The 144,179-nt window shown below is 38.4% G+C and overlaps 4 protein-coding genes across 9 annotated transcripts; 1 reads left to right on the forward strand and 3 right to left on the reverse strand.

The window, feature by feature from the left end:
• Nucleotides 1-25,260: 25,260 nt before the first annotated feature.
• vegfd (vascular endothelial growth factor D) lies at nucleotides 25,261-52,126 on the reverse strand. Of its 3 annotated transcripts, none has more exons than XM_053492843.1 (8): nucleotides 51,710-52,126; nucleotides 51,444-51,575; nucleotides 40,440-40,659; nucleotides 39,690-39,880; nucleotides 32,804-32,931; nucleotides 32,239-32,345; nucleotides 26,465-26,606; nucleotides 25,261-26,262 (listed from the first exon to the last, which is right to left on the reverse strand). In XM_053492843.1, the coding sequence occupies exons 1-8, from the start codon at nucleotides 51,809-51,811 to the stop codon at nucleotides 26,247-26,249; spliced, it is 1,038 nt and encodes a 345-aa protein (XP_053348818.1). In that variant the 5' UTR covers nucleotides 51,812-52,126; the 3' UTR covers nucleotides 25,261-26,246. The 3 variants fall into 3 exon arrangements, with proteins under 3 accessions (XP_053348818.1, XP_053348817.1, XP_053348819.1); XM_053492842.1 differs by having other exon boundaries at nucleotides 51,686-52,126; XM_053492844.1 differs by having other exon boundaries at nucleotides 51,706-51,744.
• A 268-nt stretch (nucleotides 52,127-52,394) lies between these two features.
• On the reverse strand, nucleotides 52,395-64,690 carry pir (pirin). Of its 4 annotated transcripts, none has more exons than XM_053492355.1 (10): nucleotides 64,271-64,690; nucleotides 64,025-64,131; nucleotides 63,835-63,927; nucleotides 60,545-60,625; nucleotides 59,381-59,587; nucleotides 58,569-58,653; nucleotides 54,774-54,818; nucleotides 53,686-53,768; nucleotides 53,520-53,586; nucleotides 52,395-52,777 (listed from the first exon to the last, which is right to left on the reverse strand). In XM_053492355.1, exons 2-10 carry the CDS (start codon nucleotides 64,118-64,120, stop codon nucleotides 52,659-52,661), a joined length of 876 nt encoding a protein of 291 aa, XP_053348330.1. In that variant the 5' UTR covers nucleotides 64,121-64,131; nucleotides 64,271-64,690; the 3' UTR covers nucleotides 52,395-52,658. The 4 variants fall into 4 exon arrangements, with proteins under 4 accessions (XP_053348330.1, XP_053348331.1, XP_053348332.1 ...); XM_053492356.1 differs by having other exon boundaries at nucleotides 64,025-64,130; nucleotides 64,213-64,690; XM_053492357.1 differs by having other exon boundaries at nucleotides 64,025-64,424; nucleotides 64,525-64,689.
• Nucleotides 64,691-65,601: 911 nt separating this feature from the next.
• zgc:113276 (uncharacterized protein LOC553748 homolog) lies at nucleotides 65,602-72,161 on the reverse strand. The gene is made up of 10 exons (XM_053493109.1): nucleotides 72,083-72,161; nucleotides 71,506-71,677; nucleotides 71,183-71,355; nucleotides 70,087-70,302; nucleotides 69,066-69,360; nucleotides 68,796-68,929; nucleotides 67,403-67,642; nucleotides 66,959-67,120; nucleotides 65,972-66,061; nucleotides 65,602-65,854 (listed from the first exon to the last, which is right to left on the reverse strand). The coding sequence occupies exons 2-10, from the start codon at nucleotides 71,675-71,677 to the stop codon at nucleotides 65,684-65,686; spliced, it is 1,653 nt and encodes a 550-aa protein (XP_053349084.1). The 5' UTR covers nucleotides 72,083-72,161; the 3' UTR covers nucleotides 65,602-65,683.
• Nucleotides 72,162-75,707: 3,546 nt separating this feature from the next.
• Nucleotides 75,708-103,614, forward strand: LOC128518952 (cytoplasmic tyrosine-protein kinase BMX-like). The gene is made up of 21 exons (XM_053492413.1): nucleotides 75,708-75,878; nucleotides 76,592-76,696; nucleotides 77,011-77,092; nucleotides 77,657-77,776; nucleotides 78,021-78,079; nucleotides 78,193-78,374; nucleotides 80,100-80,153; nucleotides 80,929-80,931; nucleotides 81,247-81,282; nucleotides 81,473-81,527; nucleotides 82,103-82,182; nucleotides 83,992-84,119; nucleotides 84,471-84,533; nucleotides 84,726-84,897; nucleotides 86,041-86,257; nucleotides 86,578-86,642; nucleotides 87,378-87,496; nucleotides 101,769-101,926; nucleotides 102,197-103,190; nucleotides 103,322-103,428; nucleotides 103,579-103,614. Exons 1-19 carry the CDS (start codon nucleotides 75,708-75,710, stop codon nucleotides 102,269-102,271), a joined length of 1,944 nt encoding a protein of 647 aa, XP_053348388.1. The 3' UTR covers nucleotides 102,272-103,190; nucleotides 103,322-103,428; nucleotides 103,579-103,614.
• The last annotated feature ends 40,565 nt before the right edge of the window (nucleotides 103,615-144,179 follow it).

Raw genomic sequence — 144,179 nt, forward strand, 5'->3', positions numbered from 1 at the left:
GCTGAGCCCCAAACTGTTCCCACAAAGTTGGTAGCATTAAATTATTCAAAATGTCCTGGTATGAATTAAAATGGAAGCATTAAAATTTCCTTTTACTGGAATTAGGGTGGCGATCCTAACTCCTAAAAAACAACCCCATACCAGTTCCAACATGACCAGTGTACAAAGCAAGATCCATAAAGACATGGATGTGAACGAGTTTGGTGTGGAAGAACTTGACTTCAGTCAAGTTTAGTTCTTTCACATCAACTTCCACATTAAGTTCTTCCACAATCAAGTTCAGAGGCGATTCTAGGTTCAGAGCTTTGGGGGTGCTGAGCACCCAGAGAGCTGCCCAGCAAGGCAAGATACACTTTACTCGTCACAATGAGAATTTTTCCCTGCCTCTTTCAGTCCCCACATCCTTAAATGTCTCCAGTTGTCCCGAGTTCTATCTGACTGTCTCCTTTGTGCATTTAAACCCCTGTTTCTCCCTGTCCTTTTCGTCTGTTGTCTTTGTCTCCGTCATCAGTCATCATTTTACCATCTCTGTGCAAGTCTGCAAATTTCTTTATTAAATCCTAAGAGTTTCTCTGTGCCTGGGACTGGGTCCTTGTCAAAAAACATGACATGACTGTTTTGTACATTTTAACAATTTAATTCCAACATTTGGGAGAGCTTAACATTTTCTCAGGTGGTACACACTGTAAAAAGTTTGAGAAACACTGATAAGGCAAGTTTATGTGCTTTTGGAAAACATTTAAAGCTGTTGTACAGAATCTGTGAAATAAACTAGCTTAAAACATTCTTAGTATATATATATAAACTGAGCACTCTGCTTCTCTTTACAACTCCTCACTCCACCAGGACCACTGCTTGGCACTTTCTGATAGTACGTAAATGTGGGGGGCAGTCATACAGACTAGACGGTCCAAAAGTTGACCTACCTACTATTGGCTGAGGTTTTGTAGATTTGTGGCTGAACCACATAAAAATATATCATTAATTTTATTCTGCCCAATTAATGATAATAATGTTATGTTGGAATATTGTTAAAGAGGGGCAAAAACTGCTTTAACACAGTTTGTTTTGCAGATTCTGTATAGGAGCTATAATATAGAGAGAACACAACTTCCAGATTGTATGAGTAAAATTAGGATCTTTTTCTGTCAGTTTAACAGTTTCTGTTTTGCCTGTCACTGACTATTCCCTGTTTGTTTTCTTACCTGGTTCTTCCTGACTTTGTACTTTCTCCTCATGGTCTGCTCTTTCCTCTTTCCCTCTTTCAACTGACAATCATACACAAATAGATTGTATTCAATTAGATAAAGATTTACATTAATATAAAAATACTATTAACATCACTAATAAAAAACTCTTCTCTCAGTGTCCTTTCAATCAAAAGGCAAATAATCAAACCATATGTACATTTAATAAAATATATGACTATTGAAACACTGATCCAACATTATTCTTGATTGACAGATCATGATCTACTTTTACCTGAATGTCCGTCATTTTTTAGGAAAAATTTCCTTATATCCATTATGAACCTGTGCAAAATACACACACACACCAAAAGTTATAAAGTTAATGGGCATCCAAGTAGCTACCTTAGGTTTAATATTCGGAACATAAAAAAATAACCAGCTTCTTTCGTTCCACTTCAAAGTGGACTGGAAAAACGGTTGGAAATTTTTAGTTTTTAGATTGGGAGCAACAGGACGGTCAAAATGTTGCTGATTTTCCTTCAGAGTAGGGCGGATTGTAGGGTAGCAAACATCGTCAGAAAACGTGTTTTCAACACTGCAGTTTACCTGTGAGCGTGATGTTTTTCAGCTAATAAGAGACATGGTCTGACTCCTACTACCTAACTATATAAAGAAAGAGTTACTGAAGGTTAAATGCAGCTAACATGTCCTGTTTTAAGCCAAGTACTCACACCACTGCTCCGATGCGTCTCAGCCGCCTTTGCTCTGACAGGAGCGCTGGAGCCAATCAGAGTAGCGCAGAGTGAAGCTGGAACGAACCATTTTGGGGGGCTGGGGAGTGATCTATACTAGTTATTAAAATATTACATCTGAATGATTTTTAATATTTTAATAATGTCTCACATAAACAGCATGAACTGTCAAATGAGTTACAAATCTTTAGAAATCTTTGGGGGTGCTTTTATTCATTTTGGGGGTGCTGAAGCACCCCCAAAAATGGGCTAAAATCGCCCCTGATCAAGTTCTTCCAAAAGTTGTTCTTTTGAAAGTTGTTCTTTATTTTTTTTAATGGGACATTGCCTCTTGACACACACACACACACGAACGCCCCCACGCACACACACAAACACACACACACCCCTGTAACTGTGGAAGTCCCAGTACGTGGTCTGTCTGACATAAGCATAAACAAACTCATCAAAAAGGCTAGCCTAATATTGGATGCTTGAAGCTGGTAGTGGACAGAAGAATGCTACACATCATAGTCATAACCATCATGGAGAACACCTCACATCACCTTCTCAACCTACTGACTAAACAGCAGAGCTCTGTCAATAAGAGAATCCTTCAGCCTCGGTGTGGCAAAGAACACTACAGGAAGTCTTTTCTGACAACTGCAATTAGACTTGCAATACTACAATAACCCTGCTCTGTCTCAGGAGAGGGATCTCCTTCTCTGACATTACTATAAATAGGCTCATATACATCCTGTCTTCACTGCACTATGTTCATGTCCTTCACTCATTTCCTTTATTAATATTTCAACTTACTGATTCATTTTCCATGTTACTATTTTAACTTGCTGGTACACCTTACAGTATGTACAGTTTTATTTTGTTCCCCCCTGTATACTGTATATAATCATCACGTGAAGAAAAAGTACATTCGTAAAATTTGACAACATTTTTACCTTATTAATGCACCTTAAATTGTAAACAGTGTATCTATATATGTAATCAATTTAAATGATATTTGTTGGACAGACCAGTCAATATGATTCCAAACAAGAAAAGGTATTTTTTTTTCCCCACAGTTTTCCACAGCTTAAAATTTGCCCAACTACCAACTCCAGGCTTTGCTCAATATGCATATAAAAAAAAAAAAAAAAAAAAAAAAAATCTAAATTAGTTTTAATAGTATGTATGCAAACATGCAATGAATGTGTCTTGGTATTTGTTCCACAGACAAAAAGGAAAAGAAATGATAAATATCCATTTACTAAACAAAAAGAGTGGTATACCAATAACCTAAAAATAAAAAATATATAGCTAATATTATAACAGCGAAGGTGTTATAAAATATATGATGTGATATGATATAGTATACTACAGTATATGATAATTAGGTAAGGTTCAATTTAGCTGGATGTTCAAGTTAAACTGTGACTAGTGCAGAGAAGCTAAACTTATTTATGACCGTGAAAACTATGTCTCTTTATAGAGCAGTTAGTTCCAACTCTAGCTAGACTACAGAAGTTTCTAGATGGTTGGATGTAATAATAATGGTAACGGGACTGGGACATTTACCTAAATGTTTTCTAGGTACGGGGGATGTGGCAATTCCTCTCTGCCAAGTTCACCTTGGCCTGATTTTTATCTGTGGATCTAAAGCCTTCTTTAAAACCCATGCCACTTCTTGTCTGTGTGGGCATTTGTCCCAGTCCTGGATTGTCCTAGCCCATGACATTTACTGCATTACATTTAAATACAGGCAATTGACAAATGCCCTTATCTAGAGAGACTTAAATTTTTATTTCTTTATACATCTGAAAAGTTAAGGGATTGAGGACCTTTCTCAAAGTGTCCAGCAGTGGTAACTGTGGTAATGCTGTGATTTAAACCTTGTCCAATATCTCAACCATTGAGTTAGCTCTACCCTTGTGTCATCTGTAACACTAGGTGCTTGACAGAGGAGCTGTATGAGCCTACAGCCTACCAGTCACGGGCCAGCAGGCAAAGAACTTGTGGCCCATGGGATGTACCAGACCTACAAGTCTGATCTACGGAAGCCCCACACTGCAACCCCCAACACTCCCAAAAGACCCACTGCCAACATTCTGGTGGTTACAAAGGCACACTCTGGGAGTCTTCTGGAGTTCATGCCTTGAGGGACCAGAGCTGCCCCAGGGTCACAAGAGGAAACTACACAACAATATGCAAAATGTTTTGTATTGTAATGTTATACTTGTTCTGTGTAGATAGTGGAGCAGATGAGAGAGCACACAGCCCTGTGGTAGTCCCGGGTGATCAATAAAGGGATAAAGATATGCTTCCCTAGCTCCCCATCTTTAATTTTACTCCAGCATATACAGTATGACTGCAAATATTGGATAATTGCATGAATGAGGTATTTCTCATGAAGTGTGCAGTGAATACTAAAGTTTCTTCCAAGGTATTAAGCAGAGGTCACTTGCTTTGCTTTTGTCATACCACACAGTCAAATAAATTATAGAAATACTCAATCTGCAAAGGATGAATGCAAATATTTACTTTTGGTTTATCCATGCAGTTTTCTGTGCTTCATATTGTATGTATATATATACTATATATAGTATGACTACAGTATATATTGCTAAAATAGGTTCCGTATAATGATAGTGAAGTTTACTTTACCACTGATTTAATAAAAACAATTGTACATTAAAAATTTACATTATATTTAAATTCATTTTTCTTTCTGTAACAAATCAACTACAAGCATTTGAATGACAATAATAATATGGAAATGCTACAGTATATCCCATTATTTTACCTGGATTAAACCATTGTCTCAAAAACCTTATGGAAATCAGGTGACTGAGCCATCACATTCTGAGCATTTGGGATGTGTTTTCATGCAGAAACACTTCAGTTTGATGATCCATGTGTAATCTCTTTTCTTTATTTTCTGAAACAAAAATCCTTCCTTTCTAAAAGAAAATCTTCTTTAAGTAGCCATTCATGTTGAAATAATCAGCCCAAGTAAATATATGCAGAAAAATACAGCGGTTCATGAGACTCCTAACCAAATTAAAAGTGTTGATGAGTGCTGGTTTGAAAATTGGACTATTTGTAAGGAAATTATATTTAGAGATGATCTGGAAAACAAAAAGATCATTTTTAATCATAATCCTTCATTTATATTGTGAATTTTACTAAAATTTTTTACTTAAATAAATTGTAATGTTATATAATATTATGTTATAATGGCACTGAATTTACCAGTGGACAAAAGTAATAGATAAAATCTCTATCTTCGCACCATTTTTTACTGAAAGCATGGCATTGTGTTGGATAGTGCTGCTCAGTACAATGTAGAAATAAACAAACTCCTTGCAAGCATGTCTGTCTGATTCATTTCTGCATGTGTGAAGATTTCTCACTGAGACTGTCACCATCCCAAGAGGTTTCTATGACATTTGTACCCAAGTTCTGTCCTCAGCTGCCACTTCTCTTTCCGTCAGAAACGTTTGTTTATATGTTTTTGGTTTCCAGAGGGTCTTCCAAACATGTCATAATTTAGCCTATATAGGATTACCTGACAGACAAATTCTCCAGGAGAATTCTTCTTCAAGATAGTTGTAACAATGTACAATTGAGTTTTTTAATAAAATGCCTCTATGCACCTTTTATAGAATATGATAGATATAATAAATATCAAGTAACATTTCTTTTCAATATTTGAAAATCATCTATTGCTTCTCAGATTTTTAAAAAATATTTGCCTATGATTTTTGACGATACTGCTTACTATTAAAATAGTATCATTAATAAAATTAATAAATCTCTAGGTGTGCATAAAAAACACATTGTGCCTTGATGCATTCCTCTCTCATACAATATATTGGTTGGTTCAGGTGACCTTTTGGCTAAAAGGGAGTGTGGTGCAGTGCACACCAGTATAAGTGCTGTAAGATAAGTGGGCTATTTTTGGTTTTAGTCAAACATTAGTATTTTAAGTTTGATATGGGCAACTACAAAAAGCCAGTGAAGGGAGCACAGCAATAAGGTGTTGAGGAAGAACTTGAAAAGATTGAAAACAAGACTTTATTTAAATTTTTGTTTTGTTTGTCACATGCATGGTGACAGTTGGCATGCAGAAGCAGACCTCAGTAAATACAGTAGAAGCAACCAGCTCCTCCTGATGTTGTACAGTAAGGAAGAAAACTGCATGACCAAGTCAGGTTAGCATAGTATAGCTGGTTATCCAAAACTAAAGGTTGTGTGCAACGGTCAAAGGATAATTTTTTTTTTTTTCTTCCAGGGAGATCACAATATCTTGGTATGAGAATGGATTTCAAGGGATGTTCATCAGTTAAGCCTTGAGCAGATTTAGTTTTATCTGATACTTAGCTGCTATCTATGATCAAATGTCTGCAGACATGCTGAGATCCCTGCAAAAACATGAATGAATGAAGAAGGGAGATACCACATTGTTTTTTTTTTTTTTTTTTTTTTTAAGAAATTACAAAAGTGATACTGGTCAGGAGTCACTAATGGCTGAGGTATCTACTGCTAGGCGGTAAATGCATTATGTATTAGGATTGTCTGTGTGTCTACATGAGATTCTCATTCTTGCAGAAAGAATTTATTAACAAAAAGTAAGTCAAAGATATTTGCAAATATATATATGAGTCATTCTAGAATTGCGGGTACATTTTGCATCTCTAAAACAAAACATTTATTGAAAGAGTTTTGGAAAAATTACACAAATTATATCAAGCTATCACTAAAAATAATGTTTATATGTGTATTTGGAAACATTTTGTCATAAAAATATTAAATTAAAGACTCCCTCTATACCTATTTTTGACTGTCTATGCCTCCTGAATCATACATTCAGCTTCAATTATCATGAAATAATTATGTCTAATTTTATTCTTTTTTGTGTGTTTACTCTACTAATTTATGTAAACAGTTGCGTAAAACATCAATTTTCTGTATTATTTGTAATTTTAGTAATTAAAAAATACATTTTGTGTCTGTCCCTACGTTCTGGTCAACTCTGTTAACTCTGTTATAAAAAGGCACAACAATCTTTAAAGCACTGATAAAAAAAACATGTCACTTGCTTCAAGTGATGTCACTTCCTCTGGCGGGAAAATCTGAAAGGTACTGAGGTATGTCATTATTCCTCTCTCATTAATTTGTACAAAATGTGTAGGATACACCAATAGTAGAATAATTATTTGTCAAATCTGTTATTGTGATATTTCAGTGACTCTCTCATTCACTTTTTTAAAAACAATAATATGATAAATGCATAAATTTCAGTTTTATACATGCCATGTGGTATCTGGTTTGAGGTTAGCATCTTGAGCTAAAGCACAAAATGGTGGAAAATGTCAACTCTGTTATTGTCCACTCTGTTAGTGGTTGACAGATTTTACTGTTCGTACTTTGATTTTCAGAATAATTTCTAAAAATCTTACAAGTTTAAGATCAGCAAATATTGAAAATATTAAATTTGAAGTGTGTTCTATGAAAATAAAAAAGTTTAACATCAAAAGAAAATAATTTTTTTTGTCTTCTTTTTCTATAAAAAAAAAATTTGCTGTTTGTTTGTGCCCACATCACATTAAAAAATACCAGACAAATATTAATGGGATTTTCACAGATGTATTTAGCTGATCTTGAGGTAACATATAGGCTTGTTTTATCACAATCGGCCCACAGAAACAGACGATATTCTATTTTGAAATTTAAATTGAAAATGCTTATACAGTATATCACAAAAAAAATATCAACCTTGAAAAAAATCGATAGTTTATCTCAAAATTTAACAGATGACGTTGTACATTTTTTTTAAACAAGCAGTTAAATTCCTCACAGGTACCTTTAGTGTATAAAATAAATATTAGCATTGCACATATTAAACATAATGCACATATTTTATACACAATTGGGTATTTCACAATATGTCAATAATATTTTGAGAAATTATGTTTCTCGTGTTGTGATCAATACATCTTTCTGGGAAATATCTGTCCTTTCCACAAAAACATGCAGAGCCCACTATTCATGCCAGCATCTATTATATTTTCTACTCCTTGCCTTTGTTGAAATTATATTGAGATTTACAGTATTTTCTGATTTTTGCTGTTGTTGCTGTTTTTTAAGAGAATTAAAATAAAATAAGTGTTTAAATGTACTCTGATACAGTTAAAACTGAAAGTCTAAAACCCGCATATGCATTTACTCCTAATTCTTTTAGCAATAAGTTAATAAATCCAATTCTTAAGCAAAAAAAAATTCATGCATGAGATCTCAACTTAAATATTTTTAACACTGTTAACCTGTATTGATTTTTATATCCTAGTGTCCAATTGTATACTTGCAGAAACTGCCACACTTTTATTACCATTATGACACTTCCAGAGTTAGACATAATATAATATAGTAACATTTTACCACCTAGAAGGATGTTGGAGAGAGTGAGCTTACTTGCTGCCCAATACAATGGCTGGGAGAACTTTATTTTATACACGCAGTCATACAAATGCATAAGCAGCACATTCACACAAAGCCTACTTCCAGTTCAGCCTAAGCATGAACCAGAGCACATTCCACACACAAACAGGGCCGAAGCCACTAACCCAAACACCCTTCCCCAACATGGTGAACACACCGACATCCCCGCAAGGCATGCTGGTCGTCAGCCGCCGCCCCGCCCACGCCACAATATAACATAATGTAATATAATATAATAATATATAATATAATATCATATAATATTAAATTTAATGACATTAAACTATATTTTTTTTATAAAAAAAAAATAAAATAAGCAGGTGCTGTTGTGCTGGTTGTCATGCATTTGTAGGCAATCAGGCACAGCCCAAGTGCCAAAGGCATCGCAGTCATGCTGATATTCAGCACAGCCTCAAGTGTGATATTGTTTTTATACAACAATCACATCTACAAACACCCTTTAATATTGACAAATTATGATTTATTTGTTTATTTAACCAGTCATTTTGTTTCAACACATATCATTCCCCAACAGGCAGAACTAACTAACAGCCCTAAATTCTTACCTATATTATGTAGCCAAAAAATGAGGAGAATAAGCCTTAAAGGTGGGAGCAGGGGAGTCCTGTAAATCTCATAAGGTTCTCTTTATATTTCCCTGATGCCACACACCATAGGGCCCTTGATCATGGGTAGGAAGGCAATTTGGGATTCATCAATGTGTTAGAAGCTAGTTAGCATTGTAGCCCCAAATAAAATAAAAAAAAAACAGAGATGGTCTAAAGTCAATTCGGGAAAAGATGAGAGAACATTATCAAAGGTGTTTTCTTGCTAAAATGCTTTTGTGAATGGTTTCTAAGGTGGGTTTTGCATGCAGTGGCGACTTTATTTTTTATTGGTTAATTGGTTCAAGTTAGGCTGCTGTAAAGTGCTATATAAATAAATGTTGATTTTTTTGTTGATAGTGTTTAGCACTAGTGAAATACCTCTTGTAAAATCTAAATGTTCAAGTGGAACTAATACAATGTAATGTAATGTAATGCAATATAATATCCATCCGGTTTCACAAATTCACAAATGCATTCACACTCTACAGGAAATTTGGGAATGCCAATTAGCCTAATCTGCATGTATTTGGTCTGTGGGAGAAAACTAAAGTACCTGGAGAAAACCTAGCAAGCACAGGAAGATATGCAAACTCTATGCACACAGAACTGTAACTTTAAAATTTAACCCAGACCCAGGAGGTGCAAGGCAACCACTAAGCCACTGTGGTGCCATGATATATGATATGATATGATATGATATGATATGATATGATATGATATGATATGATTGTCAGGAATATAATTAAATGACAAGACATAAATTTATATTTATTTATTTCTCCCGCTGAATCTAAAAAGATGGTATATTTGGAAGGTATTTACCAAGGATGTATATCTGAACAATCTCTCTGACTTAGATAAAAACAATTATTATACTATTATTTTACTATTCTACTATCAATTGAGACTGTTTTTCATGTGAATATTTCCAGGGCAACTCAAGGCAAAGTCAAGCCACCCCATGACTGAAAAGCTGCTCGTGGTGCAGAAAGCCACACATAGGATGGAACAAAATTGTGTTGCAGATTGAGATCCGCTCCTGGGGTAAATCCGGCCTGAGAGGGCAATCAAGATTTCCTTGCTGCTCCTGCACTTACGCAGCCGCTCTGCTCATCAGCCACATGATTTTAGTGTGTGCCTGAGCCCATATGTCTTGCCTGATTATCTTGCCTTCAAGCCAAGTCACTTGGATATACATACAGTAGGCTGATTTTTAAATAAGCCTGTATTTTTGGATTGCGGGACTTTTGACATTTGATGATTTTGACCACAGCAGTAATTTGAGATTATAAGACTTTGTTTGGATATTTGCTTCTTTTTGGCCAAGTTTGCAATTTTGGATTATGTCACTTTGTGAAACAATTTAGATACCTCTGCTGAATAGTACTTTCTTTGAGAATCAGTTTTTGCTGCCTACACTTGGTTGTCTGTCTGTTCCTTTTCTGGAATCTTAATTTAAGATCTGAATCTTATACTTTGCCTTAGCTCAGACCTTTTGGGTCCTTTTTTGTTAACCTGGCCTCTCAGTGACAGTATAATTCTGCTTCAGATGTATTAATGGACAAAATAAAATGATTGTTCTTCTCCTTTTGGGAGACAGGCAGTGGTGGAGATCGCGAGGCTTCGACAAGACACATGGTCAGTCTATGATTATGCCATCGAGTTCCACATTTTGGCAGCATCCTGTCAATGAAATAATCATGCTTTGTTTGATGGTTTTTGAATGAACTGTCTGATTCAGTATTCTCAATAGTCACTGTGGAATGACGACTTTGTAATGGGCCTACCTACTGTAATTTAGATGGCAGTACCTGTAACTTGACTGTTGTATTTTAGCATGTTTTTTTTATTTATTTCCACATTCCCCAATTCTCTTCTTAATTCTTGAAAGCCAAATTCTCCTCCACTTTATCTGGAATCTAATTTATTAATCTTAAAATAATTCTTGACCTTCTTACTGTAGCTACAGTATGCCACAATTCTATACCTCTGCTCTTGTCTTTAAGAATTGGATGTAAATTAAACAAAAGGTGAAGTCAAACGTTCACAAAACATCATTCCTCCGATTACTTTTTTGCCTACTTTGGTTGTAGCATCATACTCTAGGGTTGTCTTTTAGCAGGAGAAAATGATGTTCCCATCACAGGTAACATGGATGAAGCCAAATAAGCAAAGTAGTGATCAGTCTGCATTCAGGGCAAACAAATCAGTCCAAAAGAGCGACATAAACATGTAGCTAGAATGTCAAAGTCCAGACTAAAATCAATTTCAAATATGTAGCTTTTTGTCTAGTAATATTTTTACCTATTTTGGCAGAGTTAGGGGGCATTTAAAGTGAATCATTTATTAGGATAATTGGGATTAGGAGTCAAAATGAGACTTATTTGTAATTGGTCACAACAGCACAATTATCATTTTAAGTATTAGAAATTGGTAGACTATTATCATTATATGTGTTAATTTAATATTCTCAATATTTTAATGTTTAGTATATCTCGATAACCTGTTTATGTTCCTCAGTCTCAGTGAAAACTGTATTAATCATTCACATGGATTGGACACATCTGTTGTTCTGTGCTTTTTAGGATCACATTTATTTCTGGTAATAGAAAAAAATACAGCACAAATGATCTTTTGTTCTTAGATGAATCCCACTTGTGTTCCAAATAACAACTTGTGAAATAAGGCCTTTCTGGTCCACTTAACATTTGACATGAAGGAAGAAGAAAAAGAAAGCTATTGTTCATGATTATGTGTGCATTTGATCTGTTTCAGAGTGACAGATGAGATGCAATACAGAACATGACACATCAGTACAGCAAAACAGCAAAATGCAAATATATATATATAAATTGTGTAATCTGCCGAAAAGATCACTTCAAACACTATTTTGAATACAATAATACATTTTATATCAACTACAGTCTGCAAAGGTCCAGCTACATAAAAATTCCCTGCTCAACAAGGATAAGCCACAAACCATTTTTTTTCTTCACCAGCTAATTGGTTAGTTCATATATAAGACAGTTTAAAGTGATTCTGTTTGTATTCTGTATTTATACTAATTCCAAGATTTACATTATTTCAATTTATTGGCAGATAGAGTTGTTGAACTATGGGCACTTTGTTCAAACATTTATCAGTATTACAGTATTATTATTTTTTTTTTCATTTTTGGTTCAATCCAATAACCAATAATAACATCTTTAGTTTATTTGATTGTCACGACTTTGTAGAGTTTTAATATTTCTTTTCAGATGTAGCATCTTCCCCAGAACAATAAAGTCTGATAATTAAAGTTTTTTTTAGTTAATCAAGAAATGATCAGTGGCAAACAATATCTCATCTTAGACATGCATATTCTTAATATATCAAATATCCCATACATCAATACAGTGATGCCTTACCTTAATACATTTATTTTTTTAGATGTACATTTACAGTATAGGAGAAAGCACAAAACCTACCTGTATCTCTAACAATAACTATTCACACCATCACAAAGAGCTTTGTGTGTGTGAATTCCTCTGAACATTCAAAAGCAATACTCTAAGGTTTGATAAGCCCCGAAACGAATGCACATACATGTTTTTCTGCAGTTAAACACACATTCGGGAGAAAAGAAACATTATGGCCAGGCACATGGGCAGATGTAGAGGGTTTGACCTTTTCACAATTCAAACTGAAATGTGTTTACAAAATATCAGCAAATGCTGCCAAAGACACACACACACTATTTGTTGCTATTCTCGTCATAGAAAGGAACAGAGGTTAGAGGAATGAAATTATAAAAATACTCCAAGGATGGGGGGAAATAAATAATGTTAATAAACAGAAAATATTATGTTAACAGAAAAAAAGGAAATTAACAAACTTCTCTGGGGTTAATTTATTCTTCTCTGTTATTATTATTATTATTATTGTTGTTGGTAGTAGTAGTAGTAGTATTACATTACTATTGTACAATTTGCAATGTGTGTTATATTTAAATCTAAATCTTTGCCCATGTTTTAAAATCCTATGTAAACTTGAGAGGCTGTGTGATAATTTGTGGGAACCCAGTTTTGAACTACTTAAATCAGCCCATCAGGCACCAGCACCCATGCCACAGTTACAAACATCACACATTTTCCCCATTTAAGTTTTTAATATTAATTCGCATTATGCTGCTGCTGCATGGTTGGCTCATTGGATAACTGCTTCAGCTCTAGTCAGTTATATACACAATGAGATGATGAGGTGTGCAGATACATGTGCAGTGCTGAACTGCTTAAAATCAGAACTCAATGTCAGGATTATACCATCGAAAAACTGACCTCTATCCCTCCGGAGATCCTGTGCCCTTAAGAGCCTAGTAGAATATTAATCATTCATATTAACCTATGAAGTGTGGAATGCAGTGTAAGAAAAGGAAGCGGAAGCGGGGTAGAAGAGCTGGTGCATGAGCTAGGCTACAGAATAATCCACATAACCCAATTCTGCAAGGACAATCCTGGTCACTTGTCAACAAGATGGATGAAATACAACTAAGGATTACTTCTTATTGCATGGATAGCTGTGTTATGGTAATAACAGAGACTGGATAGCATTATCTCCAATGCGGCTATAGAGCTAGCAGTCCACTCCATTAACCTAGCAGATGGAACTGCCAACACTGGTAAGAAAAAGGTGGAGGAGTGTGTACCTTATTATTACATTATTCTGACTCATGGCAGACTTTTCTACATGTCAAGAGAGTTTAATGTCATCGTAATCACAGCTGTTTACATTCCACCATGGACCGATGATAAGCTAATTCTTGAGGAGCAGTATGACATCAATAACAGCCAGCAAAATGCATATCCAGAGGGAGCTGTGTTTGTAGCAGGAGACTTTAATCACATGGATTTAAAAACTGTAACGCCTGAATTTCATACACTGAAAAAAATTACACTTTGGATCAACTTTAAAAAATTGCTTTAATTTGTTACAAGCAATTTTTTTTACTTTCTCACAAATCAAATGTCATAAGTTTATTTAAGGTTTAATTTTTTTTTATATTCATATATTTTTTAAGTTTTTCAAAGCAAAAATAAATTCATCCATCCAAATCAAAAACAAAAGTTGTTACAACGCCTAAGGCCAGTAAAACAAATTTTTCGACTTTGTAACAACTTAATTTTCACTTTAGAAACGTTTAAAATTTTAAGGACACTGAAAAAAATGATACTTTAGATTAACTTTAAAATTTCAAGTTGTTACAAGCAATTGTTTTTCTTTCTCTCAAATCAAAGGTTAGAATATTATTTAAGGTTTAATTTTGATTAAATATAAATAGATTTTTATGTTTTCCCAAAGCAAAAGAAATTCATCCATCCAAATCAGAAACAAAAGTTATTACAATGCCTTAGGCCAGTCAGACTTATTTGTCTACTTTTTAACAACTTGATTTTATCACTTTAGAAAAACCTAAAATTTTACATTATATTTAAGTTTAGTGTTTACCTTGAAAGAAACATAAAGTATAAAGTAATAGGAGTAAATTATAGTAGTAATCTTTTCCATTATTCTCAAGTTAAACGTATGATTACGTACAAACTTAATTTTATGAATTATACAATATATAGTCTTTTTCTGAAATTATAAAAAAATTATCTCTAAACCAAAAAAGTTCATTTATGTAGAGAAGTTACATTTATAAATTAAGTAAGCAACCTTGTTTAAAAATAAAGATAATGAACACACAAGTTCTCCTCCAAAAACATTTATTACCATCCTTTAAACTATACATTACCTTTTCTTTTTGTTGTACTATTATTTCTCCAATTAAAAGACAGAAAACAAAAATAAAATAAATAAAACAATGCATTTTAATAACTTAATCTTAAGAACTGTATAAACCTATTTGCCAACCATGTAAAAATCTGACAATTGTTTGACAAATCAAGTGACCAAAAGTTTATATTTTACTGTCAATAAGCTACACATTCCCTAAATATTTTCTACAGGGCTACAAAAGTGTGTTTGAGTTTACCAAGATAGCGCAAGTTTAGCGCATAGATGAGGCCAAACAACATGGAACATTCATAAGACATTCCAGAGGATACTCTCTTCATACATTCACCTCCAGGCTCTAAGCATGTAAAAACAAACATAGTATTGTTGGTTATGTTAGGCTTGTGAAGCATAATAAAATTAACATGGCAGACATTGAAATCTGTATTCAGACAGCATACACTAACCTGTGAACAAGTAAAACTAAAATGTTTTATTCTGCTAGTAATTTAGTGCATCACAGCCAACTTGATTTGAATGCCTTGCTCAGCTCCTGTAGCTTCCATTCACACACACACACATATATATATATATATATATATATATATATATATATATATATATATATATATATAATGTGACACCAAGCTAATTTCTGCTTTTTTGAACAAGTACATACCAGATCAAGAACTTGAAGATGAAGATTATATCTTTGGTCTTCTCTCTGACTATTCCTTCCTTGTTTCTGATTATCTCAATGAGTTTGTAGTGTTGCTTGTTCAGGAAACCAGCAATCTTGCTTGAAGTGGAGCAGTTATAATTCTCAAAAACTCATTACTGATTAAAAAAAAAACTGAACAAAAGATTTGTTCAAAGCATGCATTCTGTTGCTTTGTGCTTACTACTGATAATACAATAAACCCATGAACATAATTCAGTTTCGCAGGATAATTGAAATTATTCTCTGATATTATCAGATAATTCAACTACTAATTTTCAGTGCTTCATCATTTTCAGGGAGTTTATTTTAGGATATTTAGATTACACTGACATTTACTAAATTCACGGCAATTCTATTGTATCATTTCCATTTCAAAATTTATCCACATAATGTTTTTATTTGTGCATTTTAGGACTTAATTTTTGCAGTATGGCTAAAGTAATGCCCTTTCAGAAAAGCTAACAGACCTGTAAACACAAAAGTGAATAAAGATTTCATGTTTACTTTTAAACTTCATGACACAGTAATGGCTAACCTCAGCTTGTTGGTCTGTGTAAACACTAGTGGACAGTGTGACAGTGCTCCGCCCATTAATCCAACATAATACTACCAAGCAAATTGGAAGTTTTTATATAATTGTATATATAAATAATTAACTGTTTTGAGTTTTATTTCACATTTAATTTACATGGTTAATTTAATTGGTTGGCCTGTTGTAGTAACGTATGTTGTATGTTGTAGTGTGCTTTAGTTTTCTAAATTGGATTCTTCTCCACTGGTAAGGTAGGTTTTTAACTTTTGTACTGTTTTTGAAAACACAATTAGTTCATACTGTATACTGTACCTAGTTTTTGCTATTTGGTAGTTTTGATTGCAGTGTGATTGAAGTAGGTCTAAAGCAATTTGTTCTCAGGTAATTAATCAAGAGTAGTTTCAGGCTTCCTTAAGGTGTGAATTGTAGGCAGGGCTTAGCTACATATATTGAAGGTGTCTCCCGGTTTATAAGAATATCCTGCAACAAAGGTAGTGCACAGAGAATTAACTCAAACTCTTGTTTACCAAGAAATTACAAGTTTTTATAGACAGTTACCTCAGTCTAGCATGTGTCTTCAACCTATCTCTGTCAGTTCTCACAGACCAAGATGCTTTTACTCACACAGCAGAGGCAGATCTCCCAGAAACCTCATCTACCCTCCAGTACTGTCTCATTGCCCTGCACTGGTGGTAGGTGGGCTCTGGAACTGCCAATCTGCTGTAAAGAAAGCAGACTTTATCTCTGCCCTAGCTACTTATTACTCTTTTGACTTTCTGGCACTAACTGAGACCTGGATATCTCCTCAGAACTCAGCTACACCGGCTGCCCTATCCTCTGCCTATGTATTCTCTCACACTGCACGAGAAACTGGCAGAGGTGGTGGTACGGGTTTCCTGTTGTCCAAGAGATGGTCCTTCTCGCCTATCACCCTGTCTCATCTCAGTTTTTCATCATTTGAATTTCATGCCGTTAAGGTAACCTCTCCAATTAACCTCCACATCTTAGTTATTTACCGTCCTCCTGGCTCTCTAGGAAACTTTCTAGATGAAATGGACATACTTCTTAGTCTTTTTCCTTCTGCTAACACTCCTCTCACTGTTCTAGGAGATTTCAACCTTCCATCTGAAACTCCAATCCTCTTTCCTTCTCCCTCCCCTTAACTCCTTCTCTTTAACTCTAAACAGCTGCCCTCCTACACACAAGGCAGGGAATTCTCTGGACCTTGTTTTCTGCCGCCCTTCCCCAGTCACACTATTCCTCTTCATAAATCTGATCAGTACCTGGTATACGTCACCATAACCCTTCCCATTCTATGTAAACCTAACCACCAAAATGTCTCTCTTACCCGCAAAAACCTTCACTCTATCTGCCCTTTCTCTGTGTCTTCATACACCCTATCATTCCTTCCAGACCCAGACTCCTTCTCCTCTTTACCACTAGAGACTGCGACTGAAACTTTCCTCTCCTCTCTCTCCTCATCCATAGATCTCCTTTGCCTGCTGTCATCTAAACCAAGGAAGACGTCTTGTCCTGCTCCTTGGCTATCTGACGTACTGCGCAAAAACAGGAGAGAATTAAGAACTGCGGATAGAAGATGGAAGAAATCGCAACTTGATGCAGATCTCATCTCTTACCAGACTCTTCTCTCCAAATTCTCATGTGATGTGACTTCTGCCAAAACTACTACAAAACTACTTCAGACAAAAGTTGGAAGCCTCTGCACATGATCCTGGCAAACTCCACAACATCTTCTCCTCACTACTCAACCCACCGACTCCTCCTGCCCCTTCCTCTCTGACTGCTGAAGATTTTGCCACATTCTACGATGGGAAGATTGCAGCAATCCGCCAGTCCTTCGCTCTCAACCAAACTCCTACGGCAGAACCTCAGGACCTTTCCTTCCCTCCTTTAGCAGAATTCTCCAACCTGTCATCTGATGAGATTCAACAGATCATCTCGTCATCTTACCCCACCACCTGTTCATTAGGCCCAATCCCTTCTACAATGCTCCAGGCCATTTCACGGGACCTCCTTCCCTTCACCACAGCCATCATCAACCATTCCATATCATCTGGTCATGTTCCTGCCGCTTTTAAGAAGGCGAGGGTTATTCCCATCCTCAAGAAACCCTGCCTGGACCCATCAGAAGTTAACAACTATCGCTCGGTATTACTGCTCTCTTTTATTTCCAAAATTCTTAAAAGAGCTGTTTATAATCAAATGTCTCTTTATCTCTCACAGAACAACCTTAATGATCCCAACCAATCTGGATTCAAAGTGGCACATTCCACAGAGACTGCCCTTCTGTCAGTCACTGAGAAGCTCCATGCTGCTAGATCTGCTAAACTGTCATCTGTCCTCATCCTCCTGGACCTGTCAGCTGCATTTGACACGGTGAACCACAAGATTCTATTATCTATTCTTACAAGCCTTGGAATTTGTGGAACTGCGTGGCAATGGTTTGCTTCTTACCTAAAAGATAGGTCATATGAGGTAACATGAAGGGGATCTACATCTGCCCCACGTAGACTCTCTACTGGTGTCCCGCAGGGCTCAGTACTTGGTCCTCTTCTGTTCTCCCTCTATACCCGGTCTCTTGGTAAGGTCATATCATCGCATGGATTCTCATACCACTGTTATGCAGACGACACCCAACTTGTTCTCTTCTTTCCTCCCTCTGACACTCAGGTTTCCACCCAGGTCTCAGCATGTCTGGCAGACATCTCATTTTGGATGGCTGCTCATCAGCTGAAGCTCAATCTCAGTAAAACCGAACTGTTTATCCCTTGTGACTTATCTTCAGGTCAAGACCTTGTGATATCCCTGGACAACAACCAAATCACTCCTTCAGCCACCGCCTGCAATCTTGGGGTAACCGTGGACAATCATTTGTCATTTTCCCCACACATCGCTAACCTTACTCGCTCTTATCGATTTCTTCTTTACAATATCAGAAGAATTCGCCCATTTCTTTTTTCACAGGCTACTCAGGTGCTTGTTCAGTCCTTTGTTATTTCAAGACTGGACTACTGCAACTCACTCCTGGCAGGCCTGCCTCTGTCCACGATTCGTCCTCTGCAACTGATCCAGAATGCAGCAGCACGTCTCGTTTTTAACCTTCCCAAGTTCTCCCACACCACCCCACTCCTCCGCTCCCTGCACTGGCTTCCTGTAGCTGCCCGCATCAAATTCAAAACACTGATGCTTGCCTACAAAGCTAAAAATGGCCCATTACCCACTTACCTCTCTGCGCTAATTACACCACGCACTGCACCACGTTCCCTCCGATCCTCCAGCACTGCTCGCCTCATCCCACCATCTCTCAGGGATCAAGGGTGGCATTCATCCAGGCTCTTATCTGTCCTAGGTGGTGGAATGAACTTCCTCTAGATGTCTGTTTCATACGAGGGAATAAAGTTTGAAGCAGAAATGTCCTTTGAGTGAACGGATACATTTAAGTTTTAACAGGGGCTTCGATGTTTGCTTTTAAGCAACGTAAAAATATCAGTTTCGTATAGGAAATCAAAAACTGACATCAGATCAATGTAGAAACATTCTTTGTATCAATGACACAGCAGTTTTACCTTTTTCAGTGTATAGTGGGACTGATGTCAAGAAGTGATGCAACATGCTACAAAAAGGAGGATCAACATCTACAGTAGTGGAGTGGTGTTCAGGTAGTGTCTTAGTCCTGAACTCCACTAAAACAAAGGAGACTTTTGTGGACTACAGGAGAACCAGAAGAATGAAACCTCCTCCTTCCACATATAGTGAGGTGGTTGAAAGAGTCAATGGCATCAAACTCCTGGGACTGCATATTACAAGATCTAATGAGGATCATTAACACTTCCTTTTTTGGTAAAGAAAGCTTAGCAGATGCATTGCATGCACCATCCAAGCCTTACTACACACATATACTGTATGTCATTGCATATATTCTTTCTTTTTTTCTATCATAATTATATTTTTTGTCTCATTCTACTTTCCTTTTTATCCTTGCCAGCCTCTGAGAGCTTCCAAACACCTCAGGTAAAACTATCATGACAATAATGTCTCTTACTTTTACTATGTAAGAGGGCTAGAATAAAGGTGTTCCTATTAAAGTGGAGTCCACTTTTACCATTTGATAGATCATCCACAAATTTTTTTAAATAACATTAAATTAGTTTTTTAACAGATATATATTGTAGCATTTTTCACCACTGAGAAGGAACTTGGAGAGACGAGTGAACTTCCTTGCTGCCCAATGCAAATAGCTGGGAATACTTTATTCAGCACCAGCACAAAAACCATAAACAGCACATTCAATAGTCACTAAAAGACACATCCACAGTTATTAAAACAGACATCTAACTCTACCACATACACACAACCTGGCCAAAGCCACTACCCCAAACACCTTTCCCCAACAGGGTGAACACATAACAACCCTCCCGCAAAGCATGATGGTTGCCACTCGAAACCCCGCCCACGCCACAATATATTACAGTACCTGTATAAAAAATATTATTTCATCATAAACATGTTTTTAATTATTTAGCAAAAAGTGTTTTATCTGTAGGTGATTTGCATATATTTCATTTCAGATAGAGCTAGCAGGTAATATGTCTAATAAAGCAATGTTTTTAATTCCAAGTAAGTAAAGGTCAGCTTTTATACATTAAAAGACACTTGCAATAAAAAGCATGTACATACAATAATGATGTGTAACTGGGTCCAGTCTTTTTCTGCTGAATCGATTACCATTTGTTGGTTATTTAACAATATTTAGTAATCAGTACAAAAAGTCAGAACAAGCTATTTTATCTTACACAATAATGTTTATTATATCTGTATTATAATTTACTTTTACTGCATCCTATAGCACTTGTTTTTTCACTACATTTCTGGATGCAATTGCATTACATAACCACATTGGTGGTATTTGAACCACAAATCTCCATCTGCTGACTATTATCTGTGATTGCATGATTTGAATTTCCTCCATAAAACATTCAATGACGTAGCAGGTGTTACAGTGGTGTGAAAAACTATTTGCCCCCCTCGTGATTTCTTATTCTTTTGCATGTTTGTCACACAAAATGTTTCTGATCATCAAACACATTTAACTATTAGTCAAAGATAACACAAGTAAACACAAAATGCAGTTTTTAAATGATGGTTTTTATTATTTAGGGAGAAAAAAAAATCCAAACCTACTGTACATGGCCATGTGTGAAAAAGTAATTGCCCCCTGAACCTAATAACTGGTTGGGCCACCCTTAGCAGCAATAACTGCAATCAAGCGTTCACGATAACTTGCAACGAGTCTTTTACAGCGCTCTGGAGGAATTTTGGCCCACTCATCTTTGCAGAATTGTTGTAATTCAGCTTTATTTGAGGGTTTTCTAGCATGAACCGCCTTTTTAAGGTCATGCCACAACATCTCAATAGGATTCAAGTCAGGACTTTGACTAGGCCACTCCAAAGTCTTCATTATGTTTTTCTTCAGCCATTCAGAGGTGCATTTGTTTGTGTGTTTTGGGTTATTGTCCTGCTGCAGCACCCAAGATCGCTTCAGCTTGAGTTGACGAACAGATGGCCGTACATTCTCCTTCAGGATTTCTTGGTAGACAGTAGAATTCATGGTTCCATCTATCACAGCAAGCCTTCCAGGTCCTGAAGCAGCAAAACAACCCCAGACCATCACACTACCACCACCATATTTTACTGTTGGTATGATGTTCTTTTTCTGAAATGCTGTGTTACTTTTACGCCAGATGTAAAGGGACACGCATCTTCCAAAAAGTTCAACTTTTGTCTCGTCGGTCCACAACGTATTTTCCCAAAAGTCTTGGCCATCATTGAGATGTTTTTTAGCAAAATTGAGTAGAGCCTTAATGTTCTTTTTGCTTAAAAGTGGTTTGCGCCTTGAAAATCTGCCATGCAGGCCGTTTTTGCCCAGTCTCTTTCTTATGGAGGAGTCGTGAACACTGACCTTAATTGAGGCAAGTGAGGCCTGCAGTTCTTTAGATGTTGTGCTGGGGTCTTTTGTGGCCTCTCAGATGAGTTGTCTCTGCGCTCTTGGGGTAATTTTGGTCGGCCGGCCACTCCTGGGAAGGTTCACCACTGTTCCATGTTTTTGCCATTTGTGGATAATGGCTCTCACTGTGGTTCGCTGGAGTCCCAAAGCTTTAGAAATGGCTTTATAACCTTTACCAGACTGATAGATCTCAACTACTTTTGTTCTCATTTGTTCCTGAATTTCTTTGGATCTTGGCATGATGTCTAGCTTTTGAGGTGCTTTTGGTCTTATTCTCTGTGTCAGGTAGCTCCTATTTAAGTGATTTCTTGATTGAAACAGGTGTGGCAGTAATCAGGTCTGAGGGTGACTATAGAAATTTAACTCAGGTGTGATAAACCACAGTTAAGTTATTTTTTCACAAGGGGGGCAATCACTTTTTCACACAGGGCCATGTAGATTTTGAGTTTTTTTTTTACTCCCTTAATAACATAAACCTTCATTTGAAAAAAGGCATTTTGTGTTCAATTATGTTATCTTTGACTAATAGTTAACGGTTTTTGATGAGCAGAAACATTTAAGTGTGACAAACATGCAAAAGAATAAGAAATCAGGAAGGGGGCAAATAGTTTTTTCACACCACTGTAGAAATCACAATACTGTACATTCACAGTACAAAATGACAAAGGCTACAGTGAGATAATACAAGCTGTGTTTTCATTACTTAATTGAGTTTGAATGTGAGTACTTTTTTACCTTTACTCAAGGCAAAATACTTTATAAATGGGGGACTTCTACTATTACTTGAGTAATATTTTACCTATATTTTACACTTATTGAATATTTGTCTCTACTTGTACTCAACTACAGATTCTGTGTACTTTGTTCACCACTATATAAGTTTGCATTATAGCATCATATTAGATCTTTGCTGAGGTGTAAATCAAACTTTTTTTTTTTTTTTAATTGCCAACTAAAATTTGAAAACCTAAATGTTCTTTATCCCCAGACCTTTTAATGGAAAGCTCTGAAGCATCATTTTATCATTTAGTTACATGAAAACAAACTTTACCTCATTATCTGCTAAGTATTTTTATACCCCACCCTATTTATCTGGAATAAGCCAGTCTAACTACTAGCCACAATAACAAATTAAAGGCATGCATGTCTGTGTTTCCCCCAATGGCTTAAATCAATGGTGACAACACACCAATCATTTTTGATATATTAAAAACAAAACATAAAAGAGGTCCAAGATGAAGCAATGATGAGCAACTCAGTCTCATCAGCGAAAGGTCAGTCCCTGTATGAGAGCTGATTTCCAATCAGAGTAGGAGAATAAAAGGCGCAGGCAGGGAACAAACTCACCTGCACATGACACACAACAATCAGAATCAATTCCAGCTCGAAAGAAGACGCGGCACACTTGATTGACCTGAGCAAATCGAAAAAAGGGGAAAGAAATGAAAGAATACTGAAAGAATTAGTATAGTTTAGCTCTCTCTCTGTGTGTGTGTGTGTGTGTGTGTGGACATTTCAGACATTTCAGATAAAACACCACTGTGGAAATTTTTGTGAAACAAATATGTAATACTGTAGATAATTTTTTTAAGGTATTATATTTTACATAGTAAGGGTACAAAAGTTAATAATATACCGTTATTTAATATAGTGTTAATATTTTAGTCTGTTCTTCAACCATCAGCAATCCAGGTAAAAATAAACACATAAACATTGGGGTTGTGTCACAACTTGAATATGAGCCCACACTGCCAGGACTGCTAAACAGACCTGGAAAAAAACATCTTCTGTCTTCATCTTCTTTGAGAAACAATCACTCAAGGCTCAGATGGTCAGTATAATCCACCTCTTCCTTTATTCAATAATGCGCCGACTGTCAACCTGAATCTAAAGTAGAGTTGTCATTTACTGAAAATTGTTTAACTCATTGTTTTCCATGGCTGTCAGAACTAATTATGGCTGCAGTGAAATATGGATTTAGAGATGAGCACCATATTTAAACGTTTTATTTTCATTTTTTTCGGTTAGAATAGAATAGAAAAGTTATCATATTTTTAGGATGGGAAAAGATTATTAAAAGATTTTATCTGTTTTACGTGTTAATTTGCTTTATTCATTTATTTTTGACTTGTTTCTTATGCGGAATTCTTGATGGACAGTAAATAGAGAAAAGCTGAGACATAAAGCAAGTTCGGTATAAAATACAGCTATAGCAAAAACTACAATGTGCTACACAGCAAGAACAGGCGCTGATTGATTGATGTAGAATTAAAACATAGATCTAAGAGCGCTAACATATTGTATTTATTTATTTTCTTTTTTTTTTTTAGGAAATATGTTTGAGTATTTTAGGCAGACCTTTATCTGACCGAAGACTGGAAGCTAAACATTGTGCCTAAGACTGAGAACAGTCCAATGCGCTATAATATTTATAACACCTACCATAAATAATTGGTAATGTACACTCTGTGAGCAGGCCATATGCACAACCAAAAACTGACATTTTCATGACAAAAAGATGAGCTGGCAGGCTTTTAGAAAACCTGATTAATATTCGAAGAGGAGTGAGAATGTTAATGTGATTGCAATTGTCTTTTTAAAAAATATTTAAGTATTTCAAAGAATAGATTTATGAATTTCCAATTAATAGAAAAAAAATGTATATTAGAGACAAATAAATAGACAAAGCAATAAGTCACTGGTAATATTATATTACAATAATTAAAATTTGCCTCAACCTAAACACATTTGTTAATTTAGGGCCTGATATTTAACTAGTGAGTGTTAAACACAACAATTTGCAAGGCGTATCGATCCAAACATTTATGACCATTTTATGATAATTTCCAGAATAATTTTCATTTATCACCAATCAAATTTTCATTTCATCACCATGAAACTAACAGAGAAAAAAATCTAATTACTTCATAAATAATAGAAAAAGAAAACATTAGGATCTACATAGATATTTTGATTAATGATGTTGATTTGTTCTAAGTCCCAGTGAAAACCCATATCACAGACATTTAAAAAAATATAACATTCACATGAATTACCATACATATATTTAAGTGCTTCAAGCAATAAAGCAGCCGAATGCATCTTCAGTGCTGGATGGGTTGATAAAATGAAGCTGTGGCACTTGAAAGGTTAAAAACAATCAACTCCGGTCAACAGCAAGTAAGTAAACAGCAGAAATACTTTTTCAGGCTTTATTAATTGAAACAAAGTTTGTTGTAGTGTTACATGAGGGCTAAAACTAGGGTATCCTAGGTACATCTATAGATATAATTAACAGATATGTACAAGAAGGTATTTTACTACTCTCAAAATCCTCTCAAAAAATGGTAAAGCAAGAAACCACAAAATTAAACAATAAACCTTTACACATTTGTCACTGACAAATGCTGGTTAGTAACTCCAAAACCTTTCAGTCATAAATATGGCTTTACATCAAACAGGTGATCACTTATGTCCCATCATTATAAAATAATATAATAATCTGCAAAGACTTGATTCTACACTGAAAATCTAACTTTTTAAAATCACTTAATCCATAAAAAATACAAAATATGTATTTTATCACCAAATAAAATACATATTTTGCGCAACTCAATATGAAAATCCTTGTTGATTTTCATATTTGCGCAACTCAATATGAAAATCCTTTTTGCGCAACTCAATATGAAAATCTTGCGCAACTCAATATGAAAATCATATTTTGCATTTTGCGCAACTCAATATGAAAATCCTTGTTAATTACAACATAAATTTTTTTTTTAAACAATAGTTTAAATTTACTACAGTATGGACACAATTATTAAATACCATATATTGTAACATATGCACATCCACAACATACTTTTCATGCATCAAATTAAATTACATACCACTTTTTATGGAAAACATTTTATAGTAAAACGTTTATTAGATTTTGCTATATTCAGTGCATGGGAACCAGTATATTATTTGCCTATCATGAGTAAACTGGAGTATTTATTTATTAAAAAAAAAAATTATGTTATGTAATTTACCACAGTTGTGAAAAAAGGGGGGTTAAATGTTATACTCATGCGCATAAGGTAGTGTTATAAATAAGGGTGTAAATAAATTAGAATGTATGTTCAGTCGCAGCTCCAGAAGAAGAAGATTGTCCAAGATTTCATGTCTGCACCATGTGCAACGTTTCATTTTTTCTTGCAACTGTAAAGGAAAGCATGAAGGGGAAAATATATTGAATACCAAAAATAATATATTATAAGCGACTAAATGGCATAGTGCATAGCACACAGTTTGTTACATGGTTATTATGGATCACTCAGAGACTAATGCGAAAATGCACCCTTTTCTTTGTACCCTGAGGTCAAGATAAAGTACAAAATAGTAGTGAAGAAATAATTGCTACCTGCATGATGTATGGTTGAATTGCCTTCTCCTGCCAGCACACGAACATGGATTTTTTCTTGTAGATGTCAGTTCTTTGGGAATACATTCACATTTTTCAATATCAATTTCACAATCGTCTGCCTTTGTGTTGGAGGGAAATTCTGTTAAAACAAAAGAGCAAAAGACTGTTAATCCTTAAAAACTTTTTTTTTGAATGAAAACCTTAATCTATTCTATCACCAAAAGAGCTATAAGGTAATCACATAATATAGTATATTTGCTTATTGTTCCAGTGCCTCACATATAAACAGTTTAAAAGCACATCATAAAAGCAATGCCATTTTTAGACTTCTGTTCATTTTGGCAAATGATTGTGGGCAGATACAAAAGGTTGTATATAAAAATAAATACATAAGTAAAAACATTTTTGTTGAAAATTGTTGTAATTTTTTTTTTTTTAAGTATTGGCTATCAACAAAAACAGGGACAACATAATAAAAACCCAAGAGATGTATAAGTGCTTTGTGCGCATGAGGCATAAGATTCACTTATGTGCAGGTAGCTCTGGAGTTTGGTAGTTAGTTACGTCTGCTTTGTCCATCATGTTTTTCATCTTTAACAAATCCAAAAAGGTTTTGTGAGCAACAAAACTCAACAGAGCAACTCAACATTGCTGCCAGTGACTCACTATAAAAAACTGCACAATCCGAAATATAAAAACAACTTAATCAACACTATTATGGATACCACATTGCATATTTACATTCAAACACAACTGCAAGTGGATTTATCCATTGTGACAAATCTGTGGCAGGTGGAGTTATAATGATTTGCAAAATTATCCAAAATTCCCACAGATGTAGCCAGAACAATTATGACATAACATTTTGGCATTTGTGATTTTTAATAAAAATGACAATGCGACTCAAAGAAACAATGCACAAAATATTTTCAAATAGTTTGTAAATCAGACAATGCATTTGATAAAAAAAACTTAAATCCACTAAATATGAGCAGTATTTACAATGACAGGGACCAAAGCAAACATAAAACTTGATGGAATCTTAAAAATGTTTTAGAGTTGGCAAAATAAATTTAGACAGACAAAAGCAATAGAAAAGCAAAGGCAAGAACTGATTTGAAAATAAAAAAACACAAAAAAAAAGTGATAATTACCACAAAGAAAATGATGCCTAGAAATTACACAGGAAGTGGGAATGAAAGCATGCATAATGGTTAGATCTGAAGTTGTTTTGTCCTGATGCTCTCTGTAACATATCATGACAAACAAAGTGAGTCAAAAATGTTGTCAGCGCAACACATAGAATGTTCATTTAATCACACATAGTCCCATAGTAAGTCATTATAGCTGAAAGCCGTGTCTCATGAATTCAGGTTTCACCTTCTGTGGTACGGGTAACTCCACTGACGCGGACATGTTAATGTACTCACATTTATGGGTTACCCTCCCTAAATTAATGCTTAATATAATGACAGTTATTTAAAAGCCAGTGTAAATCAATGGACAGAGAGTATCTTACTACTAGCTAGTTGCAAACCGATGTAAAAAAAATATTTTGTTTCTGGTTTAGTTGTTTGTTCTCTGAAAACTTTGTGTAATACTGAGAAGGCTCTCTGCCCTTGACAAAATTGATTCTTTAAATTACCTTTCCTGGTGGGTGCTTTGACAATGAACTGTCCAATTGTGCTCTTAATGTCAGGTCTGCGCGTGAACATGTCCCTGGACTACAGAAGGAAAAATAAAAGCTAAGTGCACTGGTAAATTGCTTCTTCAAGTTGCAGATAGTAGTCTTTACTTATACAGTGAAACCTCAGATTACGAGTAATGCGGTTTACGAGTGTTCCGCAAGACGAGCAAAGACTTTTTTATCAATTTTGACTTGAAAAACGAGCAAGTCTTGGTTTACGAGTACCGAGTATCATGTATCATGCATACGCTTCTTGTTTTGACGCTGAGCGTCATGTGATCACAACTGAGCCAGCAGTCTTTCTCTCTCTCGCGCTGCGGAATTGGGGGTAATCGTTTCCCCCGCTGGGTCTTAGTACCCTTACTGGTATAATCAACATCCGTGCACACGTGTACTGTTTACTATAACACTGTGACCACGTGTGTGTGTGTGTAAAACATATTTTATTTTGTGTTTGTAAGCGCGTGTACAGCGCGCGTGTACTATTTCTTATAACACACGTGTGTGCGCACATGTAAAGTTTAAAAATCCAATTTCTCTCTCTCTGTTTATCTCCCGTTAAAACAGAAGATAGGCTACTCTGTCAAGGCGCTGTTAACATGTCTAGATGACATAAAGGCATGGTTAGCCCAAAATTTTTTAAATTTTATTGATAAAAAGACAGAGGTTTTGTTATTTAGTCCTGGTGCCATGGGTAGAGTTTCACTTCTGGATTTAGGAGATTTGGAGCAGTATGTTAAACACAGCGTTGAATTTAGGGGTGATTTTTGACCATGACCTTAAATTGGATAAACAGATTAGTGCTGTGGTTTGGTCCAGTTTTTTTCAGTTAAGGCAATTGGCAAAACTTAAACCTGTTTTGTGCTTTAGGCTTTTTGAAATAGCCATCCATACCTTCATCACCACTCACATTGATTACTGTAATGCTCTGTATTTTGTTTTTTTTTCAGGCAGCATTAAATCGGCTACAGCCGATTCAAAACTCTGCTGCTCGACTATTAATATTCTACATGTAAAAGAGAACATATCTCTCCAGTTCTGGCTTCTCTTCATTGGCTCCCGGTACAATACCAAATTAATTTAAAAATTCTCTTGGTAACGTTTAAATGTTTACATGGCCTTGCCCCTCCCTACCTCTCGGATCTGCTCCAGCCCTATGCCCCACCCCGGTCTCTCAGATCATCAGATAAATTTTTGCTGATGGTACCCAAGACCAAATGCAAGCTCAGGGGTAATCGGGCGTTCTCTGTGGTGACACCCAAATTGTGGAATGACCTACCATTGACCATTCGTGAGGCCACATCATTGAGGCTGTTTAAGTCCAATCTTAAAACTTACCTGTTTTCTCTGGCATTTAAACCAAACTGAGGTGTTGATTTTACATATTGTTTTGATTAAATATGTGTGTGATGTGGTTTTAATTATGTCCCTTTTTTATATTATTTTATTATTTTTTTTATTATCATTATTTTGCTTTTATTTAATTTTATATATTTTCCAAAACAGAGTGGGGAGCAAAGAAATCTACTGTACATGGTCAACGTGAAATTAGCTCAGTAGCACAAAACCCAGTTTCTTACATGGTTTAAAGTTGCAATCAGAGCTGATCCTGACTACCCCTGGGCCCTAAGCAAAATCTGTCAAGAAAGCCCTTCTACCTGATCTGTGAGCCTGTAAATGATTTGTAACCAGTGTTGAGTATAACGCAGTACAAAGTATTACTTTTTTGATGTAACGAGTAATCTAACATGTTATATCTGCCATTTAAGTACTCAGTTATTTAGTTACTTTTTAAAAAATGTAATCTGTTATTCAGACAATTTATGCAATCCGTAAGCCAGACCGCAGTCATTCCCAATCCGGTGTTGTGTGTGTGTGTGTGTGTAAGAAAGTCGTCCTACAAGCCCCACCCCCGATAATCCGCCCCCCTCTGTTATTCCTCTGCTTGGGACTCATCAACAGGAACTGCTCAGCACAAAGCAGTCTCTCGCTGACGTCACGTCCCAGCTTCAGAGGCTCCAACTCTCCCTACCACAAGGAGCAAACCCCCACGTGCAACAGGAGCCACACCTCCCCGCCCCTCCCACTTACGAGGGAGATCCAGGCACCTGCAAGGTGGCCTACGTCATCACGCTCCTGTCAGGACGCACCCGGGAATGGAGCACCACGCTTTGTGATGCCCACGACCCCTGCTGTTCCAATTACGAGGACTTCGCCAGAAAAAAATGAAGAGGGTGTTTGACCGCTCATGCCACGGCAGAGTGACGGGCCGAAGACTGCTGAAACTCCGCCAAGGCTCGCGCTCGGCCTATGATTACACCATTGAGTTCCAGACCCTGGCCCTCTCCAGGGATTGGAACAACCGAGGGCTATGCAACGTCTTTATGGAGGGTCTGACAGAGAAGCTCCAAGATGAGCTAATCTCACGAGAGCTCCCCTCGTCTCTCCAAGAGCTTATGGATCTGGCCGGCCGAGTAGATGCACGTCTCTGTCTGCGTAGGCCGGCCCGGTTTTCTCCACCCAGGGCTCTGCCGCGACCTCCACCTCTATGAGTTGAACCCCTGGAAGAACCCATGCAACTGGGCAGAACCCGCATCACCACAGAAGAGCGTCACCGCCGCCAGGTGAAAGGGCTGTGGGAAACCAGGACACCTGCGCAAGAACTGTCCAGCAAAGGGGGTGCCTTCTAGTTCATCTGGGAGCACTAGAGGGCGAGACTCCAGGAAGGCTCCCGGAGCGATGTCACCTGCTTCCCATCCTTCTCATCCATGAGCAACAGATCCACCTAGTGCAGGCACTGGTTGACTCGGGTTCGGATCGTAACCTGCTGAATGCGGCTTCGGCCAAAACCCTGGGTATTCCTGCGCTGCCTATGGAGAACCACCTCAAGGTCCAGGCCCTCGACGGGAGTCCGCTCCCATATATCACCCACAGAACCCCCCTCATTGGTCTAAGGGTCTCCGGCAACCACTCGGAACAGGCGTCGCTGTTCATCATGGAGGGGTCACATGCCACGGTCTTTTTCCCACTTTTGCTCATTCATATATAAATAATAACACTGTGGCCATTTTGCCAATGCCAATTAACCTAACCTGCATGTCTTTGGACTGTGGGAGGAAACTGGAGTTTCAAGCACATGGAGAACATGCAAACTGCATGCACACAGAGGCAGGAATCGATGTGCAAGGTGACAGTGCTAACCACTTCACCACCGTGCCACCTCTTTGGTGCTATTAACATTTTTTATGTAAAAGTTGCAACCTTACCATGCCTTTACCATCACGTCATTATACTGTAAGGCATAAATTATCTATAAAATCATTTATTTATTTATAAAAGTATACATTGTATGTTTTATTTTATAAGATATTTAATTTAATATCATCAGATGCTTCGTCCACCAACATCCCCTTTGGGCTCTCCCCTGGCTTGCAAAGATTCTTGTAAAAGGTTGGGTTAGCAAGTATACATCGTTGGGTCCTTCAATGTCACTGCGTTTGAACAAAACTTTAAAATAGGACAGGCTTAGTCATGATGCTATGCCTTCAAATGTATCCTTTAAAGTATGCAAGCCAGGAATTGAGAGATACCTATTGTGGCAGATTTGGGCTGTCAGTCTGAACAGAGCCAAATATGATCTAATCACTTCAACAGTGTGGACAGTCAGTCCTGAAGATCAGATTTATAAAACAAATCAGATTTTGCTATAGTCTGAATGAGGTCTAATTGCTTTCAGAATTAAAACTAATCCTAATGTAACCATTAATTTATTTTCAGTGATCCTGTTATCCTGGTCAGGGAATACACACAATGCATCATACACACATTCAGTCCGTATATGTATGTGCTCTTAGATAGTGCTACAAGAACTGAAGAACTCAAAAGACAAGCAAAACTGTGTACACACAGTCCATTTCTAGAGTTGTTGCATTGTTAAAATTGAGAAATTGCCAAAAATTCAGTGTAAGCTAATTATAAGTTAGTTTTTTTTTTTTCAAGTCACATCTGGTGAGTTTCCAGCTGAATTATTATTAGGCCAAGTATAGTATATCTAAGCTTAAAATAGGATGAATGCTTTTCTGACCTTGTTTGCTAGAAGGATAAGGTACACACCGATCCTCCATGCAGTCCCATATGAGCCCTTGGTCACATAGTCGTCTGGAATCTTCTGCCTGGCGAATGGGAAAACACCTGTAGTTGGATTTGCATAAATGCGTATATGCGCACACGAGCACACGCACACACAGTGAGAGAGTGAGAGGAAGAGAGAGAGAGAGAGAAATTAGTTCAGTAATTGAGCTTGGCACACCACACATATGACACTGTGCTGACGATAAGGGGCTGGGTTGTGGATGCTCATGACCTTAATTGGTCTAAGAGATGTCTAGAAGATCTCTTCCAGAAACAGGCTATCTAAATTAAATTACTACCTCCATTTACTATTACTTTGTCATGTGGATCTGTCAGATTAAGAAATGTATCTGACATGATTGTTAGTCCAATTGTCTGACCATGGGCCGATGTGAAATTCCTAGAATCTCTTTAAGAGCCTTTATAATAAAAAATCTATTTTAAATACAATAGACCATCTATGACATCACTGATATAAAAGCACAGTGTTAATTTGAGATAATGAAGCTGGCACTGACCCTCTCTTCCTGTGGGGCAGAGCATGTCTGCGAATCATCTGTGGTTCCTGGCATTTACACTCCGTGTGGTTAGCTACTCTGATCAGCATCGGCTCAGGCCCATATTTAAACGGCACCACACTCAGAACCTGAAAGAAACAAATCCAAAAACAATTACCTACTAATTGTCAATTGTCATGATTTATGCCCTGTCTGCCTCATGTGTCCTTTTTTTGCGCATGTTTTCCCCCAGCCTGTCATGCATCCTTTCCCACGCCCCCGTTTCCGCCCCATCTACACACCTGTTTCTTATCTCCTCTGCTGATTATTCCAGTGATTTAAGCACGCGCTGCACGCTGCCCAGATCGCTGGATTATTGTGTATTTATACCTTGATTCTCTTGTGTTTTCTTTCATTGTCTTCTTTGTCACGTAACGACCTTGCTTTGTTTTTTCTCGTTATTGATTTTTTGCCTGCCCATTTTGATTGTTCGCCTGCCTTTTGATCTCCCGGGTTTTGACCCACGCTTTCCCCTTTAATTTACAGCTCCCGTCTCTAGTTCTTTTGGTTCTTTGCCTCGCTTCTTGTCTTCCCGGTTTTGACCCCACGCTTTCCTTTTGACTACGGCTCTTGCTTCGTCTTTATGACGCTTCACTGACGGACTAACAGCATTCGACCCTCGCTCATGCTTCCAACCACGCCCCACATCTCGATACAGTCATTATCCGTGCTTGGATTCATATTGTTCTGCCCTACGCCCGTGACAGAATAATCCAGCCAGCTATGGATCCAGCGGCTTCTGACCGTATGAGAGCGGCACTGGAAAGTCAAGGTGCTCTGCTTGGGACTCATCAACAGGAACTGCTCAGCACAAAGCAGTCTCTCGCTGACGTCACGTCCCAGCTTCAGAGGCTCCAACTCTCCCTACTGCAAGGAGCAAACCCCCACGTGCAACAGGAGCCACACCTCCCCGCCCCTCCCACTTACGAGGGAGATCCAGGCACCTGCAAGGTGGCCTACGTCATCACGCTCCTGTCAGGACGCACCCGGGAATGGAGCACCACGCTTTGGGATGCCCACGACCCCTGCTGTTCCAATTACGAGGACTTCGCCAGAAAAAAATGAAGAGGGTGTTTGACCGCTCATGCCACGGCAGAGTGACGGGCCGAAGACTGCTGAAACTCCGCCAAGGCTCGCGCTCGGCCTATGATTACACCATTGAGTTCCAGACCCTGGCCCTCTCCAGGGGTTGGAACAACCGAGGGCTATGCAACGTCTTTATGGAGGGTCTGACAGAGAAGCTCCAAGATGAGCTAATCTCACGAGAGCTCCCCTCGTCTCTCCAAGAGCTTTTGGATCTGGCCGGCCGAGTAGATGCACGTCTCTGTCTGCGTAGGCCGGCCCGGTTTTCTCCACCCAGGGCTCTGCCGCGACTTCCACCTCTATGAGTTGAACCCCTGAAAGAACCCATGCAACTGGGCAGAACCCACATCACCACAGAAGAGCGTCACCGCCGCCAAGTGAAAGGGCTGTGGGAAACCAGGACACCTGCGCAAGAACTGTCCAGCAAAGGGGGTGCCTTCTAGTTCATCTGGGAGCACTAGAGGGCGAGACTCCAGGAAGGCCTGGAGCCCATCATGTTCTCGCCACCACGCCATGCCTCGACTCCGCCCCTACAGATGAGCCACCGGACCTCACCTGTGTCCCCCCAGAATACCATGACCTTAGGACTGTGTTTAGCAAATCACGTGCGGTCTCTCTTCCCCCCACCGACCACACGACTGCGCTATTGAGGAGCTGGATTCTTCTTCGTAGGCAAAAAAGATGGTTCCCTTCGCCAGTGCACTGATTATAAGGGCCTTAACGATATGACAATAAAGAACCGGTACCCCCTTCCTCTAATTTCTACTGCCTTTGAACTTCTTTAGGGGGCCAGCACCTTTACCAAGCTCGATCTGCGCAACGCCTATCACCTTGTCCGCATTCGGGAAGGGTATGTATGGAAAACAGCCTTCAATACGCCAACTGGATATTATGAATATCTGGTGGTCCCCTTTGGACTTACTAATGCCCCCGGAGTCTTTCAGGCCTTAATTAATGACGTTCTCAGGGATTTCCTCAATTCTTCTGTATTCGTCTATCTGGATGATATCCTGATCTTCTCTCAGAACCCAGAAGAACACCAACATCACATCAGGCAGGTGCTGCAGAGGCTGCTGGAGAACAACTTGTTCATCAAGGCTGAGAAGTGCCAGTTCTTCCCACGTCTACCACATTCCTCAGGTTCACCATCAGCCCCAAAGGCATCGAGATGGAACCTGCTAAGCTCCAAGCTGTCACTAGGTGGCCCACCCCTACCTCACGGCAAGAACTTCAGAGGTTTTTAGGCTTTGCTAACTTTTATCGTCGGTTTATCTGAGGCTACAGCTCCATCGCCACCCCTCTAACAGCCCTCACCTCCACTAAGACCCATTTCTGCTGGAACCTGGAATCTGAGAAAGCCTTCAGCAAGCTTAAGAAGAGGTACACCTCTGCCCCTATCCTCACCATCCCAGACCTGTCACGTCAGTTCATCGTGGAGGTCGACGCCTCCAGCACTGGAGTATGAGGCATCCTCTCACAAAGATCCAACCTGGATAATAAGCTGCACCCCTGCTCCTTCTTCTCCCACCGTCTAACTCCTGCTGAAAGTAATTACGGCATCGGAGACCGTGAACTCTTAGCCTTCAAGTTATCCCTGGAAGAATGGAGACACTGGCTAGAGGGAATGGAGGTCCCATTCCTAGTTTTGACCAACCATAGGAACCTCGAGTATCTACGGGGTGCCAAGAGGCTCAATTCTCGCCACGCCCGGTGGTCCCTCTTCTTCGCGAGGTTCAATTTTACCCTCTCCTACCGACCAGGGTCTAACAACACCAAGCCGGACACCCTTTCGAAACTATTTATGACCACCCAAGACCCTGCCGCATGTGAAACTATTTTGCCACCCCCCTGCCTGCTTGCCGTGGCCGAGCTCGACATCGAAACCAGTGTCAAGCAAGCCCTATCCCATGAACCAAGCCCAGGCAACATGCCCCCTAACCGCCTCTTCGTTCCCCTCGCTCTGCGCTCTTAAGTCCTGGAGTGGGCCCACAGCTCTAAACTCTCGTGCCACCCAGGCTCCGTCAGAACCCGGGCACTAGCCCAGCAGCGGTTTTGGTGGCCCACCCTGAAGTAGGACGTCTCTAGCTTTGTTTTGGCGTGCGATGTCTGCATAAGATCCAAGCATGTCAACACAGTCCCAGCTGGCCTCCTCAGACCTCTGCCCACCCTTCATCTCCCCTGGTCCAACATTGCCCTGGACTTCGTCACCAGGTTCCCCCCCTCCGCCGGCCACACCTGCATCATGACCGTGGTTGATAGGTTATCTAAAGCTGCTCACTTTATCCCCCTACCAAAACTTCCGTGCACCAAGGAGACTGCCGAGCTCATGATTCAAGCTCATGGTTCTTGACGTGTTCAAGCTCCATGGCCTGCCTATGGACATTGTCTCAGACCGGGGTCCACAGTTCACCTCTCAGTTTTGGAAAGCATTCTGCAAGCTGATTGGGGCCACTCAATCGGAAAATTGGAAATTGCCCTGAGGTGTATGGCTGCTCGAGATGTTACCTCATGGAGCCAGTTCCTACCTTGGGTTGAGTACGCCCACAACTCCCAAACCTCAACATCCACCGGTCTGTCTCCCTTCCAGTGCTGCCTGGGCTATCGACCGCCCTTATTCCCGTCTCAGGAGGAGGAAGTCAGTGTCCCATCTGCCCAAGCTTTTGTCAGGCACTGCAGAAAGACCTGGCTGCAAGCAAGGAGAACGCTGTTACGGGTCGGCAAAAGATACAAGACACAGGCCGACCACAGACGCTCTCAGGCTCCCAAGTACAGGGTGGGGCAGAGAGTCATGCTTACCGCCAGAGATATCCCCCTAAAGACCACCTGCCGCAAGCTTTCCCCCCCCCTTCACCATCACCAAGATAATCAACCCCTGTGCTGTTAAACTCTTGCTTCCCTCAACTATGCAGCGAATCAATCCTACATTCCACATGTCCCAGCTGCGCCGTCTCGCCTCATGCCCATTAAGGCTGGATTATTGTGTGTATTTATACCTCGATTCTCTCGCGTTTTCTTTCATTGTCTTTCACGTTACGACCTCGCTTTGTTTTTTCTCGTTATTGAAATTTTTTTGCCTGCCCATTTTGATTGTTCGCCTGCCTTTTGATCTCCCGGTTTCGACCCACGCTTCCCTCTTTGATTTACGGCTCCCATCTCTCATTCTTTTGGTTTCGCTACGCCTCGCTGCTTATCTTCCCGTTTTTGACCCGCGCTTTCCTTTTGACTACGGCTCTCGCTTCGTGTTTTTGTTTTTGACGCTTCACTGATGGACTAACGGCATTCGACCCTCGCTCATGCTTTCAACCACGCCCCACATCTCGATTATCTGCGCTTGGATTCATATAGTTCTGCCCCATGCCCGTGACAGTTAATTGCAAAAAGACTATTACTTTTATAAGTAAAATAAAATCTTAAACCGTTAACAACTGTAAAATGGTTTATACTAATAAAATAGATAAGATCCAAAAGATTAAAATGCCATACTTATCATAACATAAGATAATTTAATTAGTCTGAATAATCATTCCAGTCAGTTAAACTATACATCAATATGTTGGTCACAAATTAAGGGGAAATTTTGGAATAACCACTCTGTGGTAGAACAATCTGTAGAACCCAGAAGAACTTTTACTGAAAAAAATACAATTACTGTAACACAGGAAACTTACTGTCTTTTATTTAAATTAGTTCACAAAAGCACCCATCACATTCTGTCTTACTCATCCTCTATGCTGCTTATCCTAAATACGGTCATGGGATGCCCGAAGTCTAAAACTCAAGGAAATGCCAATTAGCCTAATCTGCATGTCACTAAACTGTGGAGAAACCCAGAGTAGCTGGACAAAATCCAATAAGCACTGGGAGAATATGGGGAGAATTCCATGCACAAGACCAGAAGGCAGGACTCGAACCCCCAACCATAGAGATGCAAAACCACAGAGCATCAAAATGAACAGTTCAAAGTTCAGTAAACAGTCAAAAGGTCACATGAGGCACACACAATATCAGAGAGCAGAAAGAAATAAAAAATCCACAAAGAGGGCAAAGTTCAAAACCAGAAAAACCTGATTTAGGAACAATAGCATGAGCATTTGCATTGCAATAACATGGAGAAAGTGCTTAAATAGACAATAACTGGAAAGGAACAGGTGTTTATAATTAGAATTTAGGGGCATGATCCTGCCAGTGAAACGTTATCATTTGTGGTGGTCATGTTATTAGTTTACAGCAAAGAACTGCCTGTAATTTCCCAAAGGCAGCTATAGACATAGACGTTGTATCCAGAGCCCCGGATACAACATCTATGTCTACAGCTGCCTTTGGGAACTATGTATAAGAATCTTTAAACAATGCACTTCTCATTCATTACCATGTTGAGGCATGAGGCATTTCTAAACAATGTCCCATGTCTCAACAAAGTAAAGTCCTGATCAGTGGCAACTGGACTTGCTTTATATTTTTGAAGATGATTTATCTTTCTTTTGAAAGACTACAGTTTAAACTGTGTGGCTTAGAGTAACAGTTATATAAACTTTGCGAGATCAACCAGTTTCTGGTGCATCTATTTTAACTACAAATGCTTTGGTTGTATCTGGACGTTTAACAATGAGTGCTAATGTAAAGACTATTTTGACTTGGCCAAATGCTGTTTTAGCAGCTGGGTTCCAAGATATTCTCTTTATTCCTTTATTTAACAGGTAAATAAGAAAATTAAAAATGGCACTAAATCTCTTGGTAAATACTGTGTGTCAGAAGCTGTGTGCCACACATCCAAACAAAGCCACAGTCTTTGCTCAAAGATTGATATGGTGCTGGAAGGATAGTGAAACCTTAACACCTACACTGTTGTGAACATTTAAATATCACACAGTCATAAGCAGAGCTGAGAAATGGAGCATGGACAGATAATCATTCTTGCACCCAATTCCGGCATGCTACAAAAAGCTACTGGCATGACAGATAGGGGAGTAAACAAGATATCATGTCACTTATTTGTCCGCCTTTCGTGTAATATAGCAACCAACAGAATTCAGATAAAAACAAATAAAAATATTTAAAGAAAAAATATAAATACAAAGAAAGAAAAAAGAACTTAAAACAATCTGGTAAAGGTTTGATAGAATTCAATAGACTTACAGTAGAGAATTTTCCAAGGAAAAGTAGAATAAAATTTCCAAACCAATTTGGTAGCCAGAAATACTAACTGCTAAATTATAGTAGATGGAAGAAGGTGCTTTAAAGAAACATTATTTAAGGGGGGTGCTTTTCTTTTTTTCTGAAATATTTTTTTTTTGGTTTTCAGTTTAGTTTTGTTGTATGTTATATCTCACTAAAGATGAAAAAAAATTCTGACATGATTTATCTGGTGTCAGTCAAAAGTTTGGGCACACCTTCTAATTAAATGAGGTTTCCTGATTTTTCTGTTTTTTAAATAGTTTTGTTCGAGAATGTGGAAAAGAAATCACTAAGGTATGTCCATACATTTGACTGTTATTGTATATATATATATATATACCAGAAAAAAGACACTGTATGATAATTGTATATTGTACAATGTATATTACAATTGAATTGTGTATTGTACAATATAATAATTTTACACAAGGTATATGTGACATAGATACTTATATGGAATAAAACAGCTTCAGCTGCAAGTTTGAATCAGACTTGGCTCAGACTTCCCAAAAAAATGAAAGGGACTTAAAAACATCTTTGTTAAAAACAAAGAACGCAAAAGTGTAAAATGAGAAAAAGAGGTCAGTACTATTTTATCAACATAGGTGGTGCTGGTGTTGCGGCACATGACCCCCTCTTTGTTGCAGCAGCCGCTACATCTGAACACTGAGACACATGGAGGTTTGAAGAACATGTCGTTGCTAGTCCCAAGCTCCTGAGCCACATCCACATACGTCTCCCGGGGCATGCACTGCGTTTTCTGCCACTCTTCATCAATGGCTAGGACAAAGCATATCACATTTTTTTTATTATTAATAATGCAGCTTTTGAACAAAGCTTTAATCTCTGGAGCACAGAGGCTTTTTTCATATACAGTGCTTTTCAGGGTAATTGTAAACTTTGGCATATAACCATATTATAATATTCAAATTATGTAATTGAAATTAATATTTCCCAGCATGTACATTAAAATTAAATGCAATGCTATTTTTAACATTACTTTTTGGCATGTTTGATCTTGTTGGCCTTACAATGTTATTTCTTTCCTATCATGCAGCTCGGTTGGTATAAACAGCCTTATCTATTGTTTGGTTTGTATGATGCTTCAAGTACAATATGTACGATGCTGTCTACAGATTTAAAGTTTGAGAGTATTTTAAAAACTTGCCACTGCAGATGCTTATAAGTCATATGTCATCTTATTATTTTTTTTTATCACCCTATAATATGTAACCGGGCATACTACATGTAACGAGAGACAAAAGGTTTTTTTTCTGTCCAATCTGTGTTTATGTGTATGGCTTCACTTGCATGTGTGTTTATATGTCTGTACTGCTACCTTTGAGTACCTCCAGGCTGTAAGAGTTGGCAGCAAAGCGTGTAAATCTGTGTGATACCACTGAGGCAGAACGCGATTCTGGAAATGAGCTTGAGTCAGTGTGCTTCAGCTTAAGCCTACACCTCCACAGCTTCCAGTCTGGGAAGTCAGTCAACATGAGCAGCTCATCCAAGCTCGATGCTGACCTGATGTCCTTCTCCCACTTCTCCTGGTTTACGTCCTGCATAAGGATGATTTTTGTCAATAATGATATGAATGAGTTGCGAGCAGAAGATGGAAACTATGAAAAATAGGGAAAAGCACGTCATAATTTCAAAATTACTACCATAGAAACCATTCCGGTTACATACATAAACATGCCTATTCTGACCACAAGAGGGCATGAGATGCACATAAAATCTCAAAAAGAGCTCTAGTTTCTTTATCACATTTTTGCAGTACTCTTGAATGAAAAAAGTAAAAGTTCTTTTGGAAAGGAATACATTTTTGTCAACCTATCAAAAAAAGCATGTTCCCTGTTTTTAAAATTGGAGCAAGCATAATGTTTCAACCAACGTTGATTATTCATGGCGACATATATTTAAAATGATGTCTTTATTATGATATTGTACTGCGAAATATTCTATAAAGTATGTTATTGTAAATGTATAATTACATTATACTAATGATATATTATATGAGATGATACATATTTTCAGTCAATGCATGTGTCATTCTTTTTAATATATTATTATGTATCAATAGTTCTTTAGGGTACTACTGTATATAAAATAATACCAATTTTATGTCATAAAAGAATATGATTAACAAATCCCACAATTCCAAAAAGCATTGATCTTGAACATTGTATGTGCAAGAAAAATTATGATTTTCTTCCAACGGCATGCAGAGCTTGAAAAGTGTTCCTGGGATTGGATCAACCACAACCCTGACCAGAGTAAGACACCAAGCTACTCTTGGTGAATGAAACCAAAAAAAAAAAAAAAATAGACTTCCTGAACGGACCAGCATATGATTCCTTGTTATTTTCATTCAGGGAATAAACTTTTGAGGGAGTTAGCCTGTAATGCACCAGGAACAAGCGGCAGATGTTTCTGCATTTACTTTCTCATCGGTCATGGGTTAGATTTACTCACAACAGTTGCCTCCCCCTCTTTCCTATACAAACCAGCATCTGGAACAAGACACAAACACAGCTCACAGATCATCCTTTGAGAGCAGCCCACCCAAAACAGCTGGGACATGCAATCCATCCTGGAACATGATTCCATTAGCTCAGACAGTGCAACACAGTTTCACTTTGACCTGTTAAAAATTGTTAAGTAAATTTTAAATAATTCAGTATAGATGAAGACTAGCAATGCTTTCACAAAATCTCCCAGATGAAATCACCTGCTGTCAAATGGAGATTATCAAATAACAAGAGATCATTAAATAACAAGAAAAAGTTAAATATTTTAAGCTTGCAGAGTTAATTCTAGTCAGATATTCATGACTTTTCAGGTTTAAATCAACATACTAATTTATTATTAAGGTCTGAGGAGTTTAAACAGACATGGTAAAGCCTTTTAAAACTGTATAAAGCATGTGGAAGCATAACTGTCTACAGCTGGGATCTTAAAGGAAAGCCCATGGGAAGAAAAGTTTAATTAATAAAAGATGATCCCAGAATCATGTTTAATCCAAGAAGCACAATGAATAGATATGAGATAAGGAAGAAAGAATGGGTGGTCTGACTGAAAAACATGGGTAAGAAACTTGCTGCCACTTCATAACATGACAAAAGTTCCAGAAAACATTTGAGCCAAATTAACCCTTTGTTGTTAGTGTTTTGGCATCCTCTTCCAGGTCTGAATAGTAATGTGCCCAGGGAAATTATAAAATACTTGGCAAGGAGAAGGCCATGTGTGCTGATCAGAGGCGACCATTTCTTACGTCTGTGTCTTGTTGTGCTGCTGCCTTCTGACTTAAGTTTATTTTACCGCAGGGTTTTTTTCCCTTTTCTTTCTTTTTTTTTTTATTTTAACCTTTTTCTCAATTTGGATGCCCCAATTCAAGAGGAAAACATCTCTTTGAGTCCACTTTATTCATTTATCTGGAGAAAGTTGTTGCTTTTGTTGCTGCATAGCAAGGTAAGTCATTAAGGAAAATACCCTCAGTCAGTCACTGGTGGGACAAAAGGTCACTCAAAAACTTTGAGGTTAGAAATAAAAAGGTCAACAACAAAACTAAACCTCTGCCTAAATACACACTTAACTTCCAATTAAGTCTTAAAATGCAAGTGCCCCAGAGGTATGCCAAAAACAAAACCCAAGGAAATGACAAAAGCCAAGCCTCAGTGATGCCATTAACTCTGTTCAAAATACCAGCAATACTGTAGATCTACTGAATCTGCCGCCACCGCCACCACTGCTACCACCACTATCATTAGTCAACACCATATCCTTAAATTAAACAGCTTCAAAGCAAATAGCAGCTTGGCTTCCAGTGTGTTTACTACATGCTGGGTGAATCCGATTTGGATGAGAACAACATGCACAAAATCCTCTCATGCATCTGGATGATACGAAAGTCATGCATGTGACAACTGATTTTTCAGGTGATGGAAGAAATAGAAGGAAATGTGAAAAGAAAAGAATATATAAAAATTCATCATTGGTAAAAAGGGAAAGACAGTTGTCGCTATAGTCAAACTTAGGGGGATGCCTGGCATAATCACAGGGGAGTGTTTAAAACTGTTTAGGTGTAAGAAAGTTGCATTATATTTGGTTTATATGGTACTGTATGTTAAACTAAACTGAAGCACCAGTAATTGCCCAGGCTTTCTCAGAAGGGATGTTCCTTTTAATAATTACTTTGAAGCTTGGACTGATATAGGAATAAGACCACTACAGACCCCTGCACACCAATAATATGCTAAAGTGCAGACTTTCAATAATAATAAAATAAAATAACAGACAAACAAAAGATCAGATCAGCAGTTAAAATATTTTATTTACTCTTCTACAATATATAACTAAAAATAGTCAGCAATGGTTACATTTTTAAATCTTTAAAACTTCAGTTATATATATCATTATCATTATCACTCGTAAGCATGATAAGCATATATTATCATTCGTAAGCATGGTTTTAGTTTAGGTTTTAGTTATGTTGATGACACACAGTTATATGTCAGCAAAGCCAGATGAGAAACATTAGCCTAATAAAGTTAAAAAATGTGTGAAGGACGTTAGGACACTGGATGCTTATTAATTTCCTTCTAATTAATTGTTTAAAAATATTAATAGCATATATTGTCACTGCATAATCCAGAAAAAGGTATACTACGGTCATGTGTTGGTCTGTTTGGGATGTGTATGGTAACTGGGGACGGTTGTACGTGACTTTGAAGATTGTTGTGGACAGGCAGTTGTTCTCTGATGGCTTGTGACTACAATCACTAGATAGTTACACCTTCTTCGGTCAAAGGATGCAGTTTGTTTGTCGGTATTTTGTATTGTGAAAATTACAGCAGGGCAGACCTTTTTGTTATACAGGCCCAAAGGTATGGAATAGCCTCCTAATTAATGTTTGTAACTTATACACAGTATCAGTTTTGAAATTCAGTTGAAAACTTATTAATTTAGCCAAGACCTGGCTATATAGAATAGATTTATCATGGGTAAAGGTGCAGATCTGGAGGGGTTTAGCAACGTAAAGTTTTATGGTAAGCTGTTACTGTATGTTTGGATGCTGTTCTTCCTCACTTTCATTGATCATTTAGGATTGATGATGGTGAAGTGGCTGGTTGCTTTACTTTCCAGGGACCCCTTATGTTTGTGTTTCCTTCTGGCTTTTCCTTATAGTTATGCAGACTGCCCTCCAGACCGGTCTGATACATCCTGGTGCCATATTTCGGGCTTGGGTTATAGTCATAAAAAAGCCCCTGGCTCTCTGCTGACCATGAAGATGGTCTTGGACTGATGTCGGCAGATGTTCTCTAATGGCTTGTGACTACAATTCACTCAATAGTGGACTGAAATTCCAATAAACAATTTCGTACATAAGCCTCCAATAAAGAAAGTAAACTGCATATTAAATTAAATACATTTCCTGTTATACAAAACCTGCAGCCTCCTAACATACAGTGTGCCTAAGAAATCAATCCCTGCTATGAGATATATCCCAGATAAGGATGGGTTCCCTCTTGAGTCTGGTTCCTCTCAAGGTTACTTCCTATTGCCATCTCAGGAAGTTTTTCCTTGCCATTGCTGCCCTCAGCATAATCTATAATTATTAGGGACAAACTTATTTTTTAACAAATTTTTTATATATTTTTTTTTCATTCTGTAAATCTAAGATATGGAGATTTGGCTAATTGGTGTTCCCAAATGGCCTGTAGGTTGTAAATAAACGTGTGAGCGCTTGAGTGTGTATGTGTGCCCTGCGCCTTGTGCCCTAAGTCTCCTGAGATAAGCTCCAGGTGCCCCATGACCCTAGTCACAGGATGAAGCTGTATAGACAGGATAAGAGGACGATGAGTTGCGTGGCATGGTGGTATTAGGGTTGGGCGATGTCGACCAATTTGGCATCGTACGATGTCTAATGTAAAACATCGCGATGGACGATGGCATTGCCGTCGTAGGCGGGGCGGGGGGGGGTGTTAAATAATTAATCCATAACAAATTAATTAATTAATTGTGGCCTACCATTTTCACTACCTGACCCGCATGGTCTTTGTTTTACCCATAACCAAACCATAAATAAATAAAGATAAGTTACACACAAATTACCACCTGTCAATCGCTTTTTCCGCGGGACTCTGGCATAAATAGGCACAGTGATCTGTGTCGTTATAATGGCGTCGACAAATTTGGCTGGTAAAAAAATTTGCAAATTCACCCACCTGACAACACTTTGGCTTTAAAAAGAATGAAAGAGGACAGCTATGAGATACGTCTGAAGGGGTGTGTAGGATTTGCAGTAAAGTTGTCCGCGCAAAAGATGCGCATGACCATTTGCGTGTTCAACATCTCGCGGAATACAGCTCATTGCCAGTGTCATCACGCACAACTGAACCTTGCAGGAACCAACCAACAGTATCTGAGGTTTTCGCTAAAATTATTAAGTACACGCGTGAAAGCAAAAGATGGAAGCAGTGTACTGACGCTGTGGCCCGCTACCTACAGTAGCAAAAGAAATGGTTTCTTTTAATACGATAGAGAAGAGCACATATAGTGTGATTAAGTGTGTGTTTTTCGCGAGCTGGTTGCCGCTGCGGCCGGGTGGAGAATCGCGATGTGGGCTCAGCATCGTGATGTCTATTGGCCATCGGCGATGGACGATGGTATCGTCTATCGACCCAACTCTAGGGTTAGCATTTTCCTTGCATCTCCAGGGTTGAGGGGTTTGATACCCACCTTGGGTCTGTGCATGCGGAGTTTGCATGTTCTCACTATTTTTAGTGGATTGCCTTCGGGTTAATTAATTTAATTTAATCAACTAATCAAACATTGAATTTTGATTCAACAGAATGATAATAATAATTTAAAAAAATTAACTGGCCCTCAACAATATTTTGAGCCGATCACTGCAATCAGGTGATTTCTAAAACTCTCAATTTTTAAAAAAAACCTGTCAACAAGAAGTTTAGACCACTTGTCGGGCAAACTGCTCCATCTTCCTCAGGTTTGAAGAGTGCCTTCTCCCTACTGCTCTTTCCACAGATGTTCAATCAGCACTCATAGGAGGCTATGTAAGAATAGTCCTATGTTTTGTTCATTGGTGTGTTTTGCTGTGTGTTTTGGGTCACTGGGAACTGCACGCTGCTCCTGAGCTTTCAAGGATCCAGACCCCCTTTGCCCTCTGCACCTGTCTGACTCATCTTAGTGCCATCCTGTTGCTGAACTGGACTTCTTTTATTCTGAACTTTCTGAACTATTATTACCCAAATGAGGATGGATTCTCTGTTGAGTCTGTTTCCTCTCAAGGTTTTTTCCTATTGCTACCTCAGAGAGTTTTCCTTCCTACCAACGTCGCCCTTAGCTTGCACATTTGGGAGAATCTGATCATTATGATTTAGACACACTTTTCTCACTCATACACATTTCCACAATTTTCTTTTAATTTTGTAAAGCTGCTTTGAGACAAATGCAACTGAGACTGTGCTTTCTGGCACTGGACAGAATGCCTTGATGTTCTTGAAATTTTGTTGTAAACTGTAATTGATTGATCACAGATAACCTGTGCTTAATTGATCAGAACAGTCCCAGAGTTACCAAGCCTTCTCTGTGATACACAGTATCCTTTTTCTAAAAGGTTAATTTTTGCATTTGTGAACATAGAGTTCATGGGACTTGCTAAGAAGCTCTACAGTAGGTTTGTCTAATCTGCCCAAAGGACATTCTTTTTAAAGCATTATGGTCTTTAAAAAGTCTGCATTTTAACCAATTCCAGCCTAAATATTTGTGATCTGCTTTCAACAATCCTCCTGGGTTATCTTACACTAAATTAATTTTTGGTCAAATGGGAAAGAAGGTTGCAATCCAACAATGATGAAACTTGACCTTGAAGTTCAACTTGTCTCTTTGGTTACCAGTCATCCCAAAACAATACCCCAACTATAGACTATTAAGGGGGTATGATACAATTTTAGAGCTTTAGCAACCTTCTGATCTCCTCAGACAACTCTCTCCTTTACTTTTTCTATTCATTGTGGTAAACACATTGATATTAAACAGTAGAATTTGAGAATTGAATGACTGAGGATTGAAGTTTTAATATATTTCAAATTCAAATTCAAATTCAAATTTTATTTGTCACATACACAGTCATACACAGTACGAAATGTAGTGAAATGCTTACACGACCGCCAGTGACCTTAAAAAGAGAATTAAAGCTTATAATAGTAATAAATATGAATAAAAGAAATACGATAGACAATTTAAATAAATAAATAAAATAAATAAAATAAAATTTAACTAGGAAAAATAGAACTAAAAATAGAAACTGAAAATAACTGTACTGTACATTATATTTCAGTGAAAATTGTGAATTTTTCTTACTTTAATGGAAGGGCCAACAAATTTGACCCTGTGTGTATATTATTTTGGCATGTTTAGTCCTTCACAAAACATGCACAATACCATTCTCTCTTCACTTTCTTTAACAATGGACCTAATTATATAAGTAATTAATAAACCTAAAGTCTGCCCACCCTCTTTCCTTGCATTTGAACGTGTGTACAGGAATCAGAAATAATTAAAAGTAACCTAAGGTAATGTGAAAGTGGAAATGAATACTGATCTCCTCTCATATCTTTGTCACCTGTCCAACTTCTCATGCAATGCTACAAACTGCTAAAACACCTTTTTACAAGGGAAACCTGGAAGCCTGATCCTAGCAAGCTTCACAACATTTCTTCATCATTTTGTAACCATCTGTCTCCTTTCTGACAGTTAAAGATGGACACATTATTTAAACATAAGGGTGAATCTGACCTTTAATCCTACCCATATGTTCAGGCATCTCTTTTTTTTTGCTACAGACTACTGTATAGTGTCCAGTAATACATGTTTGAAAAAAAGGGTTATTCCCATAATAAAGAAACCACCTTTTAATACCCAAGATATCAGCATATGTCCCCATATTTCCCAAAATTACCTAAAAATAATCTCACTATAATGTGGCAAACCCTACAGAAACTGTCCTTGTGGCAGTTACTAACAAGCTTTGTACTACCAGAGCAGCAAAATTGTGATCAGTCCTAATCTTCTTTGACCCTCAGCAGCATTTAAACCAGTCACAAAAGTTTTGAAAGGTCTGATCAACAGCTGCTCCATTCAGATGCTTCGCTGGTGTCCCACATGTCTCAGTGCTGGGTGTTCTTTTATTCCTGCTTTCTTGGTGAGGTCATATCGTCACACTGGTATTCCAATCGCATGTTTATACATAAATCTCAGCATGTCTGGGAGAACTAAGCTGCTACACATTACTAGAGATACATCTCCATTCCAAGATCTCACCATTTGTCAGTGCACACATCTATGGGGTAATCCTGCACAATCAACACTCTGTCCTTCCTTACACCACTTAACGGACACATTCATGCAAGTTTCTTTGGTAAAACATCAGCACTTGTCGACCATTTGTATCTACAGAGACTACTCAGGTACTTGTTCTGTCGGACCAGATTGGACTAAGGAAACAGGGGGCAGTGGTGGCTTAGTGCTTTAAGCCTCTGAGTTACAGATCGGAAGATCAGTGCTCTGAGCCCCAACTCCGCCAGGTTGCCTCTGTTGGGCCCTTGAGCCCTGTCTGCTCCAGGGGCACTGTAATAAAATGGCTGACCCTTAGTTCTGACCCCTGGCTACTAACAAGAAGCTTAAGCCCTTAAATTAGCCCTTAAATTAGCCCTGGGTTAGCAAACTAAGCTACAAAGCACTTCTGTCTGTTACTCTGAACAACACCATTGGCTAAATTTTATAAATGTAAAAAGAGATGAAAGGGAAATTTGGCCACATCTTACCATGAACAAAAGGAAAATTGCTTCAACCTTTTAACCAAAGGGGTTTACATTAATAGAGATGCAATCTCTAATAAACATTTCTTGGGTTAAGTGGGCAACCAAGTTTATCTCACTCACTCACTCACTCACTCACTCATCATCATCTGTACCACGTAATTTTGAAAAACAAAGTTGCGGCGGCCTGGAAACTGGCCAGGGGCACGAGGCAGGGTACACTCTGGACAGGGTGCCAATCTATCGCAGGGCACACAAATACACACACACTACGGTCAATTTATTCTAATCTACATGTCTTTCGACTGTGGGAGGAAATCTACCAAGGACTGGGAGAACATTCAAACTCCATGCACACAGACACTTCATTACTTCATTTTTGTCCATATATTACTTTAAGTACCAAGGCAGTGTCAAGATAAAACAAATTTGGGCCATTCCTTTTAGTAAAGGTAAATTGTAATGCTACAGACATTTCAGGCAACTGTATGCTTAGAACTCTGTATAAGTTTGGGGATGGCTACAGTACTACAGTAGGGGTGTCATTGTCAACTGTCACTTACTTTAAGTAGTGCCCATATTAGGGTTGCAAATTTTCACATTTTTCTAATTTAGTTTTGTAGTTTAAATAAACAGAATCGTTAAAAAGACTGTAAAAAAAATGTCTCCGCTTAAAATAAGATGTCTCACATTCCAATGACCTGAACTGTAAGTTCACCCTTCTATGGTGTATGAGTTAATAGGTACGTATGTGCACTACAGAGAAATATTTTGCAAACCATTGTTGCTTAATACAGTTTAATTTGTTGTACAAATAATCAATTAACAATTATTAAAAAATCTTCCTTGCACATTTATTCGTGAAAGTACTATTTGGATCTTTCGTATATGAAAATGGTCAATATGATGACCACAATTCTTTTTATTCTTAATTTTTTTTATGCTTTGTATTTATCATATAGACATTATATAACTTATAAATGACAGAAGACCAGAAATGATTGAACCCTGAGGTATCTGAAGTTTCGGGAGCAATTCAGTCTACCGTCTCCTTTCCTTAATCCTGTATTGGAAATGGACAATTGTGGATTAAGATTATAGACAGCTGTCTCTGACAATGGCATCAGAAAAAGTAGATTGACTGTGTTGGTGACACCTTACCAGTTTTAAGTGCCTCATCCTCCTTCCTGATGGCTGCAGAATTAAACCAAAGTAGTCTAAAATAAGGTTTCGATGAAAAACAAGACGCATATTTAAGTATTAATAGGAATTAATTCAGTGTTTCCCCATCAAGACACCCACACAAGAGCATTTATCACTAACCAGGATCAACGTCTGAGATTTAACATCTAGATGGCCATAGAGTATTTTTTTTTTAAATGACCGGTTTGAACCGACTGAAAAGACTGATGCAGTATAATTCCTGGCCCTGTCAGCCTCTATTACTACCATGTATTATACCATACACCATATATATATATATATATATATATATATATATTCTTTTTTTACCATGAATGCAACTTAATCCTTACTCTAATACTGGTGGAGTGGATTAATCTTGATCATCAATTCATGAGGAATTTAAATAAATCCTAAGTGAGGCTGGATTTCATGGTGTTATGGTTGCCAGAATTTGTTACAGATATCAACTGTATTGTTCGAAATTTGCTCTAAAAGAACTGTCCATAACCAAATGCACTCATCCAATAATTAAATACAATCTTAATTTGTTTTAATTAATATTTTAACACTATTATTAGCATTAAATTATTAATTACTCTATTTATATATTTTATCAGGCAACTAAAGTTACTAGACTCTACAGATGCTAATAATGGATTTGAAATACAGTTCGGTGCAGTCTAGAGCCCATGCAGACCAGATGTGGCTGAAATAAATGAATTCTGTCTGTCCTCTGCCTGAGTAGAAGTGAATTATACTGACAGATGTGAAACAGGAGAAAGTATGTACTGTTCACCGTGATTACGCTATTACCATAAAAATCTGATAAACAGTCTAAATTTAAAGATAAACTTGTAAAACAAAAACAAACAAACAAACAAACAAACAAACTATATATATATATATATATATATATATATATATATATATATGTGGCAAATAAATGATGGGTCAAAGTTGTCATTTACAAGCTAATGAACAGCTAACTAATAAATAAATCAAGCTATTCTCCATACAAGACTAGCAATAAGCATAAAGCAAATGCTAAAATACTCAGTGATGAAGCTCTGAGTTTCCGGTAGAATTCTTCTGGTACATTGTTAGCTCATTAAATATATTTCCAGTTCTCCTATTTCATAGTAACAAGCCAGAAAATGTATGCACTTGCTACTGGGTATAAATGTGTGAGAACTTTAACTACTACTAGCATTCGTAACAAGATAAAAGTCCCACTGTTGCAGGCCAGTATTAGTGAAGTAAGATGCTATGGTAAAAGCTGGCTGAAGGCAACAGTAAGAATTATAAACATTACTCACTTTAATTGAAGCCAAGACATCCGTCGCTAGCAGGAGTAGTCTGACATAAGCAAGTACATGAAGCCAAATGGAAAGCAGCGTCCGCATGGTGTACGTCTCCTGGTCTCTGGTGTCCAATCTACCGACAGCTTCCTACAAAACAGCCAGTCCTTTTACACATAAAGGTAACACGGGATGTTCCTTAAGGAGTTTTCCAAGACCACACACACACACTTTTTACTCACACTCAAGGTCACTCTTACACTGTTTAACACAAACGCACACACAGACAAGTCAGATGGTTCAACTGTTGAGAAGAGGAGAGTTGTCACAGACAGGGCAGACACCTCAAGAGCCAAATGGAGCTGATGTAAAAAAAAAAAACACATCTGGGAGTGCTTTGAATCTTCCTCTGTTGGAGGAGAAATCCCTTCCTTTCCTCTTTTGCGTCAATGATCCAACAGGAATGCAGCCTGGATATGGCATGGGTGTTCAGAGATGGCACCCCCGGCCCTCTAAGGATATCACTTGCTGCACAGTAAGCATATGTTTATGCACATGTGCCTGTGCAGGACAGAAAAGAAAAAAAATGCAGAACAATCCAGAATGGAACTCAGATCTTCCAGTTTGCAGCCACGTGCACATTGGTGGTAGACAGGCAGGCTGGCATATCCCTTTTGTCCCATTCAAGCTGCTGCGCAAAGCTCCTCATGCACACCCACAGCAACATGTGGTTTTAAATGTGAACCAGACCTCTACGCAGGGTGTGCAGAGAGAAGGAGGGGATGGGGTGGAAGGAAGAAGAGGGGCTGGAGCCTGTATTCCATCGTAACAACAATGCTACGCAACAGAAGGCAGGGCAAGACTGATTAACTTTTTCACATTGACAATATGTGTGTGTGCTTATGCTCATAACGTCATTCCACGGCGGTGCCAAAAATGAGTTTCAAAATACAAGACGACAACTGGAGGTTGTTTCAATACTCTTTAATGGTTTGTAATTGGAAGTAGTTATGTATAAACCTTACAACTTCACTCTAATCACTTCAGTGGAAACTATTATCTATGATCTTGCAAGTAAATAAAAGGATTTCTGTCAGCAATAACAATCACTGGTGTTTAGTGTGAAGAAAATTACCATAGTAAATAATAATAAATGTAGCTTATATATTAGATTTAAAAATAAAGTTTTTCCATTAACGTGTAAAAATTCAACACATTTTTTTACACAAACATTTACATTGATCCACGTATTTTTGATTGCCAGTGTTTTGCTCTCTCAAATCCATTAGTGCATGTCCTGTAGTCAGTAATGGTTTGCTGTATCTCCTCATCAGAGTTCATGACAAATGGGCCTAAAGTGGAGAGATACAGCATATTACACATCAATCTGTTAACCGAGCAAACTTTTGTTCAACATCACTACACTGGATTTGAAATATAACAGTGACTACCGAAAAGCATGAACTTAAATTGCATTTACATTTCTACCTGTTGAACCATATAACGATTAAACAATTACAACATAGATACAGTAATCACTGATACTCTGCCATGTAATGATGCGCTTATTTTGGTGTAAATAACTTAAAACACGTTTGTGGCATCTTTCTACTGTTCAGTTGTGTTCCTGTATTTCTTTAAATGTGTTGCTGGCCGAATTTATGTGTTAATGTCCGAATTCCATTTGTGCTCAGACCTATTGGTAAATAAAAAGATTTTTTTTATAAATTTTTGTATTTTTATTTAAAAAAAAGTAATTTATCTGAGTCTGTTTTGTAAGATTTTTTTGTGGTTTCTCATGGACATAAACTAAAAATGCAATGATATACTGTAATTAGCTATATGATTTAATAAATTATTTAAATAGCTGACAAATATAAATGAAAATACTTTCGATGCCAACAATGTTACATTCAAAGTAAATTATGTCCTTTAACTTCATAATTATTGTTTCTTTTTAAATTTAAAATCCTGGAATGCATGCTAAACATAAATGATATTTTGTAATTAACTGATTCTGTGATTGCATTCTGTGTGAAAACCATGGCATACACACGAATGCCATTATTTTTTCTTTAAATCCAAAGACTGTACCATGCTGCACCACTGGTTCCTTGATGGGTTCTCCAGCAATCAACACAAAGTGGGCCTCCTCAACTGCCTGGTAACAGCAAAACCAACAAAGGTTAAAAAATTTGTTATTTTATTACAATGCAGCGTCATTTCAATGAAAGAAAATTCTATTGTGTACTGTATGCACCTTATTTTCCACGATTATACAGTCACCATCATCAAGAAAAACAGTGTGGTGAGGTTCGACTTTCTTCTGATCTCCTTCTGGTCCTAATAAATGGAAGTATAACACTGAAACCATGTATTTAAATAAGGATATAAACAAATCTGTTTCATAACTTGCCATCAACAACTAGCATTAAGACCAACAATTCTTTGGTAAACGCCTCTTCCGCGAAATGTGTGGATTAAAACAAGGTCTGGGCAAGAAAAGTATTTACAGAAAGCCCAGCCCACTCTTTGAATCATGTCTATGCTCATGTTTTAGATGATGGATGTAATTATTAAACACAGCTGCTCAACTTGTTTGCACTGAACTGTAATGTGGTGGTTTCTTGAAACAACTTCAGTGCCAAAGCAGCTTTCCCTTTCACCTGATCTTTATCACCTTCTAACAATTATGTCAAATATATAGTCAATAATGTATACTCGAAAGACCAAATGTATCCTTTTATATCAATTGAATAATAATGCATATGAAAATAATACACAAATTATTAAAACATCTGAAATCATGAGGATCAAATTATATTTTAATTAGATAATGATTAACTGAAAGACATCCTGTATTTGTCAGCGATCCAAGCTGAATGTTTCTTATGCAAGATTAGTTGTTTTTTTTTTTCTTTTTAAATTGAAGCCAATAAAAGAATTATGAACATGGTCTGCCTGAAGTCAAAACAGAGCGCAGAAAACATATGCACATGTAAAACCAGACTTAGCTCACTGATGTAAACAATAACACTCTCGTTAGGAGTTAAAGTATAGCTTCAAATTATAAAAACCTCCTTAATAAATTAACATTTCAATCAGTGCCATAGTAACTTGTTCTCTGGCCAGGGTGTGGGCTGTTGCTGTTGGAGAGAGATCATATGTAGATACAACATTATGGGCCTGTGTTTTGTCCAAGACCAGGAGAGTGAGTGGAAATCAAGATACACTTAAACTTGCAGAAATTTGTGGAAAAAAGCACAGACTCTGTATATTATGGATATCACACAAAAGGTTTCTTGTATCTGTACATGAATAGACATTTTGAAGGACGTTTGTACTTACCAGTATGCACAATTCCTGAGAGAGTGTAGATAAAAGCAGTCCAACCTAGTCAGCAGAACAGAATACACTCTCAATAGATTTCCTACATTTTTTAATTATATGAATATAAAAAGCTCTCTATGGGGTCATGAGCTTGAATAATGCATTACTATGCCTGCAGATCTCTCTGTTAAATACTCATTCTCATTAGGGAGTACACATGTCAGTGTTTTCCACAGGTCTAAAATATACTGGTAGACTTTACAAGTCGGCATTGCCTGCCAGCTCAAAAGTGGTCTATTACATACAACAAACTAAAAAAAAAAATATTGAGTTTTAATAAATATATATGAGGTCAGGATTTTGACGCATCTTTTTTTCAGCAGAACCTAGAAAATGTGATAAAATGAATTTTATTTAATTTATATATTTTCATTTAACTATCCAAACAACAAAAAACTGAAATAGCACAGATTCAAAAGATTATGTGTTTTTATACTTGTTTTTATACTTGTTTTTGGTTGTTTCTGTGACTAATAATAATAATAATAAAAAGAAAAAGAATCGCATTTCGTGAGTTCGACATTTTTTGAAATGTCATTTCCGTAGCACTGAAATTTATACATTTAAAAAATTAGTAATTGTGTTTCTGCATGACATACTGTATCAGAAAAACCAAATGCACAGTTTGATGTCTAAGGCAATCTAAACACTGGCAGGACTTCCATATGAGCAGTTGTGTTTTTTTTTTTTTTTAATGGCCATTGACCAATGATTTGTTGCCTTTACCTAGTCGTGCTGCTTTAGTTTTAAGAGTTAATGGTGGCAATTCTGCAACAAGTCATTTCCATCCCAAAACAACTCATGCAGCACTTTAGCAAGAACAGCCACCCATTCGCATTCAACCAACAGTTTCAGAAACCCTGTTGTAGGTGGTGGCAGGTGGAAGAGCATAATGCAAATGAAAGAATAGACCATAGCAATTAATTGCCCAGCTGCTAGTAGGGATTGAGAAAATTGGATTTAGGGTTCAGGGTTTGGAATGCCAGAATATGGCCGGGGTCAGTATGATGGCATTGCAGGGAACCTGGATACTTCCAAGAACAGTGCCCAGTGATGGAGGTGGGACAATTGTTAAAAATCCCCAACATACCAAAGGCTGCCCCTGATTGGGCAAGGATGTCCTGTTATACCATACAGTATCCAAGGCAAGGCACTGAAAAATGCAGGGGGGGTAAAGGTCAAAATCATAGCACTGAGTTGGCATAATATACCTCACCAAGACACTGATTCTGAGGATAGCTTGTTTTTCTTAACATTACCACAAGAATTATTTGTGGAAGGGTCCTGCAGAGGGGACTGTCAGTATGTCAAGGGCACTTTGTTGACTACTGGCCACCTACATATGTTCTGCATCAGAGTGTTTGAAGAGTATTTACTGACTGAACATTTAAATGATGGGCCCTTAGCAGTTGACCAAGTGAGAGCAATTGAGAGTCAGATAACACAGCTGTATGTCATCCTTTCCCAGCCATACTCTGCAATTATAAAAAAAAATATAAAGGTATAACGTGTGCCGCAGGAAATTCAGACAAAAGAGGAAGTAACTTAGTTATTCCAGGAGGCACGACCAATTACACTTAGGTCAGGATAAGATATTCAACCATTATTTATCTCTATTGGCCGGGCATTCAAGGAAATGTACACAGGTGGTGTGCAGAATAGTGCAAATGTCAGTTGACAATTCCAACAGCTACCCAAAGCATCATTGTGCCTATTATCGTCAATCAAGTTCCCATTCAAGGGAACTGGCATGAACCTATTCCGGCCATTAGATCAGATGGGCATTGCTTTAGGCTAGTCAGGGTAGACTATGCATTTTGCACAACATCTCAGTATGTCATTGGGGACTAAATGAATGTACACCCATATTTACCATCCTTAGATGGATGGCTTGGTCTAATGATTTAAACAAACATTTAAAAACATTATTAATAAGTGGGATAAGTAGATGAGTAGAAACATTTTTGTACATTGCAAGGCCCTACATGCTTTTCCCTTTTTAAATGATTGTATGGATGGCACCCTCACAGAACTTCTAAAAGCAAAAGAAATTCAATAAGACTTTACTTGTAATAAACCCTCGACACAAGGGCCCTACTAACTCAGGGGAATTTGCTATTGATGCAAGAACATCAAACTCAGCTGCTGACACTAGAACATAACTTCAAACTCCAAGACCTTAACCTCAGGAGTTGGCACCAGAGAAATTTGTGGAACAACTCAGCTGGTCCCAGGTGAAGATGTGAGTTATTAGTTGACATCCTGTCACAGAGAACACATATTGGCAAGTTCGGAATGTGTTTTCGCCTCAACCCAATCATATCCACCTCATAGAACACCACAATAAGACTCTTTCTGGGTGGTTATTTTCAGACAGTTTCCCAGACCACACAAAAAAAAACGGTTTTAGGATGAAATTCAGGCTATACTTGAGTCCTGTGGTAATTGGAATGGGTCAGTCTGGTTCTGTGTTGATTTTAGAGAAGTCGATAAAGTGTCAAAGTTTGATGATCCAGACTGAAGTAACTGCTAGATCAGTAAGGTATACAGTAGCTAACTTTTATTTACCACTGAATTTGACCAAGGATTTATAGTGGTGTAGTGGTTAGCACTGGAATTTTCACGTTCTCCCCATGCTGGTGTATGGTGTCTGGGCTATCATTTAGGTCAGGTACAACCCCAGATTGACAAAACAGTGGCAGTTGTGCCAGGGACCTAAGGTCATGAAGGAGATAAGTCAACTTCCGGAGCTTGCTGGCTATTACCACAGGTTTGTGCCCATCTTATTAAAAAGAAACACATAATCCAATCCCAAGCTGTGCTAACAGGCCTTTATTCAGTACTACCTCCAGTACTACCTACTGGAATAGACCACTGCCCTCTGCCCTCAATGCTAACCGAAAAATCTGAATAATTTTAGGCTTGACCCTTCCACAAATAATTTTAGGCTTGACTTGACAGTTATTCATACCCCTGGCAAATCACATATATGAAGCATATATAAAAACATACTTTGTAAAAAGGCACCAAAGGGTGCCAATAATTTTTGGGCCATTACAAATTATTTCCAGTTTAACCTCTAAAGACATTTAATTGTTCTGTAACTGTCTTAACTTACTGGACATTTAAAATCCTACAATGAGGAAATTGTGGATTTCCCAGAACTTTCTAAATGAACGCTTTGGAATGACTTTCAGGATGGAGCTTACACTCATAGCGTGAGTACTCAGGAAAAAAACAAAACCGCACACAAGACAACTACTTATTTCCCTAGAGCTGTTTTGGCTAAATGTAGACACTGTCGTGCAGAACAGTAGTTTTTGGTAAGAAAGGCCATTCAGAGGTATATGATCATCAGTAAGCATGCTTATCTGACCTAAAAGCTGGAAACATGCATAGCTATGTCATGACTATGAATTGCACTATGACTCGAACGGACTTTGGTTTTTGAGAAACACTGTTTTGACAGTGGTAACTATATGAGTCAGATGTTAGTCCTCTCTATTCAAAGTGAAAGTTTAAGTGCATGGGGCATGCTAGATGGAGTATTTTGCAGTTCAAGAAGAGTAACAATGTTAACAGCTTCAATTTTCATCTCACTGCTCTGCTGAAATTGTACAACAGTCATCCTGAATAGTCACCTGTGAATAGAGGACAGCTGGTACCACTTTCATTAGATCTGTATTTATTACCAGCGCTTGAGAGGTATACAAGACTAAACACCACAGTTGGTGTATACACACTGAATCTTACCCAAGGGTATTGGCTGCACATGTTTTGCACCCTCACTGAGTCGGAAGTCAAGATAAAGTGTTGGAGTTCTGGTGTAGATTTTTGACTTAAAAAAGAGAAAGAAAACAATAAGATATTAATAAATTGTTGCAAAATATTTAAATTCTAGGTAACATTTTTAGAATTTATCTGCTTGATGTACTTGGTGTTTTATCAGCCTAACATCATATGCAATTTTTTTATACATTAAAATACATTCCTATTTGGATTTAGGTTGCGCTGTAGCTTCCTACTGAATTTGAATCATTTAAACAATTGCTTGGTCTCATAGTGATAGACACATTTTACTGAGTTTTTATTGTCTGTGAAACCAACATAACCAATATTTTTATGATCGTATAATAATAATAATAATACTTACGTACAATGCCCTTATTAAAAGTTTAAACAAATGTTCTATAACAGATGTGATAATGTCTGGTTTCAGACAACATTTGGCTCCTTGACTGACATAATTTAGCTTGAGACCTGGGTCACTTCCACTCGTTTCTGCCCTGGGGACCCAGACTGAGATTTACCACATTAAAACACTACTTCCACCCCCTTAAAATCTGTTCCAAATTTTCTGCTTGTGTCTGATATATGGGGGGCTAGCTGACGATATCCTTACGCCTGCGATTTATAGGTCCACTCAAGAAGTCCAACTGAAAATGAGACATTAGAGAAATGATCTCCAAAACCAAATTAAGCCTAAAAATTTAATATACTATAAACTATAACTTCTATGAAGTAGTCACACAATTTAAGAGATGTTATGGATTTTAGTATCTCACCTTCACCCCAAGGGCTTCACCTGAAATGACAGCCACAGTCACACCATCTTTGCTAGGCTTTGGAACCTGTCTGCTCTTCAGTTCCTGGTACTGAGGTTCCACCATTTTATCTGCTTTTCGCAGGTTCACCCAAAGCTGAAGGCCCCGCATAGGATCATCTGACATAGGCATCTCTGCATGAACCACGCCTCGTCCCGCAGTCATCCACTGCCACCACACACACACACATTTTTCAGTCCCCCAGACTGTAACTTAAAGTGTACCACAGAGCTCTGTGCTGTGACCAGTTCTATTGTCTTTAATCATTGATACAAGCTTCATAGTGCATTATATGTGTCTAATGATCACACAGTTCATCTTGATTGGGTGAAAAAAAATGAGAAAAAATTAGGTTGATTAAGTATATTCAGTGGTACATAAGAATAATTTATCTCCAAAAAAAAGGTGCATGACATGATCTTTCTTCCTACAAAGCGGCAAATTGGGCGCATGTAATTTTTTACAATAACCCGAAGAGCTGGTCTTTATTTTTATTTATTTATTTTAAAATGAACCACTAGAGCTTTACAGGTGCAGCTTAATGCACCAATTGGGGTCTGCCACTCTTATTCTCTGTTACACTATGGAAATTTCCATCCATGCTCTCAGTTCTCAAGCATTACTCTGTGGTTTGAGTTATAGAGTGAAACACTGTCAGCAGCTTTCATAACTCTTTGGTGGTGCAGTTGGCCCGAGTGCTGCTGGAATGAGCACAGGAGAAATGGATGCCGACATTGAAAAACACTCTCTGTGCTACTGATATATTTCAGGCATATTTCCTCACTGAGCCTTGAAACAGAATGACAGCTTTACAACATTGGAATGATAGGAAATGGCCCACAATTATGACTTTTTTTTTTTTTTTTACTTTTTTCAACCCTGTGTCTATGTGCATTCTATGATGCCATAATATATTATAGAAACTAGACTGTATAGTAATATTTTATAAATTTTTTTTTTTTTTTTTTTTATATTGTTGACAAAATTGCTTTTACACACTACCAGAATTTAACTGCCTGGCAGCCATGATTATCTGTGTTCTCAACACACTATTACATCTCAATTGAGAGGATTAGGTTTCAGATCATTAGTAATCACTGATCCTAATTAGGTTGTGTGCTCTACCTGCAAATCGCCAGCCTCCAGTTTTCCAAAATGTCCACAAAAATCCTCATGAGCTGAGGAACCACTTAGAAGGTATGTTACCTGTGAATAGAACAAATATACAGTATAACAGATAATTATGTTTTTCCATAAACTGCTACTTCCAAGAAAAATATATTTTGTAAAGAGCTGGACTTGCGCAATAAATACTAGAACTTGTAATAATTTCTTGCTAATTAAGTCCCTGAGAAATGCGCCATGTCATTTTGTTTGTGTAGAACTTACCAAAAAAAAAAGCCTTACATAAGTCCTGACTTGACATTAAAACGAAGAAGCTACTTTTCAAAATTAAATATGTGCTCAGATCAATGTACAATACCAAGAACCTATAAATTTTTTTAAATCATTGGAAAATAAACCTAAAACATCCTGTATACATTAATACTCATCGAAACTTGCGAGAGGCAGGAACAAAGGTCAACATCTTTTTCTCCGAAACCTCTCAATAAATCCTATTACAGTGCCTTGCACCTCAAGGGTCCGGGTTCAAATCCCGCCTCGGGTCTCTGTGTGCATAGAGTTTGCATGTTCTCCCTAGGCTTGGTTGGTTTCCTTAGGATTAGGCTAATTGGCATTTCCAAATTGCATGTAGTGTGAATGAGCATTTGAGTGTGTGTGTGTGTGTGTGTGTGTGTGTGTGTGTGTGTATGTCCTGCTATGGACTGACACCCCATCCAGGGTGTTACCCCCCCCCCCCAAAGTTTCGTGAGATCGGCATCAGGTCCCCTGTGACCCTGCATACAGGACTAAGTGGTACAAAAATTAATGGAATGAGAGTAAGTATTTTCTGTACTAATAATTAAAGCCTTGATAATTAATATCCACGGAATTTTATAAGACTGGAGAGCTCTGTGTATAAGTGTTGATTATACAACTGTCATAAAGTAAACGCACATTCTCCCTGCAGTCTGGTTAATATCAGATGTTGCACAAGGTTTGTTTTTATTTGGACTGTTGCTTTACATAAAAGGCAGAAAAAAATATGTCTCCTGTATTGTAGCAGCAAAGGCAAATGATACAACTAAACGGAGTAGACAGGCACCTATATCCTGTAGTATGACAGTACAAGTTGAATAACCTGCTAGAATGTGGAACATTTGAATAGAAGGCTAGGTTATCTGGGAAAATGTGCCTGACTCTCAGTCTCAACAGAAAACACCATCCCTCATGGTACACAAGGAAGACATGTTTCAAGATACTTTCCCATCCTGCCACCCAGGTGGTCTACCAAACACCCGTTGGCTGTCTGAACAGCTGAATCACTAAAGACCTACTGCTTCACCAAGCACTTGAACAACCACTTGAGTGAACTATTTTTAAAACCTTGTCTTGTTTTTTGTTTTTTTTTTCTTTTAATGCCTTACTAACCCCCAACCGGGTTTTAGCTGGTGGCCCGATGAACTAGCAAGAGCATGTGTTTTTATAGAAACTACAAAGCATGCCGGTAAATGGCCCGGGTTAAAAGCATCTGTGAAATATTATGAAGGTAAATCAGAAAGTGAAAAAAAAAATGTAAAGACACCACAGTAAAGCATGTAAGGGATAAAAAGTGACTCAATATCAATACTAGGGAATACCATACTGCTGAGCAACTTTTTTATTATTTTTTTATATTATTCATATTATTAGAAAAGAGAACATATTCTGCAGATAGACTGGAAATAACAAGTGGCTATAAAAAGCGTTAGAAAAATAAACCTGTAAAGAAAAAAAATTAAAATGATTGATTAGTCAAAGACAGCAGCTTTTATTGCGTGCGTCAGACTCAGTGGTTATACACTGCCTCTGGTGGTGAAACATAGCTTATAGTATGCCAATAATTTTGTTTGTTTGATGATGACAAAGTGCTTCAGCATGAGGATGATGCTGATCTGTAGCAATACCCATGCCATTATCGTGTTTCTGTGGAAAATGAAGGTCAGCAGAGGTCTTGTTCGTCCTAATGGACAGGAAGAGAGCTAACAGACTGTGGATGGCAACAAATTGCCTACTTAAGTAAATTTTCCCATGTAGTTCTTTTTAAAGTGAATTATACCAACAAGGACCCATCATAATCGTTGACATGAATAGAGGGTTTTTTAGAAATAATTAAAAGGTGAAAGCTAAAAATAACCTGTAAAGCTTCAGTGATGTTATTATTCCAGGCTGAAGCCCGCACATGTCTGTCTTTCTCTACGGTAAAACTCTCTGGCTAACTGATTAATACAAGATTTTTTTGTAAGGTTGAGTATCTTACACCTTGGTCACACTCCCTGTTCATTAATCAGAGAGTGACATTTTGTCTTAAAACGACTCCAGTGTGTTAAAATTCACTTATACCACTCCAGCGCTGTTCCACCATTTCAGCCATTTCAATTTCACCATTTCAGTGGTGAAAATATTATGAAACTAATCTAAGTAAAAATATTCAGGTTAGTTTTTCTAATTAATATCTATTGGTGCAGGTGTTTGTTTACATCGAGCAAGTGGTTTATTAGTAGCTTATGTTACAGTAGATTATTAAATCCGGTGCATAACTGTTCATAACATCGGTTAAACTCCAGGCAGATATCTAACTACTGCAAAAGTTTCATTAAATTCTGTCCAGCGGTTTATTCAAGACTTGACCACATTTTGACGCATGTGCAGTACGCTGTTAAAACTTAGAGTTTCTAATCTGGCCCAAAACTCTACTTAACATTTGTATTTAATTTAGCGCAGGTTTAACTTCAGGCAAATATGTAAAGACTTGGCAACGTTTAATTAAATTCTGTCCAGCCAGTTTTGTGTGATGATGAGACAAAATCTGTCTGGACAGACAGTCAAAAAAAATTCTAAAACAGGTTTCTGGTCCTCCAATGTATCATTGAAATAGCGAGTTCTGACCAATGTACAGACAAAACCTCTTTTATTATATGGAGAAGGCTGAATCATGTGCCCTGCCGAAACGAACCACGTGTTGTTGTACAAGGCGATACAACAGCGCTCTCTAGTGGCAAAACACTAGCAAGGCACACACCGCATCACTGCTGAATCATAGTGAGAAAGCTAGAAATGTTTTTTTTCCTGGCCTTTTCTTTACCTGTCACTTGAATGATTGAAACATATTAAGTTTATAATAAACCTGTGCTATGGCTGACCTCTACACTACCTGTGCTCAGGTAACACCTGCACCTGGTGTATTTAAAGGCACTGTAATTATGTGATTATTCAATAAAAATATTTTACAGATGTACAGTAATGCTATAAAATGAACCGAAGCCGTGTGTTACCGTCTCAAAGCCTCGGTGAGGATGATCAGGAAATCCTGCTCCTTTACTCACACAGAACTCGTCCAACAACAGAAACGGATCCAGGTTTCTAAGCTAATTCAAAGCACAGAAGAAATAAAAACACTCTTACACAAAAAATATGACATCATGATTCATGACTTTTATTACGTTTAAGACTCAATAATTTTACCTCACTTCGCCCGATGCTCCTCCGAACTCTTGCCCCGACTCCTTCCGACTGCTCCACGCTTAAAACCATCTTACTCACTTTTCTTGGCTGTGTCATGTTTAATTTGCTTTTTTAAAAAATAAAAATAATAATAATAATAATAATAAAAATAAGATTAAATCAGCAAACGTGTGCAAGAATACTCTTACAGTGTACTAATCAGCTGCAACAATAACAATAATGTTCTGGAGCTCCACCAGTTAAATATGTTGATTAAATATCGAGAGTCGATTCCTCGATCCGAAGCATTGTGAATCGGTCAATTCCACAGCGCGATGATTCATCAACGTGGGGACAACATACTGTAGTCTGGGAGAGGTTTCGTTTTACGTGAACAGCAGGAAATATCATTTCATACTCTCTACAGATAGTAGAGAAGTAAAAACAACGTTAGTAATTAAGGCTATACAACTAAATAAGCCAGGCTTAGCTAATTAATCAGTGTATTAAAATGTAATAACCAGCGTGAACGCTATACTCATCGAATGACAGCTTTAACAAACACAAATAAGCAACAATCAATTATGTTTTCTGCTTCTGTTAATTCGAAAACAGTGTACATAATTGTCTTCCGGTAAACGGAACAAGTTGTTTACATTTCGGAGGAACAGCAATAGTTCTTGCGCATGTGCATACCGGTTAGGCACGCGAGCTCAAGTCACGTGTCTGGGGATTTCTTAAAGGGACAGGTGACAATTATGGTTCAACTTGAAGTTTCTTCCCATTCCCAATCTAGGAAGCTCTGTAGTCCAACTAAAGACTGATGAGGCCATGTACAGTGGTACCTAGGCATGGGAACGCTCCACCTTGTAAATTTTCACCTTAAGAATTTAAATTCTGCAAGAAATTTGCCTCGGCATCTGAAGTGTTTTCGCCATACGAGCGAAAGAACCGAGTCATCCACCGGCTAAGTTGCGAATACGTCAGTGAGCCATACAAAACCTTTTCACACACTATGGGCACATTGGAAACAGCAGTTCCCATAATGTGCATGTCTTTGAACTGTGGGAGGAAACCGGAGTACACAGAGGAAACCCACCAAGCATGGGGAGAAACTGCAAACTCAGTGACCCCAAGGTGGGAATAGAATACGGACCCTGGGGGTGTAAGGTGACCCCTCAGCCACCTAAGCCACAGTGCAGCCTATAGCAGTCTGTTCAGGAAGAGTTATATTCATGATAGCATGGTTATAGAAGCATTCATGAAAACCCTTTTGCAGTACTTAAAGAGTTTGGTAATTCAAAATAATAATAAAACATGAACAAATGTAATAGGCGGCTATGCCTAATGTAATCATGCATTCAGTTATGTTTTTATCTGAAAACCAAAACCCAGGTACAGCATAAGAGCTGCACTTCTCCATTTTGACCACTAAATGCCAGTAGTTCTACTTTGTGGCTTTAGGTACAGTAATGAATCTAAAACTAGTAGCCTAGTACACTACATCTTGTCTGGAATGCAAGTCAAAAAAGAATGCTACTAACAGGCAATGATGTGACACCCTTCACAGTGGCAAAACATGACCATGACAAGTTTATTTATTAATTCTGGACAGACATTACAATAATCTGCAATGTAAGCCTCTCTTTCCAAATTGAAATATTAGTATGTTTTTTAGCATCATAGCCACATGAGACCGTGCATGTGAGAAATGTACTCCTCAGTCCGTGCCTTTTCGACTTTGGTGGTTTCTTTGTGCAGTTCTTCACTGCCATGTTCATCTATGATATCCCTTGCAATGCGGAAAGCTGCTGCCTGGCCTCCTGCAAGGTTCACAGCATGGGGACCAACCTGGGAATATAATCAAATAAACATTTAAACTTGTACATTTCTTTAGTATAAGCTGAAAAGTTTTTAAAGAGGAAAATATCATCACACTATACATAGTAAAGCTGCAAAATCAGTTACCTGAAGTGCTGCATATTGTCCCATCAGATAAACAGGACATCCAGGAGCCCACCGCAGAGTCTCTGAAATACATGGCCATCCTTCAAGCACCTGCAAAACAACAGGGATTATTTCCTCAATAGGAGATTGTCAGTAAATTTTACTATGCAAAATTAGATTGGCAATATTTCGCTAGATTAAAAAAAATAATAATTAAAGATTTTTTAGGGTTGGAAGTAGTAGACAGCACAGTGGCATAGTGGTTAGCACTGTGGCCCTGCTTTTCCAGGGTAGAGAGTTTAATTGTCTCCTCAATTCTGTGTGTGTGTGTGTGTGTGTGTGTGTGTGTGTGTGTGTGTGTGTGTGTGTGTGTTTGTCCTGTGATGGATTGGCACCTAGTCCAGGGTGTACCCTGCTTTGTGCCCTAAGGAATAGGCTCCAGGCCCCTGTGACTCTGTGAGGGATACGCGGTATAGAAGATACATACTTATAGAAGATAATCAGTCTAATAAATGGTAACTACGCCGATACTAATAAATCGACCACACACTACAGGGAAATTTCTAAACGCCAATCAATGTAAATCCAGACTTTGGACTGTGGGAGGAAGCCAGAGTGCCCAGGGGAAGTCCACCAAGCACAGGTAGAACATGCAAACTCCATGCACACAGGATCAGAGATGAGCATCTCCCAACACTGGGGGTGCGAGGCAAATGCCGATGGGTGTAACTGTCAAAGTTTCATAAACTAGTACAATATGTCCATATTAAAGTGGTATCCTGGGCTTTTAAAGGACAAAACTATTAGTGCCTATAAAATTTAATACTTTTTATTAACAGTACCCTTTTCAGGTAACAAAGCAAACTTCAGACTTCTAATGTCATATACAGTATACATATAAAAAATAATGTTTTAAACAAAATTTCATTGACTGGCCTGCAATGCCGACCTCTTACAGAGACAGACAAAACATACTCTTCTACTAGACTGTGCCAAGGTATGGTTAACCTGAATTGGGAAGTCCTCCTTGATGTCTGAGAGTAAGGGGTCTTGATTGACATCCAGTTTGCAGCCTGTTGCAAGCCAGATCCTGTCACCTGTCCATTTTTCACCATCACAAAGGAAGACCTTCCACCTCTGAGCTTCATAACACCACATTGCCTCAGTAACCTACACAGACATAATAGGTGTTTTTTTGGGCACACAGACTCAATGTACAACTGATGTAAAATATAACACATAAAATATAACACCTGCACATTGTGGTGTTTTCTCAGCTTACAGCACACATGATTTAACTTATCAGCCAATTAACCATCTTTTTTAAACAGAGGTAGGTGTGACAAAGCATGGAAAGCATGTGCAAGTCAGGAGGTTTTTCAGAATCATGGTTGGAGACCACTAAAATAATAAATCAAGAAACATTATAAATGGGTAAGTAAATGGGTATACCTGACAGTATGCCTTGACAAGCAGCTGCCCTGACTGAATGAAGGGCTGCAGCTGTGCATAAGCCTCTGGAGTCACGGCTCCTCCTTTACGTGCCTGTTTGATCATTGCTAGCCTCCTGTGCAGACTCCTTTCTCCGTAGAATTGCCGCAGGTAAGCCAGGCCGTCCAGCTTGATGCCATGCTCAATGTGCGAGTAGCGGCCAATCAGACTCTCCACATCTCCAACATCAAACTGCTTGAGCTGGACACATAAAGGTGGAAAATAAATATTATCAGTACCTTTAAAGTACTCTAAGGTAGTACCGCTGCTTATTAATGCACTTATCCAATCTTCCAATCTTGTAGCAGTAGCACAGTAGAAACATATACTGTACAGATCAAGAGCTTTATTTAATACTCTTTAGAGTTTGCTCAGAATTGTACAAAGAACAAAAAAACATCAAGTGTGTGGCAGTTCTGCATTGCCTTGTTGATGAGTGAGGTCAGAAAAGAATGGTTTGATCAAGAGTAACTCTTTACGATGCCTTAAGAAAAACACTTCTCAGTGAGCCAATAGGATAAAAAGGATTCACTTTGCTAGGGACATAAAGAATGGCCTGTGGTGCAATGGAAAGAGGTCATGTGGTCAGATGAGCATCATACGGGAATTAAACTTGTGATCTCAGAGAATAAGATGTACTGTATGTGCTTTCATTCTGGCACTCTGATGCTTATAAGCACTGACTTTAACAAGCACAAATACTATCCTGAAGCTTAAAACTCCTTGCCATCATGTGACAGTACTACTAGGATTGACTACATTTGGGAAACGATGACCACAGATAGACCAACAAGTACAAGGAACCCTACTAGCCATAATTATGGATAGATCAATTCTAAACATAGATTTCCATTACAACATTCTGAATGTTTGTTTGCATACTGTACTGTAGATGCACACAGAAGATACTTTGCAGCCTTTTAGATGTGGGTAATGACTCAAAATTTAAAACTGAACCTTGACAAAACAGAAATTATTTGCATGCCAGCTTAATGTGTACAGCACAGTAACATTGCTGCTGTCATTCAGTTTGGCTCTTTAGAGTTAAGAAAAGCCTGCCAACCAAATTCCCTGAATTGGCATTTTGCATTCTGTAACAATTCCCCCTAGTTGCCTTTAAATCTAACCCTTTTATACCATGAAGCGATCAAAAACTAGGAAAAAAAGGAACATTGTTGTGATATGGTTTTCCAATTCTCGCCATGCACTTTTCCAGTTGCATCAGTAGATGGTAATTATGATAGTGATGGTGGACATTTGCATGTTGTTCTATGCTGATATTTTTGTTTGGTATATAGAATAGCTCATGGAAATTAGTTTGCCCATTCTTCCTGGAGCGCTTATGTCATATTACCTGTACATGTTTGCGCAAGACCCAGGTCACTTGATTCGCACCTTGTTGCAGAGCCATGAAGATGATGTGTGCGCTGGTCAGGCCTCCACCAATCACCATTACTCTCTGGCTCCTATGGCATACAGCAGGTGGGCCTGGGATAGTACAGGATTGAGTTTTTTTGATCAGTTGTTTTTTCAGATAACTTATTCTTATTGAAATGGCTCTTGAAACAGGCACAAAAGAAATTTCAACATTTCCACAAAAAGATAATGTTGAAAACAGGCTTACCTGTGACACAATTGCCTTTATCCTTATGTTGAGACATGAAGTGCATTAGTTTCACTGTGTGCTGCAGGCTCTCTTCAGGGTAATTTTCTGAGATTGCGCTTACCCATGGAGGAATATTTGCCATCTGTTCTCTGGTGGGTCCTGTAGCTAGAACCACCTTTTTGGCCTCAATAATTTCTCCAGTGTCTAAAGTTACTCGAAAGAATTCAACTTTGTTTTGTTTTTTAGAGAGAATTGGAGCAATTCTGTCCACAGTGCCTTTCATGATGATCCGGTCCAGGTTGTAAGAGCACACCTGTTTAAAGCAGTGCTGTACTAAATACACTGAAATATGTGTTATATGCTGCCATGCACACAATCTGTCCCAGTATCCTTAAACAAGCTTCAGTGTGTGTACATCATCTATTTTAAAGTGTAAGTTGGTACCATTGTGACTTTCTCCACTTACAGATTTATTGTTGCTTCCCAGCATTCACAGCATTTTCTATACCACTTATCCTTAAAAGGTCGTGGGAAGCCTAGAGTCAATTCTAGGAGGCTTAGGGACGAAGTTGGACAGATTGCCATTCCATCACAGCGCAAATACATACACCCACTTATACACACACTGTGGGTAATTTGGAAATGCTGATTAGCCTAATCTTCATAACTTTGGACTGCGGGAGGAAACTGAAGCACCTGGAGAAAACCCACAAGGTAGGGAGAGAACATGCAAACTCCACATACACAGACCAAGGTGGGAACTGAACCCTCGACCCTGAAGGTATGAGGTACAGGCCAACCACTATGCCTCATTTCCCAGCAATCTTTGCTTAAACATTTTAAACATTATGGTCTAATTCTATTCTGGTTGTGCACTTTTATTAATCATTAGTAATTAAACAGCTCACTCACACGTCATACATTTATGTTGCATAAAATGTATGTGAATATGTTCATTCCTTCTTCCCATGCCACACACATTTGTTCAGTGTTAATAACTACATCCAACATATTGATCCATGCCACACTGACCCCAGACCTGCTCCTTGAAGAAGTCCACACTGAGCTGAGTTCCAGGTAGGCTAAAATATAAGTTTGTCTGCAGTCCTTGTGCAGCACTGAGAAGCTTCCTGTTTTGCTTGCCAAGGCGTCCATCATTAAAAAAGGCATTCTTATCCAGAATATAAACCCTCTCAGGGAGAGAGTGAAGCTCAGCTACACGAGCCTTTGCCAGCACGAACTCTTGCAAGGCTTTCTGGGATTGTACACAAGAACAATATTAGTCTTTTAATTTTTCAGGGAAACCTCTTAATAGAGCTGTATATGGCACTGATAACTAGCTTTTTAATCTTTGTCTTTCGGCTGTTCCATTTCAGGGGTCGCCACAGCGAATCATCTACCTCCATCTAACCCTATCCTCTGCATCCTCTTCTCTCACACCAACTAACTTCATGTTCTCTCTCACTGCATCCATAAACCTCTTCTTTGGTCTTCCTCTAGACCTCCTGCCTGGCAGTTCCAACCTCAGCATCCTTCTACCAATATATTCACCATCTCTTCTCTAAACATGTCCAAACCACCTCAATCTGGCCTCTCTGACTTTATCTCCAAAACATCTAACGTGGGTTGTCCCTCTTGATCCTATCCATCCTTGCCCCTTTCAAAAAGAACCTCAACATCTTCAACATCTCAACCTCAACTCTGCCTCCTGTCTTTTCTTCAGTGCCACTGTCTCTAAGCAGTAGAGCTTTGCTGGTCTCACCACTGTCCTGCACACCTTTTATTGCACAACACACATGACACTTTTCTCCACCCATTCCAACCTGCCTGTACCTCTTCACCTCCTTTCCACACTCTCCGTTGCTCTGGACAGTTGACCCTAAGTACTTAAAGTCCTGCACCTTCTTTACCTCTGCTTCCTTTATCCTCACCGTTCCTCTTGGGTTCCTCTCATTCACACACATGCGGCTAACCTTCATTCCTCTGATTTCCAAAGCATACCTCCACCTCTCCAAATTTTCTTTCACCTGTTCCCTGCTCTCACTACAAAGCACAATGTCATCTGCAACAATGTCATCTGCAACATCTGATAACTAGCTTTTAAATAAATGTAACAAGTCAGAGGCTGCTCTTACCTTATTCAGGGGGTTGGTGTGAACGAGCATGTGTGAGCGAAGGTGAGGGATGTTGAGGGCAGTGAACTGGCTCTCCCACAGGGAAGCCCATTCTCCATAGGAATCCACCACCTTGAAGTTCAAAAGTGGGCATGGAGGACGTTCCAGGTCTTTATGTAACTCTGACCTTGTACCTGTAGAAATGCAATGGATTGTGTAAACAGAAATACAGTACACTTGGTGGAGTTGTGGTTATGAATTTATTGGAGGTATATAAACTAATGAATATAGACATAAAAGTGTTTAAGATCAGATCAAGCTAACAGTATAAGGATTAAACATACCAACAGATCTCCTTTGGCTCTTGGTCCGTCCAGTCTTGGAATTTGTCTTGCTGAGCTGTAACCCCTGAAGGATTTCTACATTGGAGGAACTGACATGCTGCTGGGGGTTTAAGAGCAGGGTGGCCAGAATGAGAGCATGAGGACCTGCTCCAACTACCAGCACATCCAACATCTCAGAAAAACAGACAGACAAACACCTAGAATGTGAGCCAAGTTTATTTCAAAAGGGTAAACGAGCATTGACGAGCATCTATCACTTGTGTTGAGTAGCAACTTTGTATAGAGGAAGAGTAACTTTACCAACATGTGCAATTTGAACCAACTTTGTCAGTTAAAAAAAACATTATGGCTACTTTTGTATTACTTTTGGTACAGTCTTCATATTCTATGTTAAGTAAAAAATTAAAGACTAAAGCGCATCTCCCATATAAGTCCATGTGAACGGTGGGGTTTTGCTAGCTGTCACTACTGTAAGAAAATGCATTAACACATTCTGGCTAATCAAATCTCAGAGTTCAGCAGCACTGTGATATTATACAGTATAAAGAAATGAAATTATTTAGTGAGACGATATTACCTGATCAAGCTTTTTGAATGTCAGAAACAGATAAAAAGAGAACAAGAAACAGAGACCCGTTAAGCTAAATAAAGTTTGAAAACCGTCTGCATGAGACTCCTGTAACTCTAGCTGATGTTTCTTTAGATATTCTAGACTCTCATTGGCTCCAAGAGTTTAGTGTCAGAAGTAAAAATAGCTATGCCATACAACTGGGAGTCAAAATTTAGGTGGTCACATGAAAACACAATTTGGTTTTAACTGTTAACTAACCAGAAAGACAAAGGCATTTTACTTCTCTTTGTTGTATGCAATAAGACATCAAATGTACTATTATACATTGCATTATGTTTGTATGTTGTTTTTGGTCAAAAAACAAAAGCAGGTAATGCAGTTATCTGCCAAAGTAAAGTGTATGCAAAATATATAGCTGATTCGTGATAATATGTTCAATATAATAAAACAACCACGAACATGTTCTTGCTTACATCATACACTGCAATATGTAACATTAACCACCTTCAAATATTCCCAATTTATGAAATCTATTCATACTGTAACATTCCTTACAGCCTTAAAGACTGCAACAAACCAAATATACTTTATGATTATTTATGACACATTTTTCTCCCAAAAGAATAAGGTTGACATGGTAAAACATTGTCTTCTGACACATTAAAATCTGCCAAGCTCCTTAAGATCGCAAAACTCCGGATTTCTGGTAGTTCTCAGAATATCAAAATCTACAAAAGGGGGTAGAGCGTTCTCATAGTTAGCTCCTAGGCTTTGGAATAACCTTCCAGACAGGGTTCGGGGCTCAGACACAGTGTACCAGTTTAAAAGTAGACTCAAGACGCATCTCTATAATTTATCATTCATTCCATAACCTCGTACTCCAGTATATCTAAATGCACACAACTATCTAATGCTGCTAGTTTCCTGAACAGCATCTATGCTAATTCTTTTCCACCTGATCTTCCTTTCTCTACCCCTCCCGAGGCATCTGGAGATTGTGCCAGCTCCGATAGGCAGTGGCCAATCCTGCAAGGATCTTGAGGAATCCAGAGAAGGACCAGCTCCAGCTGGATTCTGCTTCATGATGGTTTGGGTCTACACATGCTGCTCCTGAGCTCCCAGTGATCCAGACCCATGAACTGGACTCCATGATAACTTGGACAACTTCTGTTATACTGAACTTCCAGCAGCCTAACATACATGATGTCGTTATATAATCCCTGTTATCACCCAAATGAGGATATGTTCCCTGTTGAGTCTGGTTCCTCTCAAGGTTTCTTTCTATTGTCATCTTAGGGAGTTTTTCCCTGCCACCGACACCCTCGGCTTGATCATCAGAAACAATCTCACAAACGCATTTTTTTTCACTCATGCACACTTCCATACATTTTAATTTCATTTTGTGAAGCTGCTTTAAGACAATGACCATTATATAAATAAAATTTAATTAAATTAAAACTATAGCTACAGTGTCATCCTAAGGGATTACTGAGACTGTTATTGTGCTTTAGCCATGCAAATATGAAATTTAGTAGTAATAATAGTGTTGGTTGGTTTAAGTTTGTTGTTTAGTAAAGTTATAACAGAGTTCAGAAATCCTGTTTGAAAAAACGGGAGACATAGCATAGTAGGCATAACCAGGCATAGCAAATGCAACAGCTTCCTGCATACAACACATGGATCTCATGTATCTTGTGCAGAAAGTGATCTTGTGTCTCCAGTGTTTTGTAGAATTTTCTCTTTCCCCTCATCAAAAACTGTTTTTTTTTTGTTTGTTTTGCTGTTAATCTGTTCAAATGTTTTCTCACATGGCTTTTTTCTACAACACACTACAACGTGGCACAGGTTTTACGCCGGATGCCCTTCCTGACGCAACCCTCCCATTTTATCCTGGCTTGGGACCGGCACTGCATCCAGTGGCTGGGGTTCGGGCACTGGTTGGGAATCAAACCAGGGCCTTCCGCATGGCAGGCGAAACACGTAAATAAGACAAAATGTATTGCAGCTTAGAGCTAAACGGTGGCGTAGGGGTTAGCCTAATGGCCTCGCAGTAGTCGAGGGATTAGGAGTCGAAGGTTCAGTCCCTCCTTCACATCTTTCTGCATGTTCTCCCTGTTCATTGTGGGTTTTCCCAGAATACCCCGGTGTCCACCCACAGTCCAAAGACATGCAGATTACAGTAGGTTAACTAGCATTTCCAATGTGTGGTGTGGGCGTGCTTGTGTGCCCTATGATGGCCTGGCACCGTCCAGGGTGTACCCGTCTAGTGCCCCAAGTCCCCTGGGCTGCACCTTGTCATGTTACCCAACAACCAACAAACCTTATTTAAATGTTTAAAGATGTTGGGGACTTCACTGCTTTCAAAAAATGCTAAATTAATGCCTTTTCATAAATGCTGTTAAAACGTGGATTTTTATCCCCCAACAGGACAGAACAATGATCAAAAAATTATATATTGCATATTAAGTGTCCTCGAGTATTTCCTCGTGAAATTAGTTGTCAATAATATGGAGCATCTGCCATACAGTACATGTCCCTGTGTATGAGCTGTTACTATAGAAACAATAACTTTACATCTAGAAAAATTTGGGAAAAACAAAATGCACAGACAGTAGAGGAGATGTGCCTTTCTGTAGTAGTAGTTGTTGTTGTTTGTTAACATCTCGTATGACTAATTTACTGATCAAAAACCTGGCATGAGACCAAAAGAGCATATTCGTTTACCGTATTGGATGGGTGAAACAGGTAGGTTTCAGCTTCAGACAAAGACAGTGTCTGTGCTTCCTGAGAGTGGTGTCAGGGCCATGCAAATACGATAGGCAAACACTGCCCTCAAGCCACACTGAAGCCTTTGTAACTCAGCATGTTCTCTGAGCAGTTATCAGAATAAACTAAACCAACGGGCACACTGACACTTTGTGATGAGAAGCTAGACGGATCATTTTTCTGCCTGTAAAGGTAACTGGATATTTTTCCTTTTTTAAAGAAAAAGAAAATTATGTATGCAACTAGTCAATTGTTCAGCAGCAAAAAACAGTTATCAAGTGAATCCATTCAGGTATAAATCGTAACATTAATGTTACTAAATGTGAAGGTAGTTCAGTTTGTCAAATTATAATTATAATATTATAATAAACTAATTATATGGTTACTGAAATTACGTCTGCACATTTTTATTCATTTCTAGCTTGACATTGTCTTGTTTTATTGAAATACTTTTTGTAAGCTTTGTAATTCTTAAAAAGAAAAAAACTTATACTTAAATAAGGAAAACTGTTTGAAGTAAAAAAAAATAATAATAATTACAAATCGGTTGAATTATTTTACACAGAAAATAGAGAATATTACATTTCATCATATTCTGAATATTTTCACTTTCTAGTAAATATTTTGCCATGAATCCTAAATCTGAATCTGTGTAGCAATGCAAACAGACATGAAAACAAATAAAATGCAGTTGTCCTTATGTGTTTATTCGGTTATTTACATGTTGTTCTTATTTTTATTAGGGTTCTGAACTATAATGATGATTGCATATGTGGATTGCTTTTATTTCACTTTTTGTGCTTTAAATGTTCAGACATTATTCCCAGATCTGTCTAATCCTGTGTGTGTATGTGTTTATTGGGGAATGTGCAGTGCCTGTGCCAAAATGGCCCAAATGACTGAAGGCAGAGTCCTTAAAGAAGGCATCTTGCTAAAGATGTCCCAGCAGAAAAAGAAAATATCTCCAAGGAACTATAAAGAGCGGCTCTTCGTTCTGACCAAACAGGCTCTCTTCTACTATGAACTGGAAAAGGGGGTAGGCCTTCCACACTCCATGGTTAAATGCAAGATACTAATTAAATTAAGAGTTTATTGATTACTCAGATGCTAATGTATTGTATGTTGTCTATAGATGTTGTGTGTAGACATTTAAGAAGATTTGCAATATAACCAAAATAATAAAACATTTTAAATCACTTAGTATTATTTTGTTAAAAACACTAATACCAGGCGCTATGGTCGCTTAGTGGTTAGCACTGTTGCCTTGCACCTCCAGAGTTCGATACCCTCCTCTGTGTGCTTGGGGTTTTAATTTGATCCCCGTGTTTGGTGGGTTTCCTCTGGATAATCCGGTTACCTTCCACAGTCCAAAGACATGCAGATCAGACTAATTGGCATTTCCAAATTGCCCATAGTGTGTAAATGAGTGCGCGAGTGTGTGGCCCTGTGATTAATTGGCACCCTGTCCACGGTGTACCCTGCCTTGTGCCCTAATTCTCCTGGGATAGGCTCCAGGCCCCTTCAGGATTAAGAAGTATAGACGATGATTGAGTGAGTGAGCGAGTGAGTGAGTGAGAGCACTAATACAGTAGCATACTAATTGCTATTAATGGTAATTATTGTTCAAATATTATTCTGTTGTTGTTGAAAACTAATACAGGAAATAATATTATAAAAATAATAATTGATACTTTAAGTAAAGGATTGCCTTTTGTTAGTGTTGTTCTGTATGGGATATATGTTTTGCAGAAGAAAAAGAAAAAAAAAGGGTCAATTCTGACAGAAAGTATCTGCTGCGTGGAAAAAGTTGATCCAGAAATGAATGCCCCTGTAGAAAGAAGCTTCCCCTTTCAGGTTCCTTTTAACACACACACACACACACACACACACACACACACACACATACCTATATATATATATAAAAGTCTTGAAGCCTTTTGCATAATGCTAATCAGATGCTTACTATAGAATTTCGCTTCCCTTTTTTTCCCTGCCAGGGAAAATTTCTACTGGCTATATTTTGGCAAATGTTTGATTGACACTTTTAAGTAAACTGAAATACAAAACAACCTGGAAACAATGTCATTTTTATTACATTTTAATCTTGTCTAGTTTATATAAAAACATCTTCAAACTACAGTGCACATAAATTGATCTTTCTTTATTAGATTGCATATGATGAATGCATCCTGTACATTTTCGCAAAGGATGATACAAGCCGGACAGACTGGTTAGAGGCGGTGATGCAAGGCAAGCTATCCCTGCACTTATTTACAACTGTATAATGCTCTCATTTTGTTGTAATTGCGATTAACCCTTTAAAAAACATTCACCAGTCAAATGTGTGGAAGCAAGTTTAGTTTTATTTTCTACATTCGAAGAACAATGATGGTTATTTTTTTTTTTACTTTAAAATAACAAATATAGTCGGTTGCATGAACAGTATTGTCACGTGCATTTGCAAAACCTGTCAACCGGCATGATGTAACTGGCTCTCATGAAGACTTTCCTATGATATCAAGACCAAAACTTATTTAGAGTTACCAGCCTTAGAAATAACCAGTTAACAAATAAGCTGTTATGAAGGCTTTACAGAGCATAAGGAGATTATTGCTAACTGATACAGTTTTGAAAACCCCAGTGTAGAAAGAAATAAAAATTAGGAAAAATCATGAAGTTGGAAGGTGTGTCTCCAAACCTTTGACTGGTAGTGTGTATGTATATATATATATATATATATATATATATATATATATATATATATATATATATATATATATATATATGTGTGTGTGTGTGTGTGTTCATTTGCAGTAATAAAAAGAAACGAAAAGCTCTCTGAAAAGTACCACAAAGGAATCTGGGCAGATGGAATATTTCTGTGCTGTGGCCAGACTGTGAAGAATGCTCCAGGCTGCAGTGAATGGAGAAAAGGTGTGTTTTCTAAGTGTGTGGCTTGGAATTAACTGATTACATACAGTTCTCTGAAAGAAACTCAATGAATTCAGATGTTAGATGTCTGTCTATCACTAATGACAAAAGTAAAACCAGATTTATGTATTAATGTGAAAATTAACAGCCTGAGTTGACTGTTTTGGCATTTACACAAAGGTAATAAACTAAAATCAGCTACAGAAACAATGAACATTAGCTGATGATGGATTGTTGTTTTTTTCAGGATCAGTGATGTTCAAAACAACTCGAAATATTGCATTACCCCCTATCCCATCTGTGAAGGTGAGCAGGAAATATACACACACGTGATGATTACAGTATGACAATGGTGGTGGTTGTGGTAATGATGTAGTGGTATAATAGTTTTGGATAGGCATAACCATGCATTTTTTCAGCTCCGGGACAGAATTCAACTTCCTCCCATCCCAGAAGATGAAGGCAGGGCTTGCTTGGAGTTTGTGGCTCTGTATGACTACACTGCCAAGACGCCTGAAGAGCTAAGTCTAGTGAAGGGGAACAGATATATCTTGCTGGAAAGGATGTCAAGTGACCAGTGGAGAATCAGAGACAAAGCTGGGTAAAGGATTCTTTCATATGGTAACAAAAATAATCATAAGATATCATATTTCAGGTCTTATAATCCCAGATCATTACTCCAAACCATAAAACAAATCATGATTTACTTTGCACTGACAAGACATGGTGTTCCTGAGCTTCTGTGGGGCCTATCCCAGAGAAATTAGCCCACAAGGTGGATTACACCCTCACTCATGGCCAATCATGCAATATGGGCAATTTTTGAAACACTAATCAGCTTACACTGAATGTCTTGGAAGAAAACCAGAGTACCCAAAGGAAATAGACTGGAGACAAATTTTGAACCTCCAATATTGAAGTGCAAGGCAAAAGTGCTAATCATGCTTGGTTATGTCCATTGTTTGGGTGACTAAGGTCCTTCACTGTCTTATTGCTCCTGGTCCAGCTCTACTTACTCTAAAAGGAATAGAAGTCAGGGAGCTCAGTGCAGATCAGAGCAATAAGCTGATTGCACCACTGTCTGTAGAGTCTGTCTGTCCAGTATTGTGATGGTCCCAAACCAACCTGTGATGCTACCAGTCACTGTGCTTTGGTACTGATGTAAAAGTTCCATAGCTTGGACGATACTGGCAGTCCCATGGTGTTGATGTAATAAGACCATGACAGGTCCTGTGGATGTGAACACCCAGGTGGTAAAAAAAATAAAATAAAATAAATAAATAAATAAATAAATACATTCTCTCCGCTGGGGTCCTATCAAGAGGCTGGTAGTTCCTCTCTTGTTTTGTGCTGAATTCCACTATCAATCTGTTATGCTTACATTCAGGAGGAAGTTGTTCTTTTAAACTACAAAATAAACACCAAGTACAAACACATGTTCTCTCAGCAAGGTAGATAAATGCATACAAACAAAAGTACCCGTTGCCTCAGACTGTCTTTTATATCAGGTGGCACTACATCTTCCACATCATCCTTTACCTCAATACTTTCACCATCAGCGTGTCAAGTTTTTGTCTCAGTCCCGCATTCATGTCCGTTTAGTCCATAGCCAATATGCCAAGCCAAAAGAGCATTCTTAGGTAATTTCCTGAGGAGTGCATGTACTGGAGTATAAAGTGAAGGGCCCTGTGTACTGCATCTTCTACAAAAATTGTTCAGAAATGGTCTGACAAACATAACAAAGAGTTCAGTGTGTTGACTTGGCCTCCATATTCCCCACATCTCAGGGACCTACACAACATCGGGCAGGTGATGGTATGGCTGATCGTTGTATAGCCTGTGGGAATGAACTACGGGGATAACACAAATCAGAGAAAAAAGTTCACCACACTGTCTTCACCAGTTCACCAGATGATTGTTTACAAAGAACAGAGTATTTGTTACTAAGAACTGCAAAGTGCAAGCATGCAAGCTAAAACAAGGAGCGCTTGTCTTTATGCTAACAATGTAGCATGAATCTCCCAGACAGCCCACAGGAGAGAAAACACACTCCACAGCAGTAATTCATGCAGGTGAAGGACAGTACTTTTCATCTCACCATGTTTGTGCTCTTTTGACCTGAGAAGAATAAGATGAAACACAGGTTTAAAAAGAAAAAATATCTTCAAGCTGTGTAACCACCAAGAGCAAAGTATTAGCTTTTTTGTACGTCCTCTGTGTACATATTGTTCATATTGCTGTTAGAGTTATTAAAGATATAGGGGTATTTAAAATAAAGTTTTAAACACTTTTAATTTTTTTTTTTTTAATCATGTGGTCTGTCTAGCTCTGAGGGACTTGTCCCTTCTAATTACATTGAGGAAGTGGACGCTGAAAACAGGTGAAAAATAAAGTTTTCCCATTTTCATACTACAGAAAATGTGTCATTCTGCTACTAAGAATGCCTTATATAGTAAATTGTTTTTTCTATTTTTGACTGTTCAGTTATAACTTTGTCAGAAAGATAATCTGTGACTTAATATTTTGCCACCAAAAAATGTGGCCCAAATAAATGTGTCCCAAATAACAAAACATGCCATTTTCAGACATTTTCCTAATCTTATGAAATATCATACATGCATGAAATATTACAGTGAGAAGAATGAACTGTCTCGGAGGTCCAAAAAGGAGAAACTCAGCCAATTACAATCACAGTAAGTGACTTTTACTGAACAAAGCAAATGCCATTTCAAGTTGTTATTCTTTCATCCACCAGTGGGCGACATTAACACATGTAACTTTTTTTTCATTGACACATACACAGGATAGCCATACCTCAAAACATGATATTGCTCAAACCAAAACTTTACAACATTGACACTAATTATTAATTACATACCAGAAAACTGGTGACAAGATCATGGGCATGTAATGCTCAGATATGCCTGTGGAGAGCAAAGGCCACCCTGGATGTCCGATCCCACAAAATAAAAGTTAATGTAGCAAAAATTTCTGAAAAAAGCTAATGCTGTCTGTCATAGAACGGTGTCAGAATACGTAGTGCACCACAGCTTGCTGTGTATGGGGTTAGGCAGGCAAGAATTCAAGGTTGTTGATCCGGCCTCGAAATTCAACAGATCTCCCTCTAATTGACCATCTTCAGAACCCTTGTGGAGTTTGTCTCGAAGAGCTGTTTTAATGGCACAAGGGGATACAGTATTGGTCATAATAATGTTTTAAGGTTTTAATGTATTGTCTGAAAGGTACGGTATAATCGCATCTAATTTTTGACATTTTAATACATAGAGTGATGCAATATAAATTACACTCAGGCATCCAGAGACAGAGTTTTGGGACATGAAACATTGGTCAAAGACAATCCTGAAAGCAATACAGACATAAAATAAATAAATAAATAATAGAAAAATAAAGGAAGAGAATAAAGAATAAAAAAAAAATGTCAACTATTACAGTCAGTTTTTTTCCCTGTACAGGAAACATTGTGTGGATGAGCAAATAGAGCACTATCCGTGAGTTTCTTTAACAATTTTGATCACTGCTGTTGATTCAAAGTTAAAAAGTGTACATAAAATATAAATTTACTTGTATGAACATTTTGACACCTGTTCCAGCCCTATACTCTGACACAGGAACAAAAATAGGTTAGTGTGTTTTCAGCTAATTTGTCTTAACTTTTTTTGTTGAATCAAACTCTTCCAGCTGGTATGTGGGCAACATGTCTCGGGTGAAGACTGAGCAGCTGCTACGTGAGAAGGTGAGTGAAGTTGTTGACATGTTTACTTACTTTTATCAGATTACTCTTATGAACATTCACCGGCCACTTTAATAGGAACACCACTATTCCGTTGCTCCACGCAATCAGCCACTAATATGGCAGCAGCACAGTTGATAATTTAGTGCCAATAGTGCAGATATCCAGCTAATATATTGACATTTGGAATTATAATTGTGAAAATGTGACTTTGACTATAGCATAACTGTTGGTGCTAGACAGGCTGGTTAGATCTCTATTGGTTTTCACAAATGTATTATGGATGAAAGAGGATGGAAGAGAACAACCAGACACAACACACAACAGGTCACATACAGTATTCACTGCAGGGTTGACAATTGTTAACACATTGCCTGGTCTGGTACCAGAAATAATTCCATGGTAAAAGTCACTGCATTCAAATTTTTTTACATTAAAATAATTGCATGACTGAGCATAGGAATAAATCTTCCTTCAAAGGTGACCAGTAAGTGTACATTGACTTCATGAGCTTTTTAACTGCTTATTTTTATCTTATGTATTTTCTACCATAGTAAAGATGAAACTTTTTTTATCAGGGTAAAGAAGGATCATTTGTGGTCAGAAATTCCAGTCAAAAAGGAATATATACAGTTTCACTTTTTAGTCTGGCACTAGAGTAAGTACAAAGAATTTTTTTTTTTTTTCATTTGAACTGGGTGGATAAAAGTCTCCAAAAATACACATGACCACATCCTCTGCACCTTTAGCTAAGATGAAAGTAATACATGCAATCTATGGCCTAGTTTACACACCCACTGGTTTATTTTAAATGTTTTTTTTTCCCTCGTTCTTTCTTTATGTGCATGAAGCCAAGCCAACAAACAGTGGTATACCCCAAAATTTAAAACCAAGTTGGAGCCTAAAAAATGTAACAACCAGGAACATTACACATTTAAAGTGCAGGAAATATCAGTGCACACACTAAGGAGGCTTCACCAAAATCCAGAAATTGATTCTACACCAGGGTAATCTCAAGGTTGTAGAAAATTTTAGGGAAGAAGTTCATTATGTTCAAACATGCTCAATTTCTTTTTATTGATCCGATCAGATGACTGATGCCATTGTAGCCGTTCATTCACAGTTATTTGTAGGCGATTTGTAGACTTTGTTGGTGGTTCCTGTCTCTTCATATATGATTAGAGCATCCAGAAATATGTTGACCAATCATGTAAAATGTGGTATTACTGTAAGTTGCATAGGTTAGTTATGGACTATGGCCAATAGATTGAGGTGGGTGAAATGTAAAATTTTCAATTCTTACAAAAATTGGTTGATAAACACCATATATTCCTGATAATTTAATACAACTGCCTATGCTGTCTATGCTGGTTACTCGAGTTGTGACTGGTAATATGTATTCGTCCACTATAAAATTCGTCCACATTTTGATAGCAAGTTTATTACTGTATCTTGTCTGGTTCTAAGATATGACCAGGGTAAGTAAAAATCTGTTTTTTAAAATAAAAATAAAAATAAGTTCACCAGCAGTGCAGCTGGTGAACTTATTTTTATTTTTATTTTAAAAAACAGATTTTTACTTACCCTGGTCATATCTTAGAACCAGACAAGATACAGTAATAAACTTGCTATCAAAATGGAGCTTATTAAACCAGGAATCTGACTCTCTGTTTAACTCAATTTACTCAAAATGTGACTTAAGACCTGATTTGATGTGATGGGTCGCATATGCCAAATATCTTATTTAGTGTTTTTTTTAGCTGTATCAACCACACTCCACTCAAGTGGGGTGGAGCAAGTCTATATTTGGCTAAATCCAAATATGTGCATTAAACAACTAAATAGTATGTTCTAATGAGATATTATTCATGGCTAAATCTGAACCTGTGTACTGAACTAATAAATACTGCAGTATGCTCTACCAGATACTACACTGCATATGGTAATGAAATCGGAGTAGTTGGTACTTTGTAACCACTAGTATGTATCCAATGATGTAAACTTTAAAACACTTTTTGTAAGTCGCTCTGGATAAGAGCGTCTGCCAAATGCCTAAATGTAAAGGTAATGAAAATGTAGTTGGAAAATCAGGACAGTTGTTTGTGACATAAGGACATAAGTTTTTGCATGGGAAAATAGATTCATAGCCAAATTAAGACGTGCTGTCAAAGAATCGAGGAACAAAGAACCATCAAAACTTCCTTAAGAGGCTTTAAACTCTTTAAACAGACCAGAAATTCATCTTTCCCTGTGTACAAATCAACAATGAAAACAGTTTCCGAATATCTTTCTTACCTTGAAAGGAGTTTTCCCAAATCTCTTTCTTTAGTGACCTTAAATGCAGTTTGCTTGTGCACAAAACTTAAAAAATATTAAAATTCCATATTTTTTAAAAATATCCATGTATGTTTTGATACATTGGCATAACGATGAAGTATAACATAAAATTTGTGTGTTGTCTTCCCAGCGAGGTGAACGGGACTGTAAGGCACTATCTCATTAATGTTAATGAGGAGGGGCTCTATTACTTGGCAGAGAACCACCTGTTCGAGTCCATTCCCCAAATGATAGCATACCATCAACACAATGGGGCAGGTTCGGGCCTTTGCTTCACCTTTTTAAGACACATATGCACATAATTTACATATCTATAAATGGCATTTATACACACACACACACACACACACACACATACAGCATAGTTTATAATTGTAGAATTGGTACATTGGTACTGTACATTACCAAATTCAGTAGAATTGAGAGAGGTCATTAATGGTTCAACTGCAAAGCATTGCATCGCTTTTTTTTTTTTTTATCCAGCACCCACTTACTCAGAAATATCAAAACTTTTCGGTAATGTGTATGTGCGGTAAGTATATGAGCATGTTTGTTCATGCCTATGAGACACGCTTGTGGTTGTCCTAAAATTCTGTTTGCTTTTTTTAGGTTTGCTGACAAGATTGCGACTTCCTGCTACAGAGATTAATCTCACACCTCAAGCTGCTCAGGGTGAAATAAACACATGATACATTGACAATAAACACTGTTTCAAATGCAGATCACTTTTAAAGCATTTAAAGACATAATCTTGTTCCTGTCATTTTTTGTGTGAGTTTTTAGTTGAGTTATCCAGCTTCCAAATATAATCACTACATTATGTGTTCAATGAGAGTCTTTTGTGTGTGTTATGATGGCATTTAGATATGTGGGAGCTGTGTCGAGAAGATGTGCATCTGGTGAAAGAGCTTGGCAGTGGGCAGTTTGGGGTGGTCCAGCTCGGCGTGTGGAAAGGCAAATACGAGGTGGCCATTAAAATGGTGAAAGAGGGCTGCATGTCCTCAGACGAATTTATAGAAGAAGCCCAGATCATGATGTAGGTTTCTGCCATGCTCGTGGTATCTCTTCTGCTTCCCTTTTCAATGCTGGCTGTTTGTAAGACATGTAAAGAGTGGGATAGTGGTTAGTAACTGTGTAAATCATTTCCTTTCTTAAGAACAACTAAAAAATGTACTTATATATCATATATGCATCAATTTTATTATACAGCCTTCTGTTTTTATATTTAAACTGACTTTGTGTATTCTATTTTACACGAGCTGGTATGAAATTTAAGTAAGGTCCCATGCCCATGCTGACAAGTGTTTCTGGTCACAATTTAAAGTAATGCAGAAGTCATAAATTCATAAATCAGGCATTCCAGTAGAGAGAAGAACATAACAGGGAACTTTAGAAAAGCACATACATACATACACTATGACGTTTTGTAGCATGTTTACTTTAACTCAGGAGTGTTATTTAATTCCAGGAAAATATTCATAACAGTCATTTAGATTATTTAAGGTGCTTTTTGTCTTAACCAGCAGTGTAGGTTATAGAAGGGAAGTTGATGCAAGGCAAGCAGAATGTTTAAAAATGCTTACAGTAAGTAATGTTTCTGAGAAAGCAAACAAAAAAAGCTTTAAAGGTTCCAGTCAAGTAATGCAATCACCTCAACCTCATGTAGAGGGGGATAATGCAAGACAAATAAAGGTGACAGACAGAATGATGGTTTATTATTTAAGTAAGTAAACATGAAGAAATTTTTCACTGCGATTATCCCAGTATTGCAATAGAACTAAAAAACCCAATTTGGTTATTGTTGGGACAATTACTGTACGTATACATGATGTGACATCACACAGTAACTGTGGCTGCATACAGTCAGCCTACACAAACAGCTTATTAATTACTAGTTTTAATTATTAAAAATAATATATTAGTGGTAGATTGCAAGCAATGATAGTTATTAAACCAGTAAGCATGACTCCTATTATAGTCGCATTGTTTAAAGCACTCTTCTGCCCATAGATTTGGGGAAGATATGTATATAATAGACATAGATTAATAACATGAAAGCTCCAAATGTGAAAGGTTCAGTCACATAAATCTGGCATTACTTTTGAACAATAACTTTAACAGTCAACATCTGTAATAATCACAGTCAACAAAGCATTTGTTTATCACTGTGCACTCTAAGGAAACTCCGGCATCCTAAGCTTGTCAGGCTCCATGGTGTGTGCACCAAGTGCTTTCCCATCTACATTGTGACCGAGTTTATGAGTAACGGCTGCCTGCTGGAGTACCTGAGGCATCATGGGAAAGAGCTGAGGCCTGAGCGTCTCATTACTTTGTGCCTGGATGTGTGCGAGGCAATGGCTTACCTCGAGGATCAGCAGTTTATTCACAGAGATCTAGTAAGAACAAGCTATGATAGGACAACCAAGTGTCTGATTGTGGTTTAATTTAATTCCTGCTTTTGGTGAAGTCCCTACTACTATTCAAGCTAAAGTTACTTCTGTATTTTTTCTCTTTGCACATTACACAACATAACTAACTGATTGAAGCTGTTATGGCCTAAGTGATAGAAGGGAATTAACCAGCTTCACTATCAGATCTGTATTGTTAAAAACATTTATTCAGCTCATTCAATAGTAGTCCCCGCACGTTTAGAACTTCTAAGCAGATGTGTTTAGTTTAGCACTTCTATTTTTTTTTCCCTTTCTTTCTATTTCAGGCCGCGAGAAACTGTTTGGTGGATAAAGATCTAACTGTCAAAGTGTCTGACTTTGGAATGGCAAGGTGATGTATCCCTAAACACACATTAAAAATAAACAGCCATAACATTAAAAACATTAACATTAAAACCATCTACTGTAGATATTGGATTACCCTTGTTGCAGGTCTGGCCTCTTGGGGCACGCCTCCACAGGGCCTCTAGGGTGTGCAGATCCTTTGGGTGCTGTGGGGAAAAGTTGGGGCTTCCATAGATTGGACTTGTTTTTTCTGCACATCCCATGTGTGTCAATTGTGTTTGGATCCAGGGAGTTTGGAGGTCTTAGGGGCTCTGCCAATTGTGCACTGGGTAGCTCAGTGGTTAAGGCATTGGACTATGGTTTGGAAGGTCCCAGATTCAAACCCTACCTCAATGTTGTCACAGTTGGGCCCTGGGGCAAAGCCCTTAACCCTTGATTGCTATTCAGATGTGCAATAAGATAAAATTAAATGTCGGCCAGAATAAGGTGCCAAATGCTTTGTGTTCTGGTGCCTTTCCATTGTGTCCAGTGGTCACCCTTTTTGCCAATCTTTTGGCATTTTTTTGTGGAATTGCACTCGACAAGCTGGCCTTTGTTCTTCTCAGGCATGGGTGCACTTTTGGTGTCCTTGATCCTGTCACCGCTTTACTGTATAATTGGAAATTAGTGTTGTGTTTATGGCCTACTGTTATGGCTGATATGTGCATTTGCAACACAATTTCAAATATGAATGTGTATTTGTGTGCTTTCAGTTATTATATGGTTTCTTCTTCCTGTGTAGGTATGTGCTGGATGATCAGTACACCAGTTCTGCAGGTACAAAGTTTCCTGTAAAGTGGTCGGCCCCTGAGGTTTTGAACTACACAAGGTTTAGCAGCAAATCCGATGTGTGGGCGTTTGGTTTGTTTCTTTTCCCTTACTACAATTTCCAAGATGCAAGTTATATGATGCAATCAAATACATTGACCTTTCACTTTTATAAATAAATGTGAACAGATTTTTTTTCCCCAAAGCAGTGAAAGAATTACTGTATGGCAAATGAAATATCAGTAAATGTCACGATTCTCTTACTCATCCATGTAACCACCAAGCAAGAGCAGGGACATTTTTGTTCATGGTGACATTTATAGTGATACGTTATTTATTCTTCCTCAAGTAAGGTAAAATTCAACTTTTTAGGACAAGCCCCCATTTATGTTACAGTTTCCTATGCAGATGTTCGCTCTCGATGTCTAAGGGAGATAGGAAGCCGACATAAGAATAAAAAAAAAGGAAGGTTAATATATCAAGGACAGTCACTGATTACTACTAGAAGAGTCACTTGTGTGTGTACAAAAATGAGACACTCAAGAGTAGCACTGAGTTTCAGCAAACTTTAATTAAAGCACCAAAACAAAACAAAAAAACACCCAATTAGTGATGGGAAGTTTGAATCATTTTGGTGACTCTGTTCTTTGAATCTCGTTCATCAAAATAAATAAATCTTTTTTGAGTCATTTAGTTCATTTCGTTCTTTTAATCAGAAATAAAATAACATTTACATACACAAATTTTGGTCATAGTTCCAGAAATCAAAATATTATAATGCAGCTAAGGACATTTTATAATAAACAGAATGAGTAGCTCACCTCTCATATCTTCCAGTCTGAGTCGTTCGTTCTTTTGAATCTATTGCACTGCATAGCGTCTATGGGAGGCACGTGACAAAAGAACGAACGATTTGGAGTAGAAGAGTCATTGAGAATTAATCGCTCAAATCTGCTTTCTGTTCATAACCTTCGGAGGTTTTGCAATGATTTGCGCATGCGCGCGCAGTAGAACATAAACGAATCACTTTCCAAGAGTACTCGTTCTTCTGAGTCACGTTAAAGATTCGTTCATGAAAGACCCATCACTACACCCAATTGCTCTATGGTTACAGTGGAAACCAGTAGCACGAACAGAGAAAGTAATATTACAAAATATTTAGAAAAATAATATTTACAAAAAATATATACAAAAGATTAAATAGCACATTCGACGGTAAGAGCCACGACTGGAGCTTAAATCTAAGAGAAATAAATAAAACAAAACACCTAACTTATGCGCGTCAGTCAATCTAAACTAATAAACAAAACGAAAACAAAATCTGGGTCCGTTCTTCGTACGTCGCTTGACGCATCCGAGATAAACTGACACATCTAAGATGAGATCATCGTGCTAATTACGATCTGGCTAATTCGGTTCTTCAAGCTCACCTGTTGTTGATGATGATTAGTATAGCTGGACTGAGTTGTCTAGGATTATTGCGCGCTCGTGCGTTGGTTTAAAAGGCGATATGCATCGACAGTAGAAACACTGATCACAAGCCCTTTGATTGGTTGACGAAATGGAAAAAGAGAAAAAGAACTTTTTTTTGTAACACGTGTTATGCGCTGAAATGCCCCCCTGCCATGGATTGCCTACATAATCGCTATCAAATATTATATTAGAACATAAATTCATAGGTTAATGGTTTACAAATTACAAATTACATGAGACAATAAAATAAAATAAGCAATATGAAAATAAATATGTCGTATATGAAAAAATATAAATATTTTGTATAATTTTATATTGTTTATTTTATAATAAAATTAGTTTCGTCCAATTTATCATTATAAAATATTTATTTTTAATATATATAAATATTTATTTGCATATTTTTATGACAAACCCCTGAAAAATAAATGTGTTACAAAATAAACATTATACAAGAATTTGTATTAATGGTCTTGATGGCTGTCTCGTGCCTAGGGTTTATTATAATAGTAATATCATATTTGATAATACTAAACCTATGACTTTATATTCATATATAATATTTGATAGCGATTATGTGTGTGTGTGTGTGTGTGGGGGGGGGGGGGTGCATATACTTATCTTTTTCCACGCGAGTCAGTCATGCTCTTTAACCAATCAGATGTGACCTCGCCATTTCAACCAATCATAACCCGCCAGGAGCGCAGGCTAAATCCTGTTTACATAAAATAGTTTTTATACGGATATGTTGCTATGACAACAAATGCTAGAAGCGCATCGAAAAACGAAACAATCCAAGATCAGGACAAAACAAACAAACATCGGAGGTATATAGCATCGCGGTAGAAATATAAATGAATGAAAGAAAGAAGCCGCGGGCTGCGTCACTTCCGGGTTCTTCTACTCTTCTTATACAGTATCGGGTTCTTATAGGGCTGCCTCATTGGTTTCCACGAGAAATCGCTGTCGCGCTGGAAACAAAGATTGACAGGAGCGATGTCCAATCCCAGGACCTGGGGTCCATTCTTCGTACGTCGCTAACTCAGTTAGCTGGATTTGATTGTTGTGGATTTGTCCTGATCTTGGATTGTTTCGTTCTTCGATGCGCTTCTAGCATTTGTTGTCATAGCAACATATCCGTAAGCTTGAACCTGCTCGGGAGCAGGTTTATTTCATGTAAACAGGATTTAGCCTGCGCTCCTGGCGGGTTATGATTGGTTGAAATGGCGAGGTCACATCTGATTGGTTAAAGAGCATGACTGACTCACGTGGAAAAAGAAAAGTATATGCCCCCTGCCATGGACTCCCCCCCACTCACACACACACACACACACACACACACAATCGCTATCAAATATTATATATGAACATAAATTCATAGGTTTAGTATTATCAAATATGATATTATTTTTATAATAAACCCTAGGCATGAGACAGCCGTCGAGACCATTATTACAAACTCTTGTATAATGTTTATTTTGTAACATTTATTTTTCAGGGGTTTGTCATAAAAATATGCTAATAAATATTTATATATATTTAAAAAAAAAATTTATAATGATAAATTGGACGAAACTAATTTTATTATAAAATAAACAATATAAAAGTATACATAATATTTCTATTTTTTCATATACAACATATTTATTTTCATATTGCTTATTTTATTTTATTGTCTCATGTAATTTGTAATTTGTAAACCATTAACCTATGAATTTATGTTCTAATATAATATTTGATAGCGATTATGTAGGGGGGGGCAATCCATGGCAGGGGGGCATTTCAGCGCATAACACGTGTTATAAAAAAATTGAGCCGCTCTTTTTCCATTTCGTCAACCAATCGGAGGGCTTGTGATCAGTGTTTCTACTGTCGATGCATATCGCCTTTTAAACCAACGCACGAGCGCGCAATAATCCTAGACAACTCAGTCCAGCTATACTAATCATCAACAACAGGTGAGCTCAAAGAACCAACTTAGCCGGATCGTAATTAGCACGATGATCTCATCTTAGATGTGTCAATTCATCTCGGATGTGTCAAGCGACGTACGAAGAACGGACCTCTGGAAGATATAGGAACCAAAACACAAGAGACATACCCGAAAATACTACGGGAAGTAACATGCACTAACTTTGTGAATTACTCATGGCATTTAAATACAATCCTCATCCATTGTTTCGGTTTATGCAAATACTGGTGGGAAAATGATCAATGGCCTAATCACTGATATCAGACATTAAAACATTGTCAACGCTCATCTGTAAAACAAACTGTATAAGTGTTTTCTCTATTTTAAAGATGACGTGTATGGAGGACTAAACATGACATAATTATAAATAAATAAGTGTGTGAATAAATAAGTACATATAAAAAAAAAATATATATATAAATACAAAAATACAATAAGCCCTGGAAAATTGCTAAATATATTCCTACTTTTGTTTATTAACATATTTCAAGATTTATTTATTTCTGCATTTCCGCATTTCTACATTTCTTTATTTCTGCATTTCCACATTTCTACATTTCTTTGTCGCTGTATGCTGATAATGTAGGTGGTCCCAGCCTTAGTCGAAACCGGGATTGGGCCGCAGGGCACCTCAGACAGAAGCAATCAATCTAATCAGCATGATGCTTTTTAGTTATGCAGGAGCCTCATGAATGTTTTTTTTTTTTAAGTTTAGATTTTTCAAGTCTCTCTTAAATCAAAAGTGACGTGCATACATGCATATGGCTAGTTCTATGGAAAGAAAAAAGCCAAATTTGTTTTAAATATTATGTTCAATTTTATTTTTTATAGCACTTTTACAGTGACCATTGTCACAACGCAACGTTACAAAATAAAAAAAAACATCTAGATATAAATGAGGATTAGATACATATTAAATACATATTAAACAACAAAAAACATATAAATAATATAATATAAAATAAATAAATAAATAACAGCAACTAAGTAACCTAAGGGGTGACAGTGGAAAGAAAAAACTTCACAGATGACAAGAGGAAGAAACCAAAAGAGGAACCAGACTCAAATGGAAACCAATTCTTATTTGGGTGACACCAGATAATGAGACCATAAATCAATCCCATAAATCTGCTGTAACCCTAAAAGCTTAATATATACAGTGGTGTGAAAAACTATTTGCCCCCTTCCTGATTTCTTATTCTTTTGCATGTTTGTCACACTTAAATGTTTCTGCTCATCAAAAAACGTTAACTATTAGTCAAAGATAACATAATTGAACACAAAATGCAGTTTTTAAATAAAGGTTTACGGTATTAAGGGAGAAAAAAAACTTCAAATCTACATGGCCCTGTGTGAAAAAGTGATTGCCCCCCTTGTTAAAAAATAACTTAACTGTGGTTTATCACACCTGAGTTCAATTTCTGTAGTCACCCCCAGGCCTGATTACTGCTACACCTGTTTCAATCAAGAAATCACTTCAAAGTGTTTAAAGTGGCAAAGTGCAGGTTAATTTGTTTTATTTTTGCTTTCAGCAGTGATTCCGTTAGTGTGTGCACACGCGAGTGTCGTTAGAGATGTTCCTTGTTAATTTTCCCAATAAGGCAGTGTTTCCATTAGTGTGTGTGTGTGTGTGTGTGAGAGAGAGAGAAAGTCATCCCACACAGTAGTCCTCCCCTGTCAAATAAAAGAGGAGGAAGGGTTACTGCGTAAGACGAGAGGAGTTAAAGGGGAGGGTTTCATTTCTCATCTCCTCTTACTTTAGCTGCACACACACGCACACACATACACAGTACATACGCGCACACACATACACAGCATGGGAAAATTAACAAGGAACATCTCTAATGACACTCGAGTGCGTGCATATGTAGCCAAGTTAAGATTTGCAACCTAATTATTGTGAACTCCACAAAAGTTTTATATGTTTTTATGTTTATTGCATTTTGTATTATAAGATGCTGTGTATATAGTTATACCATGCGGAACCATATATGCAGCAATTGTGTCAGGTAGAGCACATATTAGCGACACATTGGATGCCTTGTGCTGCGCAGCGGCAAGTTAGATTAACTTTTGCCGCCAGAGAGGCTGGGTGTGTTGTCTCTCGCTCTGCTAATACGAGCACGAGTGAAGGGAGAGACGGTTGTGCTGTGCAAAGTTTTACATGTGCTCTGTGTTTTTGCAGAATAAAAAAAAAGAAATCAGGATCGTCCTTGTCAACATTGTTTCATTAATAAAGAAAAAAGCCACACAACCAGAGTAAAACCGCTACATAAAATGGTGCCGTGACCCGGATCAATTAGATCAGCCGCAGCCGACCACCGGTGTTGTTCCAGACTTCTGCCGTTTGAGTGCTGGACGTGAAGATTGAGGAATTGATTTCTCTGCAGTTCAAGTAGCAGTCCCAGGAAAAGTGATTAGAGAAAGAAAGAGACTTTTTTGCAGGTTTTCTACACCATACTGTTGATTCCACCTCATTTAACCTGTCTGACGTTCTCTGAGGTCAGTTTATTTTTCTTGTTTTATTTTGTAACTCTTGTAAAATAGTATGATGGCTGGGGTTGGAAGAGATTCTGAAATGGTTACACCATACCTTGGGAGGGGTAGAGGATTGTTTGGGGTAGAGGAACATGCTGTTGGTAAACCTAGAATGTTACATTTTAGTCCACCATTAACTGACACTCCAGCAAATCAACCTGTTGGACCAACTACTTCTACTCCTAGCAATGCTTCTGATATTGTTACACAGCAACTGCGGGAACTTATTGGTGAGCTAGGCAGCCAAATAGGAGATTCCATTGCCACCAGACTGATAGCTAGTCAAAGCCCAGTCACCCATTTTAACCCTGTCTCATCGTCGGAACCCCCCAGTACAGGTCGGGCTCTCTCCAATGTTAGTTTAATTGTAAAGTCAGATGTTAGAGAACCCCCAATGTTCAGGGGAGATGTAACAGACAAATAGACAGTTCAGGAGTGGATAGAGTTAATGGAATTGTATTTCCACAAGTCAGATTGCACGGACAAAGATCAAGTGGATGAAATACTGAGTCACCTACTAGACAGGGCCAAAAGCATTGTTAAGGTCAGACTCAAAAGTAGCCCTAACGAAGCCATCTCTCCCGGAACCATCTATGATGTGTTACGGCGCTACTTTAGTGAGAGTCCCGGATCATGCCTCTGGCTGACTTTTACGCGACACAACCCAAACCAAGTGAGTGCCCTGTTGACTACTGGGTTAGGTTAAATGTGGCCGCTGAGTTAGCAGGCAGTCATTTGCAAAAACAAGGCGCAGGGATGGAGAACATGAGTTCAGAAATTGCAATGATGTTCATCAGGAATTGCCCAGAACCAAGCCTCTCCAGTGTGTTTAGGTGTAAACCTATTAGCAAATGGACAGTCACAGAAATCCAGGAGGCCATTGACGAACATCAGAGGGATGTCCAGTCTAAGAAACTGCTAGTGACGCATGAAATTAACTCTCTCCAAGTTAGTGCAGCTAAGGTGTCAAACCCCCCTCGTATTGTTCCAAAGGAAGAACCTCTGAATCCAGCCACACCTACTTATGTCCCTGAAAGTCTTTTGAAAGCTGCTGAACCTGTAACTTCAGAAGCTGGCACTTTAGAGCGTGTCTTGAGTATGCTAGAACGGGTGCTGGAGCGTACAAGTCACGCTGCTCCTGTTTCACAGCCAAGAACAGCTCAGTGGCGCAGCATGTCCCCATGTAGAGTTTGTGGTGACCGGAATCATTCCACCCGCTCGCATTGTATGAAAGAAAGGAGATGCTTGTCATGTTTGGAGATTGGACATCAGCAAAAACAATGTCACAAAGTTCTTAATCCTGCTGCACCATCCACTCTTGATCAGCATGCTCAGGGAAACTGATGCACTCACATCTGGGAGGGGACTATGTGAGTGTGCAACATCAAACCCTCGCTAAAGATGACGATCATTTATCTGTTTATGAAGAGTGTCGTAAGTCTGTCTCCAGCAATATCGTCCTGTTTCAAAACATCACCAAGCTAGAGAAGTCGGATAGTTTGTTCTATACCTCAGTACTAATAAATGATAGTGTCATAGTCCAAGCACTGCTAGATAGTGGATCTATGGCTTGCACGATCAATGAGGAGACAGAACGTAAACTGTTAAGTAGGGGTATGCCTGCGCAAGTTGATCAGTCACAGTTAGACATTTTTCTTGTTGGGTGCGGTGGTGTTAAAGTTAAAACACGTGGGATGTACCAGTTAAAGATGGATGTGTATGGAAAATCAGTAAGTGTACCTACACTGGTCGTGCCAGGACAGAAGGATCAACTAATTCTAGGGACAAATGTCATTAAGTTCCTGCTTTCTCAGATCAAACATGACCCTGGCTATTTGAACGTCATGAACCGCCCTGAGACGACTGGAGAACCTGAAATCGAGCAGTTTTTAAACATGCTTTCGGGTATTAACAGATGGAAGGGTAACCAGATCCCTGATATAGTGGGCACAGCAAAACTGACTCACACTGTCATTCTGTTACCCAAGCAAGAACAGCTTGTGTGGGCCAAGCTTCCAGTAAGCGCTCCTGTTTCTATGGGTAGCACTATCGTAATTGAGCCCCCCAAAGCACAGACCCACAAGAAAAGCATCATGGTGGGCAGAGTTATAGCCTCCATGTCCGGTGATGGATGGGTTCCTGTCAGGATCATAAATCTCTTTGTTAAGCCGATAACACTGAGAAAGAACTCCAAAATTGCTGATGTTTTCCCTGTTGTGGCAGTTGAGGACCTTGATGCATTTCCTGATCACCAAAGTAAGATAGTGAGTGTGCATAGCCAAAGTATTGGAGATGTTGATGGTGATGGAGAAAGTTGTTCTACATCTGATTTCCTTGGAAGCTTGCAGAAACTCAATCTTGGAGATCTAGATATTGACTCATGCGAGGTGTCCTCTTATTGGAAAACGCAGTTAGTGCAGCTCATCATGAGGCATGAGGATGTGTTTTCAAAGCACAAGTTGGATTGTGGGAAGACCAAGGATTTTGTCCATCGCATCCGTCTCTCGGATGATCGACCCTTCAGGCTTCCTTATCGGCGTGTCCCTCCAGCCCAGTATCAGAAGTTGAGGAGTGTACTCTCGGAGATGGAGGAACAGGAGATTATTCGCAGATCTCATAGCGAATGGGCTTCACCACTTGTGCTCGTATGGAAGAAAACTGGAGATCTTAGGGTGTGTGTGGACTACTGATGGCTGAACACCCGGACTGTTAAGGACGCCCACCCCTTACCTCATCAGGCAGACTGTTTAGCAGCTTTGGGAGGTAATGCTTTCTTTAGTGCAATGGACTTGACCTCCGGGTTTTATAACATCGTCGTGTCTGAAGAAGACAGAAAGTTCACTGCCTTTACGACTCCTATGGGCCTTTATGAATTCAATCGTCTGCCACAGGGACTTTGTAACAGTCCGGCCAGCTTTATGAGGCTCATGACCAACATCTTTGGGGATCAGAACTTTCTCACACTGCTCTGTTATCTCGATGATCTTCTGGTGTATGCTCCTAATGAAGAGGAGGCCATCAATCGACTTGAACTTGTGCTTACGAGGCTCAGGGCACATGGACTTAAATTGGCCCCCAAGAAATGCCATTTTCTCAGGAGAACTGTAAAATTCCTGGGCCACATTATTGATAGGACTGGGGTGGCGACGGATCCAGATAAAGTTAGTGCCATTTCAGCTGTGTCCGAAGCGGACCTCATGATGGGCAGATGGAGCAACACCCTCGCAAAAGAAAATAAAGTCATTTCTGGGCATGGTCATGTATTACCAGAAGTTTATTCCAAACTGCTCCAGCATTGCAAAGCCTTTGTTTAGTATCACAGCTATGCCGAAGGGAAAAAAGCCCTCTTTGAGGGGTGATGCACGTTTTAAAAAGCTGAACCCTAGTGACTGGAAGAAAGAACATAGTGAAGCTTTCCAGAAGCTGAAGTCAGTCCTGTTAGAGTCGTACTGGCTCACCCTGATTTCAATAGGCCATTCATCTTGTCTACAGATGCGTCTTTGGATGGTTTAGGTGCTGTACTCTCACAAGTACCAGATGGTGAAACAAAAGCTCGTCCCATCGCCTTTGCTGGCAAAGCCCTCAGGCGTGCACAGACCAAGGACCCTGCCCATCGTCTAGAATTTCTGGCGTTAAAGTGGTCGGTCTGCGACAAATTTAGCCATTGGCTGAAAGGCCACAACTTCACTGTCTGGACGGACAATAATCCGTTAACGTACATTCTGACAAAACCCAAACTAGACGCATGCGAGCAGAGGTGGGTGTCTAAACTGGCCCCTTATAACTTTGGTATCCAGTATATACCTGGCAGAAAATGTTGTTGCTGACGCATTAAGCAGACAACCTTTTGTCCATCAAAGTGTAGGCCGAAGGTTGATGTCAGAGCCATATGGTTCCCTGTTGAAAAAGTCTGAAAATATTCATGAAGACACCATCCAGGATGCTTTTAGGGCAAGTGCAAACACGTGTCATGTTAAACATTTCCACTCTGCAGCTTTAGAGCACTGTTCACTCACTTGTGCTGAAGTGTCAGCTATCTTTGATGTTTACACACAGTGGGAGGTACGCGCAAGTGATAGAGCTGTCCAGTGGCTTACTCAAAATACCCATCAGTTATTGTCTCCAGGTTTTAATCCACTTCCAGTGTTCTTGCTGAGTGAATTGCAAGAGAGGCAGCAAGGTGATAGGGTCCTGTCAAGAGTCCTATTCTATGTGAGTAGAGGAAAGAGACCATCCAGGCGTGAAAGAGCAAAAGAAACATTTGATGTACTCAAAACACTGAATCAGTGGGAGAAGTTTAAGATACTTGATGGAGTATTGTACAGGGTGTCTAAAGATGTCTTGATGGGCAGGAGGAGATGGCAATATGTCGTTCCAGCTTCGCTTGTAAGACAGGTCCTTCGGGGAATTCATGATGAAGCTGGGCATCAAGGTCAGAGCAGGACATTGTCCCTTGCGAGACAGAGGTTCTTCTGGGTTAGTTTAGAGCGGGATGTGCGGGAGCATGTTAAATGTTGCAAGCGATGTGTAGTGAGCAAGACACCTGAGACTGAAGCGAGAGCTCCCCTGGAGAGCATTAAAACATCATGCCCCATGGAATTAGTCTGCATAGATTTCTGGTCTGCAGAGAATTGCAGTGGCCGTAATGTGGATGTCCTGGTCATAACTGACCATTTTACTAAGTTGGCTTGTGCTTTCCCATGTAAAAACCAGTCGGCAAGGCAAGTGGCAAAGACGCTCTCGGACAAGTTCTTCTGTATCTTTGGCTTTCCGGAAAGGATCCATTCGGACCAAGGTGCCAACTTTGAAAGTCAGCTGATACATGATCTCTTGGAAATTGCCAGTTTTAAAAAGTCCAGAACTACGGCATATCACCCAATGGGCAACGGCCATGTCGAACGATTCAATCGGACCCTGGGTAACATGATAAGGTCATTGCCACCTAGGAGTAAGCAAAAGTGGCCCCAAATGTTGCAAACCTTGTCCTTTGCTTATAATTGCACAGCCCATGAGTCAACTGGCTACGCACCGTTCTATTTAATCTACGGCAGAATTCCTAAGCTTTCTGTGGATGTCATGTTCAAAAGTGTAGAAAGGGACTGCGTCATTGCTGATTATGATGGGTATGTGAGACGGGTGAGGGACGACTTGAAGGAAGCTTTGTCTCTTGCTCAAAAGAATGCCGAAGCCAGCCAAAACCGGCAAGCTGAGCTGTATAACAAGAAAACAAGGGGATGTAGAATTGAAATTGGCGACCAGGTCTTGCTGGCAAACAAAGGAGAACGTGGCCGGAGGAAGCTTGCAGACAAATGGGAATCCACACCATCCATTGTTGTCGACCTGAACCCTCAATGTCACACTTACCGCATTCGCAATGCAAATACTGGACAAGAAAAGATTGTCCACAGGAACTTGCTTCTTCAAGCCAACTTCTTGCCGATTGAGGTGGGAGAACTAGAGCCCTCATTCAGTGATGACAGTGCTCCAGATGACACCTGTAGCGAAGCAGCATTGAGCGATACTGTAGCACCCATACCTTTATGCAGCAGTGGAGATCGAACTGCCAGCTGGGTCGCAGAGACCACTCCAGCTGATGTCTCAAATAGTGTCCCTTCTGAGTCAGAGTGTGTTGTTTCATTGGCAGTGAATCCAGATTCCTCAAAGGTTGATTCTACTGCAGTACAGGATGTATCCGCCTCTTGTGATAATGTTTCCATCCGTTCAAGTAATACAGAGACAGATTGTGACGACGTAACGTCTGAGGTAGAGAGAAATCCAGTCGAGAATGAGGTAATGCCCTCTGACTCTGTAAATTCATCTCCTAATAAGGCCCCATTTCAAGTCTGAACTAGATTTGATAGATTTGTGAAGCCTGTGAAGTATGTAGCCAAGTTAAGATTTGCAACCTAATTATTGTGAACTCCACAAAAGTTTGTTGTTTTCTATGTTTTTATGTTTATTGCATTTTGTATTATAAGATGCTGTGTATATAGTTATACCATGCGGAACCATATATGCAACAATTGTGTCAGGTAGAGCACATATTAGCGACACATTGGATGCCTCGTGCTGCGCAGCGGCAAGTTAGATTAACTTTTGCCGCCAGAGAGGCTGGGTGTGTTGTCTCTCGCTCTGCTAATACGAGCACGAGTGAAGGGAGAGACGGTTGTGCTGTGCACAGTTTTACATGTGCTCTGTGTTTTTGCAGAATAAAAAAAAAAGAAATCAGGATCGTCCTTGTCAACATTGTTTCATTAATAAAGAAAAAAGCCACACAACCAGAGTAAAACCGCTACACACACACTAATGGAATCTCTGCTGTAGAGTACAAATAAAACAAATTATCCTGCATTTTACCTTTGAAATGAATCACGACAGAGCCGAGTTTCTGTTAGAGTGTGTGTGTGTGTGTGTAAGTGTGTGTGTGTGTGTGTGTGTGAAGGCAAGTGGCGGAGGGGAGGGCCACGGTTTTTAATGATGCGTAGACACACATAAACAATGCAGGCTGAGAGGAAAAAAGAGAGAGAAAATAGATCTTTAACCTCTCTAACGCACACACACATATACTATAACGCTTTGATATATGCAAGAATTTGGTACAACAACCCTTTGGTACAGTTTTATTAACAAAATGTAAGCTTAATTAAATGAACTTAGAGCCATCAAAACAAAACACATGATTTAAACATGCAATTGTCAAAACTATCATTTGATCCTTTTCATGGCTGTCATCTGGGGAGGATAAAAATCTGCATAAACATTAGTAATTAAATAATTTAATTTAATAGTACAGTAGTTTTACATAGTTTTACCAGTCTTTGTCTCTCTTACACAATACACAAATCATTAAATTACTATTATGGCATTTACAAATCTATTTTTGACCCTTTTGTAGCCCAGCATTGTTTCATTTGAGAATTAAATTACACAAATTGTAGAAAGAACGGGTCTTATATAATCGTTAAAGCTGTCAGTCTTTTTCGAAAACTCCCATATAAACAGAATCCTTCATTTTCATCGCGTCTCCACTTAGAGGATTTATGCGTATGTATCATACCTATAGTTCAAATTCAAATTCAAATTTTATTTGTCACATACACAGTCATACACAGTATGAAATGCAGTGAAATGCTTAGACAACTGCTCGTGACCTTAAAATGAAAGACTATGAATAAGAAATAAATATGAGAAATAAAAAAACAGGTAAATGTAACTAGGAAGAATAAAATAAAATATAAAATTAAAGTTGAAATAAAATAACTGTACAACAAAATACATAATATAGAAAATATATGAGGAAATATAGAACAAAAGAAAACAGCTGTACAAAGTAGGTATGGTTAAAACGCTGAAAACTAACTTAAAAAACAAAAACAAAGAAAAGGGGGTTGGAGCAGTCGTGACAGCAGCCGACCTCACTGGCGCCATCTTGGATTTCCCTCTTCTTTTTGCATTCTTTATTATATGTTCTTAGGGAACAATTGGATATAAGTATAAAAGTCTAAAATACCTGGCAACAAAAATGAGTACAACCTAACTTTAACCTTTACATTTTAAAACTGTCCAGTGTCAATATTTTGTGTGAGCACCATTGTTATGTAGCACAGCCTTAATCCTCTTGTGCATGGAATTCACCAGTGCTGCACATGTTGTTGCTGGAATCCTCTTACACTCCTTCATAATGATATCATGCATCACTGAGCTGCTGGGTGTTAGACACATGCCGCACCTTCCGCTTGAGGACGCCCCACAGGTGCTCAATAGGGTTCGGGTCTGGAGACATACTTGGCCACTTAAACACATGAACATGGTAAATAGGACATGTAACTTTACATGATTAGAGATGTACAGTACAGCTGTTATTACTTAGGGTGAACTCACTTATGTTGCCAGCTATTTTAACAATAATGGCTGTTAAGTTATTTTTAGAGGACAGTAAATCTATACTGTTATAGATTGCTTTCTAATGGATATATTTTAGATTTTTTTAACTATAGAAATATAAGTTTTATTTCTATAGTATTTCCTTTGAGAAGATATACTAAAATGTTTACTGAAATTAGACGGGTGAACTCACTTTTGTGAGTGGGTGTATGCATAACTTTGCTCAGTCAGAATTACCATGTTTATACAGGTTTCCCTAAGCTTACATAACATTATATAACTATATATTAACAATTTTAGTTTTAATCGAATGAGGAAGTAGAGGATAGGTGGAGGCAGATGATTTGCTGTGGCGGCCCTTGAAAGGGATTAGCCGAAAGACAAAATAGAAGAAGAAGAAGATTGTTGCCTCAGAAGTGCTGATAATACACTGGCATGCTGATGATGATCTTAATGAGCATGGTAACAAAGGTGTTTTTTGTTTTTTTTTGTGTGTAGGTGTGCTGATGTGGGAGGTGTACAGCCTGGGCAAGCAGCCTTACGAGCACTATGACAATGCAGCTGTAGCTGAGAGAGTGATGCAGGGTCATCGCTTATATAGACCCCAGCTGGCTACAGATCGGATTTACCAAGTGATGAAATCATGCTGGCATGAGGTAGCCATGTTAAATCTCTCTCTCTCTCTCTCTCTCTCTCTCTCTCCATCTTTTTCAAAACAAACATGCTGAAACCAAAATAAAATGAGGAAACTGTATTACTTCAACTTATGATGACATCTCCTACTTTCAGCTTTTTTGTTCTTTTTTCAGAATCCCCCCCCCCCTCTCTCTCTCTCTTTCTCTCTACAAGTAAGAATTTACATTCAAACTTGAAAAATTCATGCAAAGTGTACCATATGTTAAAATTTGTTTCATTCTCTTTTACAGCTTCCAGAGGAAAGACCCAACTTTCAACAACTTTTTAAAGATATCAGTACACTGGTAGATAACAGTAAACAATGATTACACTACTTTACTGCAAACCTTGGGCATTTTCAGGAGTGTCCACTTTATATAAAAAAAAATAATAATAAAATAAAATTTCTGGAGTTAATACTTTTTTAAAGGTCCTTCTGCTTTGCTTACATAGAGAACACTGTTGTAATAATTTGTTTTGTATATTGTTATCAGGCAGTAATAAAAAGAAAGCTCTTCGTTTGAGTACCATGCACAGGAACACTGGAAATATTTAATTTATTCATCATTTATTTTTGTATATCCAGATAACGAGAAGCAAATAAACCAAAACCTGAGTTGTAATAAACAAAAGCTCTGCAACCTTTGAACCTGCACATAACGCAAGGAGTAACAAAATTTTTAGAGACCTCATATGTTTGTTGTGTGTAGTGACGGGGACATTTCCTTTCCTGTTTGCTCTTAACAGCTTAACCATGCTTGTTCACCAGAATTTTTGGTGAATTCACATTAAGTAGTAGCGCTTTATGTTTAAATTTATAGACACATTGTCATCTGGCAACAGTGACACATTAATAAAAAAAATTAAAAATGGTTGTGTTAAATAATGGGATTTGTGAAATTTAAAATAGGAACTGTTAGTGTGAATCAGAGTAAAGTGAGAATGAATTCTCTGTGACCTCACAGAAACCGTTAATACTTATGTCCCTTTTATTCAATAGTTTAAACTATTTCCCTGAGCTTAGCTTCTTCCCTTTCTGTAAATAAATGTATTGTGTATGGTTGCTTCTTCCTCATGTGGCTTTGGCCCACTTCCTAGTTTAGCTTTTGAGGCTGGTCTCAATGCCCTGAGATCATACAACAATACGAGTGACGTTACACAAGCCCAACCCACTACCTATGCTTTATAAAAATATTCCCTCCTGCAAGAGACTTTATGGTCTGGCAAGATAACAACATGGAACAGGTATGTCTGTCTGTTTGTCTGACTGTTTGTCATGTGATATAGCTGATCAAATTTCTACCCATTGTTTATGAAAAACAAAGCTTAGTCTTACTTGAGTTGACTTTACCTAATTTTAAAAAGTGTTTTTCTAGGAGAGTTTTCTCACGGGGGGTGTTGCCTTGTTACACTCTGTGGTCGATGGCAAGCACTGTTATGAAGTGGGCAAGGTTTTGACCACTAAACCAAGTGATTTTGGCAGGTAATAAAAATGCAATGCTACACAATGATTTTTTAACATAATTTTAATTGTCCTTTTAATGTGTTCATTTATTTATGTGTCTTTTATATTCCTGATAAACAGTGTAGTATAAAGAATAATCTTATGATTTTAGCCTCCTTTGTTCTGTAGCAAAGGGGACAAACTCATGATGATCAATGATGTCGAAACTCAGCATTTGCCTCCGAAAAAGTTTGTCAGGATGCTGAGCTCAGGGTCTCCACTACTGGTAAATAGTTGCCATCTTTCATGAATACACACACACAGTTTTTGTTCTGTTTATAACGAGGTTTTGTTTTCTTTGTTAATTTCACTTTGTTCAGGTCATTATACATCAGATTTGGCTTAATTAAAGTTTCTTAATGTAAGCGAGCCAGTATGTTTTTGTCCTGAACAAATTAAATATGTAAAAAAAAAAACAAATTATATCCCTTCTGCTACTGTAAGACTGCAGGTCAGAGCATCGTAGTGCTGTAAGCCTTACAATTGTATATATGATATATACACTACCGTTAAAAAGTTTTAGAACACTTGCAAATTTCTTTGTTTTTGTGTAGTGATTGATTTTCTACATTCTACAACAATACTGGGGATTTCAAAACTATAAAATAACACATATGGGATTAGGTAATTACGTAACAACAAGAAAAACAACAGTTAGTCGTTATTTTAAGACACAGAGGTCAGCCTTTCTGTAATAGTTCTTGCAAGAACAGTATTGTCAAGTGCATTTGCAAAATCCGTCAAGCACCATAATGAAACTGGCTCTTATAAAGACCATCCCAGGAGCGAGACCAAAACCTACCTCTGCCGCAGACGAGAAGTTCATTTAGAGTTATCAGCCTGAAAAATGACCAATTAACAACCAGCACATCAGATTAGAGGCGTTATGAAGTCTTTATAGAGCATAAGTAGCAGAAACATCTCACCATTAACTGTTCAAAAGGAGATTAATGCATTTTTTGGATGGCTTTAGCATTCCTTTACAATGTAGAAAGAAATAAAAATCAGGAACAATCATGGAGTTAGAAAGTGTTCTAAAACTTTTGAACGGTAGTGTGTGTGTGTGTGTGTATATATATATATATATATATATATATATATATATATATATATATATATATATATATATTAAATGGAGAGAGGTATTGATTATATATACATAAAGTTAAATATTTAAATTTTGTGTATAATTTTATGTCTATTTTTTACATGTACTTGTAGCTACAGTATAGATTAGAATGATAATCTCACTTTTATCAAGATGTTTAGGACATTTAGGGACAACATCTTCAGCAAAGGACACAGGAACTGAAAATGCCTTTATTTTTTAGTAGCATAACTAGCAAAAAAAAAGAAGTGAAACTGACAATGAGACTTATTTCCTCTAGCATGTCCCAGTACATCTCTCCGGTCTGTGTCCTTTGGTGATGTGTAATGCTTCATTATCATTTGCAGAGGCCAACCCTTATATTATAATGCTCCTGTCTCATGTTGTTTCTTGATCATATGGTCAACTTGTTTTTCTCTAAACACAAGCTGAAATATTGGCAAAAGCTTTTGTTTCACCTGTTCCAAAATGCACTGCCCAAATGCTTTTAAATGTCTACAGTGGGGCTTCTTCTTTATCAGAGGGATTTGGCCATAGGTACAGTAGTAGGAAGGGAGATTATTTTGCAGTTTATTGCTTATTGCTAACTGTTGTTTCTCTTTTTAAGTTAATCCTTGGTGCCTTTTTATCTGTCTTATTTGAGAGAATGTTGTATGATCTTACATGGTACACTTGTTTGATTTAGCTGTGGTTTGACATGACTGTGTAGGTTTGCTGTCCTTGAGAACTTTAGGTACTTTCCAACCAATAGCCATTTTTTTAAAATAAAGTTTTATTTGCATCATATATTTTCAAATTAAATTGTCAAAATACTTACTTTGCCTATCTGTACTGTAACTACTTGAGTATAGTATTTTTTTCTGGTGTTTGCAGACTATGCACAGGGCAAGTGTTGATGAAGAAGAGAATGCATGCCTGGAAACTGAAAGCATGAGACCCTACTACAAGGAAACGACAGTTTTATATTTTAGTCTGGGCATGGTTCGAGAAACATCTCTGGAGCAGGAAGAAGAAAATCCGCCAGTGATGGAAGAGTCTGAATGTAAGAGCAGTGATATGAAAGACGATAATTTCACTGATGAGGAAATTCTGCTTGTTTCTATGACTAACACAAGTGTAGCGGTTGTGCAAGCAAGATGTTGCGATGCCCAAACCCCCTGCAACAGTTGTGGTGGCACAGGATGTTCCCTCAGTGACTTTGTCGTGGCCACTACGCAGAGTGAGATCACATCAGGTGAGGGCTAAAGCAAAGACTTTTGCAGTAGTTTTTTGTTGTTTAACACATTGTAGTAAATCGATATGCTCATCGATTCATTTAGTTCTGTCCAGGATGTGTATGACGTCAGTGACATTCCAACATTTACTATAACAAAAACAATCACAAGAATGCTGGACCTTTGTAGCCATAGCCAGTCCACACTTCTGTAAACTTTCTTTAAAATATTCACTGAAACAATGACTCCAAAACCAAAGTTGTTCTATATGCATATATTTTTTTGTACATGCACACAAAACATTTCACCATTTAAATTATTTTAAAAGTGTTGAAACATTTGTGCAACCATATGCTTTATTAATACAGTTAGCTTATAATGTAGAACTAGAACTTGTAGACTAATTCTCTAGTGTACATCGTTTTGATCAAGCTTCTGCTTTTTTTTAGGTTACAGAGAATATATTTTAAAAAATTTTGAAAAAGGTCATATTTTAATCCAGAGTTTATTGCAAAAAAGCATCTCTCCCGAAAATATCCCCACTTCAAAAAAACAATTACCTCATACAAGTAATTCCACCACAGGTTAGTACAAGCTCAAGTTCCAAGCAACTTTAACCCATTGCCTATATAAACCCCCAGCTTTAAAGTTAAATCATACATATTGACTGTCTTACAGCGAATATCACAATCTACTACTATATGGCAAAGGCAGATGAGAAATTAGGTGTTCCTGTTGTTTTGAACTTCAGCGGCTCAACAAACTTTCTAAAATGCATGTGTGAGAAAGACATGCCTTTTCTGACTGTCGAGGTAAGAAAGAATTAATTTAAGAATTCGAAAAAGTTAGAAATCCATTAACAAACATGTAAAATACACAGATAGTACAGTGGTGTACATTGGTGGTGTATATTATGACAAGGAACACATGGGATTAGGTAAAACGCACTGCTGTGGGCACCGGTAGCTCAAAGGTTATGATTTTGAAAGGTTGTATATGGTCAAGATTGTCTGCGAGAACAGGTAAGATTGTGGAAGTGGCCAGGATTAGCCTGGACTGTCTGCAGTAATGGACAGGATTGGTCATATAGGGACCTATAAGACAAACATAATTGGGCAACTGTGTCTACGAGAATGATAGGATTGGTGAAGAGCATTTGCATGAGAAGGCAAGATTGGTCAAGATGTCTGTGCAACTTTAATCTTATAGACACTTTTGATCAATCCTGCTGATGGAGGTGTGGCAGAGCGCAGAGGCAAGAAAAGGTTTATTAAAATTAGAATTTCGATTACGCCACCCTGGATAAAGGCCAGGGACCCTAATTAAGTAAATCTCATCTAAAGGCACACAAGTCAGTTCACGAGATAAAGCAGGAGACTAGGATATCCAAAAGTATAAAATTTTATTACACATACTATTTAAAACAACTTAATTATAACAAATAAACAAAAAGAAATCAATAACATAGACCAATAACTGGGACCAGTGGTTCACATGAAATGCACTCATGAGCAACCTGAACATCCAGAGCCTCAAGTTCAGGAACCGAGGCCAGGTGGCGGGGCCTAAGGGCGCAATCGGCCTACACAGCACAGCAACTTGCAATCACCACACACACGTGCTCGTATTCCAACCACTCAAAGAAGAAAAACTAGAATTCCACCGCTGCCATAAGCACCCGGCTCCTGTACAAAAAGAATCTGATGAAAGTACTAGACAAATACAATCACAAATAATGGACAAAGGTTGCCCACCCTCACAGCTGGCCCAGGATTCAAATACATTAACCTAAACAAAAAAATAAAATAAGTTCACAAACAAAGACCCACAAGAATATCTCCTTGGCCAAAGGCCAATAAGGTGTTCCCACGGTCTTATTCGAAATGCGTTTTCTTTTTCTACACACATATCCAACATATAACAACCCAATACTCACTCACATTCATTCACAAAAGCAAAAGGGGAAAGATGCGCATGCGCGCACACACACACACACACACACACAGTGACTTAGACTCCGTCCACACGAAGCCAGTGCGTTCCCTATCCGATAATTTTTTTTCGTGAACACGGCGTCGTCTCAAGAAATATCTGCGTACACACAAAACCACTGAAAATGGTATATATGTAGACCAGTTTGGGGCGCTGTAATTCTGCCATAGAGATACACTATACACGGAGAAGAGGACTTTGAGCATGCGCATAACCTTGCGCGCTGTATACGAACCAAGATGGTGTTGTCCATTATCGCTTGTTGCTCATTACAGTTGCATAGAAGCAATAGATTTTGCTGTAATGAAGCTAGTAGGCTTTGCAACACGAACACAATCATGTAGTCCGCCATTATTGTTGCTGTTACGTGTGACGCAGCCGACACGTGATGTGATGACATCATCATTTTACAAAATATACGGATTGGCTGTACACACGAAGACGCAAGGGTGTCGTTTTCAGATTTATCCACTTTGGGACCCGGTTTCAAAAAATAGCGGTTTCAGTCTCCTAAAACGCCGGATCCGTGTGGATGAAACGCCAATACGATAAAAAATGTATACGTATACAGCGAAACCCGTCTCCGTGTGGACAGGCCCTTACAACACACAGGCTGTAAATTCCGGCACAGAAAGTAACAATTAAGCTCCAAGGCATAGCCTGGAAGCACACAAGACAAGAGAAACGCACCCAAAAGAAAAACACAAAAACCAAATACTTTGAACATTGTAAATAACACAAACTTGAACAAAATTAAAAAATTGCAACCGCCGATACTACCAAGCGAAACGGCTAACAACGTTAGCAAACAGATTGTAACAAACAAACAAAACATAAAACAGAATAAAACAGCCTAAAACAAAACAGCAGCAACCATCGACAAATGCTCTTTGTGTCGCACCACCACAGGAAGCTAGCATACGTCGCGCCACCCCAATCTGTTGCATAAAAAATTATCATTAAAACCATTACCGGCAAAGCATACTGCATAAACATGAGCAACTTGATTACATACCGTGCAATGTGGCACCAAGTCTCACCAGAAGGCCATTTAAGCCAGGTTCCGGGAAGCTGAAAGCTCAATCAGTTCTACAGGGAGACTGCCAGTTTGTTGGGAGTTGAATCACTTCCACAACAGGTGAATGCCCGTGTTCGCTGACTTAAATCTGACTTACTGAACTGTGTAAATACCACGGACGAAACACCGCTATAATATGCAAAACCCACCGAAAACACATACACCGCAACTGACACCCTTACCTGCAACACAATCACCTCCGAACTTCCCAGTTCTGTTCTGGGTGTGACGACACACAATGAAAGCTAGGGGGCAGGACCCATAAGCCCAAGCCACCTTACCCCCAGCTTAAATAGTATTGGACCAACCCCCAATAGGACAATCAATTAAGAACACAGCCAACCAGAGACAGGTAGGAAGAATTTTACTCATCCTGCCACAGAGGGAACACTCTTGATCAACTCTGCCCCTCTGTCAACACTCTTGACCAATTCGAGTAGTTTCCTGTGTCTGTATCCTGACTGTATTTATTGGTCACTGTATACGACCAACCTAACACATTGCTGCACAAAGTCCAATCTTACATACTTGTGCAGACATTCTTGACCAACCTCCCCTCCATCAGCAGGTACGGAGAATAGTCAATAGTCTGTGCAGCAATGTGCAGGATTGTCATATCAGCATTTGACACTTAGGAGACAACTATACCTTTTAACAGTGTCTGCAGTAGTAACAGAATTGGAGAATGGACAGGATTGGTGAAGAGTGTCTGCACGAGGCAGTATCTGAGAACATGTCCGCATCAGGTGGTGGGATTGGCAAAAAGTGCATGCAGAAGTTGACAGGATTCGTCAACAGTGTATATGTACAAGGTTGAGATTAGCAATGGGAAGAATTGGTCATATACAATCAGCATAAGGACATCTAGTAGGTTATTATAATTTTAAGAATGTCTGTGGAAGGGGTATGATTAGTCAAAACTGTAAGAATTGGTAGGATTAATTAAGTAAGTCTGTGCAACTAGGTAGGATTAGTCTGAACTTTCTTCAAACAGGGTGTGATTGGTGCAGTGTATCTGCGCAAATGGGCAGAATCTATAAAGAGAGTCTGCATGAGGTGGTGAGGTTGGTCAAGAATGTCTGCACAAATAGGTAAGATTGCACTTTGTGCAGCTATGTGTATAATTGGTTGTATACAGTCAAAATACAGACACCAGGAAACTTAAATTGGTCCAGAGGATTGATCAAGAGTGTCCCCTCCATCAGCAGGATTGATCAAGAGTGTCCATGAGAATGGGCAGGGTGGGTAAAGGGTGCATTCACAAGGTGGCAAGGTTTTCCAAGTTCGCCTGCTAAGGTGGTGGGATTGGCCTTGAGTGCCTTTAGGAGGTGGCAGGATTGTTCAACAATGTCTGTGTACTGTAAGTCGATGAGATGGGTCTCCAGCTATGAGCAGAACTACTTATATACAGCACAAGTACTGTATATAGGGACCTTTAAGGCTATTATAATTGGCCATGTGTGTCCATGAAGAGGTAGGATTGGTCAAAAGAGTCTGCAAGAATGGGCAGGATTAGTCAAGAAAGGACAGTAAGGAGTGTTTGGGCAGAGTTTGTCAAAAGTGGCTACTGGAGTGAACAGGATTACTTATAAATGTCTGTGCAGGCTGGCAGATGTCCATGAATGGGATTTACAAAAACAGTCATGCCTCTTGTCTCTATGACATAAAATTATTTGACATGTTTTAGTTCTGAATTTCACTGGATGTTGAATGTTGTGGTCTTGAAGATTAATTCAAAGTCACCTAAGGGGCCATCATTAGCTCTACATACTGTAAAGACCTACTGTAGTTGCTAACACATTTCCTAACAATTTGGCCAACATATACAGTATATTATTCAACATTAAACAACAGTTAGTTCTAGTAGTACAGTACAGAAGGATATAAACTGTTTAAATGAGCAAACAAACCATAATCTGTTGATAATAATAAATGCTTTTTATGAAACTGTTGTATACAAGCCATATCACACAAGGAATGTGGTCTTGTGCCTACAGTTTGTAGACACCACAGCCATGCTAATATTCAGAGAGAGTAACAGCACTCTCTCTCTCTCATGTGATATTGTATTGCTTATTTATAACACAAGAGTACATACTGTATACTGAGATTATGTTGTTGTTATACATATAACCATACATAGAACCAATGTCCAAAAGTTCTCTTGTATTGGTTTTCTGTTTTAGTGCTGTGAAAAAAACAAGCTGCAGCGTATCTACAAGGATGACAAGACCACATGGCCTTTTGTTTTTTACCTGACAACTACAAAGGACAAAATTCGTCGATTTGAATCAGCCGCGTACAGTGGTTGGTTCATCCACACAAAACCTTCTGGCATAGTGTGCGTGGACCAAGGATCAAATAATAGTGAAAGTAACTTCTATGTCGTCATCTACTTAGGAAGGGAATAAAAAGATGTAAAAAATGTTTTAACCACTAAACAGGTTGAATTGTCAAAGCTTTCAGCTAAAAGATATTAAAACTTAAAAAAGTTTTAAATTTATTATCAGCAACATAAATAAGATGATTTTACACCATTTTTTTCACCCAATTATATCATTCTCTTATTGAAATAAAAACCACACTTAACCCTTTGACTCTGACTTATTTTTACTCAGAACTGATGTGCAAATTTAACTGCTATCGCAGTATTAAGTAAATATGTATCATATCACAATTTATCAGTTTTTTCTTATTTTCAGATTAATTTCAAATAATATGTGCACTATATTATCTATGATAATGTATCCTGTTCACATTTATTTTATTTTTTTTTACAAATTTTGAATATCATGAGTTCCAAGGTTTCAAATATTTATTTAGACACACACACACACACACACACACACACACACACAAGTACGCACACACTGTATATTATAATTATATCATCTAATATTTTCATTATACAATACCTGCAGTATTCATTCTTTATCTGTTCATACATGTTATGTGTTTATTGATTTAATTAATTATTAGAGCTAGTTGTTGTTCTTGTCATTTCTAGTAATGCCTACTACTACTTTAAAGAATTTAAAGTGTTTACCAGTTAATTATTATTTTACTAGCTTACGTGTATTCTGTGTTTATGACCCATAACTGGACATTAATTTGCCATAAAAGTTGACATTACAAATTATAGTAAACAAAGTCTTAAACCGAATAAGTCATAATGCAGTTGCTACCTACAGTATGAGCTTACACTAATGGGAATAACTGTGGAAATTCCTTAAAATAAACCACAAAAAGAAAAACTAACTTGGCATATAAAACTTGTTTGCTTTAGTGTTCCATTTAACTTTCACTTCTCGTGTTTTGCTTCTCATTCTTCACTACTGTTTAAAAGTTTTAGAACACTTTCTAACTCCATGATAGTTCCTGATTTTTATTTCTTTCTACATTGTGAAGGAATGCTGAAGGCGTCCAAAAATGCATTAATCTCCTTTGAACAGTTGATATTGAGATGTTTCTGCTACTTCTGCTCTGTAAAGACTTCATAACGCCTTTAATCTGAGCTGCTGTTAATTGATCTTTTTTCAGGCTGATATCTCTAGATGAACTTCTCGTCTGCGGCAGAGGTAGGTTTTGGTCTCGCCCTCCTGGGATGGCCTTCATGAGAGCCAGTTTCATTATGGTGCTTAACGGATTTTGCAAATGCACTTGACAGTACTGTTCTTGCAAGAACTATTACAGAAAGGCTGACCTCTGTGTCTTAAAAATAACTCTTGTTTTTCTTGTTGTTACATAATTACCAAATCCCATATGTGTTATTTTATAGTTTTGAAATCCCCAGTATTGTTGTAGAATGTAGAAAATAAATCACTACATAAAAAAGAAATTTGGAAGTGTTCTAAAACTTTTGAACGGTAGTGTACATCATATTATTGTGAATTTCTAGACAAGACAAGCAAATTCGTGGCAAAGAATCAACTAAATGCACCATAATTGTTTGTGATAAGAGCAAAGAACAGTTTGGGGGTCAGGGCTCAGTGGTTAAGGCAATGGACTAGTGATCGGAAGGTCCTAGGTTCAAACCTGACCACCACAAGTTGCCACTGTTGGGCCCTGAAACAAAGCCATTAACCCTCAACTGCTCAGATTTACAGTGAGATGTAATGTAAGTCCCTCTGGATCAGGGTGTCTGCCAAATGTCATCCATATAAAATTTTAAGTTCACAACTGTTACTAATTAATAATCTACTATATAATCTCTAGTTGACTCTTACTAACAGTCACCCCCATTTACTGTACCTATTACAATGCTTGTTACTTTCTGGCTTCTAGACAGATTTTAGTTTTAATTTTTTTGCAGTCCAGACAACCCACAACACCCAATAAAATCCGATATTTTCACATGCATGGTAAAGTAAAGACAGGAATGGGAAAGTACAGTGCTGTAAAAAAAAAGCAAACTGCAGTGTATCTACAAGGATGACAAGACCTCATGGCCGTTTTTTTCTTTGAAAACTACAAAGGACAACATCTGTCGCTTTGAATCAGTATCACTTTTTTCACAGCACTGACACTACAATATATAACCACTAAACCCTGAGAACTGTTACCACATGGCAGAAAAGCAGAATGAAACTGATAGAGTACTGTCTATTTCTGTCTGTTTATCTTTCTGTCTGCTGAGGTTTCAGTTCAGTCAATTTACGTCACTTACAGTTTTTCTCAATTGCTAAAACACAATTTCTGAAATCTTGCTCCATTTTCTGAAACCATTTAATGCAAAACCTCATCTTCAAGCACTATTTACAAAATCTCTGACTCCTCTTGCAAAATGAATCTTTCGCCTAAAAACAGTTTTACCTGTGTTTAAAATCAAGCACTGCTCTCAAATCAAAAACAAAGTGATTAAAATGATATACACTATCAAGCAGTCAGTAAACAATACAACAAAAAACATATTGTTCAAAATATATGGTTCTCAGGGAGAAGCAAATTTTTAATCTCAATGTTTTGGGCCATACAAGTTGTTCATTGTACAGTAAACAGCATATAATGCACTGTACTACAGTATACAATACTAAAAGGGACAAAAATCAAAGGAGTAAACATGATCAATTTGCTTCTTCTCGTCTTTGGGCTGGGTCAGGCCAGAGCACTTCATCAACATCACAAGCAATATTGTCCCTCCTGAGTCAACGGGGGAAGAAGTCTCTTGTGTGCCGTATCCAGCCCTGACATGATTCCTCACCTATATTACCACAAGCTAAATCCATAGCTTGCAGAAGACTTTACTCTGGTGTAGGGTTGTCTATTATACACTTTCCACCTCAATCGGATTCAGGAAAGGCGAGTATGGAGGGAGGTACAAGTTCCTAAACTGATCATTGATGTTAAACCATTCCTTTACCGGAGCAGCTCAATGGAAACTGACATTGTCCCACACTATCACATAGGTGGGAATGGGATTCTCATTTAGTTCTTGACCCTGATGTTCTTGAACTTGCAGCTCAAATAAAATATCTCTTAGATTGGCAGTAAATCTTAGAAGGTGCTGGGTGTTATATGGCCCGAGTGTAACATGGTGATGTAGAACACCATGGTTGCTAATAGCAGCACAGATGGTGACATTGCCACCTCGTTGACCAGGGACTTCAACAATGGCCCGCTGTCCAATAATGTTTCAGCCTCTCCGTCTCCTCTTTGTTAGATTGAAGCCTGCTTTATCGACAAAGAAAAAGTCATGGGGTCTGTCCAAGGATTTCAAGTCAAAAATTGTCTGTGTAGAAATACAATATACTGCATTTAGAATTTTCTAAAGTCATACAGAGACAGTGCTATACTGTAGAGTACAATTAAGCCTACTGTAGAGCCTGAAGAGTAATGTCATTCACATGTGTTAGTACTGTAGAAAATCTAGATTACAGTAAATGTTTCTGAATGTACACTTACTTGCACATACTGAGCTTGTAGTTCTTTTACCCTTGCTGAGTTGCGCTCAAAGGGTACTTTGTACTTGTTTCATTCGCATCCTGTTACGAAGGAGGACACGGGCAATTGTGGAAATGTTCACACTGTTGATTCCCTGGAAGTGTGTGTTGTCTTGTATCACTCGTTCCTGGATTTCTTGGATTCGTATTACATTATCTTAAAGGACCATGCCCACTATAACAGCCTCTTGCTCTTGAGTGAATAAAGCCGTCCTTCCACCTGCACGTGGCAGCCTCGCAATTCTACAAAAAGTAGATGTACCCTCCTCCTTTTCCCCGTTGCCCACTTCGCATATGTACTTGTCCTTTCACATTGTTTCTTCTATCCATGCTTAGACTTTCTCTTTTCTACCTTCAACAACCTGTTTGCTCTCTGAACTGGCTTATATTGGTTGTGTCACATCATTTGAAACAGGTGACATCAATTTTAAGTGGTTGAGTTCAATCAATGACATGTTTTCTCTAATTGTATTTGAGCGGTTTGCTACTTGTGTTTACCAGTATGGATGACGTGTGCATTAGAGTGAAGAATGTGTTTTGAGAATGAGCATGAGTTTAGAGTTTTGCTGAAAAGTCTAAGTAAGACTTGCATATTGTGTTTTACCATGTGAAATGATTTAAGGTATTGTATAAATGAGGTCAGGCAACTGAGAACTTTCTTCAGCCAATAAGTTTTAGTGTTTTAGCAATTGAGAAAAACTGTAATTCACTTAAGTCAGCAAGTTAGTGCACACGTTTGTGGAAAAATTAGTTTACTGTTAGATGTAACTCGTTCAAATTGTTAGCAGTTAAGTAGATCCATTAAACCTGTGATAATGAGTGTGTGAGTTAAACTGATTATTTTTATTTATTTTTTATTTTTGGTAAAATGAGGCAAATAAGATTTATCAAGATATAATACGATTTATCAAGATAGATTACGATCTTCCTTCCACTTAAGAATTTCATTTAAAATAAACACATTCCCCCATGGAATCATCTGCCTTCATCTAACCCTATCCTCTGCATCCTCTTCTCTCACACCAACTAACTTCATTTCCCATCTCACTGCATCCATAAATCTCCTCTTTGGACTTCCTCTAGACCTCCTGACTGGCAGTTCCAACCTCAGCATCCTCCTACTAATACAGTTTGCTGCTCTCAATCACTCCTTTGTAGGAGGACTTTATGTTCAAAATATCTAACATGGGTTGTCACTTTGATGAACTCATTCCTGATCCTATCCATCCTTGTCACTCCCAAAGAGAACCTCAAAATCTTCAGCTCTGCTACCTCTAACTCTGCCTCCTGTCTTTTCTTCAGTGCCACTGTCTCTAAGCCATAGAGCATCGCTGGTCTCACCACTGTCCTGTACACCTTTCCTTTCTTTCTCGCTGATACTCTTTTGTCACATACCGCACCTGACACTTTTCTTCACCTGTTCCAACCTGCCTGTACACGCCACTTCACCTTTACTCCCTGTAGCCTCACCATTCCACTCGGGTCCTTCCTATTCATACATATATTCATTACATACATATAAGATTACTGTATTAATTGTGCAATATTTACCACTGCTCATATTTACTGTGCAATAAGGTATTCAAAAGCTTAGTGTGCCATATGGTACTTACCGTTTTAGGACAGGGTTTATTTTATTTTATTCTATGTAATTTTATTTTATTTATATTTTTTTTCCTTATTTATAACTCTTTCCTTTCAACTGGATAACAACTGTGAGCAACTGTAACCAAGAATAAGCATTTTCTCTTTGAGATTAATAAAATTCTGTAGTATTAGGTGGTCTGCCAAACAAAATCTCAAAAGGGCTTAAGTTTGCTCTCCCCCTTACTCTAGTTCTCATGTACAATAGTACTATGGAAAGTGCTTTGGTTTACAATATTCCTGGTGCTGTGTCTTACAAGGCCTATAATCTGACTTTGGTGTAATTCTTACTGGTCCAACATCACATATGAGTCCCATATCATGTTTTCCTTTCACCCAAAGGCTCTCTGGCACTGTGTTTATCTCTATAAGTGGGAAGCTCCAATGCAATCGCTTGTGATTCAGTATTGACACTGGAATTATCTCTACAGCTCTCTTAGCTTCTACCAACCAGTACAGGCTGACCTTGTATGTGTTCATTGTTTTGCTATATCAAGTCTCTGTGTCTCCTACAAGAACCCAATCATTAACTCTAAGGTTATTCAACACCCACGGCCCCAATTCCTGCCATTCATCTTTACTATGTTTGGATAATGACACATGAGTATGTGCCCCTTCTATGTTAAATGGGTGTGGTATCCCAGTTCTTACACTTATTCTAGAGTGGTTTATAGATACAGAGCTTCTGTGTTGGTCCCAATATAGATCTTGAAACAACAGCATGTCTGGGTTTTGCAGTTCTCTAAACCATTCACTCTCGTACTTATTATCAGGCCCCTCAAAATGAATGTGTGCAGTGCAGTGCAAAGCATGTTCAGACATAAAGCTTGTGTTGGTAGTGTTAATGCGGTCATGTGTTGCTTTCAGGAGCATCTGGTTCACTAAACTCGCAATAGATTGAGTCCATGTCCACTCATAAACATACATCAATAGCCTGGTGTCATGCTGCCACAGACATGTCTGCAGGCCTCTCCAGTCCGCTTTTTGCGTCATGTACCTCACTAAGGTGGGTGAAATATCGTGACACGCTTTCTCCTGGTTGTTGTTTGCACATTGCTATTTTGGTCATATACTGTACATTTTTCCTGGGAATGCTTCCTTACACGCTGATGTAAGACTCACCACAAAACCATTAAATGCTTGGTTTTCTCTGTAATCAAACACAAAATTTGCCCATTTCATCACCAAATTTATGTCCTCCCCCCTCTCTCAGGTCTGGGAGCTGTCCATGTGTGCATTCGATATCCTTTATTGTCCATGGTCGGTGAACGAGCATCGCTGTGCCATCCGCTTCTGCTGCTTCCACCACTGGAACAGTAATTACTTGTTGAAGATCTCCTGTAGCTCCTAAGTGTTTCTCTCTCGCATCTTCACTGTGATCAGGTAATGGTTGTAGATCAGCCTTTTCCATTTTCAGCTGGACATTGGTTTGAGTATGTGACGAAATTGGAGACAGAGCTATGTGTCTATCTGTCGAGGAGCTGAGGGTCACGGGGGGCAGCCGTCCAGGGGTGCGTTTCCCGTACAACGATGTAGCTCTTTGCTTAACCACGGTTGTACGATGCAACGTTGAAGAAAATAACTAACTAGTCACGACTGTTTCCCAACACTATAGTACCTGTGTCGCACTTCCATCGTTAGAACCATGTTGGTTTAATCTGTCGTTCTTCTTCTTCTTCGATACTATGGCGGAGTAGTGCCATAGGCACATATCGCCCCCTACTGTAAAGTGTTTTTTCTCTCTCTTCGGCTCGCATTCAATGCGCTTTCGCAGTGACGTTACGTAGAAGTGGTGTAATAATGTCACGAACGCAACATTCATTATTTGTACAATAAAACTTATATAGGCATAAACAGTTTTAAGGTCCCCTTTTGAATAACAAAGTCTAAAACCTTCAGTTATATTTCATTTAAACTCATTTTTATTTGGTATTGATACATAAGTACAATTAAAATAAAAAGAAATTATGGGTTTTGAAAATGCTGGGAGTGTGTTGTGAACACCTGTTACCTATTTTGCTCAAGATCATTTCCGATATAAGTCCCTTTACATAAAGCCATGTTTTAATGAGAGTTGATGTGAAAAAATGACACGGAAACCAAAATTTACTACAAAAGAGCTTGCAGTTCTTTTGGAGGAGGTGGGAAACAATAAAATCTTGCTTTTCTCCAAATTAAAAAACACAGTTACAAATTCTGACAAAAAAAAAAAAAAAAACATGGAATGAAATCGCACAAAAAAATAATGCTTCTGGAAATGGGTATGAGAGAAGCCCAGAGGAAGTCAGAAACAAGTGGAGGGACTTTGCAAGTGTGACCAAAAAAGCAAGTCCACTGGTGGCCTGAAACCGAACCCCTCCAAAAGCTGCTATGTAATTGTAGTTACTGCAATTCTCCACAACATTACAGTCGAGGAAAATTTCCCGCTTTTTGATGAGGAAGGTGGGGGTCTTTCTGGTGCTGCTGATGAGGATGAGGAAGATGACACTTCTGATGAGGATATATATATATATATATATATATATATATATATATATATATATATATATATATATATTGTGGCGTGGGCGGGGTTTTTGGACTAGTAACCATCATGCTTTGCGGGAGGGGTTGTTAGGTGTTCACCCTGTCGAGGAAAGGTGTTTGGGTTAGTGGCTTCGGCCAGGGTGTGTGTGTGTGAGTTAGAAGTGTGTCTTGTGGATCTGTGTTGAATGTGTGGTTGTGTGACTTATTGTGAGATGTTAAATAAATTACTCCCAGCCATTTGCATTGGGCAGCAAGGAAGCTCACTTGTCTCTCCACCATCCTTCCCGGCGATAAAACGCCACAGTGGTGTCCGAAGTGGGATGGAGAGTAACGGGTTAGAGCGCACCCCGGAGCAAGCTACAGCTCCGTGCGCCGTCAGCAGGCAAAGTTATCTGCAGCTGCACCTGCCGTCCTACAATGGCGCTGTCACGCCCCACGCGTTCATCGCCCAGGTGGAGCTAGCCGCCGACTTTGCGGGCTGGTCCCCGGCGGAAACAGCCGTCCGGGTGGCCCTCTCGCTGGAGGGCGAGGCGCTCCGGTCGTTGGAAGACCTCCGGGCGGATGAGAGGAAGGACTGGGCGAAGCTGCGGGAGTCGCTCCACTTCCGGTTCGGCGCGGGTGACCGCCAGGAGGCCGCGTGCGAAGAGCTAGCGACCCGCGAGCGGAGCGCCTCCGAGCCACTGGGGGCGTTCGCCATGGATTTAAGATCTCTCGCACGCCAGGGCTACCCGGAATTCGGGCCCGTCCAGCAGGAAGAGCTAGCTCGCCGTGCGTTCCTGCGGGGAATTCAGCCGGCGCGGCTGCGCGAGCACATCCGGTTAGCGGCACCGGCTTCCCTGTCTGAGGCGCTGCGCGAAGCCGAGCGTGCCGAGCCCATCCTGGCAGAACACCGCGGCGAAAGAGCCGAGCGTTTTCCCGTGGCGACCACCGTCACGCTTTCAGGACTGAGTTCGCCATCGTGACCGGGGACGGTCACAGCTCGGGTGGGGGCAGTGTGGCGTGGGCGGGGTTTTTGGACTAGTAACCATCATGCTTTGCGGGAGGGGTTGTTAGGTGTTCACCCTGTCGAGGAAAGGTGTTTGGGTTAGTGGCTTCGGCCAGGGTGTGTGTGTGTGTGAGTTAGAAGTGTGTCTTGTGGATCTGTGTTGAATGTGTGGTTGTGTGACTTATTGTGAGATGTTAAATAAATTACTCCCAGCCATTTGCATTGGGCAGCAAGGAAGCTCACTCGTCTCTCCACCATCCTTCCCAACCATAAAACGCCACAATATATATATATATATATATATATATATATATATATAATTTTTATTTTTTTAACCTATGAATAGTCCATATTCTACTTCTACTTCTGAGAGCACAACAAAAAAACTCACTTAAAAACTCACCTTTTCTTCGCACAATCGAAACCAAGGCTGTGCTCCAACCGGAACATAAATAATGCTTTCGTAGGGCACTTCGAAGGGGGAATAATTGCGATGGTATTGCTGTTATATCGTTTCAAAGTGAATTTGTAATTAAAATAACCGAAAAATGAATAACCTAATATCTGAGCACAAAAACATTAAGTTGTCCAAATCGCTCAAAGTGATTGGGAAAATATTTAGAAACTAATAGGGCGTAGGGTCATGAACTGTGAATAGAACACACCCAGCCGCGGCAGGGAACAATGCTTCTAACCATAGGTCGAAGGCTGTAGTTCCAACCACGTAAGTTTGCGACGCTGTTTGTAAATGTTTGTTTGAACTATGGTTTCGAGAAAAACACAAAATTGTTGAACTATGTTGGTAACGACGGAACTTGCGACCATAGTTGGCTAACGATGCTTTTGGGAAACGCACCCCAGGTCGGGATCTGAAACAGACTTAACACACTGAAAGCAATCCATGTTTTGTGCTTGCGTTTTAGGTTGTATACGTTTTTCTCTAAGTTCTGCTTCTGTTTTTCACATATGAAATTCTACCCAATTGATGTTTACTGTGTTTTTCTTTTTGTTATTTTGATTCTCAATCTCATTTTGTTGCAATCTCAAAGCCATGCTCACAGACCCAAAGACATAATTTCTAAACATAAATTGGATGTTAGATTTATCACAACTCCATGTAATCTTTTATTTAGTTTTGCTGTTACCCATGATTTTTACGCGTCAAATTTACGCGTGCCACTACCTTAGAGTGAACTCTACAGTCCCTTTGACTCTTACCTGTGCACCTTGCACCCTGACTGGTTCTATTCTATTCTCGGCCTTGTGTTTCTAAGCATCAGCAAACAAGTTTAAAGCTTCTATAGTCTACGTGGCACAATTGTTTAATTAATACATAATTAAAATTAGATTTTTCCATTACAGTTTTTTGAGTCTTGAATTTACACACATCTATTCTGTCTTGTTACGACTAACATTCATTTCTCTGCTTTCCAGAGTATACATTCACCCCTCTAGATTTTTCTAAACCTGTTCCATCCTCTTGCCACAAAGCACAATGTCATCTACACATCATAGAGCATGGAGACTCCTGTCTAACGTCATCCTGTCCATAACCAGAGCAAACAAGAAGGGTTTCAAAGCAGATCCTTGATGCAGACCCACCTCCACCTTGAACTCTTCTGTCACACCTACAGCACATCTCGCCACTGTCTTACAGCTCTCATACATGTCCTGCACCACTCTAACATATCTGTACTTCTCTGCCACTCCAGATGTCCTCATTAAATACACAGCTTCTCTTTAGGCACTTATACGCTTTCTTTAAATCTAATCTACAAAGACACAATGCAACTCCCTATTACCTTCTCTGTACTTCTCCATCAGCATCCTCAAAGCAAATACTGCATCTGTTGTACGCTTTCTAGGCCTGAAACAATCCACCCCCTCCTCTCATACCTTTCTCATTTTACTCTTATTGATTTTTGCTACTTTTTGCTCCACAACAGTTCTGAACTTCCTCGTTCCACCACCAAGTCAAAAAGTAAAAAAATATATATATGCTGTCTTATCCTCATTTTAGATATTAAAAGAATTTTGTGGCTCCCAGTGTTTTCTTTTCTATGGGAAACAGGTCAAAAATGGCTCTTTGAGTGTTTAAGGTTGTCGACCGCTATCCTAGACGGTGATTAGTGACAATTCTACTCATCAAATTTTCTGTTTCTTAAAGCATTATGTATAGGTAGAGGTATTTTTCCTGGTAGTGATGCACATATATTTAAGTGTAACTTAGTAACATTTGGAACTGAGCTTTGTCTAGACCCTGAGAGATAACCTCTGGGAGCCTTAGAGGTTTACAGTATGTGTACAGTACTAGATAGGCTATACTGTACATTTACAAACGAAATATAACTTCCTGAATTATAATCTACAAAAATAAAGGCTAAAATCACTTTTAACTGTGACTGCCTCATCTGATATCAGCCTAAACTTGTCCACATTTGCAGACTATACAGCAGTTGAGTATTGATGAAAAAAATTGTCCCAGAGCAAATAAAAAACAAAAAAAACTTCATACATTTGGCTGTGGTAAGAAAGAAATATATCAAGATGTAAAAAGATAATATAAAATAAAAATATTTTTCTTTTATTGACATTTCTAGAAGAGTTTGAGCACAGTACAGTGATGAGACCCTTAGCTGCAGTAGAACATGTGAATGGTGCAAACGTTTTGAAGACAACCATACATCCTTACGATCCCTGCCGAGGTGGCTTGGAGCCCACTGCAATCATTCCTGTGATCATTCAGAGAATGGAATGCCTGATTCTTGAAAGTCGCTGAATGAATTATCGCCAAAGAGACGCATCTGTCTGTGGGAGCGGTACACACTTTCACTGAAAAAAATGTATATCTTGCTGGCGCCCAAATGCCGTAGTGACACGCTTGGATAACTGCATTAGTTTATCAGGGGTGATAAAAAATTTCCCTAAAATGCCTTTCTTCCTTGATAGCAATAACTTACATTTAAAATTTATGAATCCACAAAAGATATTGCGTAATGCATTTTTAAAATTATTTTTGTATTAAATAATTTATTTTTGTATTAAATATGTATTATATACAAAAAAATTATTTATTGTTGTTTCGTTATTGATGTTACCTATAATATAATCAACATTAAATGCTTATGATTTTTTTTCCTTACAACCCGGATATTAAGTTAAAGAGTAATAATAAAACAAAAATGTACTTAATTATTTATATATTTAAAAAAAGAAAATTGCATGTTTTTGAACTGAAATTCTTTTCAAACAAAAAAAAAAATGTATATTAACTCTAAAATATCTAAATCATTGATTGCATAACCAATGAACTAAAAACTGATTTCTGCTAAATTAAAAATACATATAAACTATCACACCACTATCAACAAGATTAATAAAAAATACATTCCAATTTATTTCAAATAGTGGGTTTAATTCTTAGGAGTCTGGTGCACTGTGAAAAATTGCTTGTGAAATTTACAGTAAATAATTGGCAAAAAAAGTTGCCAATAAAAAACTGTAAATTTACAGTAATATACCATGAATGATATCACGGTACATTACTGTGTCAGAAAAAGGTATTTACTGTTTAAAAATGTACAGAGTTTTACTGTTTTTTATTTATTCACTGTAATCTCATTACAGTTAAATGTACATTTACAGTTAAATACTGAAATCTGTATTTACATTAACTTACTGTAATTTTATTAATTACCTGGCAACTGCAGTTGCCTATAAAGTACTGTAAAAAATATTTGGATATAACACACTTTTTTTGTGTGTGTGTGTGTGTGTGTGTGTGTGTGTAAGTGAGTCTGTAATCTTTTAGGGCACAATTTGCTAATCTGAATCTCCCATTTACCACACCTCTAAACACATTCTCAAACACCAAACACATTTAGCAGTGTGGTGCACTTGTACCCAGAATGGTGCACAGAGGCTACAGAACTTAAACAAAACTAACACATTGTTTTCATCATTTACACACTACCATTCAAAATTGAAAACCCATGTGTCCAATCAGTGAACCCAATTAGTAAACAGTATATAAGCCTAGTCAAATGCAAATGGCATGAGTGGATCCAACAATAGAGCAATACAATAGAAGAAGAAGAGGAAGAGGAGTCCGTGTCAGAGGTCAAGATCAAGAAGAAGATCTGTAATTTCAAATGACATTCGAGCAACTGTCATAGATCATGTTCTCGTGCATGGCATTCTGGTGCATAAAATTCTACTAACATTCCTGGATGGCCTATGGGATGCTTTGCTTCAGCAGAGAGATTGCGAGCAGGCAGAGCATCCCATGTACAGTATGTTATCTTTTGGGACAATGTGAGCAATCACCATGGTCCAAGAATACGCGATTGGTTTTACAATGAGCAGCATTTTATGAATGTGTTTCTTCCACCATACTCTCTCTTTTTAAACCCGATTAAGAAGTTTTTTTTCCCGGCATGGAAATGGAAAGTACTGTATACGACCAAAACCCTTACACACAGGAGAATCTACTTCAAGCAATAAATGGAGCATGTGGTGAGATAGGAGTGAAATCTTGCCAGGGCTGGATTCGGCATGCCAAAGGATTCTTTCCTCATTGCCTTGCAAGGGAGAACATAGCATGTGATGTGGATGAGGTCCTGTGGCCTCACCCAGCACAGAGGCATGTGGGCAATGGGGTCTTCTCATTGGCTCACAGGTAGGTGATTTGTCACCCCTGACAGCCTATCAGACTGGTTCCCGATAGTACTTAAGGCTGAATTGTATCTTACCTGGTATACGTCATGACTAGGACCGCCCTTACGGTGTGCGCATGGACAGAAGTGCGCTCATTGGCTAACTGATATCTGGTTGAGTCAGACTGTCCACTCGTTGTTGGCCGTGGAGCCCTCTTTGCACATGCGTTATCCTACACGGTTGTTGTGAGCGGTGTACAACTCGTGTGGCGCAACGATTCGTCCTGTGAGCTACGGGTGTCTGACGTGGTGCCGGTGAGTCGCTTGATGGCGGATGTAATTGCCCTCCGCATTGACTGAGGACGGCGCTGCTGTTTCTTCTCCTGCTGTTTTTCTCCTCCGGGTTGTTTCTCATCGTTTCTTCTTTTGTTTTGTTGTGTTTTTTGTTTTGTTGTTCTTTTAATTCCTCTGCTACTGAGATCCAGCGAACAGTTAGATTGGAATTTCCTTTAATTTTTTTGGTTTAATCATTTCTTTTTGTGTACTGTATCTTAGCATTTAAGATAAAAAGAACGTGGTTCTCTTTATCTGTGTTTGGTGTTTATTTGGTTATGTTGGCTGTTTTTTTTTTTTTGTTTTTTTTTTGCTATGATTTTTCTGTTGGTCCACCTCAGGCACTGTTGAGCCGGGAGGCTAGCTAGCTACTTAGCTCTGAGTACGGGTGGTAGTATAATAGTGTGGAGTGCAGTGCTGATTGTATTCCTGTTTCACTGTGCGTGTGTGGATGCGTGTGTGGATGCGTGTGAAGTGCACCTGAGGGTTTGTACCTCGCCTGCCCCTGCCTGCGTGATGGCTATTTGAAATCTAGCACTGCATGCTATTGAGTGTTTTAACTTATTTTATTGTGAACTAAAATAAAGTTTTGTACATTTGTATCCTTGTCTCTCTGTTCTACCTAGCCTAACGAACATGTGCTCCTTATTTGGGTTATTTCCCCGGTTAACCTCGGGGTGGCGTAATCGGTTTCAAAACACTTTATATTCATCTCCCCTCCCTCAGCATTGCTATATATATTATGGCAAGGCGTTTAGGAAAATATTCATGAGAGAATTGAATGAAAACTCTATATATTGAATGAAAAGTCTGAATATATTGAATGAAACTCGATATATATTGAATGAAACATGACGTCATCGAAACACAGCGCCATCTTTAGGAAAAAATTCAAAAAAATTAAGAGATGGTCAACACGTGAGTGCGTGTACAGCCCAAGATGGTGCTGTAAGCCGCACTCAATATCAGATTTCCACATTCGAATACGTTTAAACCCGCCACGAGTTGTTACTTTTTCCTCCCTAATGTGTGCGTTTGGTTTTCCCAGTTAATTTGCGTTGTATTTAAGCCCAGAGTTTCGTCGTAAAGTGGGCTGTTACGGTCAGTTTCTTTGTGGCTTGCTTTGATTAATTTCGCCCTCTGTGAATGTTCTTGGCTACAAGCTCGCCTTATGCCTAATTCTGTTTGCACATCAACTGGACTCTTAACTGCTTCGGCTTGATTGCCTTTGTTTTTGGCTTGAATACGAATCAGTGAGTGTAACCGGCTTTACTCTCGCTACCAAACATCACTTTATACAACACTAGTGTAAGTACTCGGACGGGGAAAGGAGGAGGAAATGGACTTTGGGCCATATACGCACTCACTAACGTGTGGACCATCTCTTCATTTCCCAGAATCGCAGCAACCAAGTTTGGCGGACTCGCTCATTCCTCCTAAAGATGGCGCTGTGTTTCGATGACGTCATGTTTCATTCAATATATATCAAGTTTCATCCAATATATTTAGAATCCATTCAATATATTCAGACTTTTCATTCAATTCTCTCATGAATATTTTCCTAAACGGCTTGCCATAATAAATAAATAAATAAATATATATATATAATTTGTAAAGAAAATTAGCATATTGTGATAAAGTTTATTTTCTGTAATGTACTGATAAACATTAGACTTTCATATATTTTAGATTCATTACACACAACTGGAGTAGTTCTATGGAAGTATAATAGTGCCAAAATTCCTCAAAGCAAAATAGCAGGTTGAATTACATGAACTGAAAAAAAAACGTGTTGCAATAAATATGTTTGAATTTTTCTGCATTGCAATTTGATCTGAATTGAAAAAAATCCTCAGAGCATTTACAATGTGTGAAATTTTTGCCACTGCAATTTATTGTGGTTGTATATTTCAAGTAAAAATGTAATCCAAGCATTTAAAATTCAATGCAAAAATATTCAAGTTACTAAATTGCAGTTAAAAAATATTTTCAAGTGTTAAAAATACAATATTCATTATTTTTCAATTTTACAAATTCAGGTCGAAAAAAATTCAGGTGACAAAATTCAGGTAATAAAATTCAAGTCGCTAAAATTCAGGTCTTCACATCCGGGATATCACAGGAAGAGCAGTGGAGAGCTGATTGCTGCTGTCCGTGCCGCAGTGTACTTTAAAGTGTGCTTCCTGCTCCCTGTGCAGTCTACTTCTCAGAAACTACTTACCGATCGGAACGCAGCCCTCTTAACTAACAGGCTGGGTTGCCAGTTGCACAATAAAGGGTGTATGTGTTAAAATTACTCCTCTGCCGTAAACACTATATTCAAAGCAAAGCCAGCGCTCTTTCATTCACACGCGCGAGCGATGGGTTTCCCGCCCCTGAGCTCGGTAATGTACAGTCTGTGGAAAAATTCTGTACAGCAGCAGAAACAAATTTAGGAAGCAGTCAAACAGCATGGGTTCAGCGCGTGACACCAGAGTAACTGCAGAAGTCTGACTCTGTGCAAATAAACTGATAGGGACAATTCCAGACAAAGAATAAAGACAGATATATACGATAGATATGTGGCAACGCCGTGGTAGGGCAAATGAATGTAAAATTTGGTAGACCCGATTACGCCACCCCGAAGTTAACCGGGGAAATAACACCCATAAGGAACAGAGGTTCGCTAGGCTAATAAACGAGAGACAAGGGTACAAATGTGCAAACTTTATTATAATTTACTATTTAAAAACAGTTCAAAGAAAACCAGCACTCCATAGCATGCAATGCCAAATATCATCACTCCATAGCATGCAATACCGAATATCCGGAGAATCGTCACATATCATAAAACACGAACACGGCACTCTATTGGCGCTTTTCCACTGCGTGGCACGACACCGCACGGCTCAGTTCGACTCAGTTTGCGTTTCCACTGCAGTTTAGTACCGCTTTAGAGTGGCCGTGATTATTCACGTGTCGTCATAGTTGCGCCGCCTCTACTGCCGTGACATCATCTAAACGCGCCACAACAAACACACAACAATGGAGCATATGGACGGAATGATGTTCTTCATTCTCGGCATGTGGATGTTTTTAACAGCAAGTTTGTTTCAAAAGAGGCTGATGGCAGCCAAAGAAAACACAGATAAAAAAGACAAGAGAGTTTGGGAACTTTTACAACAACACGAAGACACCGACAACTTATCTCGACTACGCACAAGGGTAAGCATCTAAAAAAAAGCTCATCACTAGCTAACTTTTATCACTGTTGCTAAGCATATAATAAACTTAACTGCCAGTGTTACATTAAAATGCAGATTCTGTATATTACAGGTCGTGCTTCAGAGTGGTGGGATGTGATTGTTCCCGGTTTTACAAACACTCAGTGGCTGGAGATCTTTAGAATGTCTGAAGAAACATTCATCCACTTATGCAACAAACTGCGTCCAGCGATGGAGCGACGGGACACAAACCTCCGTGTGTGTGTACCTTTAAAGAAAGCTGTAAGCATAACAACTGTGTCGGTGTGTTCAGGAGTTCTGTGCAGCAGCAGAAACCCCGTTGGTCCCAGAGCTAATTCGTTAACCAGCACGCGTAGTTGTTAAAAATGCCTTCGGTCGATTAAAAGGAAGATGGCGATGCATTATGAAAAATGACTGTGCTGTCAACCTTTGTGAGAGTCATGGTGAGGCCTATGAGAATTCTTGGGATCAACCCCCAGCAGCAGAGACTGTGGTGGCAGTGCCACAGGCTGTAGAGGAGGAGGGCAGGGATGTCCGTGCAGGTCTGATGCGTTACTTAAGTAGCTAACTATTCACGTAGCATGTTCTGTAAAGTGTATTATCAATAAATTTTTAAACACCATTTTAAACTTTACAATGTATTCCTTGTTTGTTTTTTTTTGGTTTGTATTGTGGTGGCATTAACCATTTGTCTTTATCAGGAGATACTTTACCTGCTCATACAATAATAAATCTTTAATATAGTCTTGGGCTACACGTATTTGATCAGATTGTTTTTATTGAAGCACAACACAATTCTACAGGTAAAAATATGACCAGAAAACACTAAAAATCTACAAGGTGCAAAAAGTAAAAATATAAGTAGTAAAAATATAAACTGTAAACTTTAAACAGTGTGCACATGTATGTAGTGCACAACGGATATACAACAGACAAGTAGAACAAAATAAATTTTAACGTTAACAGAAGAAACTGTTAAGTGTGCAGACATGTAGTGCAAACATTATAAAAAAAAAAAAAAAAAAAACAAACACCTATGGCATTAGTCAGCAAGAGAGTTCTATTCCCGTCGGCCGCTCATTGCCTGGACAAGCATCCCCATAACATTGAGGAATGCTTGATTGAAAGCAGCCGTCTGAGAGTGTTCCTCTGCCCTCAAGGCCGCTTCCTGCTCCCTCGCTTGTTTGGCCTCTTCCAGTGCCATCTGCAAGTGGCGCTCCCTCTGGGCACGGTTCAGCTCCTGCTGCTCAATGTCTGCCACCTGCATCTCTCTTAATGCAGCAAGATGTTCCTGATGGTGCAGGCTCTGTTTCCTCTTGCCTGGACCAAAGCGTAGAAAATTGGAGTGAAAATGAGAGAAATTATTTTTGAAATTCATTTGATTTTACTCAATTACATTTACAGTATCTATGGTATTGTATAATATTATTTATGGTATTAAACTATTTATGGTAAGCAACAGTAATTCATGAGACACGGTTTATAAGGATATATATCCTATATTGTGATATCCTATTTGTACATAATATGATATATGAAGTATCAAATGTGTATTGTACCCGTTAACACACGCTGTGGTGTCACCGTGCAGCTGGAGGCCGATGGTGTTGGCGGGCGTGGTGGAGACGCTGCTAGCACCGCTTGGGAAGAGGAGTCGTCGTCCTTGCATGTAGAAAGTACAAGTGAATCGATCGTGGACAATGAGTCTGAAACGCAAAGTTTGTATAATCAGTTGGGAATGCACAAATTACTGCAACACAACAAAAAAAACATGAACATCATGAACAATAGCACTACCACTGATACATGTTAGCTACTAGGAGTTCGTGCTTCATTAAGGCCATGATTTTACAGTCAAATTGCGATATAAAATAAGCATCGACGGTCAATAAAACCAGAAAAGTTAGGATTTCAAGCGTTATAAAAACACAACGTACCATCCTCGATCGTGTTCTCCAACAACAATTGCGTGGCCGAGTCCAGGGCACCCTCCCTTCCTTTGCTCGTTGGTCTGCCTCCGTAGATTGCATCCATTTGGGCGAACCACTTCCTCGACCGCCTGTTTGAACCACTCCGGCTGTTGTGGTCCTTCATACTTCTGTAGTCGTTCTTCATTTTTTTTTACTTTTTTAACTTGTCCCTACACTGTTTGTAAGTCCGATGGTAGCCGTGTGCGGCCAAGAGCTTCGCGACCTCCTGAAAAACTTTTTCATTCCACGTCGCCCCATCAAGCTCTCGCTGGATCCGCTACCAATGAGAGGAACGTCTGTACTTCCTCAATAGACCATGAAACAGCCATTTTTTTTAGTTAATACAGTACAAAAAGGTGCGTCCAATCCTTCGCTGGCTCTGCTAATAATACTCGCGGGTCTGTTGTTTCTCGTGTCGCAAGTTCAGTGACGCAGTAATGACGATTTTTTTCCGGCCAATCAGTGGCCAGCAGAGTTTACACGTCACGTTTTGGTAACGGTTCGGCGCGCTTGGAACCTCGGCTGAGGTGGTACTAAAAAAAGGACCAGGTACCAGGTACTGTTCCCAGTGGAAAACCCCCCAAAAGTGAGCTGAACTGAACCGTGCCGTGCCGTACTATGCAGTGGAAAAGCGCCATATGTACACACACAGTGAAAATGATAGAAAACACAAACAAGAACAATAAATTCGGGCACAGGCTTCGGGGCGGCCAAAGCCCGACTAAAGGAGGTATCAACCTTACAGGTGCACTTCATACATATCCACACCTTCACGCAAAGGAAAAACCGTGAACACCAGCTGCGCTGCACTTCAAACAGTTACACTACCCACCAGTATTTAAAAGCTAGCCTCCCAACCCAACCGTACCCAAAATAAACAGACACAAAATAATATATATAAACAAAAACAAATGCAACAGATAAAGAATATTTTTGTTGCCTTAAACACAAAGACAAACAGACAAAAAAAAACAACAACAACTATTACAATTTAACCAATAAAGGAAATAAAGAAAAACAAAACAGATATAAATTAACACAGTTCGGACAGCTCACCAAAATACCACACAAAGGTCAGAGTTCTCCCAACGCTATATTATGGCATCTTCCACCGTAACTTCAGACCACCAGAGGGCAGCCCTGAACCATTACTGCTGTCACGGCGAATAAAATAACAAAAAGGCAGTTCACGAAACCACCGAAGAAGAAACACCGAAGACAAAACAACAAAGAAGAGACGACGAAGAAGAACCAACGGAGAAGAGACAGCAGCGCCGTCCTCAGTCAAGGCGGAAAGTTAATACCTCCGCTCTCACAAGGCGCATCAACACTCAAGTGTTCGTAGCTTACTAAAAGAAAAGAGACATAACCATCCCACATTTCTGATTATGAGCCAGAGGAAGCGAAACTCACTTACCCAGATGACCCGTTGTGCCGCGCGAGTTGTAACGCCGCCCACAGTTCGCAGTAAGCCATGCAGGGTAACGCCAGCACAAAAGAAACTCTGTGGCTAAAGGGTAAACAAATACCGATTAGCACCACCCAACGGCCGAACATGCAGCGTGTAAGGAGCATGTACCTACCTAGCAACACGTGAACAGTCTGACTCTGCCGAGTGGCAATAATCCAATGGACACGCTAATGGAGAAGCTCGACCAGATGACACTTATCCCACAGACGCACTAATGGAAGAATAAACCCTCACATTAAAAGGTACAGGCCCATCTGTTCATTAGCCACCTAGCTACAAATGACACTCACCCACACCTTCGGTCCATACACACACCATGAAAGCGGTATCGGTTGTGACGTACGCCAGGTGGGACAAAAACCAGCCTTAAATACCATTGGGGACCATTCTGATTGGCTACCATTAATAACTAATCACCTATCTGTGAACCAAAGGGGAAGACCCCACTGCCCACATTGCCACAGATAGATAGATAGATAGATAGATAGATAGATAGATAGATAGATAGATAGATACTTTATTGATCCCGAAGGAAATCCCAGATATCCAACAGCAATAGAGACAGTAACAGTAAGACATGTTATAGATTCCACACTGTATATCTTACAGTCAGTACACACAGGGTAATGTGGGAACTGACCAGAGTTACTAGTGCAATGATGGACAAAAACTATATATAAAAAGTATATAAAGATAATAAATATAAATTACAATAAAAATAGAAATGGGGTTAATTGCAGTGAAGCCATTGATGTACAATGTTATATGTGACAAAGTCACAGTGCGACAGGTATTAATGAGGCGCCGTATGGGGCTTAAATCAAACTTCACTCATACACATATGAAACAGTCACATATACATATATACTACTAACTGTTCAAATAACTACATGAAGACTTACATGATACTTAATATTAAACTGAAACTGAAATGTTGTAATTGCGTTGCATAAAATAATTTATATAATTTATTTATATTATATTTTAATCAGACTGACATTAAACCGTACTATCCACACTTTACGTTTTTCTTAATTACAAAGTTGTTGTGTTTACCTTTATTTATAAGCAATATAAATTTAACAAAGTCTAAACAGCATGTACTGTATGTTGTTTCTGCTGCTGAGGAAATGAATCCCCTCTTGTTACTGAATGTGACTGTAACATCACCGAGCTCAGGGGCGGGAAACCCATCGCTCGCGCGTGTGAATGAAAGAGCGCTGGCTTTGCTTTAAATATAGTGTTTACGGCAGAGGAGTAATTTTAACACATTACACCCTTTATTGTGCAACTGGCAACCCGGCCTGTTAGTTAAGAGGGCTGCGTTCCGATCGGTAAGTAGTTTCTGAGAAGTAGACTGCACAGGGAGCAGGAAGCACACTTTAAAGTACACTGCGGCACGGACAGCAGCAATCGGCTCGCCACTGCTCTGCCTGTGATATCCCGGATGTGAAGACCTGAATTTTAACGACTCGAATTTTATTACCTGAATTTTATTACCAGAATTTGTGGGATTGAAAAATAATAAATATTGTATTTTTAACACTTGAAAATATTTTTGAACTGCAATTTAGTAACTTGAATATTTTTGCATTGAATTTTGCAGTTCATGTAATTCAACCTGCTATTTTGCTTTGAGGAATTTTGGCACTATTATACTTCCATATAGTTCATGCCTTTTATTGTTTTAATATTGATGATTTTGGCATACAGCTCATGAAAACCCAAAATTCCTTTCTCAAAAAATTAGCATATCATGAAAAGTTTCTCTAAACGAGCTATTAACCTAATCATCTAAATCAACTAATTATCACTAAACACCTGCAAAGGATTCCTGAGGCTTTTAAAAACTCCCAGCCTGGTTCATTACTCAAAACCGCAATTATGGGTAAGACTGCCGACCTGACTGCTGTCCAGAAGGCTATCATTGACACCCTCAAGCAAGAGGGTGAGACACAGAAATAAATTTCTGAACGAATAGGCTGTTCCCAGAGTGCTGTATCAAGGCACCTCAGTGGGAAGGAAAAAGTGTGGCAGAAAACGCTGCACAACGAGAAGAGGTGACCTGACCCTGAGGAAGATTGTGGAGAAGGACCGATTCCAGGCCTTGGGGGACCTGAGGAAGCAGTGGACTGAGTCTGGAGTAGAAACATCCAGAGCCACCGTGTACAGAGAAGCAGCACTGGACTGTTGCTCAGTGGTCCAAAGTACTTTTTTCAGATGTAAGCAAACTTTGCATGTCATTCGGAAATCAAGGTGCCAGAGTCTGGAGGAAGGCTGGGGAGAGGGAAATTCCAAAATGCCTGAAGTCCAGTGTCAAGTACCCACAGTCAGTGATGGTCTGGGGTGCCATGTCAGCTGCTGGTGTTGGTCCACTGTGTTTTATCAAGGGCAGGGTCAATGCAGCTAGCTATTAGGAGATTTTGGAGCACTTCATGCTTCCATCTGCTGAAAAGCTTTATGGAGATGAAGATTTCATTTTTCAGCATGACCTGGCACCTGCTCACAGTGCCAAAACCACTGGTTAATGGTTTACTGACCATGGTATTACTGTGCTCAATTGGCCTGCCAACTCTCCTGAACCCCGTAGAGAATCTGTGGGATATTGTGAAGAGAAAGTTGAGAGACGCAAGACCCAACACTCTGGATGAGCTTAAGGCCGCTATCGAAGCATCCTGGGCCTCCATAACACCTCAGCAGTGCCACAGGCTGATTGCCTCCATGCCACGCCGCATGAGTGCATAACTGAACATAATTATTTGAAGGTTTACTTTTTCGTATTAAAAACACTTTTCTTTTATTGGTCGGATGAAATATGCTATTTTTTTTAAATAGGAATTTTGGGTTTTCATGAGCTGTATGCCAAAATCATCAATGTTAAAACAATTAAAAGGCTTGAACTACTTCAGTTGTGTGTAATGAATCTGACATATATGAAAGTCTAATGTTTATCAGTACATTACAGAAAATAATAAACTTTATCACAATATGCTAATTTTTTTTAGAAGGACCTGTGTGTGTGTGTGTATATATATATATATATATATATATATATATATATATATATATATAATTTGTTTTTATATAAAACTTTCTTTGCTGCAATTCTTATTTGTTTACAGTTTCTCATTGCTAAGACAAGCTCAGTGAAACTGGGATTCACTTGATCTTTATCTTCACATTCTTAGCACAGGAGAAGTCTTCATTTTTCAAATATTTACTTATGTTGCATTGTGATGTCAGAGTGGGCAACTGTGTTTAAGCAACCGAGAAAAACTGTAAATGTGGGTACAAGAATAAAAGAATAAATAAATATTATTTTCACGCTATCCCACAGTGTTTTGTATTTATTTATCCAGTGTGTAATCATTGCTAAGTTGTGTTTGCACATTGGCTGTTTTTTTTTTTTTTTTTTTTTTGTGGTTTTTGACAGTAGTGCTTGATTTTGAGTAAAGTTATAATAGTTTGGGGTCAGAGGTTTGGTTTTGCAACAGAAGTCGAAGGTTTTGTGACTGTGTAGCTTAAATTTTAGAGTTTGTGTTAAGTGTTTTGAGACAAAGAGATGAGATTTTAGGAAATGTGTTTTAGCAATTCAGAAAAACTGTAATGTGTGAGTGAATTGCAGTCAGTTGTTCTGATTAAGCAACTCAGCACTGAGACATTTTAGAACAGGAACTTGAAGATGCATTCTTACTTTCACAAAGGGGTTATCTAAAATACAAACGTGTAATGTTTGTATGTAAATGAAAGTTTGTATGTTTATACTGTATGTGAATGTGTGTGAGTTTGTTTGTGAGAGAGAGTGAGAATATGTGCGGTGTGTGTATGTGCGTGTCAGTGTGTGTTTGTTTCACGAAATGCGTGTAATGCTTGTGTCTGAGTGTGAATTGTGCACATGTGTAATGTTTGTGTATGAGTTTATGAATGTGTGTGTTACATTTTTTGGTTTGAGTGTGTGAATTTGTGTTTCATGTATGTTATTTTTGTGTACTTGAGTGTGTGAATGCATGTGTGTCTAATGTGAAAGTGTGTGTACACATGTGTAAGTGAAACAGAGAAGTGCATACACCTACACACACAGCCAATCAAAGTCCATTAACCTCCTTAGGAGACTGCAGAAATTTGCATTCATGGCCTGCTTTTTCTTCTGTACCATCTGTCCACTGTTTTGTTTTTTGTTTTTTGTTTTTTTGTCAAATAAATTTTTATTTAGTCATCCAATAACATTGCAAAAATCACAATTTTCAGGATTAATTTTCTGATATGCATACAAACTTACCAAAACAAATAAACAGACAGAGAAAGAAAAAAAAAAAAAACATACAACCTTGAAAGTAAATATACAGTACAATACAGTGACAATCAAAACAACTTGAAGTTACAATATTTAGTGTCAAGTAATAGAATTCCTCTTAAGGTAACAGACGAAAGGTCTGAAGTCTCGCGAAACAGCCCAATGCCCAGAGATATCGGATTTGTAGAGTAGATGTCAGTTCCTCAAGCCATAGTTTAGCAGTAGGAGGGTTAGCTTCTGTTTAATAAAATGAAAAGTTCTGTTAATTTTAGTAGAGACAATTTAATTATATTTGTACCTTAACTGTAAAATTTTCTTAAAAGTGTCTGATGAAGGATTTAGCGCATTTTCAGTATCTAGTTGATGAATTTGTTTCTCTAAATCAGGTGGGCTTTTTTTATATAATTTATACCGATACCCTTGATATGATGAATCACAACCTCTTATAAATGCTTTTATTGTTTCCCAGAGAAGTCCTGATGATGTCTCTGGCTTATTATTGGTAAAAAAAAAAAAAATCCAGTTGCGAGCTCATGAAATCAATGAACTTAGGGTCTTTGATTAAATGAGGGTCTATCCTCCATAAAGGGCGATTAAAAGATGTTTGATCAAGGTCAACTTCAAATGAAACTGGGGCATGGTCTGAAATCAGTATATTATGAATTTTAGAGTTTAGGATATTGGATATAAGATAACTGTCCACTAGAAAAAAAATAATTCGGGTGTATACATTATGTACATGTGAGTGAAATGAATAATCTCTTTCAGTTGGGTACATACTGTAAGTCTCCATATGTCTACCAAATTGGAATTATTAATAAAAGCGTTTAAAATTGCTTAATTTAGATTGTGGAGAGATTTTGGGTGATGATTTATCTAGATATGCGTCAAGAACACAGTTAAAGTCCCCACCTATAACAAGATTTGTTTGAGAAAATTTAGGGATTAAAAACGAAACCTTTTTAAAAAAATTCTGGTTTATAATAATTTGTATTTAACTGAAAAATTGGATTGATAGATTTGACCTATCCAACTACCTTTAAGTTTACTCTTAGAGTCTTTTTTGAGATGAGTTAGAATGAGATGAGAATAGGAGATCAAGAGGAGCATCTCCAACTACAGTCACGTAAGGAGTCATGTCGAGAGTCAATTCTTATAGTTAAAGTTCACCAATCATTTTCTTCTTACTTGATTCAGTCTGACCACATCCTTTACACTGAACCTGAAGTTTCAAAGTAGCTTTCAGCAAACCTAACCGCTTTATCAGGATCAGTAAAGTAAAACTCTTTGCTGTTGTGAGAAACCCTCAGTTTAGCGGGGTATTGTAGTCCGTATTTTTGTAGTCTGGTTTATCCTTCAGCAATTTCCTCGAGTATTTGAAGAGTGCACGTCGCTTTACCACAGCGGGGGGATAGTCGGGAAAAATGTTAATTCTTTGGCCCCTGAAGACAATCTGCTGCATCCTGACCGCCTTTTGCATTATTTTTTTCATCTCGTGGACATAGTGCAAGCGCAAAATGAAGGCTTGGGTTGGTTCATCACTTTCAGAGCTGGCACGTAGAGCTCAGTCAACAGAGGGGGGGGGGTGTTTCTAATGAGAGGGCATCTGTGAGCTTCACCCGAGCTCAGTGCCTTCTTTAATGTTAAGTATGCAGACAGTTCTTCTCTAATAGCGACGGCAAGTTGCTCGATCTTTGAGTCTTTGATTTCCCCAATCTCTGACTTAATTGAAACAAGTTTCGTGCGGAGGGAAGAAAAATCGTGTTGTGGATGACTAAACTACCCGCCTCTGGAACGTCTTCTTCTGGCATTCTTTCGCATTAGAGCCGGAGGATATCATGGCCTGGTCCGGGGATTTTCGATTTTTTTACCTGGCATTTTTTAGAAAACTGAATGGATTAAAGTTTTTTACAATCGCTATGACAGTTTTCCAAAACATTTAACAAGTTTCCTAAACTCTTAACATGGTTAGCACAACATTCATCTTTGTAGGCTATACAATTAACACATTTCTTGTTTCTTTGATACAAATTTAAAATGCTAGAACTTCTTTTACACACAAGCTTAACCAAGACCAAAACAATGTAATTTTACAGTCAAATTTACAAATGCTTTCACACTGTATGTCAGAAGAGATAACATCATGTTCTAAACATAACTTATACAGGCTAAAGTCAAAGTGAACAGCTGTTCATATTGTGAAATGAAACACAAATATATTCCCTGTATTTTATTCTATTGCCAATGAGAAACAGCTTATTGCAGTTATGCAGAATATAAATCACAGCTGATTTCCATCTAGGAACCACACTCAGATGTTGAGGTTTTTCCAATTACATGATCATATGTTCTAAAAGAGCAGTCTTTGGAAAAAATGCCTGCATGAGGGAGAGGAAGACGAGTACCAGGACAATTGAGAGGAGGGGTTCAAGGTAGACGGAGAGAAGTTAGAATGCGTGGTGGCACTCAAAGAAGGACCAGAGCAAGGGTAACTGATCAAATAAGAGCTACTATCATTGACCATGTCATAAATCTCGAATCATACAGAGAGGCTGGTGAACGAGTACAGCCAAATCTTACCCAGGACACAGTGGCATCCATTGTCTGTATTTTCAGAGAAACCAACAGGTAGGATATTGCTTCTTCTACAGCAAAGTGTAAATAATTTTACCATTTACTGTATTAGAGTGACTGTATGCCTCCAGTCTCTAATATGTAACTGTATTTTGTCCCTTTAAGGATTCAACGTCTACCTTCCTCAGGGGGCAGAGGAAAGCTCTTGAATGACAAACAGGAACTTGCTATTGTCAACATGGTGACTGCTGACAATTAAATAAAATTGAAGGACATTTACTCCAGAGTTGTAGAGAACAACCTTGTCTTCGGGAACATTGCAGCAATCGGCATAACATCCATTTCTCGGACTCTAGCTAAACAAAGAGTCCGAATGAAACAACTATACCAAGTTTATTTTGAAAGGAACAGTAAGTGCATCAAAGAACTCCGTCACCAATACGTCCAGGTAAGGTTATGCAATACAGTCATTACTGTACTATACACAGTGTGTTTTGCAGTAAAGTACTCTATAAATCTGGAGTGGATTAGTACATAAAGTAGATGTACAGTACAGCACAACATTTACATACACTGTGTGTAATTACTTTTAGAGAGTCATGGAGTCATGGCCAATCAAGTCTCACATGAAATTATCTATGTTGACAAAGCTGGCTTCAACTTGGCAAAAAGGCGTCGCAGTGGGAGAAACATAATAGGCCAAAGGGACACAGTTACCTTGCCGGGCCAGAGAGGAGCCAACATAATCATGTGCGCCGCAATCTCCAACAAGGGTGCACTCCTGCATAAATGTCAGATTGGTCCCTACAACACAGAGGTAGAAAGGGGACAGGTGGGAGACCACTTGCCAATATATGTCATCACATGGGACAATGTGGCATTCCACCATTCCCATGCAGTCACAGCATGGTTTGACGCCCATCCAAGGATGATGTCCTATTTCCTTGCCCCTTACTCCCCTTTCCATAACCCTATTGAGTTTTTCTCAGCCTGGAGATGGAAAGATTTTGACCATCGTCCACATGACCAAATGTCCCTCCTGGATGCAATGCATGCCAAGACATCACAGCTAAACACTGCCAGCGGTGGATAAGGCATGCCAAAAGATTTTTTCCATGATGCCTTGCCAGAGAAGATATCAGGTGTGATGTGGATGAGAACATGTGGCCAAATGCAGAAGACCAGGCAGAATAGAAGATTACTTTTATTATTATTATTATTATTATTATTATAATTCCGGTGCTTTTTCTGTTTGTATATCTTGCAGTAATGTCCTTTTGCAAATAAAGTCTGTACTGCAGCAGTTCTGTGTCTGTTTTTTTTTTTTTTTTTACATAAACTGTACATTTTATAAAGCTACTCTGAGATGGTCATTACCTTTTTTGTATTGAATTTCTGCAGCAAAAGATACAAAATGCATGCATTTACTAAACCCAACAAAACAAAAATGTAGAAAGGCTTCAATATACAGTAAGGCCAGACCTGACACATAAAATAATGCAGTTTCTGTAATTTCAGCTGATGATAGTGTTTTTTTGTGTGTTATGATTGACTAAATGTTACTGTTGGAAGAGAACATGTGTTACTGTGTTGAATAAGTATTTGATTTTAAAACATGTTTGCAGTGTTTTGCAAGACATAGTGTACTGTGGTAGTTTATTATTGTATTTTGAATATTAGTTTAGGGGTTTAGTTTACAATGTGTGATTTTGAGCATGAAATTAACCATTTTGCCAATTGTGTGTTTTAGGTGTGATGGTGAGTTAAGAGTTTAGGAAACTTGTTAAATGTTTTGAAAAAACTGTCATAGCGATTGTAAAAAACGTCCTGAAGTCAGATAGTAGTTTCTAAAAAAGTGAAACTATTATTTATTTGGTACTTACATTAACTGAAAAGATGTTCTGACGAAGTTATATTAGATTTTTTACGGAGCCGTCGTGAAGTGCGTGCTACTCTCCCATATTGAAACCGGAAGTCCTGTACACTGGTTTTACTCAGAACCTTTCTGACAGTGGTCTTGGAACCAGTGCTTGGATTGAACCCCACAAAAAATCTGCAAAATAAAGGGTAAACATTTTACGTTCTTCGCCCCATCAATGCTCAAACCTTTCTCCCCATTCACATCAATTTATCACCTCACTCTTAGTCCATCACCCTAAATTCAAAAATAAATATTTTTTTTATTGGCCTGCAGTGCCATTTATCAGTGTAGATTGTTTTGGTGTAAAACATGACCCAGTTTAAAAAAAAATCCACAGATGGATGTGGAGATATGACCACCTGACCCTCTATGCTTTTCATCCACTTCATCGAAGACGTCTCTCACCTAAAATCAATGAACATTTATACAGGCAATGAGGTACCTTGCAGTACAAATATGTAGTGCTGTGATATAGAATTTAATACATTCTACCTTGAACAATCGGTCTTGGAGAATCTGGCAAAGACATCAACCCGTCCACATCTGCAGGTGTGGCTGTTGCCTGAAATGTGGGTTGTACACGCTTACATTAATGACACAGTGTGGGCATTTAGAGATTCATATTAGTACTGCAAAAGGATTTCTAATCAAACACTTACATCAACTTGTAAAATCAGGGCATCCACCTTCTCTTTGAAATGAGCCACTATAGTTAGAATGACACAAGGTCCCAAGAGGTAGATCGAGTGGCATCAAACTTTGACAGGACTTGCTTCACCTCTTCATTAGTAGACTTTTTCTGAAAAAAAAGCAAAATTATTGTTCCTTTTTCTTCAATTGCTGCTTCCATTTTTTCAAGGATAGCGATGTCTGTCAGTAACTTGAATTGATTGTAAAGTCCTTTCAGTGTATGGCCAGCTGCTTTTAAGCTCTATAATGGATGGTGCTGAATTAGCATTTATGGCTTTACATTGTAAATAGTATGTTGTTTGCATGAGCTGGGTATGGTGCTCCCTCTCAGCTCCTGCTGAACCCTCATAAGAGTATAGATTTATCATTTCCTTCTGTTTCTCTTCCAGACTGGATTCTGATTCTCCTAGGGGACAGTCAGGCTGCCACCTGATGCACCCATAATGGTCTGATGGCCCTCTTTGTCTTGTACTGGTATTGCTTGATAAGCTGGAGAGCCTTTTCTCTTTTCTACGTTGGGCCACAAAATTGTCACGGTTCAGGTTTTCAATGCGTGTTTTCAGTTGGTTTACAAGTGAAGCATAACCACTCCCAAGTTTGGAACCATCCTTCAAAATGTCTGCAAAACTTTTGGGGTATTGCTTGACTATCATCTTTGCAACACTTTGGCAGTCAGAGGAATTAGCATCAGTAAGCCTCATTTCATAGACTACAATACTAACCATTTGTCAATGATCTTGAGGATTTGGGCGTTGCTCCATAGCTATTGCTACTTTGATTCCTACAGGCATCTTGCTCCATGGCACCTTGAAACTGTCAGGACAAGTATTAAGATCCACAGTGGAGGATGTACTGGCTTGACTAGGGGTGCTGGAGCTGGAAGCGGAATTCTAATGACATGAACTCCATGACATGCCCACAGATGAGATGATGCATAACAGGACACAGCTGCACAACTGCTGCACTACTCATCTGATCTGAAGAGTTACAATGATGCAGAAAAATAAACATTTTAATGTTTCAAATATAAGCATTTAATGTTTGACCAACAACATAAACAAATGGGGTTGTTTATTTAATAAACATATTACTATTATTATTATTACCAATATAACAATTTGGAGACAAAGTTTCTCAAATTAATTAATACACTTTAAACAGTACTAGAAACATTTAGATACATTAGCCTCAGTGCTCCATGCTTGCAGCAGTTTGCGACACTGTATAGGTCTCAGGTGATCTTGCAGATCCTCTTCGTTAACCAAACTCAAGTCTGGCTTATGCCCTACGCCTATACTGGCCAGTTTCTCACAATGAATCACAATTAATCAAAATGAGCTTGACTTCACCAACTAACAACCCATTATCACTCATACCAATGATGACATACATTCCCTTCTTGTACCTAGTGTCTTTCACCGTTACATAATTTGCAACAATTGTTTTGTTGGATGCAAAGTCAAATCTGGAAACTGCCTCTTTAATCTTGTTGTTATAGTCACAGCAGTGAAATTCGTTTCCATTGTTCATCTGAATCAGTGGAGGAAATATGCTGGCACCCAAGTATGTCTGAGAGTTGATTTCTTTCTGCTAGGGTTGCGCATAGGTTTTTAAAATTGTGCAATTTTTGAGCACACTGTTTAAAGTAAATGTGAAATCTAGGAAAACTCTGAAATGTATGTATTCTTCAATAAGAATGTTTAAATATGCCACTTGATCAGTGGTAATGACTGGTGCACATATGTAATTAACCACTTGTCATAGGAGCAAAACCAACTGCCATGCTGGACTATCTTCTGGATTATCTATCTATTAGTCTCCAACTAATAGTGGTATCATTCTTAAGAGACACCAGTTTTGTACAGCATGTCCAGATAATCTATCATTGCCAGGGTTGATTTCAAGAGGCTTGTCATTTGCATGAGAGCCATACTAGAATTGAGTGATACATCTATTCAGTTCTGCATATATAAAATGCCTTTCCTCATTCACCAAATGATTAATTAATATTGCCAAGTCAAATGATACTACTCCTTCAAAGAGGTCAAGACCTAGACAAGGATGTAAACCAGGCTGACACACATGGAAGTACCTAAGCTGGCTAAAAATAGATTCAATTTTTTTTTACTTAATGCCTCCAACACTATGCTTCTCAGTGGTTTCTTTGTCCTTTAGGTTCTGCTCATAGGACTGCGGAGTTCTAGTTGTACCCGTTATCAGTGGCTTAGACTGAAACATTTCTATGTTTATTTCACAAAATCTACAGAAATATGTACTCCGACTGATGTTTTCTACAAAACCCCCAATGCTGTGAGAGTCTAGATTATTACCAGCAATAGCACACAGTCCCCATTTTAAAACACGCCCATCCTTTAAGACAATGCCAGTGTCCTCCAATTCCTTAAGATCCCTTATCAACTGACTGAAGACTACATCTTGCCCAAAATGTTTAAAATCTTTCTCCCTACACAAAAGCACAAGCTGCATATGATCAATATTTGACTGGAGATATGGTGGAATATTGCCTAAAGTTAAATACACAGAAAGTACCTTGTGCTTTTTTTTTTCACTAAACCCAATGGATTTGCCACCTTAAATGAGTCTTGGTAACGTACAGCTAAAGATGATGCTTTACTTTCAAACAGCTTGTTTTATGAAATGACCTGCCCATCCCAAATATCTTCTTATAAACTCTCCGAACTGATTTTGACTCCAATAGTGCAGCAAGTGTTTCTTTTAAAGGAATGTATTGAGCAAAGCATTCTTTGCCAGACTCATCAAAGCCTAGGTACAGTATAAAGGCTGGGATTTAACATAGTTAAAGCTATTTTTAAAGATGATCTTTCCTTGCTGATCTGTTTGTAAAAACCTGATGCAGGTCTTTGGAGGATCTTGTTTTTTTAAGTTCATCAATTAAATTCTTCATGGTAGAGTCAGGAATGTTGAGTAATAACTATTTTTCTTTCAATTTTGTGAATACATGAGACTGTCCTAGGTTGTGAATATTACAGAATCCTTAAACAATTGTTTGAATTACTGTTGCAGGCAGCAGCAGTTTAGCTTGAAGCTTTAAGAAAAACAGTGTAAAATTATGTGCTTCATCCACATCAAG

Source organism: Clarias gariepinus, chromosome 3 (genome assembly GCF_024256425.1).
Source record: "Clarias gariepinus isolate MV-2021 ecotype Netherlands chromosome 3, CGAR_prim_01v2, whole genome shotgun sequence".
Classification (NCBI taxonomy): Eukaryota; Metazoa; Chordata; class Actinopteri; order Siluriformes; family Clariidae; genus Clarias; species Clarias gariepinus.

Coding starts and splice junctions, on each gene's coding strand:
- vegfd (XM_053492842.1), bottom strand. CDS start 51,811: ATGTGTTTTTTTTTTTTACATCAGCTCCATTTGGCTCTTGAGGTGTCT. Junction 51,576..51,685: donor GTGCGTTTGTGTTAAACAGT/GTAAGAGTGACC, acceptor GCTGTTTTGTAG/GAAGCTGTCGGTAGATTGGA. Junction 32,932..39,689: donor CCACCTATGTTGATAAAATA/GTACTGACCTCT, acceptor TGTTTCTTTCAG/GTTCTGAGTGTGGTGCCGTT.
- zgc:113276 (XM_053493109.1), bottom strand. CDS start 71,677: ATGTTGGATGTGCTGGTAGTTGGAGCAGGTCCTCATGCTCTCATTCTG. Junction 70,303..71,182: donor ACACCAACCCCCTGAATAAG/GTAAGAGCAGCC, acceptor GTACAATCCCAG/AAAGCCTTGCAAGAGTTCGT. Junction 68,930..69,065: donor TAAAGGCAATTGTGTCACAG/GTAAGCCTGTTT, acceptor GTACTATCCCAG/GCCCACCTGCTGTATGCCAT.
- pir (XM_053492355.1), bottom strand. CDS start 64,120: ATGACACAGCCAAGAAAAGTGAGTAAGATGGTTTTAAGCGTGGAGCAG. Junction 59,588..60,544: donor TGGAGGCTGGCGATTTGCAG/GTAGAGCACACA, acceptor GTGTGGTGGCAG/TGGATGACTGCGGGACGAGG. Junction 52,778..53,519: donor GGAACCAGTGGTGCAGCATG/GTACAGTCTTTG, acceptor TCTCCACTTTAG/GCCCATTTGTCATGAACTCT.
- LOC128518952 (XM_053492413.1), top strand. CDS start 75,708: ATGTGCAGTGCCTGTGCCAAAATGGCCCAAATGACTGAAGGCAGAGTC. Junction 81,283..81,472: donor GAGCAAATAGAGCACTATCC/GTGAGTTTCTTT, acceptor AAACTCTTCCAG/CTGGTATGTGGGCAACATGT. Junction 84,898..86,040: donor GAAGAAGCCCAGATCATGAT/GTAGGTTTCTGC, acceptor GTGCACTCTAAG/GAAACTCCGGCATCCTAAGC.